This window comes from Hyposmocoma kahamanoa, unplaced genomic scaffold (assembly GCF_003589595.1).
Source record: "Hyposmocoma kahamanoa isolate Upper Pololo Valley unplaced genomic scaffold, ASM358959v1 102, whole genome shotgun sequence".
In the NCBI taxonomy this organism is placed as follows: Eukaryota; Metazoa; Arthropoda; class Insecta; order Lepidoptera; family Cosmopterigidae; genus Hyposmocoma; species Hyposmocoma kahamanoa.
In genome coordinates, this window is record NW_020653337.1 from 13695670 (window position 1) to 13824810 (window position 129141).

At 37.1% G+C, this 129141-nt stretch overlaps 4 protein-coding genes, 1 long non-coding RNA gene and 1 other non-coding gene across 17 annotated transcripts in view; 3 read left to right on the forward strand and 3 right to left on the reverse strand.

Annotated features, from left to right (window-relative positions):
* The window catches only part of LOC113232046 (serine-protein kinase ATM), a 53430-nt gene extending 49812 nt beyond the window's left edge, over nucleotides 1–3618 (reverse strand). The window contains exon 1 of one of the 2 annotated variants that reach the window (XR_003310595.1): nucleotides 3235–3618. Coding sequence is in view for 1 of the 2 variants with exons in the window: in XM_026466671.1 (XP_026322456.1) it covers nucleotides 3235–3438 (204 nt within the window). In the remaining variant the exon portion in view is untranslated. The remainder of the gene's footprint in view (nucleotides 1–3234) is intronic. The other variant, XM_026466671.1, reaches the window with a different exon arrangement.
* A 6721-nt stretch (nucleotides 3619–10339) lies between these two features.
* On the reverse strand, nucleotides 10340–12145 carry LOC113236215 (pyruvate kinase-like). The gene has a single exon (XM_026472226.1). It carries the CDS (start codon nucleotides 12143–12145, stop codon nucleotides 10451–10453), a length of 1695 nt encoding a protein of 564 aa, XP_026328011.1. The 3' UTR covers nucleotides 10340–10450.
* Nucleotides 12146–12757: 612 nt separating this feature from the next.
* Nucleotides 12758–66640, forward strand: LOC113231755 (nuclear receptor coactivator 2-like). 5 transcript variants are annotated; one of them, XM_026466276.1, is made up of 20 exons: nucleotides 12758–13023; nucleotides 33835–33958; nucleotides 51335–51454; nucleotides 52640–52937; nucleotides 53204–53487; nucleotides 55780–55976; nucleotides 56195–57075; nucleotides 57180–57428; nucleotides 57514–57881; nucleotides 57965–58201; nucleotides 58278–58461; nucleotides 58551–58679; nucleotides 58997–59140; nucleotides 60496–60607; nucleotides 60687–60763; nucleotides 60974–61085; nucleotides 62077–62250; nucleotides 63265–63429; nucleotides 63988–64061; nucleotides 65430–66639. In XM_026466276.1, the coding sequence occupies exons 2-20, from the start codon at nucleotides 33930–33932 to the stop codon at nucleotides 65616–65618; spliced, it is 4023 nt and encodes a 1340-aa protein (XP_026322061.1). In that variant the 5' UTR covers nucleotides 12758–13023; nucleotides 33835–33929; the 3' UTR covers nucleotides 65619–66639. The 5 variants fall into 5 exon arrangements, with proteins under 5 accessions (XP_026322061.1, XP_026322087.1, XP_026322069.1 ...); XM_026466302.1 differs by lacking the exon at nucleotides 51335–51454; XM_026466266.1 differs by lacking the exons at nucleotides 12758–13023; nucleotides 33835–33958 and adding an exon at nucleotides 45686–45903.
* A 305-nt stretch (nucleotides 66641–66945) lies between these two features.
* Nucleotides 66946–69650, forward strand: LOC113232339. Its single transcript, XR_003310615.1, has 2 exons — nucleotides 66946–68502; nucleotides 68882–69650. It is a non-coding gene; the product is annotated as an uncharacterized LOC113232339 (long non-coding RNA).
* Nucleotides 69651–72781: 3131 nt separating this feature from the next.
* Nucleotides 72782–129141, forward strand: part of LOC113237168 (tensin) — a 136230-nt gene continuing 79870 nt past the window's right edge. For 3 of the 7 annotated variants that reach the window (XM_026473484.1, XM_026473512.1, XM_026473502.1), the window contains exons 1-3: nucleotides 74143–74478; nucleotides 104611–104719; nucleotides 105995–106032. In XM_026473484.1, coding sequence (XP_026329269.1) covers nucleotides 74398–74478; nucleotides 104611–104719; nucleotides 105995–106032 — 228 coding nt within the window. In that variant the 5' untranslated portion in view covers nucleotides 74143–74397. Of the gene's footprint in view, nucleotides 72901–74142; nucleotides 74479–104610; nucleotides 104720–105994; nucleotides 106033–116189; nucleotides 116627–117416; nucleotides 117704–129141 lie in introns of those variants that run through there. The other 4 variants (XM_026473518.1, XM_026473535.1, XM_026473493.1 and 1 more) reach the window with 3 other exon arrangements.
* On the reverse strand, nucleotides 98266–98337 carry Trnam-cau. Its single transcript has one exon. It is a non-coding gene; the product is annotated as a tRNA-Met (tRNA).

Consider the following 129141-nt stretch of genomic DNA (forward strand, 5'->3'; position numbering starts at 1 on the left):
ATTCAAGAAATTTGGTTACAGCATGAAATCAAACTATATACACTTGTAACAAGCATAACATGCAATTAGTTCCATCACGCCACTGCTAGATGGCATTAGATGTACTCTGAAACGCGCTATCGTTTTGTTAACTTCAATAGTATAAAGTCATCTCATATATTTGGAATTGTTAGTGCTTTCTGCCGCTGTAGCATTTATACGGCACTGGATGGTCCTCAAGTATTTGAGAAAATTCCATATTTCCATCCTATTTCTGCTACTTTAAGGTTTGGGGCACTGTTGGGTCCATAACCCTGTGAATGTATCCTTTTTGATATTAGAAAACATAAATCTTCAGTCAAATAATTAAGTACCTCTCAATTTTTCATTCTTTTTTTTTTTTCAAATCAAAATCGGACATTTCTAGTAACAAATAAATATTTTGTTGAATCTAGAGTGGCTTTGTGACTTGAAGTAAATTAATTTGCTCTTGGATTAAATATTTTTGTCTTGTAACGAAAATACACTTTTGAGACGTTTTTTTACTATTATCAAGTAATTATTCTCTAGCGTCTATAGAGAGAGAATCGTTTTGTTGGATTTAATAAAATTGTCTTCATAAAAAGAATTTTGTCTTTTTCTAAGTAATCTGTTTTTACCGTGTAATGTCATCGCAGTACTGTCTAATTTTGCTTGCTTCGCTGTCAGTCGAACAAACGAAGACTAAAGCGTGAATGACGCTCTGTATACGATTTTAACGCCCTATAAGTTCGGACACTTTTTAGCGCGGACCCGACATCCATATAATTGTAAGTCAATGATTAAAAAAAGATAAGTTTATGATTTAGTAACTAGTTATCATTTAATAAGAATTGAGGTTTATGGCGTAGTTAAAAATGTGAAATCAAATTATTTACAATGATTGATTTTTTAGTTATTTACAGTTTATTTACACTTACCACCAACTTACAACAACAAATTTCCACCGTTTTCCACAATGCATAGTCTAGCACGGCATAGTAAATTTTGTTTTAAATTGTACAACACAAACACATTTTGTCTCACAGTATAAAATGCTGGGATAATTCTCTCATGCAACACTTCGATACTGTTCACCTCCTCCGCGTAAACTCCGATTTGGGAACATTTCAATAGCTTGCCTCACACTATCACCACTTATTATGTAAAGTCGCACCATCTCAGTCAATTCGACGTTATAATAAATATCCATTTTGCGGCGAGCGGAAGTACAAATAATTTACGTGTCTTCGTTAGATCAAGTTCGCGCGTGCACTAAGCAATTTCGCGTATACGCCCGCGCCCCCACCCCCGACCTCTGCTTTGTTTTTCGCCACCCGCCGCTGCGTCGGAGCAATAATAGTGATGTGCATAGATTTCGATAACTAATGTCGTTCTCAAGGTAGTCGATAAAAAAAAGTTTAAAAATATTTTTTGTAAAGTTTAAGTTCATTAGTTTATTATTTCTTTGGTTCAGAATCAGAAATATAACGCACTATATCAGTATGCCCCACTATCAAATATACAGCCTGTATATTACGAATCGCACCCCTACCAAACATCTAGAATTATACAGCGAGTCTGGGGATGTAGTGTATAAATTTCAAAGGCGTCAACTATGGTCAATTTATTTACAAAAACACCCTCATATGAGGGTCGGTACGTCGCCGCCCTCAAAATACAGGTGCTTTAATGTTTATTTATGCTACATTTTGGTGTCATTTGAAAGCTAAGAACATTAACTAGTTACCAAAATAACAACGAAATAACATGAGCCCAGTACATTTTGTATTAACAAGAAAAGAATGACTAAAAAAAAAGAAAAACAGAAGAAAAAAAAAGTTTCTCTTTGCAATTTTCCTAGTTTTTTAATGATACTGTGAAAACAAGGGCATTGACATACTTATCTTTTACAAACGAAATTAAAGCTATTTGAAAAATGTATATAGTATATGTGTTCTATTTAGTTCATTTATAAACTTCAGGTTTAATAAGACTAAAATAGGTATAAGTCTATTGCAAACAACTCGAGTTGCTTAAGTCGTATAAAATTCAAAAATTTAAAATTCAAAATAATCTTTATTTCATAGGTAAGCATTATTACACTTGAAATCGCCACAATGGTTAAACTTTACCGCTCATTCGTAAGGCAGATTCCCCTGAGAAGAATAAGCAAGAAACTCGAGACAAACAATGAATAATTGTTAATTGCGAGAACAGCAATTAATCAATTGTTAATTTATGTATCGCAAATGACAATTAATGAAGTGTCAATCTTTAATTGCCTGAACAATTAAATTTTGCCCAACACTGGTTCAGCTCCAAGTAAATAAATAGAACTTTTTAAACAATAAATAGCGATGGTAGCTTAAATAATAGTGGTAGCCCAATGGTAAAAAACGTGCTTCTCAATTGAGATGTCAATGGTTTGAATCCCTGTGCCTGTGTAGTATTACCTATGACTTCAATTGAAGTCATAGGTAAGTCATAACTTATGACTCATAAGTAATTACTTAACTACATACATTTGTAAATAGTAGCAATATCTATTGCAAATGATGAAGGAAAACAACATAAAGAAACCTTAATGTTGTAAACAGTTCACAACCCTTGGTGTAGCAGTTTAGTAGCAGTAGAGCTCCATGTGACTTCACATCACTTGATACTATATACATAAAAAAAAAAGAGTCTGTACAGGGAAGTACCGTTGCCTTACTTATTTCTACCACCAAGCAGTAATGTGAGCATTATTTAGTTTCAGTTTTGAAGGGTAAGGGTGCTAGTGAAATTACAGGTGCATGGGACTTGTCAACTTATGTCTAAGGGTGATGGGCGCTGTGGCAGTGCCAGAGTCAGAGTCAGTGTCAGATCTTTGCAACTTAAAGCTCTGAGAGGCATTGCAACTGATAGGGACAGGCATGTCGCTTAACTCCAGGTACTTGACATGTTCATTCTGTCACTTGGTATCATAATAAAATCATGTGAAGTCCCCAACCTACATTGACTATGAGTAGACTACAGTCTTAACCCTCACTTTAGAGGAGACCCGATCCCAGCAGCGGGGCTACAGTGGACTGATGATAAATACAATAAATATGTTGCCTTCTACATTTAAAGTGCACTCTGTAAAATAAGTCATCTTCGGAACTATCTACCCTACGATAGGTAATAGTAACTGAAAACATTACATTTTTAAATATTGTATCTACAAAATTAAATCAAATAAATAAAGTATACCTTCAGTACAAACTCGTGTATATCGTTGAAAACATTGTTCCAGGAGTACCCTTGCTTTTTGATAGTGTTTTCTGATAGAAGAGAAGGTACAGCATTTCTGATCAAGAAATCTTTAAGTATCTCCGCATTTTTCTTGCGTTCTGTAGCACGCACCGACAACAGAGCAACGCAACACTCTCTCACAGATGTTTCGAGGGCCGTCATTCCGTTTCTCTATAAGCTTCTTGGTTATTTAAACATTAGTTTTCAATTTTTCCTCCACAAACTTAGGGATGCTAACGCACTTTTCCACTTCAAGTGCAGATTGCGGAGTGCGGCTCCATCCAATCCAAAGAGTGCCTTGTGTACCCTGTTATCTTCTTCTTCTTCTTATTTGAAATGCTATGGCTCCATCGAAACAAACGATGATTTCGCAAATGTCAAGTAAAAATGACTATCTAATCTAATATGACATCGATACCATGAGTATCTCTTATTAGTTTGTGGATACCATATCGGTAAACCGGTAAACCCGCGATGTGCGACTTTGAATGATACTATATAGTCTAATGCAAATCATTCGAGTAAATCGAACCCAAGCACAATCATTCGACTCGAGTTGAATGATTTATCAATACCGAATTCGTTATAGTCGGTTGGGTGCACGAGTCGAATGATTATTATATCGGAACACCTAATTCATCATGTCAAGACCACACAATATCCCTGTTCCCGTCACATTTACAGTGTTTACCATATGTCAGAGAGGGTAGATGATCACGAGCAGAAATGCTCTATGGAATCTATGGATTAGTACTACTAATTAGTAATGAATGATCATTTAAATCATTCGAATACGAAAATTAGTAGGTTACTAATTTGACATTCGAATGACAGGATTAGCGATTACTAACGTGTCGAATATTGAAATCATCCACAATAGCGCATCGCTAAACCCGCCAATGCCAAGTTGAGGAACGCACGCGTTTTTAACTCAAAGAATGACTTACTATATCATTCTAATTTGTGGAATGGTAAATTCCGAAAAAGTTAACTGAGGAAAGAATCTACAAAAACAGCTTCATCCATAAGGATAGACTATGGAATTCTTTTTCCATCCTAGTTATAATCACGGAACACTATACTCACATTCCCTTAAATGGTACGGTTTTTTTGTGTTGTTTTGGCTTCTGGCTCCATCCAACAGAACATTATACCATCTGAGGGTCGTATTCCAGAACTTTACTCAATGCTCAAGACAGGACTTAAGCAGACTTGAGTATGATTTCAAGCAATGGAAATACGACTCTAATGGCAAGGACTTGAGTATGATTTCTAGTGCTTTAAATCATGTTCTGGAACTATCATATGGCACTTTAAGGGTCGTATTCTAGAACTCTACTCAATGCTCAAGTCAGGTTTGCAATTAAAACACAAGCACTGGAAATACGACTCTAATGGCAGGGACTTGAGTATGATTTTGAATGCTTTAAACCATACTCAAATCCTGACTTGAGCATTGAGTAAAGTTCTGGAATACGACCATCAGAATATTATATTTGACATTAGCGGACAGCATAATCGGTTATGGCAGCCTTTCCCAAAGTGGGCGATAACGTCCCCTTGTGAGCGCTGCAGGCCTAAAGGGGGCGGTAAGAGACCCAGAAAAAAAAATGGGGGCGTTGTTAGAGGCTTAGGGGGAGATTTGTAATTTCATCTAGGAAGACTCTAAGGGTCGTATTCTAGAACTCTATTCAATGCTCAAGTCAGGATTGCACTGGCAACACAAGCACTGGAAATACGACCCTAATGGCAGGGACTTGAGTATGATTTCTAGTACTTTGAATCATACTCAAGTTCTGACTTAAGCATTGAGTAGAGTTCTAGAATACGACCCTTAGGGTTGTATTCTAGAACTCTACCCAATGCTCAAGTCAGGATTGCACTGGAAATACGACTCTAATGGTAGGGACTTGAGTATGATTTCGAGTGCTTTAAACCATACTCAGATCCTGACTTGAGCCTTGAGTAGGGTTCTAGAATACGACTCTTAGGGTCGTATTCCAGAACTCTACTCAATACTCAAGTCAGGACTTGAGTATTGCAGTGAGCACTGAAAATCATACTCAAGTCCTTGCCATTAGGGTCGTATTTCCAGTGCTTGAAATCATACTCAAGTCTGCTCAAATCTTGACTTGAACATTGAGTAGAGTTCTGGAATACGACCCTGAGTCTTGTCTGTCTGACTTGAAAGTTCCGTTTCCTTTTCCTGCACTTCGCGGTTTGCGTTTACGCCACTGCAAAACGAGGAAACTTAAATAAGGAAAACATGGACGTTAAATACAAATACATAAATAGCTATTAGAACAGTTAATATGGATAACCTTAGAGGATGGAAAAAAAAGGATCTAACAGGATCCAAAACAATAAAAAAAAACACATGAATAAAAAAACAAACACAGGCTAGGTTGCATGGCCTAAAGATATTATTTGCTTTTCCGCAAGGAAAAGTAGGTACAATACATACATACAACAACATCAATAATTTCAATAGATGGAAAAAAAATAAAAGAAAGGAGCTGCCCTAGCTACGAAATGAACGTGCATACCTAAACAAAAATTGAACGAACAAATGGCGGATTACTTTAGTGTCGTACCATAATCTATCGAAAAGTCATTATCGACATGCAAACATTTAATTAAAGTAGACCAATATTCCATTTAGGAATATTTTAGGTTAAAAGGGAATATCCGGGAATGTCACATACAATTTTGAGTTTATTGTTTTGCGTTTACAAATACTCAAATATTACGAAAAGTGAATTTGCAAAGAAAAAATTAATATTTTGTAATTTGAGAGTAGGTATATAAAAAAGAGAAAACTTTGAAATATAAATTCTATATATTTCCAACCTCAAGATTCATATTTTCATAGAGAATTTTTTAAACAGATTCCAAATAGTATAAGCTTTTTTGTATTTATGCATTGATATAGAATTAAGTGAATATTTAATACTTCCATTTAATTTTGGAGATAAATGAAAGTAGTAACATTATCAATAATAATATTATTGTCGTACGTTTATTTGCTTAAAACATGGTATAACTGGAAATGTAACAAGAGACAGTGCTAGTATAAATTTATTTCGCATATATTAAATAGCATGCAAATGTCTGATTATACAATGTCAACTATTGGCCGAGCGCATTTGATTTGTGCAGAAAAATCGACACATCTCCGTAGTGAGACAAAAGTCATGAACGACTGCGAGTTGTGACAAGCCACGTCAAACACTCGGTCAGCTAGGCGAGTGACACCGAATGATGGCAAGGCAAGGGAAGGCAAATAGGCGGTCTATACGTTGGTATTGGCCTTCACCCGGCAACATTAGACCAACATGGTCTTTAGTTTGTATTGCTAGCTTTATAAAATAAGAATTTTTAGTAAAAAGTAAAAGTTGTCAGTGGGGAAAAAATCGGAAACGAGTGGATAATTTTGTTTTCAGGACCTGAGAATGCCTAGTAAATGAGTTTTGTTTAATCTAAATTAAATATAAAATTATTTACCAAAAAAACTAATGATGGAATTGTATTATCATGTAATCTAGTTACATTCAAAGTTATGTTAAAATTTAACTCTTCAAAATGAAGCGAATGAAATAAATGAAGATGGTCTTTGATTCAATGTTTATATACGACGCGCCATAACATCCTTTTTTTATTTGTAGGTAAACTTGAAATAGTAATAATAATAAAAACCTCGTAGTGAATTATTTTAATAACAGAATATCGATAATATGTACGCTTCCAAGAACAACACTATCCCAAAATAATCGTTAACAACAATCATCAAAATATACAAACAAGCAGGCAATCTGAAGAAACCAAAGCAATATTTGGCAAGATTTATGAATAAACTACTTAAATATGTCTCATTATACGAGATATTTGGGCTTTTATATGATTTATAGACAGAAAAATAACACGTGCCCGTACAATCGGTCGATCTTCGCTTTTTCAAATGCTACATCCCGTAATGCTGCAGCGACGAATTTTTATTAATACTCGATTGTTCTCACTATCAATATTTTTGTCCATTTTATTACAATACATGTGAATAATTCAATAAAACACTTGGAAAACATTTGTTTTCACATTTGATGTACTACCCTTTGACAACCGTATCATGTACCACATGTATTGCGAAATGGACACGGTTGGCATGACGTTACGTAATTTCGATTCGCGTGTTTGACACAGACCAATGTAATGCTATCTCTTTTGGCTTAAGACGGCACGCAAGAGTTAAACAAAGACAATAACATGTTTATGTTTTCAATGTCGAAATGCATCATATACATATTACGCCTGATTTATATATGTCAACATAACATGTCCTTTAGTTTCCATAGTCTAACACCGCGTTTACACTATTGTTTGGACGAAACATTCGTCGAAATTCCTCAAATCTGCTCGCATCGTTACGTGACTACTTGCTCCATTATCAATATGAGATGTGCTCAGGATAATTCTCAGCAGAAATAGCAAAAACCGAAGTTAGCGTCATGCTAGACATACCCACAGTTCGTACATTCTCAGGTTTTGTCATTCCAGACTTCTTCTTAGGACAATGCAACTTTAAATGACCTTCTTCCTTGAATATAAAGCAGCGTCTGCTCTCCTCTTTCAAAGTATCCGAATTCTGTTTTAGTACCTTCTGAATTTTTTTCTATTTATTAATCTTCACAGTAAAAGCTTCAACTCCAGACTCTTCGTCGTGACAGTTCAACAGTGCGTTCTTGTGAACACATAACTGACTTGTTGAACTTTCTACTGTTATGTCCTTCTTTTACATTAGCAATCAACTCGCTATGTATACGGCAAACTATCCAAAAAATCTTGCAGATTAGCAGAAACTCCGGTAAATCTGTACCTTCACCTGATTTAACTAACTCCTGCTGCAAAGTATGCCATTCAATTTTCAATTTCGAAATACAAGTCACTATGTCATCTGTTGGATCTTTTTTCGCTTTAGAAAATGCCAAACAAGCTTTATACAAACTGTCCTCATACATGCCGTCGTACAGCCGATACAACTCATGCCTTACATCCTTAGGGTGACCGAATCTCATCACTTTGTACAGGATTTCATCCGAGATGTTGTTTGTAATCACGAGCAACGCAGTGCTTAAGCCTCTCTTGTATTCTCTTAGCATCCGATTGTAGTCCTCAAGAAGAGAAGTGCCAACATTACCGGCAGCACTGGTCGCTTAGGTTCTTGTACTTGGCCCTCCACGGTATCCATTAATTCGTCGATGCCGTTGAGCATTGCGGTTATGCGATTACACCATTGGCCTCAGTTATGTCCAGCTTCGTAATTTGAATTTTACATAACTCCATTTCGATCGGATTTTTCCGCGTAGTTTTCAAATGTTCAACAAAGATGGCTCATAACCACTTAAAATTTATAGTTGATGAATTTACTACACTTTGCTAGTACTATTTACAAATAAAATTGTAAATACATTTTTAACCGACTTCAAAAAAGGAGGAGGTTCTCAAGTCGACTGTATGTTCTTTTTTTTTTGTATGTGTGTTACGCGATAACACCGGTATTTGTGAACCGATTTTCATGATTCTTTTTTTGTTGGAAAGGGGATACTTCCATAGTGGTCCCATTTCATTTTGAAGAAAATCATCCACCTCAAAGGGTGGCTGTTCACGCATGAAGATTCATTTTTATAAATAGCGCCTAACTTTAATTTAGGAGCAATTACTTTTAGCAATGATTTAGTTGATTTTGCTATTTCTCCAATTCAAGGCGTTTTTCTCGATATACTTTGAGTAGTGTCGTAGTGAGAACCTATTTTTATTATCTCCAGTATCAAGTCCTGTGTAGTGGCGAACTAGGGGATATTTCAATGAAACTTAGCAAATAGACGTAATTCCACGTACTTTTGAGGTCGGTTTTTTTAGTACTCTGTACTGAGATTATGCTATTTCTTTTTATTTTTTGACAAGCTGTATTTAAACATGACATTTAAGCATATTTCTTTTCTTCTTTATGACCATTAAGTTTCATTGAACATCATACTCAAACTCTAACAGTTTGCGCTGATATCACAAATTTGATTTTAGTGGTGTGGGAAAAACAGCAAAACATCTAATTAAATTACAAACGGAACCACGTTTCATCGGTAATTTAATATGTAATTTTTCAATTTTCGTCCATTATATCAAAGCTCTAGTTAAACTGGTCATTTTGAAGTGAAACAATTGACGACACCCGTCATTTGTTTCGAATTTGGGCTGGCCAATCGGAGCGCAGTTATCACCGTAATGATTTGGCAGAGCAGTTTTCAAACAAATTAAATAACATTTTCTCTCTATTTCTGGTTATATACTCGATGGTTACAAGTAAAGGACTGGCATCTGTGGAAAGCAAAAACATAGTTATATATAATTATGGCATAAATCACGTAATAAAGATGTTTTATTTAATACAAATTTTGAAACGATTTGTATGAGATCGATTCAAGAGCATACGATTCGATCTGTGGATCGATTCTGAGGCGTATGATCCATTACGATCTATAAAATCGATTCAAAGAAAAAATTGTGCATCCATAGCGCAAACCACAGCTACAGAGCACTTTAATGACACTACAATGTTGCCATTAAAAATATTAAGCGGACGTGGAATACTTACACGAGCTAAACGACGCGCTAGAAAAATATCCTAAACGTTTCAAACTATTAAAATAAATGCATGATATATTTGTTTCTGTGCAATTAATTTTTATTCATCTATTTTTATTAATAAATTTAAAATAGAAAAACGGCATCATATGAATATGCTTGCTACCTATGATATTAGCCTGCTGATTGTTACCGGGTACCCTGTGTAGGTAACACAGTACCAGGACAGGATAGCAGCACGACCTCGAATTTTGATAACAAACAAACCTTTATTTTTAATTGTAGTACCTGAGCCAAAGTAACATTTTAGCTCCGCTTTTAGCTTATTATAGTCAAGAGTCGATGATCAAATTAACGATTTTATTATTTTAGATATCCGCTTAGAAAAACAAAATCACTCACTCTTGTGAGAAAAAATATATGGCAGAAATTAAAAATAACATGTAACTATCTTCTAAAACAATAATAACAGCATTGTTGCTATAACGTAAGTACAATAAAATACAACATTAACATATCAATTGACAAGTATAGCAATCTATTCCATAAGTACAGTATCTCGAGCACTTGCATACAAAAGTCTTACAGAATCACAATAACCAACTCCACGACGAGAACCTGTTACAATAACGTAAGCATCTCCTGCTCGTAAAATTCTTTTTGCCTTACAATAGTCAAGAGCTGCGTGAATTCTAGCTTCAATTTCTGAATCCCAACTTCCTTTGTTTACTTCAAAGTAATGCATTGCTCGCACACCTCGCCAGAACCGCAGTTGTCGTGCTGTATGACAAGATCTAGTTACTGCCACAATCGGGCACAATGGTTGAGCATGTGAAAGAATTTTAGCAGTGCGTCCAGAATTCGTTAAACATATTATTACAACAGATCGAGACCTCATAGCCAGTTCCACAGCGCTGACACATACAGCTTTAGTAGGCTCTTCTAACGGACTTTGCATTAATTCCATGTTTCCGTATACCTGTGGTTGCCATGTAATTCGTTCAGCATGTCTGCAAATTACAGCAGCAGCGGCAAGACAATGCTCGGCCATTCGAATCGCGTCGTACGTAGGTGCAAATTTCTTTAAAGGAGAACCGTAATGTAATTCTAAGGCGAGTACATCTGCACCATCTAGTACCAGATTGGCTATATCGTTTACGCAAAGTGTTGGAATTTGTTCATTAATTACGGCTTTGCAAATACAAGGTTTCCCGGACAGATTACATTTTGATAAGATAATTTTTTGAGCAATGAAAATCTTTTCGACTGGTAAATCGGTACTTAATACAGATCTATCTATGCACAGACCATCTGCCTCAAAGAGAATATCGTCAATATTTTCCAGTCCTAACGCGGTGTCAAGACATGCAAACACCAAAATGTGTTTTCCTTTTTCTGCAAGTATCTCTTTTACTAAGCGAATATCTGTCACAGTTTGAGTATTTGGAACTAATACCGCATCTACATCAGCTCCAATAGCCCAGGAAATTTGTTGTTCCATATGTTCAAAAGGCTCCATCGAGTCATCACTACAGGGTTCAGAATCAGTATCTTTCCCTCCTTTATTGTCGTCTACATCACGAGGAACTTGGGATATGCGTACCGTCATTTTAGGCCCAATGGTTCCTCCGGCGACTACCTTACATTCAATAGAGTCGTCTCCAACTTCAGTTACAATTAATTTAATCTTTCCAGGAGTTAAACTGTCAATGAATACTATATCATTTGGTTGCAAGTCCGTTAAATGATCGTAACCAACAAACAAACAATCCGCCATACCACTTTCACGCCAACTGGCGTCGGTTGTTAGTCTTATCACTGAACCTTCCAATATTTCTACGGTTGAACGAGGACCTGCCTTTAGATCTCCAGTAACTATATCAGGTCCTCGAACATCAACTATAAGCGCTAAGGGGTAAACATACTCTAGTTCTGCACTGTAATTATAAACTGCTTGTCTTACGCTTTGTACCAACTGAGCACAAGCATCAGGCTCTAAATTTCGCATATTGAGACGGGCGACTGTCATTCCAGAAGCTATTAATCTTTGAATTGAAGCAGGTTCTCGATTACTAATACCAATGTCGCACATTAACCCTGTTTGAAGTTCTTCACAAGGGTTTCCATTAATATTTAGATTAGCGTAATGTTTCATGAGAGATGGCTGTGGAGGTTCCGAATGTTTTTTGAGCGATGGTAATGCTTCTAAGGGAATGTGCCAAGGTAATGCCATTACTGAATCAATAAGTCAATAGGACGCAACAAATAAATATAGAGAATAGATTAATAGTTGATTCTTACTTTGAATAGAAAAATTGCATTCAACTCAAAGCTCATTTAAATAGAAATGACACAACAGTGACAAATGAAGGTATCATGATTATTTTATTTTTCAATCAAGGAATTCAAAATGGCACGAGATAAAACGAACTAGTGTATCACCACCACAACTACCTGAAAAAAATAAAAATAAAGGCAACTCATAAGCCAAATCTGATTGGAAAATAGAAATAGTGAATGTTCGGCAGGTGAGTAAATTTTTTTATGTATCAAGCAAGACGTGCAACATATACGGCATGGAAACAAGAGTAAATGTTTTGGCAACACCGATTAATAAAAAAAAAAGAAAAGCGAGCGAGCTTGCTTGACTGCGTGTCACGTTTATCTTTTGGCAGAATAATAAAAATGCGTTTTAATTTTTAGTGGATTGTTATTAACATTAAAGTGTAATTTGTGAATAAAGCGTTTCAAAGAGTCTAAGTGTTACAATAATACCTACCGTCTCGAATTTTTCCGAAGAAAAACAATATTATTTTTCTCGTACCTACTTACCATTTGTACCTTGCGACCGTGAAGGTTGAGAATGTTACGTCATTTTACCTTTAGTGAGTGATACGAACTTATTTATTTTGATTCTGCACTGGAGGGTGTTCTTCCTAAAAGAAGTTTCTGTAGTCGTGGATGGTCTACGCCAGTGTAAAATGTTCTACAAATCAAACAGAGATGACCGGCTGCTACGAGATGCCGCCATGTTATTTAGTGTCGCTGTCAACCAGTGATCGCGGTTAGCCTGCATAAACTAGGAGGATTTGTCTCTTTTTGCGGGACTGTGTAAGTTTTTTAATTTATTTGTGAGTAAAATTGTTACAACAATCATTTCTCCTGCTTAACAACATAGGTTTTCAGCATAGTTTAACGTAAATGGACACAAAAATTGTATTGTTTACTGTGGTTCATTGACAGTCAATGTAATGACGTCATTGCATGTAAGTAGGCATAGTTCCTTTAAAGCCTAGATTTGGCTAGAAATTTGGCTGGATTTGTGTGACGTTCTCAAAAATACTTCAGAAAAACCTCCCTTACTTGCATATTTTGAGATTTTCTGTTCAACGTTTCTGTGAAATAAGTTTTCTCAAGGTTTTCAATTTGCCTTTGATCACCTTGTAACAAGAGGTTATTTTTTGTTCCTTCAGCTAATAATTGTGGTTTTAAATGATGGAGAGAGTAAAGCTGGACGTCTAGTTGATTACAAAACATGGTGGGAAGAATTTGTCCAATTGGACTTTTCTCACTTTATTAATTTTATGAATAATTCTTAAAAATGAATTAATTTCTTAAAAAACTGTGATAGACATTGACCTACCAATAAATAGACATCGGGTTCGCGCTTAAAAGTGTCCGCATCTATAGGGCGTTAAAATCACATACAGAGTGTCCATTGCAACCATCTTCGTTTGTTCGACTGTCAGCGCGGTTGTTAATCATGCTGTACCATATAAGAATAACTTGTAAAAATTACTGCAGTAAAGTGTAAAAACAGGGTTTTGTAATATTTTCACTAAACAAATATATTGTGTTATCATATTTCTCATTGAAAAATGTTATTTTGTACAGTTTTATAGTATTTAATTTATATATAAATGAATCGTAAATATAAATTACAAAAGCACACAAAATAATCAAATAGCTAACTGTCCTTTTTCTACACATTGCATGCGCAAAAGATGGAAAGAGACCCATTGTGTCAATTTCAAGATACTTATAATATAAACTTCTTGGTCATTTTCAATTGTTCGAACCACAAGCAATTAATAAAATATTTAGAACAAAGAAACTATAGAGTCGCTTTGATTTTAAGTGACTGCCTCCGTGGCCGAACGGTTACCATGCCGGACTGCCACGCAGAGGTTCCAGGTTCGATTCCCGGGCCGGGAGAAATGTTTGTAGGGCTTACATTTATTTCTCTCGTGAGTTTGGGTGTAATTTGTGGTTGTCTATGTGTGTGTCCATGGCACCCGCGGCACAAGGTCTCCCTAGTGCGAGCTATGTTGAATGTGTGCATTATAATTTAAAAAAAAAAAGTTATTTTTAAAATTATTTTTAATTAAACATTAGCAATAACTAACAAAATATTGCTGTACTCGTTTTACGGCTTCGGATTACCTATTAGAAGTCAGAAAATACATTTGCCTGAAATAACGTTAGCTCAAATTTTCATAATGTCAAATGTATTTTTTTAGGAAGATTGCAAAATAAAAACTATTTCTTTTGTCTTTGTGAAAAGCATTAAAATTACACGAAAGCATAACAGTTTTATTATAAATCGGTTTTCAGAATTACGGATATTTGAGTTTACATTTAGTTGGAATATCAGTACATTTCTTATAGTACACATTTATTTTCATATTTGTATGTATGTACTTGGTACTTGGTACTTGGTGTAATGGGCTGGTGTCCGCAACTCGATGTCAAGGCGCTTATTTTGCGTGTGGTGGGTGCAGGGTCCTACTTGTGCCACCCAAGCTCCTCCAGGAATCTCAGCAGCCTCCTAGGTTTGCTGAAGACTTCGGGGAGCGACCTTGGCACTCCAAGGTACTTTGCCCTGTAGTTGGCCACGCCCGAGCACTGTAGTAGGATGTGCGCAGCCGTTTCCTCCCCCTCCATGCACTATCTGCATAGAGGGCTGTCTGTGATACCTAAATTGAAAAGGTGTTTATTGTATGGACCATGACCTGTTAGGGCAGCAGTTAGAGTACGAAGCTCTTGCCTGTTGAGTTTAATTAACATTCGTGATAGACTGGCATTGAGTGTTGGGAGTGCTTCCCTCGCCTGTCTACAAACCGTAAGGGTGGTCCATGTATTATTATGTGAAGTTTTTGTCCTTTGTGTATAGTTGTTCTGGACCATTGATAGGGGAGGAACACTATGGGTTCTGGTCCTACTGCGTCCGTCTCTGACCCTTTTCTGGCTAGTTCATCTGCTGTGTCATTGAGACGTGAGCCGCTGTGTCCTTTAATCCCCTGTAGAGTTAAGTGGTTTTGTTAGGTTCTTACCTCTGTCATTAACAAGTTCCATGCCCCACAACGGATGGTGGGCATTGGAGTCAGTGGCCACGACGATGTGCTGGCCGCTCTGCTCGCAGTATTTGATTAGCCATTCCATTTCCTGCGGTGGTGGTACATCAGTCTCCGCCATATAGACAGAGGCAAGCACCACTTCGGGCAGGCCCGTGGCCGTGTCAGCTAAAAGCTTGACGGCACACAGGTCTCTGGAACAGAATTCTGTTAGTGGCTGTATATGTAAATTATTAGAGTAGTTGATATCAGCTTACCTCTCATTTGTGAGAGTCCATTTATTTGGCCGCGGGCGCTGATCCACGGTTACTGGATCAGTGCCACGGCTGTGTTGTTTGCCTCCAACCATTTCCGGAGTTGAACCGTTGCGGCCTGGCTGTGGTGGAGGTTGCATTGGATGATTAGTGATTTACTGAGCGAGGGGGTAACCACCATCAGTGGACAGCAGCTCCTCGTCTTCGTCCTCGCTCAGTCGGATGTCTCCCATCCCCGACACGCACTCGTCCGCAGAGACGGGGGTCTGGAAGGGCTCCTTCCCGTCTCCGGTGATGCCATAGGAGGTAGAGGGCTCTGGGGTTACGTCCATCGGTGGTTTATTGATGTCCGCCTTCTCAGGCGGCGTATCCGTGTACAGGCCCCTTTTGGATCTGAACCTGAGGTAGACCGTGCCTAACTGGAAAGTGAAGCGCCGGTCATGCCCAAGGACAGCCGGGACCAGTTCTTCGGGGAGGCTCACCACCACTAAGGTATGTCCACTTTGCTTCTGCAGCTTGTGGACAAACCAGCGGTGAACCTCCGCCCATAGGTTTTGCCACTTGAGGATGCGGCTGATTCGGCGTGCATCCTCCCAGTGGCCGGGAATTAACTGTCCGCAGACTGCCCTCCGGGGAGCCTCCACCCCATTTTTCAATAAGAGGGGCTCCCCGGACGGCAGCCTGATGGTGCTAATGGCATCTTCAAGCCACTGGAATGTGGCTGTGTCATGGCACCACAATTTCAGGGACCCGTCACTAAAGACAGGTTTACCCCTGAATTGTGGGCCGACGTCCTCCTCGCCGCACTCCTCCGCTCCCTGGGCGAGACGCTCACATAAGGCCTCCTGAACCTTGTCGGCATCGGGGCTCCGTATGTAGCCGGTTTTTGCCGAGGTAATCACCGCCATCAGTTCTGGCTTGGTAGCCTCGGCGTACGTTCGTTGTTGGGCGGGCCTCTCAACCCTTTGTCGTTTATGCTCGCCTCTCGGAGATATGGTCTCGTCGAGTCGAGCACGTTTGGCATTGGTCGAGGGCCTCGGCGCGTTTACTGGTTTGTTTCCAGGAGGGAGGGGAGCCCTTCCAGAGGGATGTGCGGCGGACCCAGCAGACCGCACTGGTGCAGTCCTCGGGCCACTTCCGTCATCCACTGGGGGCCTCGCCTCTCCCTCCTTCGGCCGTTGGTTGTTGGGGTTTTCACTCAGACGACCTTTCTTATTCTTGCGGGCAGGGCGTCCCCTGCTCCCACTGGGGGCTGGAGGTGGTCGCTCACCGTGGCCGCTTATCCCTTCCTTGCGGATGGGCTGTGGCCTTGAGTTTGGGTGTGCGACTCACCAGGGTCCACCTAAAAACCCCCCCGGGTTTCCCTCTCGCCGGTTGAGTCGGCGCCGTGGGATCAGTGAACATTCACCACGACGCCGCCCGGCCGCCCTAGCTTACGCCAACCAGGGTCCACCCTGCTTCAAGAGCTGTGTTCGTGGGGTTCTGCTATGCAGAACCCGGTGTGTTCGCGGGGGCCGCAGAACCCGAGGTTTGGGCCACTACCGCTACTGCTGAACTAGCACCAGCATCGGTGCTTGGCTGACCTTGGGGTTTCCCCTTTGGCCTACCACTCACCGTAGGGCGCTGTTGTGTGTGTGTGTGTGTATGTGTTGTTGGGGCACTTTTGGGTTTCCCCTCCAGTACCACCGGTTTTGGGTGATTTAAAGTTTTAGAATGATCATTATTGTCCATAGTAAAGTGTTCGTTGTTCGCTCTCCTGATTTCCCACCCACCACGGAGCCCGCACGTTTGGGGATGTCCCATTCGGGATACCAGGATTATCAGGAGAGTATAGGTGCAGAAGTTAGGAGCTCATTGCGCGACATCGGGGGCTCGAAATGTGCGGCTGGCTGACTTGATCAAAGTCCGCCAGGTATTCCGCACATACTCACCATCAGCATGGCCGAGTTCGTCCCCCCACACCTCGCCGGTGGCCCTCTGACGGGACACATTGCCGTTTCCCTGTGTTGGCTAGTCACAGGGCTACCGTTTAGCATGAAATCAGGGCCCTAAAGCAATACAGGATTCCTTCATCCCTGCGTACGGCGCTCAACTGCGTAGGCATGAACGCAGGAGGGTGTAAATTAAGACCGCCCACCACTTGCCATGGTCCACCCCCAGAGACGCATGGCCGGGCCGTGTTGATCGCTTCGCGCCCTCACTGACAAGACTCAGACTGAAGCCGAGAGTTGTCAGTGTTGGCCCCAGGGTGTACCGACTACATCCTTGGGCGTTCTGTAACAACTTGTTATCACAGAATGTTCAAGAACTTCGCACGCGTGGAGGTGGAACAACTAACACACCCCTTGTATGTATGTATCTGCCCAACTCTTTATTATTTCTTTAAGTGAATTTGTACAAAATTCGACAATAATGTATATATAAAAATTAATTAATATTTACGATAAAGGCTACTCCATTACTCTTGTGTTCAAGTAATTTTTAGTCGAAGCTAAATATGTTGTATTTTGTGAAATTTCCAGTAGAAGCTGAATATGGTGTTTTTGGGCCCTTAAATTGTTGCAAGCAAAATTAGGTAGTACTGCAATGACATTAAGATTTAAATTAAATGTTTTAGTTTTTTATATTTCGTTACATGTCTCTATGTTTGTATAGGTTAACTTTGGACGTTTTTTTCGTGGTTTTTGTAATAGACCCGACGTCCATTTGTTGATAGGTCAATGGTGATAGAGATAATAGATATTTTATGTGACTAGCTTAAAAAATATTATGTAGTTGGATTGTTGACAATTTCTTTCAAAATAAGCTACATTTTTTTAATCTGCCAAATAAATTAGGGATTCGTTAAACAAAATGTGAGTACTGCTAGAGGATCTTCCTTTTTTGTGATGCTGAGCCAAGGTATTAGCGGTTCTACGCAAATAAAGTTTCATATGAAATATTGCTGCAGGTTGTTATTAAAACAGTACTGTTATCTACATTATAACAAAAAAAGTTGAAAGTTCATACATTATTTAGTTTCCCATTTAAAGGCTTAAGACACAATCAAGACAATTAATGATAATCTAATGAGCCTCTGTTGGTATTTTGGCAAAATTTTGTTTTGCAATCAAGTGGTTACTTTTAAATAGTTGATATTATTGAAAGGTAATCTCTGCATAATTAACATTAACAATACTGGGGAAGTATGTTTATATAGTGGAAGGACTTTACTAATAAATTATAAATGCCACATGCAAAATAGATGCCTTGGTGTCGAGTTGCAGACACCAGCCCGTTACGCCAAGTACCAAGTACCAAATTTTAAATTATTGCTAGCTCATGTTATCATGATTATGTCGCTGTGATGAAGGGCCTATGAGGCCCTTCATCACAGCGACCATTAAATGATATATTGTGATCACAACTAATTACAGTTTGGAGCCAAGACCAACAGCATTAAGAAACTGAAGGACTTTCCTGGCTCTGACAGTTTTTATGTCCTCTGAGTGTGGCCTGTGCTTACCCAGTATGGAACTTCACTGGGTGAGGAGATGCACAGGAATTTCATCTACCTCATGGCAGAATCTATATTCTCTGTTTTCTCTCCGTCCAATATTAGACATGTGCTTGCAAGCCACAATGCCCTGTTAAGGCTCTAGTCAGCATTCTGATGCCATTCCTGTCCAGTGACAGAGCTTCTCTACAGTGTTTGGCGCTAAAGGCAGCTATCAGGGCTTTTGAATGCTCAGGACCCTTAGTCTGCAGCCACACGTCACGGGAGGCGTGTGTGCTCTCGTTCAACAAAGTGAGCTTTGCCAGGCTGTGTGCTATCCCTAAAGGGTTCAGGACCAATGAAGGTCTCCCTAGCATCAGCTTTTGCCAGTTCATCCACTGCTCATTACCCTCGATGTCAAGAGTGACCTGGAACCCAACGCAGGACTACGTTAATAATGTAGTCTGGGGAAAAGAATACAGTTTCCTGAGAGTATTGGGTATAGTTACTCAGTTCTCTACAATCCTCAAAGTTTGTGTGACTGAGGCTAGTACATGCAGAGCGGCTTGACTATCTGAGTTTATATAAATATAATTGTTTTTTTCTTTTTTTTTAAATGCACACACTCAACATAGCCCCGCACTAGGGAGACCCTGAGTCGCGGGTGCCATGGACACACATATGGACAACCATAAATTACACCCAAACTCACAAGAGAATAATAAAGAGAAATAATTGTAGGCCATACAAATATTTCTCCCGACCCGGGAATAGAACCTGCGGCCTCTGCGTGGCAGTCCAGCATGGTAACCGTTCAACCACGGAGGCAGTTCAACATTAACGTAACCTCTCTTCAGGTTCAGATCCTCACAAACAATTATGGCGTATATTTCGGCCTGAAAGGTACAGGAGTGACGTCCCATGCTCAGCTTGTAGCTGAGTCTGGGTCTCACGCCGTGATACCACAGCCTACGTTGGGTGCTATGTTGGACCCATTGGTATACCAAAGAAGGCTACCATCCTGTAAGGTGAGACTGTTCGTTTCCCAGTCTTCCCTGTTTGGAAATTCTACCTGGTAGAGTTGCTTGAAGTTTTACTTGGGAAACATGACATTAGAAGTCATTCCCAGAACAGGATGTTCCAGAATTGAGTCCTGGGCCGATTAGTTTATTTCACATAGTTAGTTTTTATTTATTTTTGTTGAAGAAAAAATTATAAACTTCTTGCTAAAATTTTATCCACTGTAAGAGTTACATGGTTGTGTACACATACATCCATGAGTGCTTGATGGCATTCATAAATGAGCCCTGAGTTTATGCCATAGTTGTTCAGTGCTTGAAATACTAACATACTGTCGGATATTATTCAAATGGAGTGATTCTTTATTATTCTCACTATGATTGCTTCTGCTGCCAACTTCTGGTATCAAACCCATGCATTCAGGCTGGAATACTGTGCTGTGGTCTCCAAGCAGTATTGATATCCTGGTATTGAGGTCTTCAGAGAATACCCCAGCACCTGTTCCTGAATTTGTTTTTGATCCATCAGTGAAGATGTGGACCTCTCTGGGTTTCAGTCCTTCGTTGGGATTTTCAAACATAATAGGGGTTAAAGTATGAAATTGCCGATTTGTACTGAAAATCTAAATTGTTTATTTTTTAAATTTTTAACAAATTTATTTAATCAAAATAGTTGCCATTATTATCTATACATTGCTGCCATCTAATGGGAAGGTTATTAATGCCTTTGCGATAGAACTCCGACGATCTAGACTGCACAAACTGTGTGAAAGCATTTTGTACTGCCTCCTGGGAAGAAAACTTCTTGTCACGTAGATAATTGTCCAAATCACGAAAAAAATGGTAGTCCGTTGGAGCAAGGTCTGGTGAATACGGATGACGAATGGTTTCTAACTGCAGTTCCTGAAGGGTCAAAATGGTTTCTCGTGCAGTGTGAGGTCTCGCGTTGTCGTGGAGCAATAATGGTGAAGATCGATTCATGAGTCGGGGCTGTTTTACTGCTAGTTTTGTCAACATGGTTCGGAGTTCGGCACAATAGACATCTGCCGTTATTGCTTGACCAGATCGGAGAAAACTATAGTGAATAACACCATGCTGAGACCACCAAACAGTTACCATTACCTTTTTATTGGTAAGTTTTGCTTCAGGACACTGTTGTGGCATTTGACCTGGGGTCAGCCATTGCATTTTTCTTTTCCGGTTATCATAAAGAATCCACTTTTCATCACATGTTACAATTCGATCCAATATTCCTTCATTTCTGTACCGGTTCAACAAGGCAACACAAGTTTCAACACGCGTTTCTTTCTGCAGATCAGTCAAATCATGAGGCACCCATTTTTCGTATTTTTTTATTTTATTGATTTGACGCAAGTGAGTCAATATTGTGGGTAAGGTAACGTTAAACCATGCCGCTAATTCCTGGGTAGTTTGACTAGGATCGGCTTCCATTATCTCTCTTAATTCATCGTTATTCACCTGTGTGGGCGGTCTTCCTTGTGACTCGTTCTTTAAGTCGAAATTTCCATCACGAAAGCGTTTAAACCAAAATCGCACGGTGCGTTCATTAGTAGACCCCTCTCCAAACGCAGCATTGATATTGCGGGCTGTTTCTGCCGCGTTAGTTCCGCGTCGGAACTCGTATTCAAAAATCACTCGAATTTTCGCAGTATCCATCTTTCTTGTCTAAATTGAATAACAAAAACAATTGAAAGTCGATATTCAAATGTTTCAAATTAAAAAAAAAAATCACAGAAACCATTTGAAAAAAGTTTCATTCGAAAACCTCAAACCATGAAGATTCTATGAAAATTCAAAGAACCTATTGCAATAAAACGGCAATTTCATACTTTAACCCCTAATATCTTATCTTGTATTTTTCTTCAAACATATTGTAACATAACTTGTATTTTTTGAAGTTGGTTTTATCGAAGGCTCCTTCAATATCTATAAAGGTGCCTAGGCAGATTGCCTTGTTTTTGAGGACCTCTTTTGTCTTGCCGACAACGGCATGCAGGACCGATTCAGTGGACTTGCCTTGGCAGTAGGCATCTTGGTTTCCGTGTAATGATATGTTATTTAGCGCACCATCCTTCAGTTCTCTGTCACATAACCTTTCTAATGTTTTCAAGAAGAACAATGTGAGGTTGATTGGCCTGAAAGACTGCGTCATTGTAATAGTTATTACCTGGTTTCGATATAAAAATGAATTTTATCTCTCACCAGCTGTGGGGCACATAGCTGAATGCTAGACTGGCCCGCGAAATGTCGACCAGTGCGGGGTAAACTCCATCTTGGCCTGGAGCTTTTGGTTAATAGATGTTTACAGCCCATTTTGTCTTTTCGTATATTTTTGTCCAGCGTATCGCCAGTTATGGATCGATGTGTCGCAATTAATTTCTTCGCACCTGCCGTCTTGGAGAACCTGCATCCTGGGAAATGTGCTTCCAGTAGGGTTCTCTCCATTTCCGCAGGGGAAGTTGTGAATGTGTTGTCTATTTGCGTATTTCTAGCTCAGTTGAATTTGAGTTGCCTAGGATTTTTCTTATTCTGTTCGCTTGTGCACAAGACGTGATGTTCCCGCAGAAGCATCGCTATGACGCCTTACTCCTGAATCGTATGCGCTTTTTTAATTTGGATTTGGCTGTCTTGTAGTTTTCCCAGTCCTCATCAGCGCATGTGTTCATTGCTCTATTGAAGCGTCTCCTTACCCTTCTTCGTAGCCTCGCAAGCCCAAACCCCCACCAGTGTTGTCCTTGTCACGGGGCTGCGTCACTCAGTGGGCATGCTGAGTTATAACTGCTCAATATGTTTAATGTCAATTAAAAAGACTTGTTTCTATCTGTGATGTGTCTAGTAGTGTCCCCGGTGGTACCGGTCCCCTCAGGCTCTGGTTTAGTTTGTCAGTTTACGGTTTTTCGAGGATTCCGTTTCAGTTGTACTTTGGTACTCTAAGCTGATTCTTATATCCATCTGCGGTCCGAAAAAGATGCTACTTCGGATATGTGCCAGTTGTGGACAAGATTCACTGCTCTTTCTGACGCTAGGGTTACGTCTGTATAATCGTACTGCATCTTTTATTTACGAAGGTTGATACTGTGCCTTTATTAAGGATTTGAAGGTTAGTTGTGAATAAGTATTCTGTTAGGTTACTTACCTCCGTCATTTGCGACTTCCAAGCCCCGCAACGGATGATGGGCATTAGAGTCAATAGCCACGACGTTATACTGGTTCTGTTCGCAGTATTTAGTTAGACGTTCCATTTCCTGCGGTGGTGGTACATAGTCTCCGCCATGTAGACAGAAGAGAGCGCCACTTCAGGTAGGCCCGATTGTCACGCGGGAATCGCGTAATTCAATACAGGGTTCGGTCCACATTAATTTTATTGTGCAAAAAAATAAAGAAAGAGAGGGTACAAGAAGGGAAAAGAACAGGTAAAGTAAAGGCTGTAACAAAACAAAATAATATAAACTGGACACGGAGGCAGTTCAAAATAGTGTAACCGGTCAGAGCTTTATGTGAAATCGAGCACGTGTGCTCGCATCAGAAATTTAGTACAGAGTGGTGACAGAAAGAAGAAAAGTAAGAGTGACGAAGAAAGGGAATTTAAAAACGATTTAAAATTTCAAAGTAATTGGAGAAAGTAGGTGGAGTAGGTGAGAAACAGGTGTACAAAAGGTCAGATGGCGATGAAAGAGGTCGCAGCGTGACAAGCTTAACGGCACATAGATCTCTAGAATAGAATTCTGTTAGTGGCTCTACATGTAAATTAGTAGCATAATATATGCAAGTTTGTCTGAGAAGGTAGTTGATTACTAGCTTACCTCTCAGATGTGAGAGTCCATTTATTTGGTCGCGAACTCTGATCCACGGTTCCTGGATCAGTGCCACGGCTGTATTGTTTGCCTCCAACCATTTCCGGAGCTGGGGGCTACTCTCGACTAAGTAATAAGTCAAATAAGTAATATTCGACAAAATTAAAAGACAAATATCCAGTATGAAGCTTCATTCGCATCACGCGTCTTTTCATTTGGTCAAGCATTGCTTATTTGGCAGTAATTGTTTCGGACCGTTGTCGGACGGAGATCGAGAGTAGACCCCCTGAACCGTTGCGGCCTGACTATGATGGAGGTTGCTCTGAACGATTTGTACTTTACTGAGGGACGGGAAAACAGCCATCAATAGATAGCAGCTCCTCGTCCTCGCTCAGTCGGATATCTAACATCGCCGACACGCACTCGTCATCACAATAAATGAAGAACAATACAGTGAAATTTTTTAATAACAGTGAAATATTGTGAATAGTCACGTTACATAAGTCATTGTACACTGCAGATCACCTACACACCCCATATTTCAGACAAGAGACGACTGCCGTTTCATTCAGCTGGTTACAAATGTAACTGAACTCAAAGTTGGTGTACCGGTAGCACTACAAACACAGTCTACTATCTAAACTATCCAGAAACTCCAACAGTACACTTTCTTCATATCTCGATATCTACCCATGTGTAGATTCACAAGTCGTTGAAACTTGGAGTTTAAACCTTCGGTTATTCCAAGCAGAGTCGATACTGACTTACAGCTTGTTTTGGGAGAGTATCCCTACAAGTCACTGCTACTCCTCAATAATATACACCACATAATTACATTTTATCTTACTTACATTTATTTTCGAATATTTCAATATTTTTTTTTATTGAAACTACGAGTTTCCGTAAGATTTTAAGATTAGACTACTAACTATGTAGTCTACTTGGTACTTGGTGTAACGGGCTGGTGTCCGCAACTCGACGTGAAGGCGCCTATTTAACTATGTAGTCTATTCACCATATTAATTTCAACTCTTAACTCGAGTGTCGGTATTGTACCGTTGCCTTTAATGTTTATTTTTTTATTAGATTATCTGAATAAAATATAATAAATAAAATGGTTTAAATGTATTTTTTAGCTGTAATGGTGAGTTAGAATATATTATGGCACTACTTTCTTCGTGTATGACCTCATTTAATGTTCTCTTTTTGTAGTGTGTATGACTTCCTAATGGTGGCATAATTACAATACAATCGCCTACCCACCTAATCTAGTTGTTATTGTAACATATCTCAGATAACGCGTCGCTAGACTGTCTTAGGAGTTAAGGTGTGTGTTTTATTATGTTTTGAGGGGATTGACACTGTTAATCAGTCAATATTTGTCTGCCTACTTTTCAAAAGGTTTAATCTCAGAAAGCCATTTCTCAGAATAATTTATTAATATTCCGCAACACCCCAAATTTTTATGATAGGGAAACAAATCCAATTTTAGTATATTGCATCTTTTGCTGGCAGATTTTTTTTTAATTAATAAACCGTTGGAGGGTGTCCAATAGGCTTTTCTCGTTCTTATGGGAATATCAAATTTTTTTATAAGTAATTTATTTTAATTTGAAAAAATGGTATAATTATTTCTTATGTAATGCTCAGGCCACACAGAGGCGGCCGCGGAAGCGTTCCGGGCGCGGGAATTTTTGTAATGTACGAGTTCATATGAACCGTGTCACATTGAAACGCGGCGGCCGCGTGTCTGCCATAAGTAAGTACATTAAAAATTGACGTAATTGGGGACAGGCAGGTATACTATTTATAGGTATTATATTTATCTTAACTTTGTGACACAGTGGGTTGGATCAGCGATATTGCGGACACAAAAAATACCAATCGAGAGATCCTATTGTCCTAATTAAATATTGTCATATCACATTTTGCCATAAATCTAATAGTTTAGTAGGAAAAAATAAAATGTGTATTTTTTGTATGGGACCATACCTTTAGTGCCCCATCGTTACAAAGTCTTAGTCGATCCAGTCTTGAAATCACTACAAACGTATTATTAGACCTATGTTCTATAGATTTGCACACTAAACGCGCGCCCAAACCTGCCTATTCACTACTTATATTGCACATTTTCTGACGCGTATAAGTAGTGAATAGGCAGGTTTGTGCAGAATATATTACCACTTGTGTGATCGTAAATTAACTCTGGGTTATTTACAATCCAGTCTTGTCTTAGTTCAGGTTTCACTCGAATCTCCATGGTGAAAAATACGTATAATGAAATGGCAACTGTTAAATACAATTCTTCAGATTAGAAAAATTACCTGCTCAATTATTTTATTTATTTTGCGTTTCACATGGATGGATGGTACATATTTATAACCTCAGGACTATTTTAGTAGGTGCATTCATGTGACACCCTGTAAGGGTGTAGCAAATTACACTTACAATTAAGATTAGAATATAAGTTAAGATGCTTTTCAGACTTTTACGTAATTTATTAACATGGATTTTATACTACTATTTATATATTTATTTACTGTTTACTGCATACATGTTCATACATAAGTCTTAAATTAGTCAGCACAGATCAAATATGACCCTGTAAGGGCACAGGTAATGTTAATTCTATATTGTAAGTAAATCTAATTTTGTATTACAATTAATTTATATACAATTAATGGCCAAATTTTTAACTGAAGTGGAAAAAGGAATTATGGTGTCATTTAGAGCTAAACTGGGCATCAGTAGAGGCTGTAACTTAGAGATAGAATGGCGACTGCCAATAATTATGGTTTGGGACTTTTGTGCGTTTAAAAGAAGTCCGTAGTTCTTTGCCCATATCGAAACTGTTTGTAGGTCGGATTTAAATGTACCAATAGCAGAAACTCAATCCTCAAGACGGTCTGTAGTATAGATTTGAAGGTCATCGGCATAGAGATGGAAAGAAGACGTGAGAGATGATGTAATTCCACCAATAAAGATGGAAAAAAGTATAGGAGATACAACCTCACCTTGCGGAACGCCAATAGTAAGGCTATACCAGTCCGTGTGCATGTCACCGGTTGTTCGTGTTTTTTTGTTTTAGGAAAGTGCCACCACACAGAAGTTGTGAAGGACAACTACGGAACATTATCATGAACACGCTTGACGTTCTTATCATTTTGTTTAGTGGAGATTTGTATTCCCAGTAGTGAAAAATATTCGAGTTGACAGTGAATTGAGCTAGCATAATATACACTCAAATACATCCATATAGTTCAACTTAAGAATGTTATAAAATTTGGCCATTTCATCATAATATTTATCCGTAAGATGTCGCTTAAAAACCTGCAAATTTGTTACGTACCTTTCAATTTGACGACCTTAGTGGCTCAGCGGTTGACATTGTGGGCTCTATATGAGGAGGTATCCATTTTTCTTAATTTGTTTAATTTATATTGTTTTTTATTTTTTATTAAAAAATAACATTTGACCTCCATGTCACCTGATGGAAAGTGATGATAAAGTCGGATATGGAGCATGCACACTTAAATAATGCCTTTTCACTCTCGCCTTAAAAAGGCCCAAGTTATACCGATCAGGGAACAAGTCTGCAGGCAGGGAATTCTACTCCATAACCGTTCGCTATATAAATGCGGAAGCGAAAAGCTTCGTGCGAATCCTTGGAATATCCACCACATAGCGGTGGAACCCTGGGGTTCCCATGTCTGGTCCCTTGATGATGGAAAGGCGGTTAATTCATGCAATTGCCCTCGCCCACTCCGTGATATATCGTGTAGAATACGGATAAGCAGGCAACTTTACGGCGATGTTCAAAGGCTCTGCAGCTTCACCTCTACTAATTCCGAATCACCTATAAGTCTCTTGACACGCTTTCAAGTGAATCCAAGGTGGCCAGTTGGTATTTTGTAGAACTATCCCGTAGGTGGCAGCAGTTGCACTGGTCATCTAGTCTGACGGAGGGAATTCGTTAGTTTGGGACCAGGTAATGGGTGTGGTGGCCTGGCACAATAAAATTATTATATCTAACTACTGGGTTTGTTGCTGACAGTATACTTCTAATATAGTTTTTAAATATTCTTTCTATGTAAATCATACTACAGGATAATTTTAAGTTACTCTGGAAGAGAAAGTATTTTTGAATGGTGCCAAAATTAACAATCTAAAGGTAAAACGCGGACCTAGTTTATACGGAGGTCGCACGCTTTAACGTACGTTTACGTTACCTTTAATTTACTCTTCACACAATTGTCTCCTTGGGTTTCAGGTTATTAGATTACTTCAGTGTTCACATGTCTTTTGTAGTTTGGTTATTCTTATTACGTATGTTATTAGCAGCCAACATCAGTCATCAGTAGCGTTTGTTTGGCGATAATGATTGTTACGAAGCAGATGTCGCCAGCGCCTTGTGGTGACGTTAAATAGAGGGAGCGTCAATGTACTATCGCCTCCAGAAGTGTTTAGTGGTGTTTCAAACTAGTACAATCAAACATAAACAAAATTTACGACTAATTGGACTGTAGGGCAGTCGTGGTGTGATGACATTGCAATGTAAAAAAGTATCTCAGATTGACAACATTCAATACATTAACTGTTGTATGATACTTAAAAATCCTCATTACAAGCACAATTAACACTTTAGACAGTCCGCATACCCTTGCATCTAGTTTTAACAATATGATTAATGTAGAAATAATTATATTCTTTTTTATCATACTAAAGGATTGAAGTTAAATAATACAACGCATTTTTCGAGCGCCCTTACTTCTAGGCGATAACATCTTATCGCCACAGTTCAGTATAATTTTCGTAGTTATTAGTCAAAAGGGGGATCGGGGCCTTAAATTACTTCGCAATTACTACTAAAGAACTTTTATAACAGTGAACTTTAGTAGAGACAGGGTTTTTTAAAAAGTACCTACTTCAGAATGATCTGGATTCCTTTGGAAAGTAGTTCAGTATCAAAACTCTTTGTTTAACATGCATTTAAAATTTGTAATTAAAATTTTCTTAGTTTCATTAGAGCGGTGGATAATAAAAAAAAACTGAATTTATAAACTGAGCTTATAATTCGTAGTATTACATAGGGTGCACTATAAGTTTACGGATATGGCCACTTACATAAACAATATTTAAAAAGTAATTACAACATTTGAAAATGGAACTCTTTGGTTGTAGAATGCAGTTTGTTTCATCTGACTATCACTTGTTTTTACATTGTGGCGTCATTTTAGAAATTGGTTGTCTACATCACCATGGATTTAACTCGTGAAAATTTTCGTAGTATGATTTTCTACGACTTGTAAGTGTAATTAAACAGCTCAGTGGAGCTTCGCTCGGCTCCAAACTGCTTTTGGCGATGAAGCACCATGCAAGGCGACTATTTATAGCTGGTTTGCAGAATTCAAACGCGGTCGTGTGAGTCTCAGTGACGAATTTCGTGATGGTCGCCCGTCCACTGCTGTGAACAACAAAAACATCGATGTTGTGCACTGTATGATCAAAACAGACAGGCATGTGACATACCATGAGATTCGGGCGTCTTTAGGCAAAGGCATGAGTCAAATACAATCAATACTAACTACACAAACATTTGGGTGTGAAAAAGCTGTGCTCTCGGTGGATCCCACACAATTTGATTGAGGCTCAAAAAACGGATCGCGTCACTTGGTGCAATGCCATGCTTACCTGATTCATCGAAGGGGCGTCAAATTATGTGTGGGACTTAGTAACAGGTGACGAAACATGGATTTATAGTTACGATCCCAAAACAAAGCAGCAATTGAGCGTATGGGTCTTTCGAGATGAGCCGAAACCAACCAAAGTGGCGCGTGTGCAAAGTACCTCTAAGCGGATGGTTGCTTCTTCTTCCCTGGACACGGGGCTACTGTTGCTTTGGAGAATCGTTGTGCCGTGAATAGTGAGTGATACACGACCATTTGTTTGCCGGAAGTTATTGACAAACTCCGTTAAAATAACCGTAAACGCCGTATCATCTTGCACCACGATAATGCCAGTTCTCACACGGCCAGACAGACAAAGAACAAGGTACGCGGTCAACGATTTTCATCACCTGAAGAGGCTGTCGAAGAGTAAGAAAAATATGTTTCAGAGATTGTCACGGAGGAGTGGCATAAATATTTTCAAAATTGGTTCATTCGTATGAAAAAGTGCAGTAACGCTAATGAAAAATATTTTGAGAAACAATAAATTCATTTCTGATGACTTATAGTTTTTTTTTTCTTATTCATTCCGGAAACTTATAGTATTTGTTGTTTAATCGTCTGTATTGGGCCAAAAAGTGAGAGTTCTGATTATTTGCCACAGAACTGGATTTGGTCCGTGTTGTCGTTGGTTATGGTAATTTATTATCTTTTATGTTTTTGATGTTAAAGGTACCCATTGAATTTGAAATGTTCATAACGTTAACGCATTATTAATCTTTTATCTTGTTCAAATCTTTATTAAAAGAGTGTGCTTGCTTTGTCGTCTGCTTTTACGCACGTTGACTCACTGTAATGTTGTTACTATGATAAGAAAAGCAAAGTAGTGTAGTCACTTTCTACATTCACAGAGATTTATTTCATTATGTGTCGATTATATAAATGTCACTTTTATGAATGTCTTCCCTTAATAACATACAATAACAACTAGGTTAAGATTTAAAGTTTGGACGCTCCTAAAACCAAGATTTGATTTCATATTATTATTTAATTAATAATTTATTTAGTGTTTGCCCCTTGACATTTTGCGCCTCCACACCAGGGCGTAATGGTAAATCCAACAATTCTTTCTAGAAACGTATGTGTCGGTACGCACAACTAACGATATTCAGACCTCAATTATAGTTATGATCATTGCGTTGGATAATATCATTACAACTGATCGATGATACTTGCATCTTTAATGTGTTTTCAGTTAAAGCTTCATTGAGCAAACAGACATAATTTGCAACAACCACTAGAACATTTATTATGCATACGGATTTGACCGTGAGCAATAAGAGTAGTCTGGAGGACGTCTTTGATATGGGGTTAATTTTTTATACAGGTTTTTAACCAATCACTCCACATATGTCACCTTATGTAGACTTTGTACGAAAATGCTCCAATTACTCTTTTGTAACGCTGACTTTTCGTCACGTTTGTTTTCGCTTTCTATCATTTCTTCTGGGTCAGAATAATTGTATGTACCATAAGATATGTTAAGAGTTTTTTATCTTTGAAATTAGACTATTCACTGTTTAGAATACCACAGTTTGAATATAGTTCTCCAGTCGAGAAATCTTGCCAATTTTCGAGACGCGGAAAATATCCTCGATAACTCAAGAAATTAAATTAACTGTTTTAATTACTGCTAAGGTTAAAAGTTACGCTATGTTTACATTCTGACTTTTGATCGTTTTCCTTTTGAGGCGCGGAGAGGCGAAGAAATAAAAATGTTTACTTGTAAAACTATTTTGAAATAATACCTTAAAAATGCCATTTTGCAAAAAAAATATGTAAAAGTTTCGTTACGTAATTGTACCATAATTATAATTTAAAGATTCATAAAACTTTTAAGATGCCGTAAAAAGGCGTTGATTGATTCCAATTGAGGGAAAATCAAAAACCAAACTTGGAAAATTTTACAAATTACAAGTCTTTCAACTGAAAACTTGGCATCATAAAATTAAAGAACGTTTTCAATATCTCCTTCTAATTAAATTCATTTAAAATACCGCTTTTTTATTTTCTTATTCCTTCCGCAAAAACAAAAAAATTTGATTCTCCAAAATCTCGTGGCAGCAGGATCACGGGGAGAATATGATGGATGGTCAAGGATATCAAAGCTAGCACTGTGGATTGCCTTGAGCGCAACTTCCGATCGATGAGCAGGAGCGTTATCTTGAATAAACAACACGCTCAATGACATTTTTCCTTAATTGCTTTACTCACTTTTGGCATAAAAATCTGCATAATAAAGATGGTGTTAAATCTCCAATAATCTGTCCTTTCGGCATGTAATCAATGATAACAACTCTTTCACTATCCCAGGACTCTGAGGCCATAACTTTACCAAGATGGTCGTTTCCAAGACATGCTTTGTCTTTTTTTCGTTTGTTCGGGATCGAAATTGTGGATGCAAGTTTCGTCCATCGTCATAATACGATGGCAAAATTGATCCGGATCTCGCTGGTAAATTTCGAGATTTCCAAATGACGCTTTTTCACGCGAAAATGATGCGTTCACATTCGTGATGCCCATCTTGCCGACACTTTTTTGAATTCCAGTGAAACTTAACTGATTGGATTGAAAGCTATCAAATGATATATTTAGTATTTTGACTAATGTTTTCTGTCTTCTAAAACTAATTTCTCAACCTTTTTGACATTTTTTTACGTAACAGAGGGGGAAGGCAGCCCGGGTTAATAATCTTCACAGATCAATCCAGCTCTTAGATTTAGCAACCCAATAAGCGACAGCATAAAACATCATTCTTTAATGTCTGCTGAATGTCCAAAAAATTCCTTGGTGGACATACTTTTCAGGCACAGATATCACTGCTTGTAAGTTTAGTAAATAAGTATTTTTTTCTGTATTTTGATCAATAAATAAAAAACAAAACGTAATTGGCTTTTCTCCATTTATTTATTTAGTGCATAGTTTCCCAAAGTGGATCCCACCGCCCCCCAGTGGGCGCTGAAGAGTCGTAGGAGGCGGTAGGGGCTTCGGAAGCAATTGGGGGGCGTCGATGTTGTCCAGGGTGTGCTACTGCGGTAAAAAAAGCCTGAATCACGTATATTGACAACAAATATATATTTTTTTGTGTTAAGTTAATATAAAAAATACTTACACGTTTTCAATTATTTTATGTGGTGGTGGGCGTTGAAATTTTTTTATTTTGCCAAGTAGGCGGTGAACCAAAAAGTTTGGGAACCTGTTTTAGTATTTATATCAACGATATCTATGTTGAAATCTTTGGTTTCACAAGACCGGCCTTTGTGGCGTTATTTGGGGGACACCTGTATCCAGCAGGGGATGTCTCTTTGGACAAAATAATATACGTAAGAACTTTTTGAGTCACTCCCGTATAACGCTGAACTATATTAATTTTAGTGGTTAAATGTTGATTATCTATAAAAACGTTCCAAAGAAGCATGGTAATATAAATAGTGGTTGCTTGAATTATGAATAAACTTGATCTCATCATAAATATATTAATTGTTATATAAATATGTTAATTGGAATTGGTTTTCATTTGAAGTTAATAAAGCTGATCTCTTAAGATTAATCTGGTCGAACCTATGCATTGCCAAAAACAGATGACCTGATTCTAAAATAAAAATATAGTCAAAATGTTAAATCGTATTTATTTCGAAGCGATTACATATTTTTGTTATTCTCTGCGTCTTCATATGAGACGAAAGGGATGCGATTCGATATAAATGCGCTTAAATTAACATGAACGGTTTGTGTTTCATACGGGATCCAGGTCATTCCATTTGAATTTTTTTACAACAGGTACCGGATAACGTTTTTACTTTCATTGTTTTAACATACCCGACTACCACAATACACCCAGGAAGTGGTCACATTTAAATAACTTCTTTTCAAGATAGATACTTCTAAAAATAAGACAAATATGTAAAAAAACATATTTGGAGAACTCTTTTTCAAAGAAAGTAAAGGTGGTACATTAATACTTACTTGACGAAGCGAAATGATCAAAAGTCTCCATTAAAATATTTTTATCCCGTAATATTTCAATTGCATTTACGTTAATAATTGAATTACCTAAATATACGAGAATTATATCATTAAAGTAGGCCTGTCGATAATTTTTGGCAATTCAATCGCTGATTTCATTTAACATAAGTACTCTTTATTGCACACGCGAAGTAATCAATCACAGAGATAACAAAAGAAAAAAAGATCAGGTGGTACATGGGGTTATTTTATAGTACCATAGTATTAAGGTATACTATAGCTTGTTTCAAAATTTGCGTTTTCATTGTTACAGGCGTTTTGTTCTTGGATTTCCGCATCTGATTCCACATCGCCACGGATCATCAGAATCGGGCGCTGGTAGGCGCCGCTCATATCAATGAACTATTTATGCCAGAATTGGCCTTTGAAGATGCAAGGTATGTAAATAATTTTTAGTAAGTCATAACTGTCACGTTCCTCGTTACGTCATTGTTCGTATAAATAAACGTATTGTTACTGTACATATTTTCTAAATACTATAAATTGAGTAATTTTAAATAACACTACAAGTTTAACAGTCCCGCATCGATTGAAAATCAAAAAGCCTTGGATCACTCCTGGGTTATTACGCTTCATGCGTAATAGAGATCGTATGTATATGAAGTTAAGTTGTACTGAAAATGGGATATTACGCGTAACCTATAAGGGTTATCGGAATTAATGTAATGATATACTAAAAAGTTAAAATGACAATACCAAAGGTAACATATTATAGAGGCGGGAACTAATAACAAAAACTTGTAGAATGCTATAACTGACATCACCGGTACATCTAAATCCAACTCACCAGCAACGGAACTGGTTGCTCGAGACTCGAACAAAAGAGATTCAATAAACAAAGTACTTTGCTGACATTGGCCGAATTCTTGCAAGTAAGGTCCAACGTAATCAAAACTACACCGACTACATCTCGAGGTGCTTATAACTCTATTGTTTTTTGATACCAATGAGTTTAAAGTGGAAAGATTTATTTCCAATCAAATAGTTTATTTCCAAACGATATTAAGAAAGCATTAGTGCGCCCAGTTTATAAGTTTGAGAACAGAGACTGTGTAAGTAACTATCGCCTAATATGCGTCTTGACGGCTCTGGAAAGAGTCAGAAGAGTAGAAGTCCTTGAAAAATTAATAAATAGTTGTCTTTTTCAAGTTTTTAGATTAAAACAATGTATACTGTCGGTGAACTAACATGGCTTCTGATCCGGCAGGTCTAAGATACTGTGCATAATCTTATAGACCATATCGTTAGAGCGTTGGACAAAGGAAGAAGTGTGTGGCGGTTTTCTTGGGTCGTGCTAAAGCGTTTGACATGGTCTCTATTCCTTTACTTATTGAAAAGTTGGAAACTATAGGTGTTATTGGTACCCAATTGAATTTTTTTTTTAAATCGTACCTATCTAACAGAACACAATGCGTCAAATAAGGTGACCAGGTCTGTGATGAGATTCCCACACAGTGTGGTGTTCCGCAGGGTAGTGTTCTTGGTCCCACTCTTTTCCTCATCTACATTAATGATTTGTATAATATGGGTTTGGAGGCGGCGGGTCGATTAATTGCATTTGAGGACGATAGGTACTTGTTTTTTCGACTCGTAGCTGGAGCGTGGTTTATGTGCACAGGAAAGTTTCAATAGAGTTCTATACTAGTTAAGGCAAAATGTCTTGACCCGTACGGGATGTTGTCCCGTTATTGAATGCGTGTAGAACATCATTTGGCAACAGGCTACTTCTTCCTAGGTGAATTCCTTATTAACAAAGTAAAGTAAGTTAAATATTGCCGACGAAACAAAAAAAAATCAGTGTAAGAAAACCAATACAAATTGGCTCCGTGGACTTAATTACGTAGGAACTGAAAATCTGTTATACCATGTCCAGTAAAGTAAACACATCGCCTCATTTTCAATTTAGCCATTCCCCTGTCAAGCTTATTTTAATACCCAACAATCTACACTCACACATACAGGCGCGCGCGCACACATATGCATGCACGCACGTATATATACATACACACACTTACACCCATAAGAGATTGAAATACATTTACATTATAACTTAGGTAAACTGAATATAGTGTTTAAAATTACGTGTTTCCTTATGTTAACTATTGTCTGTTTCACTGTTTACAATTATTGTTTATACTCAAAAATTAATCTTCAATACTATCGTCACTATCTTTAGAAAGAGCTTCGCCTAGTTTGAGACAGGGTTGTGCAAGTCAAGCTTGACACTTAAAACTTAAAATTTCAAACACTTCAAATGTGCTACTCTACATTTAAAATTAACTTTATACCGTTTATTGTACGGACAACGGCACATCAGACTACACATTTTTGTTGAAAATCGCCTCCGGTATCGTGTACACACGCCAGCATATCAAGCTACACGTTGACGTATCTTGTTCCGTTGCAATGGAGGCGATTTTCGAACAAAAATGTGTAGTGTGATGTGCCATTGTCCGTACATTGCTGGCTGTCCTGATCCATAATTAATCTTTGCTATCTTTACTGAAAATAGACTTTTTGTATGTGTAAGTTGTATTTCTTTAATTCGTATTTGTGGTAATAAATAAATTATTATTGTTAAATACTGTTACTTAAAATTTCATATAAATACATTCAGGGCCAAGTGCACTTCACACGCTCTTGAATCTATATTATAAACACAAATTGTAAAATTTTCATTACGACTCAAACTTTTGTTTCATATATGTGAGTTAAATGTTTTTAACGGTGAATTATTTTTAAGGAAATGCCATTAAAATAAAATGAACAACATCACTTGCATCATTATGAAAAAAACACATATACACAGCTGATTATATTGAATTACTAAATTGAAATCGAAATCATCCAATCTTCCTTCACGTGAAATTCTTGCATATTTACTAAACAAAAATGCGCCATTTTCTTGCCGTAATTTGGAGTAGAGGAAAAACAGCATTGAACTTGACACTTTGAACTTTGGACCTTTCTTATTGTAAGCGACATAGAGTAGTATATAAATCCTATGTGTTAAGCTTGACGTGCTCTTGACCGTTGTACTTAGGAAATGATACTGAAATCAATTCAGTCATAAGTGATGGGTATTAATTAGGTGTAACTACTTAGGGGTTACTAGCTATTTCCTGTTGTTTTTTAATATTGGTTTTGCAAAAGGTTCTAACAATATTTCAGATAATGATTTCAATAAACAACCTACAAAATATTAAATTTTTGGTTACCCATATAAATTTTTCGATTGACGGCTCACATTTTGTTTAAGAAACCACAATTTATTTCTCTTGTAATTGTAAAATTTTACAATTATCAATAGAAATAATTGGTCAAACCTTTTTGTTATACCCCTAGACGTCTGTGTAGAGCAATCCACGTGGAAAGAAAGGGAAAATAGCTTCCACGCAATTTCTATATTAAGGCGCATTCTAAGCTTGGAATATTTTCCTCGAATCTCTCCCCGTGTTATGTTAAACACGCCATTAATTCTTAAAAGGTGTCGAAACACATTAAGTAAAGGTTTAGATGAGTGAACACGATATCCATTATTCTATATTGGGTAGATATTGAATCGGCGCCGCAATCATGGCGACCCTGTGACGGCAACAGCGACAGGCGGTCTCCATGACGACACCGGAGGCATGCCTCCGACTAGGAGTACGGGAGCGATCAATTTCGAGCGGAGGAAGCCCGCGTCCGCCGCTGAAGCCTCTGTCGCGCACTTACCCGCGCATTGCGCACCACCTCGCTTTATCGGTCCCCAAAAAATTCCTTCCTTCCAAGAGTACTTGTAATTAGACAAGCCCAGAGTTACTCTTCCAGTTTTAAATTTAATCTAACGTTTTCTTCCGTGAATGTATCATTGCAATATTGCAATGCATTATTGCTCTCATCTAGCCAGTTTCTAAACAGGGTAGTCGATCCTCTATGTGCCACCCCCCTTGTTACACGTGCCGGAGTAAATTTATTGCATCTGGTACAGGAAATGTGAATATGAATGTCTATGAAACTGACTCTCTATTGTCTTGGGACTTCAAACCTGTAATTTAGTTTCAGATTTAAACAGATTGTTTGTTGAATTTTACACAAAACGCATGGAGTAATATGAGGACTACAGATGTTTAAGATTCTATTTTTGTGGTAGTAGAGTTTAAAACAATTTTTAGCGTGTTATTTTCTACTGAAGCATTAAGAAAATGGAGTCCGTTGTAAAGTAAATGTCAAATAATAATTCAATAAAGTGCAATCATTAAATTATCTATATTTATATGATTCGTTTGGGGTAGCATTCATAATATAGATGGCAAAAGAAGATGAAAAAAAGTTGAAACTTTAGTTAATAATACTTTACATTAGTGTATGTGTAGTAATATTTCAGCGGGAAGAACGTGACCTTGACCCCAGAGCATAGGCCTAACCTGCCCCAAAAGCGTCCAGTTAAAAGTTAGCGATCGATATGAGAGGATCGAGTTCGCGCACGCGCTCGCTTTGCCGCTCGCCCCATCGATCCGAACGCCCACGTGACGCAACGCATTTGCGGGGATTCTTTGCAGAAGACTCCTTGATAAACATTACCCCACTCATTTCATGTTCACGAATGCCACAGGTAACTTCCTTGGAGATTATGACGTTCGTTACAGAAACGAAATATTTATACGAAGAAATATTTATTCGATTAAGGCTTCTAGAAAGTTGTACAAGACTGGTTAATTTTGGAAATATCCTGTTTGCGTATTTGTTTTTCTAGAATACTAATATGTTTCTGAATGTAAACGTTTCGTATTTTGTTTACGATCCAAATGTAAGAAAGCCTTTGAGTGTAGAATCCTTGGCTCATATTTGTATCTATATTTTAATTCATATTGAGATTCTTTAAATAAAGATTGATATTTGTTAGAAACTTGTAGGTGTCTCAATACGACTGACTAAAATATTTTGTTTCAAACATTACTATTTAATAATTTGTAGAATGTCTGAATGAAGTAATGGAACCAGTAAGGAAACTTAACGTGGGAGTGTTAATTAATGATAGAGGAGAACTTATACACAAACTCAAAGATAAAATTTTTCAATGGGAGTTATTGTAAAAAGAGAACTCAAAATAAAATTATAACAGTTCCAGATAATTATTTAGAAATATTAGAAACAGAAGTGGAATATGCTATTAGAAATTCAAAAATCAATAAGCGCCGGGGTTGGATTATATTTATTCGGAAGTACTTCCAACCATGTCCAATGAATAGTCTTAGGTACTGAAGGAGCTATTCGATGTTTATAAGAGTGGTCGTTTCCCTGCAGACTGGCTAAAATCTGCTTTTATCACTATACCCAAAAAACCAAATGCAAAGCGCTGTGAGGATCACAGAACAATTAGTTTAATGAGCCATGTCCTGAAAGTATTCCTAAAGATCGTTCATTCTCGTATCTATCAAAAGTGCGAAAAATACATGTCAGAGACACAATTCGGTTTCGAGAACGGTTTAGGCACTAGAGACGCTCAGTTCTGTCTTAATATCTTAGTTCAAAGTTGTTTGAATATGAATATAAAAATCTATTTATGTTTTATAGACTATGACAAGGCATTTGATAGGGTTCGCCATGAACATCTGATGCAGATTCTGGAACATATTGGAATTGACAGAGACCTTAGAGTTATAATCAATCTGTACTGGGACCAGAAAGCAATGGTAAAAGTGGAAGACCAACTATCCAAAAAAACTGAAATGAAACGTGGCACAAGACAAGGGTGCATATTGTCACCTGTTTTGTTTAATGTGTATGCAGAGAGAATAATAACGTAGTCTCTACATGAAGCCGAAGAGGGTATAGTGATAAACGAAGAAGTTATTAATAATACACGCTACGCAAACGATACTATACTGATCGCGGAGAATATTGCGGACCTACAAAAACTGCTGAATCGTGTAAATGTAGCAAGTAAATAACTATGTATTAAAAATCAACACCAAAAAGACAAACTTCATGATCGTATCTAAGACCCCAGTAGCGAATGAATACTTAACTTTGGAAAATAATCCAATAGAACGCGCACACCAATTTAAATACCTCGGTAGCTACGTAAATGAACACTGGGATAGCTCACAAGAAGTTTGTACTCGCATCGAACAGGCACGAAGTGCTTTCATGAAAATTAAAAAGATTTTATGCTGTAGAAGGTACACGGTAAAAACAGATTACTTAGAAAAAGACAAAATTCTTTTTATGAATACAAATTTATTAAATCCAACAAAACGATTCTCTCCCTATAGACGCTAGAGAATAATAACTTGATAATAGTAAAAAAAGTCTCAAAGGTGTATTTTAGTTATAAGACAGAAATATTTAATCCAAGAGCAAATTAATTTACTTCAAGTCACAAAGCCACTCAACAAAATATTTATTAAGTTATTAGAAATGTCGGATTTTGACTTGAAAAAAAAGAAAGAAAAATTGACAGGTACTTAATTATTTGACTGAAGATTTATGTTTTGTAATATCAAAAAGGGTGAATTTACAGACCTCCCAACAGTGTATCTCACTGGCGTGAAAGCACGCAGTTCAGTGCCAAACCTTAAAGTAGCAGAAATAGGACGGAATCTTCTCAAATACTTGAGTACCATTCAGTGCCGTATAAATGCTACAGCGGCAGAAAGCATTAACAATTCAACTATATGAGATGATTGAAGTTAACAAAACGATAACGCGTTTCAGAGTACAACTAATGCCATCAAATGAAATCAATCACCAAATGAAATTACAGGCACATGGCACTTGTCAACTTACGGTGCGGGCGCAGTGGCAGTATCCCTCAGATCTTTGCGATTTTAAGCTCTGAGTGGCACTGCTACTGTTGACAAGTGTGATAAGCGTATAGCTTACCATCAGGCGCACGACTTGTTCGTACCATTACTTGATATTATATTATACACACAGTGGTGGTCGTTTAATTAGAAACACTTCTTATGATTGAAGGAAGTTTAACTTCAACGTACAAATGTTCGTGCAAAATATATAAATTCAATAATAAATAATCATGCAATAATATAGCCATTCAAATAAAAAATCATTAATTGCATAAAAAATAAAACATATCTTACTTTTAATTATAAAATGAGTCCTACACAATGTACGAGTATATTTTCTGTTCCTGGCCGCTTGGACGTCTAATTAGAGAAACATTTGAAAAAAGCATCTATTGCTCGTTCTTTTTTTGAAATTGAAGACTAACATTTCTTTCTTGATGTTTTCTATTAATTTGGCGGCAATTCAAAATTTGATCTGCATTTAATTTTGTTCAAAATGGGCAAAAATAAAAGTTGTGACGATTAAAAATAAAGTTTTTTCGCCTGATGACCCCAGAAGCGTCTCATCAAGACTGATACGCCGAAGATTAGTGGAAGCTAAATTGTTTGGAAGAACCTCTCGAAAGGTACCGCTTCTTACCAAGCAACATCGAGAGAAGCGATTATTATTCGCAAAAAAATATGTTAATTGGACGGTACGAAACTGGAAAAAAGTTTTATTTTCAGATGAAACGAAAATAAACATGGTAAATTCAGATGGAAAGCGCTATGTTAGACGTCCTGTAAACAGTGCTTTTAATAATAAATACACAAGGAGCATAGTCAAGCACGGTGGCGGAAACATTAAAGTTTGGGGGTGTTTTTCCGGATGTGGAGTTGGTCCCGTTCGGAAGATTGAAGGTACAATGGATCAATGGCAGTACAAAAATATCTTAGAGGACACAATGATGCCCTACTCGGACGATCATTTGCCTGTAACCTGGATCTTTCAGCATGACAATGATCCTAAACACACGGCCAATAGCGTCACATGTTTCCTTAGCGAACAGCGTATATCCGTGTTAGACTGTCCAGCAAATAGTCCGGTTTTAAACCCGATAGAAAATCTGTGGTATATTGTTGAAAAGAAAGTCTCAAACAAACGTAACACCAGTCAAAACGAATTATATGAAGCATTTGTGAAGCATGGAATTCAATCCCCTTAGAAAAATGTATGACATTGATTGAATCAATGTCACGTCGTTGCAGAGCTGTTATTGAAAATAAGGGATACGCCACTAAATATTAATTATAAATATTGGTAGGCTGTGGATGGTAGTTATTTCGTAAATAAAAATACAAATTGCTAATAATTAAAAAAAAATTGTTTTTTTACACTTTTTTGTTGTTGTTTCTAATTAATTGTCTATTATTGTTAATACCTTAAAACTGTTTAAGTGCTTGTCCGTAGTGTAATATGGAAACTGCACTTGTGTAGTGGGATTTATATTGTTTTTCTAATAAATAATAAATCGTTGAACCTATTGTTGTCCTATTTATTGTTTAATTTGAAAATAAAAACGATTGCGGTGAAGTTTCTTACATAATGTCAAGGACCGTTTGTAGTGTTTCTAATTATACGACCACCACTGTATATATATATATATAATGTATATATATATTATTCAAATCGTGTTTTAATATTTGGTTTCACGTCCGTTAATTTACCAATTGCTCATGGTGTGGTTTCATTTTCATAGTTTCTGCTTTCTTTAATTCTGTTTGAAATACAGATAGTAAAATCTGTATTTTAAATTGATATAAATATGTGTTACGTTTTTTGCTACCAGATAGGTATAATTAAAATCACTTATACACAAAAGCAAACGTGATGTAACACTGGTACGAGCCACTTGATCCCCAACCAATATGTTATGCCATTTATATTCTCATTAGTTGTTTCATTTGATCAGATTACTAACGCTCCCCCGAGCCACCAGCTCATCATTTCTCGTCAACATGGTATTAGTAGAGTTTCATTTAAAACTAACGGAGCGTAAATAAGTTCGCTCAAATACGTAAAGGAAAAGGTTATCCAACCGCATCGACCCAATCAAGGAATTTATTAAAATTTGAGAATGACGTCTTTGCATAAAATATATAATTAGTAGTAGTTGATTTGTGTTTATGCATTAAGAAGAAAACATTCTTTGGACATAAAAGTTTAAAGAGTATCTGGTATTGTACAGTGGCAAGTTTTTTTTTATTTGTTATAAAGCAAAACAAAACCTTTTAACTAATAACAATCTAGCCTTTTTACCAGACGAATAAGTAATTTTCTAAAATCAATGTAACATACATATATATAGAAATTGTCCATCGACAAATATCTTTTAATATTAGTTAAGGAGTTCATGTGTTCATAGTCTTATTAACACTGGCACTAATATTTATTTTATCCACTATTTAACTACACTTACTCGAAAGATTTAGTTTATTCTAGTCTACGCACTATATTTGTATTGTCTAGTAGCTGTTAACGTCTTATGTTCCTGTGATGATGAAGTCTATGTTCTTGAGCTTCGGCGTACTTTTTTATCATTTTATCTACGGGCTCTATATCTAAATTGCGATGTAGATCCTCATTTCTTATATACCAAGGAGCACCCACTATGGTCCTCAATATTTTATTTTGGAAGCGTTGTATTATCTGTATATTGCTTTTAGCGGCTCAGCCCCAGAGCTGGATACCATAGGTCCGCACTAGCTTAAGGACATAATAATAATAATAATAAGTCTAAAATAGATAAAAAATAATAATATTTTATTGCACACAGATAGCGAAGAACATTTGTCAAATAGTCAATACATTCTCTTGAAACGAGCGTCGAGTTCTTATTTTTTTCTCGATGTGAGCTTTCCAGCGTAACTACACGTCGAGGGTCATACCAAGATATTTGGGTACCTGTTTGCTTTCAACGTATAGCACACAGTAGCACTGGTTTGGTTTCATTTAGTTTATTCGCCACTTCTTGGTCCACTCATGGAATTGGTTAATGACTTTTTGAGCTTTACTGGCCGCTTCCTTGTGGTTGTTTCCTACAGTCATAATTGCTTTGTCATCCGCAAAAGTAGCAATGGAATTGTCATTTGGTTCTGGTATATTGCTAAAATATATTGCTATAAAAGGTAGAGAATTGAGCCCAAGACATTTCATTGTGGTACTCCAGCTTTTATTTCTTTTAGCTCTGAATATGCGCCTTGTCTGATTCTGAAGTATCTACTGCTTAAATAGGATTCAAGGTCTGGGTATTGGTATGGAACTACATTTCTTAACTTATGAATTAATTAATAAGTGGCAAATTGGAGCGTTTAATAAAATCTTCCACAGTGTTAGATATTAATTGAAGGTCAAAATTTTACATATTTCCTTTTGTTATTTTCTTTACGGCAACATCGCATAAAGTGAATCTTAAAACATCCACTGAAGTTAGAGTACACTATAATAATAACAACGCACACACTCAACATAGCTCTGCACTAGGCACATAGACAACCACAAATTACACCCAAACTCACGAGAGAAATAAATGTAGGCCATACAAATATTTCTCCCGGCCCGGGAATCGAACCTGGGACCTCTGCGTGGCAGTCCGGTATGGTAACCGTTCGGCCACGGATGCAGTTAGAATTATAAAGGAAACAAACAATTTCGATTAGCAATTTAGTGTTAGAGAGTCTTTTGTCATAGTGGAAAATCCCAAAAACATACTCAGCTTTGAATAATTAATTCGTTGAAAGAATATGATTTAATTTTCTCATGTGAGTTACGTTAGTAGGTCAATGTCGGCGCGCGTTAAACTAACGTGTCATACGGTACCTGTTTCCACCGATATTTGTCGAATAATTTTCATTGGAAGTGCGTTGAGACAAGTGCAGTGCGTCTATTTGGCAGGTAAATGCATTACGCGCATTAGGTCATAAATAGGTGATTAAAATAAAGACACCGGCAAAGCGGAATTAGAATGAAGTGCGCGCAGCGACTCGCCGCGGCCGTGTGCCACGTCATTGCCGTGACCCACTGACATAGTTCCGCGGGGCCGCCTGCACCGATATCTGCACGCTTTGCGCCGCGTTCTTCCTCTACTGCCCCTTTTCTGCTTTTGCCAATAAATGTTTATATATGGTAACACTTATTTACCTTCATATCCCCTCTGTCAATTGTTATGTTAAATTGTGCCGCAAGTATGACAAGCCTCACCCAGCCTTATTTACAGAGAATATTTCATAAAAATATTAAGTGTGAACTCAATTAAAATTTTGTATTTAACCTAGCATCAGTATTGATCCGTTTAATGCGCTATTTAACAATGAAAAAATTGTGTCTTCAACTTATGCAATAAGTGACCTTGTTATCTAAATGGTGCACTTGACACGATTGCTGTTGCATTTCACTTTCATATAGGTACGGGCCACTCAGCCAGAGTAGCACATAGTGATACTATTCGCATTTATGTACAAAAATGGTACATTTATAATATCGTGTGTCGCAATGTAAGCAACTCAACATTTATACTAAACAATAAAAAATTATGTAGAGCTCAATTTTAAGTGCTCTACCCCATTTACTTACCATATATTTTCAGTTTAAATGTTTAGTTATGTATAGTAACAATTACAACTATTTAGTATTGACTATTTTTATTAAATTTCTTAGGTGTTTCAGACATAAGTACAGGTGGTAAAATAAAACAATGTAAATTTTGGTCTATATTATTGAATCATATTAATTCGTGTATGATCGGAATCATTCGACTGCGAAGTTTATGAATGTCGTCTCCGTGAGCGAGATCGCTAGAGTTTGCCAAGATAAGAGAATCGTGGGTGTGACTGCAGTAGATATATTGCTCAGTCAATCCGTCTCTCTGGTTTCACCCGGTGTTTGCAGCCGTCAGTGCCTCGCGTCGTGTCGCGCCGCTGTGTTGATAATTTGTGAAGCGGGGAAAGAAAAGGATGTATGTATATGTATGTCTCGTCTTTCAGTTGACTTTCATCGTCGTTTTGTAGCGAACGTTTCGCACGGATATCGATAGGAAATTGCACTATCGCTACGTAATAAAGTTATTGCATGTTTTCGTCGACGAACAATTTAAGACGTAATAGAAACTATAGTAAGTGATTCGATCTCGGTGATTTAAACAAAAATTGCGGTGCTAGATTATTCTACAATAAAAAAAAAATAGCGCGTCGCGGCAAGCGTGGCGCAATGCAGTGTGTCTTTGGATGCGGCTTGAAGCCTTGTGGTTTTGATCTGATCCAAGGAGATTTACGTCTCCAAATAGGTGACAGTGAACATTCGTGCATTGTTCTTTAACTATGTTACCGATGGTGCAGTCGGAACCCCTGCTCTTTAACTGCGGGGGTCAGTCTGTCGACGAAGCAGCTTCTCCGTCGGATACATTGCTTCCCTCGCTCACACCAGAACCATCAGTGGGTGAAATAGTAGACATCTTCTTTGATGTTGATGTTGCTGTCAACACATATCCAAGGTAATATTGCCTTTGCCTTATAAACATGTTTTTTATAGTACATAGAACATTTTTAATTCATATTTTTGTGATTACAATGCATCAATGTACCAGTATTTGATTGCCAATATTGAAATAACGAAACTGCATTGAAAACAAACGCGCAACAATGACACATATCGTTATTATATAGTCGTGGAATGATATAGGTCACTTGAATGTGGATAATATTGATAATGAAGTACTATTGACTATAATAACGAAGTTAAAGAACACTGAACGAGGCTTATCAGAGAGTGTTTGTTTAAAATCGGCACACTGGTAAGCAGCTCTTAGGTTAACATTTCTGATTTCTAAAATTATTATGCCCATTAATAACACTAATCCATATAATAGGCCATCTTGTATGACGACTACATTTTTATGCAAAATTGTTATTTACGTCTACATATTGAATAAATTAATAAACATGTAATTATAACAATTCTGCTAAATATTGAATACGATAGTCGTATATACTTTTAATCATAAGATTTATATTACGACTAGCTACATATTTTGAAAGTTACTATTCAGAAATCATCACGAAAAGATTTTGGTCGATTAAATGAACGAAGTAAACAGTTCTTTGTCCCGGCTAACACCGTTCTGGTGTCTCGTTTTTGCCTGAAAACAAATAACCAAAGTGTTATATTACGGCTCATTTAGCTTAGTAAACACTACAAAATGAGATGTCCACGTTTGTGAATTCGTTAATATTTTTAAAAATTATATGCTTATGTGTCATCATCATCAATATAAGTTCGCAATCGCATTAATTACACCAATAAATTATATATTTTTTTAAATGTTGGATTTACTTGTTTTAATTTGATGTGAGACTCACAGTATTGTAGGTACTTGATTACATAATGTAACATCACTGGCTTCAATTTCTTGATTAGTTACGAATTCGCGATAAATCGTATTTGTAAATTACCATTAAAATTCTTTTACTGTATTTAAATATATCGCGAGGTTTCATGAAATTACGGCGTTGAAGTCGTTCGGTACCTCGTTCGCAAGCCCGGTCATTGCTACGACTACACGTGTATTGATCGTTTCTGTAAAGCTTTATTCAGCACTTGATAAATGTGTTTTTACTTCAGCAAGAACTTTTACGTTTTGTATTCTACTATATGATCATAGTTATCTATATTCTAATCGTGTCATTCTCATCATCATCGTCTAACGTGTCATATACAAAGCCTGTTTTAATAAATACGTAATGGTAATACATATCGAGAAATTTAAAATTTGATAGCCATTAAATTGTAGTATTAAGTTTTATGTGATCCATGATACCTGTATGCTAAAATGAGGTTAAGTTATGCAATGGGATTTGGTCTCTACCATGACTGGTCACCGGATACGTTCGTGCATTTCGGAGATTCCGATTACTAGATTGACTATAATTATTTTCTACTTCCATGTATCCTCACGAAACAAACACTATAGATTCGGTTAGCTCTCTTACCAGCTTTTGTTCAGTTTGGAAAAATAATAGAATTTAACTATACGTAGTTTTTTTATGTAATGTAACGTCGTAGACACAATAAAAAAAGATGTGAAATTGATGCCAAGTCGCGTGGTTCTTAGCCATGAAATCTCGAGTAAAAAAATATATTACGTTATCGTTTGGAAAGATAAATGAAGATTTTAATACTTTAGCCTTAAAAAGTGCGAACACGAACGAGCAATCTAAAATTACAAATGTCATTTTATACATAACACCGTGATCTCATATGGCCATCTAAGTAATGGTTTTGGGTATCGATTGTGAAGATCTTAATTCTTTCTTTTGCCACAATTTAATTCAATTCTTTCTTATGTAGAGGTATTCAAATATACAAATACTCGGGAGTAGGAAAATCGACAATACTAGCGGAAAATGAAGGTTTTGGTTTTAAGCCATAAAACTGAGACATCAATCATAATACAGCGTACAAACGACAGCTTTTTTCTCAGAGAGCTTTAAATAACAAAGATCTGAAGGACACTGCCACTGGGCCATTGGAATATTTCACCAACACCCTTACCCTTCAAAACCGGAACACTAGTAATGCTCACGTTACCACTTGGTGACATAAATAGGTAAGGTGGCTGTACTTCCCTGGACGAACTCTTTCACAAGGAGCTTTACTGCTACTAAAAAGAGCCTAATTATGTTATAGTATGTATTAGTCGTAATTCCTCTCCTGACAGACTCGTAATTATTATTAGGCGAATTTTCCAGGACAACTTATATTCAGTTTACCACTTCACATCTGGAGCCGTTAGCCGTTAGTCCTTTCAAACTCATTATATCAATAACATACGAGAAAACATTCTCGTATGTTATTGATACTTACTGCATTTGAAAGTTATTTAGCGTCGTACGTCTTACTATAAAAATATAAAATAAAAATGCCAGAGACGGCATTTAGCGAGGAAAGATACGATATGACGCTGAACCTACTTGAGTTTACGCTGTCGGTCGTCGCTTCAGGCCGCATGCTGTTTGGACCGCAAACGGAATACAAACAGTAGAAATAATCAACAAAATTGTTTCTAATTCTTGAAGCCTCCAAAGGAAGTATATATTATTTATTTTCACTATCATCTAATTGAAAATCGCAGAAAAATGACAGATAATGTTTTATTAAAAATGTTGTACGAGATAAATGCTGGTGATTTTTTAAATTATTATTTACCAGGAACATTATGTAATTTACATAAAGTACATTAATTTTTGTACTTTGTTTATTTGTGTACTGTACGTAACACACGCACAAATTGCAACATTTGCGTCTGCTTTTAACATGGACAGAACAATAAGCCTTTAAAAAAATTCTCTTTGCGAACACAACAAATTAACGGTCCGATCGCGACGTGATCCAAAACGACGAAAGACCCTAGGTCATGATATTGGACTGTTTCTTTTGTATTTAAGTAACTATTGTTAGTAGCAGTAGAGCTCCTTGTGAAAGAATTTGTCAAGGGATATACTGCTACCTTACCTATTTCTGCCACCAAGCAGTAATGTGAACATTATTGCGTTTCGGTTTTGAAAGGTAAGGGTGCTGGTGAAATTGTAGGCGCATGGGACTTTTCAACTTATGTTTCAGGGCGACGGGCGCAGTGGCAGAGCCCATCAGATCTTTTCGATTTAAAGTTTTGAGGGCACTGCAACTGTTACGGACAGGCATGTCGCTTACCACCAGTCACTTGTATTTGTAAAACCTTACAAATATCAAATTAGGGAGTCCATCTAGGGCACCCAGAACACCTAGACCAATTTGTCCATGGTTCTTAATAGCACCAATTCAGAAAAGTTCTTTTGAAAATTGGTGCTGTTGGGACTTTTAATCGACTTTTATGATACCAATGGATGGGACGAACAAGTCCTATGCCTGGTGGTAAGAGACACGCCTGATCATAGCAGTTGCAGTGCTACTCAGAGCTTTAAATCACAAAGATCTGAGCGGCACTGCCTCTGCACTCGTCGCCCTGAGACATAAGTTGATAAGTCCCACGTACCTGCAATATCACCAGCACCCTTACCCGTCAAAACCGGAGTAAAACTCACATTACTGCTTGGTGACAGAAATAGGTAAGGTGGCAGTACTTCCCTGGACGAACTCTTTCACAAGGAGCTCTATTAAAGTACTACTAACTGCTGGGTTACCGAGGTCGTGCGTACTTTGTGGGTTTTAAATATCTCCGACGTGGTTTCTGCTCAGTTGCTTTTATTTAACACTGGGTAGGACATTACCAACTTTACTGTAGTTTATTGAAGCTAATTAATGGATAGCTCGCTTACCATCGGCACTCGGCAGAAACCGACTAACTGAAATGATGATAAAATGTCTACAAATCTAGTTGACATTTGGTCTTGCAAATGCATGTAAGTTTTAAGGTTATACCTAATTAGTCAAACGTTTTGGGATATATAAATTCATAAAAATAAGAGCTTACATTTCTTTTTATTTACCATTATCTATTTTATAAATAACGCATTCTGACCTACGACAACTGATCATTAATATTGCTTTAAGTATGTTAGTATACATATCCTTACAACGTAGCTACTTTTAATTTAGCTATTATGTAAATTATCTTTTTACCAAACATGTAATGAAATAATGTTTACCATGAATTACATAATTGCCAGCTAATCCTTTTTAGGTACCACGTTATTTAGACTTATCATTGCTAGAATAACTTGCGATATAAAGTTATCTACGAATGTTTATATGTTACAACAAGCTCAATGTTACGTTAAATGAATCGACTTCCTTCCCCCAAGCATAAGTATAGGTACACGCGTTGAGAATTGTCGCGAATGACGAATACCTGTTGAGTAACGCTTGGAAAAACGAAACCTTCGTCCGCAAAACGTTTACAAATTACAATGCCAACTTTCACCCAATCGATTTCAAACGTTAAGCTACGCTTAAAACCTTTTGTGTTTACATTATCTAAAATTTGCAAACAACATTGAAATAGTGCTAATTGATCGTCTTTGAAATAAAATTTTCAACGTACTGATATTATTTAAACTAGAAATATTAAGTAATTGAAATAACATCCGGATAGAGTTTTCGACCCTAGTCTAAAAGGAGGCTTTAAATGTTGGAGAATTATATTTATTATACTATTTCTGGTCACGCTTATGGCGCGTTGTTGTTATTCCGAACATTATTATTTCAAGGTTGCGCGGTCGTCGCAGTGAGGTTGCGTAGTGGGGCTCCTCGGTAGGGTTCGTTCCACTGGTATCTCTGTCCCTCTTTCGCATTAAGCTTCAGTCTGCTTTGTACTTGGCGTTTGATATGAGTCGTGTCGATCTCGGCACTATTCCTTGATATCTCTATTCTGTTATAACGATCATCCACATGCTATTCTATGTTTTGGTTGTTTATATACTTACCTAACACCTATAACAAAAACCTGATCCAATATAGCTTACCAGTTTACTTCACACAGACAATGACTCATACATTTGCACAATAATTATAAATGATTGGGGAATCGTTAAGATAGTATTGGCAATGAACGTTTTTTTTATTATCAAGTACTTAGTGTAGGTAGAACTACTGTTAGTTTGGGTATAGTGAGTTTGAGAAAAACTACATTTAGACTTTATTGTACTTCTTAGGGTTTATTGAAACTATTTTAAAGTATTTATGTATATTATTTGATGACAATTATTGTGTATCTATTACTTATTATTACTTGTATACTTGTAGGGTGCTTTATTGTTAAAAGTTTTTTGAAAGTCATGTTTGATAACAGTTGCCATTTCTTTGCGTAACTTACCTATGCGGAAAATCGAAAAAGACTTATACATAATTTTTTTTTCATAAATTCACCAAATATCATATTATAATAAATATTCTTCTGTAATAAACGGTTATTTTTACTGCTCCTGTAGACTTGAATCCTGTGACCTCCAACTGGGAGACACATGGAGGGGGATGCAAGACAAGATGAGCGTGACAGCGTCGGCTAAGAAGATAAGAAAAAAGCCAGACAATAAGCCACAATCGCAAATGTATGTATTTCATATTTAAAGAGGCTTACACGTTTAGATAAATGAGCTCTACTATTTTTATCTGTTTCCAAGAAATTATCGTATATACCTCAGTATGGATAGACAACATACGGCTCTTAATTGAATGTATAATATTGAAAAATAGGTTTTTGTCGAAATAAAAAACTACACAAGTATATATACAATAGAAACTATTTTCATAAGTGTTTTAAGATTAAAATTATAGGCATTTTATATATCTCAATAAGCGATCCCACGTCACATTATCAGGAGCATATTTTATACAGCTCGTGTTATAATTAATAGGGACACGTGACATAAAACATACATTGGCGAGTACACCTACATCGTGAATGGTTATAATTTAAACAATCGATGATGTTCGCAACAAATCACACAACAACAACGCTTTGTTGTAACCACGTGTGCTTCTGTATAACCTTGTTTTGCAAATTGCATTGTTCATAAACTAATGCCCAGGAGGCTGTTTAAAGTTTGGGTTTTTAGTTAAATTACGAATGCGTATTCTAAAATATAATAGTTGTAGTGCTATTGCATTATGAATGTATAATGTAAATGTGACTGGCTTGTTCGATTAGCTATAATTTTTGTTACTTTTTTAATTTGTAATTTCTCGTATTGTACTCCCACTGTACTCGTTAAATAGCAGAACCTGCTCTAAAATTACTAACCGGAAAATTCGATACTGGCGGAATCTAAAAAGGGCACCGCTAATAAGCCAAGAGAAGAAGAAGAATAGTTAATCTGTGAAAAATGTTTGATTTTAGTGCGTTGTGACAAAGACTCCTAGCTAGAGTAATTAAATGACTCAAAGCATGACAAATCATTTGCCATGTCTGTCGTGTCCGCTTAATTTGTCTGTAACATAAATGGACATGGATATGGTGCCTTATGATTACAATGTGGAGGTAACAAAGAAGTGTAGGTAATTTCATTGTCCACCAAGCCTCTTTTCTAGAAAGTCGAAATATCAACAATTACTGCTTACGATAAGTTTTTATCGTCTGCTCCGAGTCTTGTCTTTTTATTCTTTTTTATCGCAAGCTTCGATTTGATTCCGTATATTTTTGAGATTTCGAACTTACATAAACATTTTATTTCTTTAAATATTTTTAGTAGATTGGCAATGTAACCATTTAGCTCATTAAAGAATTCTAATTTCAGAAATAAGTGTAATAACGAGAAGAAACGTCGGGAACTCGAGAACGATACCATAAACCAGCTCGAAGAGCTCCTTGTTACTTGTCTTGCTGAAGTAAAGCAGCCAGACAAGAACGGTATAGTTCGGGAGGCTACTCTACAGATTCAGGAAGTTCTGAGGCGGCGACAAGATTGCCCCGACGAGTGCCCCCAGCGCATCGCGCGGTGCCTGTCGCCTGTGCAGGCTGGTGAGGTCAGCTCCACGCAACCCCAGCCACCTCCAGTTGGCCTGCACTATTCTGAGCTCGCCACTCTAATAGAGGTAACTTTAATTTTTATTTTTGTATTTTATATTTGAGTACAAACGCTTTGAACATTCATGACTCAAGAACACTGTTTAGTATTAAGTACAAAATTTCAACATATATATTTTAACAACATATCTTTATCTAGTATTTTTGCATTCAACTAAACAATGAATCTAAATAATTATGATTTGCTTTAGTGATATTTTTAATTCCTAAATTAAATCGAATTACTTGCACATTGTGAAACTAACATTTTGAGGAAACGTTTTTTCGTTTTCAGGCACTTAAACACTATACTGGTAACTTTGGATGGATTTTATTGGAAATAAATTCAAGAGGCGAAATTGAATGTGTCACGGAGAACATAAAGGAACTGGTTCGAAAAGAAAGAACTGAGTTGTACAAAACATCGATTTTCGACCTTCTGCATATTGAAGATCATACGAAATTGAGGCCCTTGTTGCGGGATATTCAAACGTACGGTTGGGGTGCGGGAGACACAGATAAATATCAAGTCATTCAAGTCCGACTCCTGGAGAATCCGGATGGGACCGACGATTCTGGGTTAGTAGATCATTAAAAATTGTTTAAATTCAGACATAGAAAGTCTTTTTCATAAATGACTATTGAAAAATTAAAATCTATATCAACGCGTTTTTTCTTAAATGATTCTTCAATTTCACCAAATTTCGCAATGACAGCGACGAGTCAGAAAACTATCCATTGTTGGCTGCCTATTGACATGTTGGCATATTTTGCGATTTTATTATGATAGGCAATCGTGACGAACGAACGATAAGAGGGCGATTACACGTAAAACAGTGAACTCAAAAGTTTCTTTATAAATATAATAATTTTATTTTTGTTTTACATTTATAAATAAATAAATAAATAAATAACGCACACACTCAACATAGCCCCGCACTAGGGAAACCCTGTGTCGCGGGTGCCATGGACACACACATAGACAACCACAAATTACACCCAAACTCACGAGAGAAATAAATGTAGGCCATACAAACATTTCTCCCGGCCCGGGAATCGAACCTGGGACCTCTGCGTGGCAGTCCGGCATGGTAACCGTTCGGCCACGGAGGCAGTTTTGTCATCATCACGTCGCATTGACTGCATGCAGAATACAATAATTACGAGTACAGACTGTGTATTGTAGTACTTTAAAATACAACACCAACTCTATAGTTATCATTATTATTGTTTGATTGGTGTAGTATAGTGTCAACAGTGAATTAGGCAACCATACGGTTAGTGAAACATTCCAAGGAGAATAATCATCTCTTCAATTTATAAAGCATGCAATTTGAAATTAGAACTTGGGAATTATATTATGCCTTTAAATTATAAGTAAATGCCTAAACATTCGACATTCAAAGCCATATGATTGAACTTTAGGGGATGGAAAAAATAAAGGAAAGGAGCTGCCTTATCTACGGAATAAACGTCCCTACCTAAACCAAAAATATTCACCACAAATGGCGGATTTAGTGTTGCACCATAATCATATATAAGTCAATATCGACATGCAAATGTATGGCTTGAATGTTGAAACTGTTGTTACTGTGTTTTATGTTTGCAAATTTGTGTAGTTTACTGTAATCAAAGTATGATTAATACTAGGCTATTATTACTATGCAAGTAAGGAGCTATTTCAATCAAAATTAAATATATAGTTATTTACCAATAAATGTAACGATGGAATTGCATTAGCATGTAATCTAGTTACATTCAAAGTTCTATTTAAATTTGAATGGAGCGAACAAACGAAGATGGTATTTGATCCAATGTGTATGTTCGGCAGTCCTATAATTTCCAACCATTCTTCTTTCTTTTTCATTTGTAGGTAAACTTTAAAAATAATAATAATGAAATAATAAAAACCTCGTAGTGAATTGTTTCAAAAAAAGAATATCGATAATATGTCTGCTTACAAGAACAACACTATCTTAAAATAATCGTTATCAACAATCATCAAAGTATACTAACAAACAGGCAATCTAAAGTAACCAAAGCAAAATTCGGCAAGACTTATGAATAAACTACTTAAATGAGTAATTACATGAGATATTTCGGCTATTGTGTGATTTATAGGCAGAAAAATAACACATGCCGGTGTAATGTAATATTCGGTTGATTTCCGCTTTTTCTACTGCCGGACCCCTTAATGCTGCAGCGACGCATTTTTATCAATACTTAATTGTTCTCACTGTTAATATTTTTGTCCATTTCGTTACAATTCATGCGAATAATTCACTAAAACATTTGGCCAAACATTGTTTTGACATTTGATGTTCTACTTCCCTTTGACAACCGGATACGGATGTCAAAGGGTACTCCAAAAATGGTAAAATGAAGACAGTTGGTATTTAAGATGACGTTACGTAATTTCGATTCCCGTGTTTAACATAAATCAATGTAGTGCTATCTCTTTTGGCTTACGACGGCACGCAGTAGTTAAACAAAGACAATAAAATGTTTTCACCGTCTAAATGCATCATATATATATATATATATATATATATATATATATATATATACATATATGATGCATTTATATTTTATATATATATAACGTCTGATTTATATACGTCAATATAACATGTCCTTTGGTTTCCATAGTCTAAGTATTGAACATAAAACAGTTCGTTCCTACTGCTTTCTATTTATTGCATATTTATGGTATTCAAATAGCAAACCATCACACAGTCCACTTGACACAAAGCCGTAACCTTCGCATATAGACATTTGTGATACTAAGGAAATGTTCTCTACACGAACGAACTATACAGTTATGTAGTAGCTCATGTAAATTATAAAGTAAATGATTAATTTGGTGTTCAGGTACGTGGAAGCAGTGATCCACGCTGCGCCGGTGCGCGGTTCGTCGGCGGAGGAGGCCGGCTCCGTCATGTGCGTCATCCGGCGCTGCGAGGACGTGTCGGCCGCTCTCCTTCCCGTCGACAGTGGCCCGCCAGCCATCGCCCCCAAGCAGGCTGACCACTTTGTGTTTCGCCTAGACTGCAACTTCACTGTCCTCAGTACGTACATATGATGATGACGTTCACGGAGGCATGATTGAGGAATTTCAAACAATTCAATCCTTTTGACTAATATGCTGGTCTTTACCAGGTTTAAGAATTAATTTATTTGATTTAGTAGGCTATTTTTGCTTATATTTTATTCAAATTTCGTGATTGTTCTGTACAAGTCTGAGATAAATTAGGCTTCATGTAATAAGAAACTTGTTTTGTTCCAGCTTGTGATTTGAATAGTGTGGAAAGTTATAAAAACTGTCTTTTATCTCTTGTGGGTACTCGTTATTTGGACCTAGTCGAACCTGGTGATCGTACACACGTAGAAGCGCATCTTCGCGAGACAACGTGCCACCCTGCGCCGCCTGCGGTCAGTGATCCTTTTAGATTGCGCATCGCGCCGGACAAACCTTGGATACGAGTGAATACGCGCTCTCGGCTTTTTCGTGCTAAGCCCACCTCTGGTGAGCCGGATTTTATAATGTCGACGCATTCCGTGCTGGGTGACGACGAAGGTGATATGCTTGAAGCGAGTGCCCCGCGCCCGCCCGTCGGCGGCCCGCTGATGACGTCTGTCGCCAACGGAGAGTCCTCGTGTGAGCAGCGTTACATGAGTTCGACTGAAGGGCCGTTCTCCATCAATGATTTTGACTTGGATCAATGGTCACCACCGTTCCAACTGGGCGAAATGTCCAGCGAAGATTCGAAGGACCGTAAAGAATCGATTGAACTTCCGGTGCCGCGAGCGCCATCGACGCCTGTCGAGGCGCCACCGCCGCCCACCCCGCCCGTCGAGGAGCCTAACCGGCTCCGTATTCTGCTCAGCAAGAAATCGGACAACAACATTCTGAAGGATCTCCTCAAGCAGGAGGATGAGGAGGCGACGTCGAGTGAGACGTCTGCGCCGCATACGCCTCATACGCCCCACACGCCGCACACGCCGCATACGCCGCACACGCCGGCTGCTGCGCTGTCTCCGCTGCAATCCGCGCAGGGCCACGCGCGCCCGCCGCCGCATCCGCCGCACCCACCGCACCCACCTCATCCTCCGCACACGCAGCATGTGTCGCACATGCAGCAACCTCACCATAATAATATATTGAGGGTAATTTCGTTGTTTAGAACTATTACAAATCAAAGTATGTGCGTAAAACAAGTGTAATTTGATTTCATTTCGCCAATGTTTGATATTTCAACATTTTGTTTTAGACACTCATTGGTAAATCCGATGAGGAAAATGAAGAAAATAGAAGAACTGTGGAGGGGTGCAGTACATCACAACCTAGCGTCTTGTCTCAGTTGCTGTTAAACACTAACGGACCATCGAATCCAAACCGCGGTCAGGATCATACCGATAACTACCTCGAACGCATGACCAATGCGGGCATAAAACGCAAATTCGAAGACCCAAAGGGGGCGCCCGGCAGTGTTAAAAGGGCTACGCCTGAAAATCAGCAGGTACTGTAATGTACATTTCGGTTTTGAATATGTTTAATCTATATGGAAAACTAAAATATTATGGAATGTTTTTTCTATATATTAGGTGACATCGACCGCCGTGTCCTCCATGGCTGGACAGATGGTGGCGTCGTCAGCACTGACATCGACCGCTAGCAGCCCATCGATGAGTAACGCAGGCATGAGCTCTTTGTGCCAGAAGAACCAAATATTGGTGTCGCTATTGAAGCGACAGCAGGCATTGCCTGTGCCCCCGCCCCCGCCCCAACCCCAAGCAAACCCTGTGATGCGCGCGTTCGCGCCGGGGGCGCCACGTCCCGCCTTGTCACACGCGCCCCATACACCCCACCCACAGCATCCGCAACATCAACAACATCCGCAGCACCCGCAGCATCCACAGCACTCCGCGCAACGGCACCACCAGGCTGCAATTTCTAGTATTCTCACTGCGCAGTAAGTACAGTTGCATAATTTGAATGGTTCATATTGTATTGGAGAATTGTAAAATATCTATAATATGTATCGTTACATAACAGTAGTAGAGCCAGCAACGTGAACGGCGGGCCCGGTGTGGTATCGACAGTGGCCGGTGGCGCGGGCGGTGCGGAATGCGCCACGGCAAGCATGCACGGCACGCAGAGCCACTTGCAGATGGTGCTGCAGGGCGGTGCGCGGGGCGCCTACCCGCCGCCCTCATCGGCGACCGCCCCCGCGCCTGCGCCCCTGCACTACGCCAACACCGCGCCGCACCACGTCTACAACAATCAGCCGCCGTGAGTACTCTCTTCCGGCTCTGTTGTTGGCAGTCGTGATTTTATAGCGGATTCTATTTTTTGTGTTTGTTTGCAGTAGCAGTAGTACGCGTACACAAGCGGTCGGTGGTGGTGGCGAGAGCGACAACGACGCGCCGCGCGATCAAGTGTTGTCAGATATTTTAGATGAGGTGATCGAGAACATGCCCGACGCGGACCGGCCCGCGCCTGACGTCAATGTACTTGACGTGGAGACGAACCGTCCGCGGCCGGATTTTGCGGTGAGTTACTTCATGGCCAGCTTTTATTCCGTCTTCAATTTACATTTCAGTTTGAATTTTTGATTATCAAATATCATCGCTTTTTACAGGGAATTAAAGATGAAGACGCCATGATAAGTGCGATAAGACATAGTCTAATGCAGATTGAAACAGTTACTGTAAAAAATCCCGTGTCTTCGAGTCCCGGCGCTCCTCCGGGGTATCCTGTTCAGAGTTCAGTGAGTAAAATATAACTATAGTCCAGTAGATCTACTATTGAAAAATTAAACACACCGCATAATATTTACGATAAAAGAATAGTTTCATCACATTTCCACAAAAAACTAATCATGCAAGTGCTGGATGCGACATTCAGCACTTGCACTGTTGGTCGTGTCGGAGGGAGCGGAATATCTTCTTACCCTCGTTTTTGTGTTTACTACTGACAATATGATATGCAGTGGTGTAATAAAAAAAATCTGTAATAGGTTTATGCGACACCGTCTGTCATAAATAAATAAATAAAGAAAGATATAAGTAACTGTGATTTGTACAGGGGATGCAATTGGGCGGCAGCAGTGCACCGGTGTACGGGCTAGCGGGTGGTGGTGATGCGGCGCGCGCAAGATCGTTAGCTGAGCAACAGCGGCAACGCCTGTTACAGATGCAGCGTTCGCAGTCAATGCTCGTCTCGCCAGAGGTACAATAATACCCTTAGCACCCGATCATTATATCATATATACAACAATACACACATATTTGATCCATGGGAAGGCAATGATGCTATTGGTGTATTCTGTCACCTTTCCAAGGCCTTTGATTTTGTGCACCATGATACTCTGGTCAGAAAACTTCGCCATTTTGGTGTGGCGGGCCGTCACTTCGACCTCTTAAACAATTTTTGAGTGGGAGAGTACAAACGTTTGATTAGCCTGCTTCTTAATGAGAAAAAACAAATTGTGTGAAATTTACATTACCCAATGTCAGACGGATACAAATATTATAGTTAGAAACTAAAATTAAACCTTGTAGATACAGTTGTATTTCTAGGTATAACTTTAGATGCTAAATTGCAGTGGGGTCCACATATAAATAAATTATCCAAACGGCTCGGAACTGCAGTGTATGCGATTAAAAAAAGTTAAACGAAAAAAGTACTTGATAAAAAAATCACTGTCCATTTTGCATAAAATTCAATAATACATTACATTACACATTAGTGAAATAAAATAAAAAAAAAATCCTCATTTTTTTGCTGTTAATCTTTCTAAAAAATCCTTAACGCTCAAAGTAGTATATAAAAATCAGTTCCTCGCACCGGCGTGTCTGGGCGCCGAAGTCTGGCGCTTCTTTTTTGGAAAACTTAAACTCGAAAGTGGTTGGAATCTTCACGAAACTCGAAGACTGTAAAAGATTGGAGAGCATCCACCGTTTACGGGCTTGGTGGATCCAAGGGTTCCTCAACGAAATAGCAATTTTAGAGGTAAATCAACGCCTTATTGACCACGGCCAGTTTACCTTATCAATTCACGCGCAAGTATTTCCCGACGTGATTGAATGCCCGTAGAAGTAGAGGATGCACTGAGATGTTCGACAAATATTGACGAGTGAGTACGAAGATCGGTGGATAGGCTGCCACAGACCGGACCGGAACTGATGTAAAATTGAGTTTTAACTTGATTCTATAGTACATTTCGCGGAATGGAGACCTGTCGACATGTAATACAGGCATTTTTATGCTTATCTTAGGCAACTCATAGCCAGTTTTTCATTACATAATTTGCCTTGTATGTTGAGAGTAAATGAAATAAATTATTATTATCACTAACATTATCATTCCTACTGCTAGACACGGCTCTCCTTTAAGGAGAGGTTTAAGGTCATTGTCCACACTGGCTCAATGCAGGTTGGGGTTTGAGATAGCATGATTCATTAAGCCCCTCATGATACCTCTTTAAACCACGTAGCCCGGCTTAGACTCTTATTCGACTTCACGATGATTGTTCACTTAATGTTAAGTACACAAGTAATTTATAGATTGTTTGCATTTTGCAGGCTGCGGACCAATCACAACAAGATTTAGATTCAACGATAAATGCCCTTGTCTCGGCGACACCTCCTAACGTAGCGCTTACGCGCACCGATTATCACCATTTATATCACCAAAGTAAGAAAAATATAAATTTCGAATATTAAATAAACGCTTGTTACAAAACGTGAAGTAATTGTTTTCAACGTTGTTTCAGACCAAATGGGTACAAATTACGGTACAAACAAAATCGTGTCGCCGCAGCAAAATCCAATGCTTAGTCGCCAACTAAGTGTAAGTTTCTGTACATAAGTCATTTAACTTGTTCTATTATTACCTTAATAGGACACATTTAATATTTATTATATATGCGTGATCTACTAAACACTGCCATTACAGGATCCACTCACCTATGACACAGAACTTTATCTAATTTTGTAGAACCACATCCTCTTATTTGTCGTCCTTGAATTGTCGTTGTAATAGGTGGTATATGTTTTGTAGGGACCGGGCGCGGGTGGGTACCCACATGGTAGCACTACGACGCACTCTGCCGCCGCACTGCATACGCCATTGACACCGCAGCCCTACCACCGACCGCCGAGACCACAGCTAGGTAATTTAACACCCCTAACTCTGCCGGTCGGACCGCGTTTGCGTGTTATTTCAATACTCAACCAATGTCAAGAAAACGCTGACTACTACCAAATGCTGTAAACTGTATCGTGTTTTTTATGTATGGTCAACTTTAATCTACATCTGACTACCACTCACTTAGATAAATAAGATGATACTGTTTTTAAAAGGGAATGTAATTGAGCACGCAAGATAACCTATCCGCAAACCAATTTGGATCAAATTTTGTTGTTGTAATTATTGCGTAACATTGGTGATTAATTAAAATGTATTGTAAATAGTGAAATTTTGTTCAATATTAGCTATGCTGGTGTTTTAATGTAACAAATCTACTTTATAATTTAAAAGTTGAAGTGGCAGTTAAGGGTATGTATTAATTGATACGAATTTACCTTCCATTAGATAGTTAAAGGTAAAAAGAGCAACTAAAACACTTACGACTTTCAGTCTGATCCAACAATATTTATGATATTCGCTTTTAATTGGATAATACTAAAACTTTTCTTTTTAGGTAGACTTCTAGATCTCGATCGATTTTATTTTTCTTATACCGAAGCATGATTTTTTGAGGCATTTACATTCTTCAGCATGCCCCGTAGATTTTGTTAGATATAGCGTATTTACCGGATTCGGGATCTATTGACCCGAAGCCACTTAAAACTAATTGCATGCATATGGCTTGCCTATCTAAATCTTTGAACCGAGATCAATGGAGACTCACTGAGGTTGATTCCTAAACCGGACTTATCGAAACGTCACTCACTCCGAAAACGCAAATCGTCGAGAGATGTTTCAACGTTGTTTCTTTCCGAATTCGGAATTTCCCGAACGATTTCCGTTGATCGGCGTCGAATGGACGCTTTCGATCGCGGTACTGAAGAATGCGAGGTGGGAGAGCATCGAATTAGGTAGGTGAGGTCTGCACCCGTCCGGTCAGTCGCAAAGGTTCTATATCGCAGCGTGTGTGGCAGTGGGCGGCTACTACGAGGACGGAGGGAGCGCGGGCGCGGGCTACTGCAGCGAGTACGGGCGTCGGCCGCAGGCGCCGCACGCGCATCCGCACCCGCACACACACGCGCACGCGCACCCGCACGCGCCGCAGCCCCCGGCGCCGCACCCCGCGCAGCACGACCAACCCATGCCGTGTGAGTATCCGCACTCCGCGGACCGCCCCGCCCCGCCGGCCCCAGTCACACCCGCCGACTCCTACTTGTTCACGTGTGACGAAGCCCTCTTCTCTAATAAACATTCTGTATTCGAGAACCAATGTGGCTGTTGTTATCTGGTATTGATAATATTCGTGAAGAGCGAATCCACTTTCTGTAAATGTAACATTCTACAAACAGTAACCCGATGTCTGTGTTTTCAACGTTGCAATGTGTATAATCACTTCACATTATGTACGTAGCACTTTCTTAATGTTTGTTAACGTAATGTATCTAATCCCTTATTAAGCTTTTCATGCTGATGTTATCAGAATGATTTGAATTCGTAACGTGAAGGTAAGACAATATTAGATATCAGTTTATCGAAGTTTATTCGGTGGTAGTTTTTGCATAACTTATTTTCTTTCTCCTAACAGCAACTATTGCTCTGCATGAGTAAGTCTCTATGTATTCTGTGCTTGAGTGAACTTCGCTTCTTACCACTGTATTATTCCATGATAATAACTAACGTACTGACTGCACAGTATGATTGTTCAATAGATATTTTGCATAAGTTTGGATCAGTCTGTTATAATGTGAGATTAATACGAATGATTGTTGTGTCGAATTCAACAACTATGTGTATTTGGGTATTTTTAGCGACTATACATAAACTATCTTTTAAAGCTGGACGTGTATATCCTATTACCGTATCACATTAGACGATGTCGTTATCAGCAAATTGCTGATGGTCTTACACATTTGCAAATACCGTACACGCCGCACCGTATTTTTAATATAATTTAAGTTGCGGCGATGCCGATCGAATTTTGAATTCTGGAGCTTGGAACACGTGTATTAAATTGTACAGAATACAATTTTATTCAAAGATTACTAAAATCCAGCGCGTACGGTGTGGTTAAATGTGCATTTGCTTTTAAAGTTCATGTCAAAGAATTACAAGCTGTAACAAAGACGATAGAAATTTAAGTTAATAATGTATGGCGGGCGTAGGTGCAGGTAACGACGGTGGCTTGGGTGGTGTAGTGGGCGGCGGCCGGTCGGAGAACGTGCGCAATGAGTTGCGCGCGCACCTGGGCGCTCGCCTTAGGCCCGACATGCACGCGCAGATGCAGCCCGACCTCGAACCACTCATCTCCTTCGACATGCCCGCACCAGGTAAAACATACAGCTTCATTCTCTACCCCACCTGCCCGATGTTACCCTTGTATTCCTGTTGTATACTTCCCCGTGATTTTAATCTAAATTTATGTAACGACGTTTAGAGCATCGAACAATATTATTAGAACTAAGTCTTGGATTGTGATTTGTAGCCCATTTAACTGAAAAAATGTCGATGGTCTAAGCAAATTGCTTAGAATCTAACATTGATGTGCGTATATAAAACGAATAAGTAAAATAATATTCTGTGCATAATCCGACAAAAACGTATTTCTTATCCGATCTTTGCTATCGTCCTACTCAAATCGTAAGTGCATTGAATGTTAATTGATGTAAATTATTTTGATAAGCGCCCTGTATGTTGTGTAAGAACAAGTTCAATAGACACAGATTTGTGAATCGACAAGGTTGGATGGTATCAATACCGTGTCTGCAAGTGATGGCGATGGGATATAAATATGGGCAGTGACTTTATAAGTTCGTGAGGGGCGCGTACGTTGCGACAAGCGAACTCGGGGCTGGTCACTGCCAATGTATACGTGTGTACGTACGTAGGTGGCGGCAGTGTGGTGGGGGGCCGAGCGTCCTCGGCGGCCGCTAACTCGTGGGAGTCGCATCAGAGCACCCCGGTAAGCTTGGGACGCGACCAGCGAGACCATCTAGTCACTCCACTAATTTGTATCGGTTTTTATTATTTTTCGTAGTATATCTATGATTATTACGTAATCAGTCTGCTCTTCTGCGTGTGTTGTCGAGTCAATCATCTTGATACTTAGATGCTGTTCAATAGGAATGTGCCAAGATATATTTCGTTCGTAAATTATCTTGTGATGTGACAGACTACGGTAGCGTTTTGTGACTACCGCATACCGTGCTTTTTCAATACTTGGCACATTTCTGCACTACCAACAGAAGCTTTTGTGATGTGATGTCTAATATTTCTCACACTAGTGGACACTAGCGTGCAAAAAAATGGTGTTATAGTCACGTATATAGTTCAATGTTGTTATTATTAATATTGATAATTTTAATAATTCGTAAAATGATTCTTTAATAATTCATTTCAAAACTACGTGACGTGGCGCGGTTTTGTTGCTCTATATCGTAATTTAATTATCTACGTACATTCGTTTTCTGATATTCTTAGAAACAAAAGGTATTATATATAAGGATACCAATCGCTTCCTAGGATCTCTAAACAAAGTCTAAGCTTTTTATTTGACAAAATTGGGGAGATATCGCATGTCCAGACTGTACTGTGGTGAAGGTTTCGCAATGTCTCGATACAATCGGCTATTTGAATACATATGTTTTTGCAATAGTTTTGCTTATTGTTTGCCGCTGAACGTTATAGTATTAAAGGTTATTTCCTTATTGAGTTATGTAGATTTACAAAATTGAAACGATTGCATGACTAAAGACCTTTCGATCGATTTAAATTTATAATAGAAATAGAGCGATCAATAAAGTACCGCATTGTTTTGCAAAAGTAAATTTTAACCTTAACCCTCACCTATTGATAGTCGTTTATTGTAATGTATAATTGCATTAATTGAGACACGCGTTACTTTTTTATCGCTTGAAGGATTTTAGTTAAAAACCTGCTTTACTTTCAGCTCATACTTAATGCATTAAAAATATTATAATACATATTTATTGTTAAGAGCTAAATCATGACAAAGTCTTTTAAAATTCAGAATCTTGTGATATAATTAATTTTGAAATTTTAATTACATATCGTAAGGAATCCTGATTATTCTAAAACTTTTGTGTGATCCATCACTGACAGTACCTAAATAGAATTGCTTTCAATTCCACTGCGGTTGGCGTTTCATTACGGTACACACGAGTCTAAACGCGAGTATGTGCACGTTATGTCTATGGCGTTAATACTGTGTGCAATAATGTATTGGATGAAAGGCAAAACATAATCGCGTTTGGAACAAGGGTTGAATGACATAGGGTTGTAGGCTAATGTGCTAATGTTTGTGGATCAGAATACTACGGAGGCGGTCTCGGCGGAGGCGGCGTCAGCGGTGGACGGTGATGAGACGCGGGGGGCGCGGGGGCCGGGCGCACCTCGCACGGTCGCGGCTGGCCAGGCGCCCAGTCCGGCTGGCGAGACCCCTACCACACCGGCGGCGGCCGCTAAGGCCTCGCTCCTGCAAAAACTCCTCTCGCAGTGATTCAGCAATTCGTTCTCGCTACTCAATCTTGCATTTATTATGTTCGACCGGACGATCCCCTACGATACCTAGATTCCATCGTAACGAACCTCATCGTTCCGAATTACGGTCTAACTTTACGTGGTACCTCTGCGGCTGTAAAATTTCACGTCAGTGAGTATAATTTTTAGTACACGTATTTATAGATCGTCTTAATGATACGTCGATATGTAGTCTGTAGTGTGGCCATATTACACGACCCGTGTCCGTGCCGAAGTATATCGCAAAACGCGTCGACAGAGCGCACGTATCTGCCTCGGAAGTTCGCTGGCCATGCTATAGTAGTGCTAGTGATATTCTCGAGTTGTATAAATCGTTTCGTTGATGATAATTAGATACGGTTTTATGTTATTTGAGAACGATTTCTAAGAATGATCTTTTTCTGTTTTATAGTCTATAAGCGAAATAATTTGGTCCGAAACGAAATACGACGGTAGCTTCCTTCAAGGAAACAATAACGTGATGTACAATATAATTGACTCATGCGCCTAGTATACCTAACACAATGTACAATAGAATTATACCGCGTGCAATATTGTATAGAAATAATCACATATTTTGGCGTTGTGAACGTTATGTATTATAGTATGCAAGTCAGATGTTACCTGTTATGACAAAGTAAATTGTATTATAGAATATGGTGAGGTCAGACGTTGAATGAACCAGTTTCTCATTAGGGAACATTATGTTTACGTGTGTACATATGTGTTGTTAAATTATACCTGTTGCTTTATTGTAAATATTTTGTTGCAAAATTTCCTTTGTGTTTCGTATAAAATATAGTTTGGTAATTTTTAAATGCATTATGATATTGCTTAAACCATTGCAAAACTTAGCTTATGTTTTTACGATGTTATCCTTATTTTTTTATTTGCTAACGAGCTGTATTTTTATTCTTTGATTCTTTGATGAACGTCAGAATTTAAAGGAAAGTTAATCAAACCAAATATTTGTGAAAACAATAAATATTATACCTATACAAATTTAGACTTCTGTTTATTTTAAATATAATTTATTATATAATTTGCTGTATGTTGGTTTATTTCTTATAGAATCATTTACAAACCTGTGTATTGTGGTTAAAACACAGATTTATGAACGTATGACAAAGAGTACATGATAGCTGTCACGGAAATAAAAATTAATTATTTCTCTTAATCTGAATGGAATGCAGTATCTTATCGATCATTAGATTGTTTGTCGTTTTTGTGGATCTATCGATGTCTTCTATCGGTGTCTTTGTTGGATGTTCTCCAATATGCAGATATTCACTATTGTATGGGTATAGTGCTCCCATATGGTTAATGTTACTTGGTATACCGAAAATCTTTAATCCTATAAGAATTATTGGTGTTGTAGGTATCCGTTTTTTATAAATTATATGTAATTTGAGTAAGTGACAAAAAGAGTTGGGGAATTAATCCTGTGTGTGATTTGGTCTTACGAAATTTTATCCTAATGTGACCCGTAAACTGCGTTCTTGTTATCAAAGCTAGTTTTTTTATATTCAACAGTGCGCACGTGATCCTGTATAGTCGAGTAATTGCGTGATAAGCATGACAGCGAACTATTAAGATATATCGGCTAAAAATAAATACCAATGCCTAGAATAAGATGCTACACCGAAACTTCCCAACGGAGGTGTGTGTAATGTTAAATGTTTATGTCATCATAAGTATACTATTTAGGCACCAAATTAGTAATTTATAGGGACTGTTTTAGGCAGTGTTTTAGCAATACCAACGTGCTAAAAATACGTAAAAATTTATCGTCTAACCTTCTGCACGATGTACCATATATTCTATGTATAAAATCGTCGAGAAGTCATGTTTCGTATTTGCATATAATGTTACTGCCTGACATAGTCCTCTAGTTCGACGTTTACGATTTAGAATTGCACAATGTAATGTTAGTCGTCTAAATTTAAAATATTGATGACCGTAAGGATCTTGTACGTGTGATGTGGATTCAAATATTGGACTAACGCGTAAATTTTTGAGTCTATAGTCTGTCACAATAAGTCATACTTTAAAATTATAGATGAAATTAACTCATGCTCCCTAACTACGTTACATTCGGGACCACAAACGTTACAAATACTTAAACATCAAACGAGGTTTAAATCTCTACTTATTTGTTAATTATAGTGAATAACATGTCAACGTCGAGAATCAATAGTTTGGAAAAAATACTGGCTTGTGGCAATAAAATTAAAGGGATATGAAATAGTACTTAATTACGGGACGTTGCTCACTTTAGGTGCAGGAGATAAATTCGTAGAAAGTATAATTTTGGAAGTTTTCGTAAGAACTATTCTATCTTAACACCAATCGTAATACCTTAGCTGTTAGGTGTAAATTTGAAATGTGATGTTATTACCTACCTAACGACGAACGTACAAATAATATAAAGAGAATATCCACGAAACAACTAATCTGAGTAGGAAATATATAGAAATATTTTTATACCATTATGAAATAAATAGTTCTGAAATATAGGCCATTATCAATTTTCCCTTTGACATTAATATTTGAATAGTGTAGTACAAGAAATTTTTCTTTCAGTGTAAAGCTAGTAATGGTAATAGAACGCTTTTTATAATTTATATGATTAGCAGAAACCTTTAGCAATATATATATTTCTTTCATTCCATATAATTAGATCGGAAGAGAAAACGTGCTGCTCGATAGCTTAGGAGATACAAATATAATATAGTACAACTAATGGCCTTGAACCATGACGCAGATATACAAGTTGAACATAGCGTATAAATCTTACTTACTTATCGCAGTTCACAAGTTGCGATGCATTTGTGTTTCTGATTGTTATGGAATAAAAATATAGGGTGCGTTAACTAATTCACAATTCATTCACCTAGGTGCATTAAGTACACTTTTAGTAAACTTAAATCACCTGGGTGCTTTACTCAGAACACTCATCATACTGTAAGCTATTTATACGGCCCACTGCTGAGTAGAGTCTCCTCTCATGCGAGGATTTAGGCCATAGCTCGCCATGCTAGTCCAATGCGGGCTGGGGACTTCATTGTGAACCTTCTTCGACATGCAGGTTTCATCACGGAAGTTTTTAATCACCGTATCTGTACCATGTAACGAGTTGAATCCTGGCATCCTTAAATATCGTGGTGAATACAGTTTACTTTTATGTTTATCTAATGCACCCAGGTGATTTAAGTTTAGTAAAAGTGTACTTAATGCACCTAGGTGAATTAATTCAGGTGAATTAAGTTACGCACCCAAAAATATAATGTACGTAGATATTACAAATATTTTTTTGCAATTTTACATGATCACTGTAGATTTGAGTAATACGCAGTTTTGCCTCTGTTACTGCACATAAACCAATGTTGCAGATGTTTTAGACAACACGAGCCGTAATAACTCGTCGGTGCCTCAATATATTTTTTCAAGTTTCATATATGAGAGTAACGTTAGTAGTATATTGTAATGAAATAGAACTTAGAAATTGCCGTTAAATCCTTAAATCTTGTAACTGATCGCTAAAGCATGTTACTGTAAATAGATCGTGCTTAACATTGTTCTGATTTTTAAACATAAGACATAGCTTTTTCTTGATAGGGGCAATAAGTACGCACGATAAATAGGCGTAATACGCACCTTAACAAGTAACACGTAAAGAAAAAAGTTTAGTCTTCCATTTTAGAGAACAAAAATGCTGTAAAATTACCTGTTCTACGCCCGCGACTGATAGAAAACTTCAAGTAGCTACACTCTGTTTTAGAACAAATAATCTATAATCTTGAAGAAAAAGGCACACAGTAGCTATAATTCATAGTGTAATGACTGTCTGTGGCCACGAAATGCATCATCGAATTCCTAAAATCACACGTATTTTACATATTTTCATAAACAAACGTTTGACGTTAAATTGGCTTTGTACGTGCATAAAATTAATATTAATCTAAATGCAAAATGTCTATTTGTAAGAAAATACATAAGCCTACTAAGAGAATGAAGAGGTCTTTATCTGTAATAGATTCATATACTATGCAACATTAATTAGGTGTTGTATAATTAATTCATGATTATACGTACAAACTGCGCTAATACTGTGTGATACAGATACAAATTAAGTGTGATTGAACTTATATTAAATGATCGAGTATGATTAGACGATTGCCGTCAACATTTTAGCTTACAATAATATTTATAGACCTTTCAAAAGTTAATATGAAATAAAAAATAAGAGCAACTTAGATTTTACAATATTTTACATATTTGAGAAAATTGGTCTATATTGAAATGTTATAATGTATGGAATTTTATATATGTAAGAGGACGATAACAATATTTTTTGGATGTAGAAAAAGTTCTTTAACACAGAGTAAATTAACATAAACTGCAACTGCAAATAATAGGGTCCAAAGTTTCCATCCAATATTCAACAATAAAAACTGGACTGTACCAGCCAATGTGATATGTCGATATGTAATAAAAGTTATTTTTTCAAAGCCAAATGTTTACTCTGTGGTGAGGACTCGGTGATCACTTGGCAATTGTATTGAGAAACATTGATGTGTACGGGAATCTTTGTTTCCAAAGAAAACATAATTAGACTTTCGTTTTGTTCGATAACAAATTTGCGTTTTTATTTTAGAATCATTTACTATTAAATACTATGGCTTTTAAATGTCCTTTTAAGATTTAAGTGTGATAAATATTTATGTATTATAGTTAGATGACAGTCGCTAACACAACGAGGCAATACTCCCGTACAATTAGTGATTTTATTTTTTGTATAAAATCGTGTCTCTTGTCTTGGCCTGTCGTCTATGAACAAGGGTATTTTTATAATGTGTATATTTTAGGCATGACATTCTGTTATAGGTACATTAAAATGTGTTATACGAAACTGATTATGTTTTTACGACAATGCAAAGTGATTTTAGAAGTTGGTTACTCGCAGACGACATCATTGTTGATGTTCTTTGCCTCAGTGGAAGATTTGGTATTCAAATGATCCGCTCAACAACGTATCTTTCGGTTACCATTGTCAACTGGATCTATCCTACGTTATAGAATTTGAAATAAGACTAGTCCTTAGCGATGATATTTTCTGCGGGTGGCCGTTAAGTCTGTGTTATTTAGTTCATCTGATGTTAATTAAGGCCTCTTGTGTTGCTGTGCATTTCTAAGCATTGTATGTATGTCTGTTTATATATTGTAAATAGTTAAGATACAATTATATTTTTACGAGTAGAATACACAACCAAAGTTGTTATAAAGTGATGGTTGATAAAATAATAAATTTAATATAGGTCGTTACGTTTATTTTTTAAGGATAAATACAAATAAACTGTACAGCTGTATGGGTACATCCAATGTCTTGTCGAAGCCTTTTACACAACCGCCCTGATATTAGTGAAATCGAATTTATTAATTTTGGTACTATAAAAGATGAATAAATACAAAAATGAATATAAAAATAGAAGAATATTTTAACTACGTGTAGTACGGGTGTGGCTTAACGCTCCTTTTGTTCCTAGTAGCTTGTTCTGATCATTTACTACTCGGCATTGTCAATTAATGATTCCGACACTACTAATGTATCCGAACAATTGAAATGTTTTATTCATTCATACAAACAGGCGTTATGAGTACATTACATTTAAGTTGTATTTTTTTTGTACATTTTAGATTCGAAAATATATTAATATCTCAATAATGAGTATTTTCATTTATGCACGTTTACTCTACTAGTATTAAACTTTCAAAATAAATGCTTTGATACCGGAAATATGACCCCGAGAGTAATTTTAACAGTACAGTAGGATACTTGTTCCTGTGATTGGATGCTAGTTCATTTAACACTGTGTTAATTTTAATTAACATTAGTACGCGGTGTATGATGGAGGTTGGATTGGATGGATGCTAGCGTTCATTCTGTTTTCGACACCCGACACGATGCACCCGCATCTGCGTTGCAGCCCGCGTCGACCTCGCCCGACTTTACCACAGACGTAGAAGTCCATGTGATAGGTTTTATGTAAAAAGAATTATAAAGAATGCCTACATCATTCTGAATAAAAGAATACGCTAATGTCGTCAAATGATACTACAAATTTTGAACAGTACTTTGTTCTCTACGTATTTGCATTATTAGTGGGAAGTGTTGTTTTGTTTTATGAACTTTTCAATAAATCGACAAATATGAAGTGGTTTTCGTGGCGGTATCGTAAGCCTAAGCTGTATTTTGAACAGGTAAGCATTTTTTTATAATTCTAGTGTGAACTTTCCCTTACCAAATAGCTTATCGGTATCAGTGTTAAAGATTTTTTACTGATCTACAGCAACTAAGTAACGTTTTAGAATAGTCAAGGAATTGGCGTGTTTGACGCATATGGGAATAAATTACTTACACGTGCGTAAGCCGGCCTCCGTAAAAGTTAAAATTGAATGTTAATTTGGACCGATTAGCGCATTCACCAGTAGATAAGGTAAATTAATTGACGAGGTCGCTTGAATTGTATGTAAATTGGCTTAAACTCGCCCGAATTAACGTTGTCGTGCCTGTGCGTTCGTCTTATCCAACTGTATTACCATATTTTCTAAGGCATGCTCACAAATGTTTTACTCGTACTTTTGTGAGAATAAAGTACTGAAGGCTTTCCAAAATAAATATTACCAATTTCCATTCCAACCCACAGTAATAAACATTTGGATGTTTGAAATTGTTTGCGGTTTTTATGCGCTCAATTTTACCCCGCGCTAAACCCGCTGCCGTCGGGTGCCGGGGGATGCGTAGGATACCGGGAATGTTTGGGATTTGGGCGACTGTATCCAGCCTGCCCTGTCACCGAAGTCCCGACTCCCGTATCCCGACAGTCCCGACGCGGTTGCCCTGCCGTACGCACGCATGCGTATGTTTCTTACGCCCTGTTGCATATACAGACAGGGCTTACAATCGTGAGTTACCTCCGAAATCGGACAGTGTCAAATCTGTATATAGACGGCTTGGAAGAATTGTAATATAAACATTTTTATTTTGGTATAAATTTTATACAAATAAGTAGTGTATAAAACAGTAGTTAGGTAGGTAGTATCGATAAGGTTTTACAGTGGTGTGAACAATTAAGTTATGTGAAGAGGTCAACAGTGCAAAGACCGATCGTAATATCAGAAGCATGCCTTGGAGCTGCCCGTGGTCGCGCGAACGCCAGCGGCCACTAGCGGTCAGCCCGCCTCTGCATTTATTGTTGCAGGTTCGTTTCTCTACAACTTTTGCTTAAGTTAGGCAGAATTCAATTTAATGTTTGTTACTTAAGTACCTAACCTACTTACTTGACAATTAACGCATTAGAAAACGTAATAGCCATACCTTTCATAAATATATAGTAAATCATAAGAATAGCTACTTATTAAAATTTTGGTTTCAATATTGTACAAAACGAACAAAAACTATTTTTCTGATGGGATGAGTTCACACGGTGTTCTACATTTTATGACAAAAATTCAAAGATAGTAAAGGGAATGAACCCATTACAAAATTCATAAGTGTCGGTTTTCTCTGCTCTACCAATAGGAAAGTTGTAGTGGGACAATCATCTCAAGATAGAGTTGGTAGCCGATATAATCCCCTACATTTGTTTTAATGGATTTAAAGTGCCTTACGCGTGTTTATGTCATATCCATAAAAAGTTCTGACCTAAATTATGCATGACATTTTCAATAGTTAAGCAAGTTGTAGATTACATTTTTAAGTTTACCTACCGTAGAGTTATTTAGACTCCATTTGTAATAATAATTATTGTACATAACATAACTATGAGCGATAACGTAGACTAAAATAATAATAGCTACTTAACATATATTATTTCAAGAAGTATCATTGTTGGCTCTAAAGCTCTGTGAAATTGTGTAAAAAAAGTTCATTGAGTTATTGGCAAGGTGACAATGGAAGCGTTATTTATGAGGGGTCGGCTGGCGCGTGACGGAAGTGCCCAAATGGTCAACTTTTGCTTATAACGGCATGCCGCAATACCTGTGATGTTCTCTGTTAAATTGGGAATTGACAACGGAAATGTATCCTTGTATGGTAGGAAATAACTCGTGGTTTTGAATAGACATTGTGTAACAAAAAACGGAACAAAAGGCACGGACAAATACAGTATAGGCATTTTATAACAAACCTCTCCAATATAAAAAATGTCTTATAACGTAAACGTAGGTAGTTATCTTACCTAGGCATAAAGAAAACTATATATGCCTCACGAATTAGCAAAAGGATTTTTCAAATACGTTCTATACGTTATATAGTTACGTAAAATTCTGACAGCATCTGAACCTAAAGCTAGCCTTTACTGACCTCTCATCAAACCTTACCTTTCTGCTTAGTTGTAAATGGGTCCAAGCTGAATCTGGGTAGGTTCCAGTAGCTAACTACCTATACCAGATGAAAACGGATCAGCTGAGCTCGAGACTCAGTCGCAAAGCGCCCGTGGTCGCGTTCACCCGTATCACTTTACTCCCAGCACCTGCTCATAAATGCCGGCAGAACATTTCAATATACCTTAAAACAATTCAACCTAAATCGTGAAAATATATAAGGAACATTTCGAAAGAAAATTAAGTACCGAACAAATATGTGGAGGTACAGTAAAGCCTTATTTTTTTCGATTTTCCCAAAATGATGAATAGTGACATGTGCACAAGGAAAAGTAATAAATGATCGCTATGTGCTGGGACTAAAGGATGTAGAGATGCCTTGGAATTGCTTATGGGGATATGAACCTCCGCCCCCCACTTGCAGGGTGAGTGGTCCACTACATCTTATATTGCAGGTGGGTACTAATTTATATTATTATATCTCCTAATAGTACATAATAAAATACCTATTTATAATTTAGTTAAGTGTGTATTTTTTTCATTCATTATAAGAATTTAATGTGCGGAAAAGATTCGCTCTTGTACAGGGGATTAATGGGAAGCGCGAACATTTGCGGTTTCTGAGCTTTAAAAAGTAAATTCTAAATGTGACCAATTAATTATCTTTACTATTACGATTAGAAAATATGTTCTCCTTGAAAAAAAAAGGGGATTAATTTTCATTACATTATCTTTCTAAAACGTAAGCTTAATATGGCATTTTCAGCTAAACAATAAGTTGATAGATAAATATGCTCTTAGAATATTTACATAAAACACGTCTACCTACATGCTCTATTGTTGAGTTTATTGACCTAATATTCAAATAAGTACTGATTACATACAAAATATACGAAGTAGATATGATAGGTAAACGTATGTAACCTTTCATGAAGACCAGACCGACACGTAGCTTGTTTTGCCCATAAGTGTAATACCCTGCATTCATTGTACTTTAGTTTGGTATCTATGAAATTATACTTAAGCTTATATGGCTAGGTAAATACTATATATTGTAAATAGATGTGATACGTATTGTGAATTATAGAAATATTGGCAACATCCATCCAACAGATATTTATTTTAACCTCAACACGACCAGATGAACTAGTTTAAGCTGGTTACTGTAAAACTGATTGCTAATTCACCCTGCCTTACTTTTGGCTCTACGCCAAAGTAAAACTAAGTTAATTACCTACCTTATAACCCTTTAAAATCTTAAACTCGTGCTTTTAAATTGAAATTTGATATGTCTTCTTATTAAATATACCTCTCTTTAACTTCTTTTTACCAAAAGTTTGTGTTGTCTATATGCAATAATAGAAGGCTTTCTTTTTTATAGATACATATAGATAGATACACGGTGTATCACTCGTTTTGCTTCATCAAGTAATAGGTATACCTGCTGTCGGTATTTTTCTTGAATTTTCCAACTGTGGGTAATAATAACATGGATTTCCTTTTCCCACGCGGTGCGGCTTAATAAGCTCAATAAGAAGTAATTGGTTCAGCGCGCCGCGGCCACCAGCGATCAGCAATGTTTTGCTATATCGACCACATTTTTGTTCTCTTTTTTACACGCTCTGATGGGGACGAAAACAATCCTAGACACTGATGTGAGTGACCGCAGTAAAGATTGATGGTTGGGACATTCAAGGCGCTGCCATCATTTGTCCGGACGTCTTGGCCTCTTCAGCCTCATATTATACTTTGGTATATACGGAGAAGGGCGTATTCATTTTGTACACAACTACGTGTACCTACTGAAATTTTAGTAATCAACATTGAATTAGAACTTCTTGGTTTTTTATAAATCTTGTTTATTGTAAGAAGTTTACAGAATGTTGTGTTATTACTTATTTCGATCTTTACTTGACTGCCTTGTCTTCCTATAAGAGCGTCTATTTACATAACTGTATGTGTACTGAATTTATATTACTGTCCTTAGTGTTATGCCGTCATGCAGATATTTAGTGTAGACACCACACATTTTGTAGCTAAACTTTTATACAATGAATTACAGTCTAGGTTCTTTGCATGTATTTAAACATCTACAGTAAGGCTACCCATTTGTGTGGTGTATTTTGTGCTACTGCGGGAACATGGCGCAGGAGGCGTAGGTCAGAAGGGAGCGATGTTATCGCCCGCATACTGCGGCAAGCACCGAAGCATGTAGCGCTTGTGTGTTGCATACATGCCTATGTCAAACCACATTTATGTATACGACATGCTGCATACACACTTGTACACAAGCTTCTAGGTAGGCTCATACGTTTCAAATAAGTTATTCATTTTTACTATGAAATCAAAGGATTTTTTATAAATCCAGCCTTATTTAGCTCGAGGTTTGTACGCGAGTTTACAGTCGAATTAAAAATGTGCTTTACCGCGTATTATCTACTTGAATAACAACTCTAGTAGAAACAAACGTTGCTTTAACTCTGTTACACGTTGTAGTTACTCGTATACTGGTTTGTATAAATCCGATAATTACATTTTTAATGGTTCGGTAGCATCAATGTAATGTGATTTTCATATTAAAAGGCAATTACATATTAACGTTGAGAGCACACGTGTACAAGCAGTCAAGAGAATATTTTTTTGTAATTTAAAGTAATTCGCATGGCGACCTTGTTTTGGCAGATGATACGCATTTTATTTTGATTTCAGATTAAACGTTATGTAACATGCTTAATAATGATGATTGCATACTCAAATTGCAAACAAAATACCTGGTCTCAAAGTAGGGAATTCTCTGTATCTTGAGTGCCAGAGCAGCGAAAATGACCCAGAACGCTCAGACTAGAACTAATTTTGAAAATTTGATTTCCTAAATTACTGCTACTGGCAAGCGATTCCGTGACCTCCTCATCTATTGCTCACAGTGTTAACCGTTGGATTGAGATCGTCTTCAATATGTCATTTTAATTTTCAATATTCTATATTTAATGGTCATCAAAATAGTCGCAGCAACATTGTTACCTACTGTTTTGTTTAGTATGTATGTCATAGTTAAGCCGCCATCGTTAGGTTGGCTTGCCGACTGGAGCTAACGGTAGAATGCTAATGTGTAGAGGCAAGTTTGTGTTTGTCGCATGCGCGCACGCAGGGCCTAACTTCCCAAATCGTTGCGCAAGAACAAGTGCACCGCCTACGGACGCGTCCGGTAACGCCGCCGCCTCTGCTGGCAAACATCGCCTCAAGTTCATTGTCACTTAATTCAATAATTGAGTCCTATGTACATAAGTACTTACTAACTACAACATAGTGCCTACTGTGTACGGTCCCTTTGTAGGCCGCTCGTAAATCTGCATTTAATAGACGGTTTTAAACTCCCTTTGATGATAAATAGTTTCGCAACGCGGTCAGGCGCGTATCTGGAGTCTGGAACGCATTTGAATTATCATTCATTCAACGTATGCTCATGACTGCTTTATAAGAAACTGCGCGTTATATTTGTCTTGACGCGTATCTTCATCTAAACGTGGTCAATGGCCATTGTATTGGTGTATTCATTTGTCTTATCTATGCAGCGTTTATAAGTTCATTAGGAGCATGTGCGACTGCGCGTGCGGTGCTCCGCAGACAATAAGCCTTTCAGAGGCGGTGCTTTTGACGAGTCTACATAATTAAGCTGGCCATGTACGACCTATCAACAGTCACTGTTACGTTAGACACAATTGCCTTTGGCTTCATGGTGATATTGAGTATTCTTAATTCAGACATCAATTTTAGTACCGTCTTGATTCGTGAATCATATATTCAAGACCACAATGAATAGGCAAATTATGATTACATAAACACTAAACCGAATGAAATATATTTATAACTAAGTACCCACTAAATTGTAACAACTGGTTAATTATTGGGTTGATCAAACAGTCCGTGCGGATTGCGATATCAATTACAAGTGAAAAACATTTAAAAATTTTGATCTACAATCCTTAGCCATATTTCGGGTCAATTTGGAATACCTACCAATTTATAAAAATTTCTGTTTTTACTTGCTTATGAAATAAAGTTCTAAATGTCGTTTGACAGCATTGACTTACAAATAATTGTAAGTCAATGTTTGACAGTCTTATTGTTCTAAGTCATATAATAAAAGAATTTTGTAAAGAGCGAAACAATTGAGAATCTGAAGAGGCTACGTCGCGTGTCGGGTGAATACGGTGGATGAGGAAAAGATCCCAATCTGACTGCAATGTTTTTGAAGATTTCGGCTTTGTAAATATACACTCCCGGACACAACTTTCGAGCCTAGCAAAGACCTAGAATATAAAAATATTGTTTTATTAAAGAAAAAGTTTTTATGCAGTTTTAATGCTGGCAGGTTCCCCCGTTATTATGGTGTGTCGTTGTTCCAAATTTGAAAAATGGAGAACAGTTGTGATTCATCATTGTTTTTAAAGAAAAAAGGGAGCGTAAGGTGCAAGTCAAAACGAAATAATTTTCATTTTTTTTTATTTAATTGTTTTATTTAACAATAAAGGAGTATTACATTGTTTTTCCTCTAAATTTAACCAAATTTCTCGAAGGAATTATAAACACTGCGCCTGAAATCGCCGCACTCGCTGTGGCACTTTTGCAGTCTGGACTTAATCAGCGTAATGTAAGTACACAACTGCATTTCAGTCGTTCCGCTGTTGAATGGTTATAATCATCCGTACTTAAGAGACTGGCGGCTATGTTCGCCGTCAAGGAAGACCACGATTTCGAGTGATAACGGAAAGGCAAGATCGATTTATCTTCACGACGAGCTCACAAAATCGTCAACTGACTTCAGTACAGATCCAAGAACAGCTTCGAGACTTTCGTGGAGTGGCTTTAAGCGCTAGAACTTTGAGAAAGAGACTTAAGGAACGTGGTCTAACTCCACATAAGCCAGCGAACAGACCCAAATTGGCGCAACTCCAATTTGCACGAGAACATTTGCATTGGACTCCACGTCAGTAGAGCCAGGTACTCTTCACTGATGAAACTAAGAAGTCTATGGTAATGATGGTCTACCGAACAAGGTCTACCGAAGACAAGGAGAGCGTTTTGTGCAGTGTTGCATTGAAGAGAAAGTGAGCTGTGGCGGGGATTCATGGACAGTAGGGAGGAATGTCCACCGAAGGCAAAACTACGCTAGAGGTTGTGGCGGGGCCGCGGCTGCCACCATTAAATGCCGACAGATACATTCGCCAGTGCCTCGAAATTCATGTAATGCCATATGCTGGCTTTGTAGGCCGAGATTTTATTCTCATGCATGACAACGCAAGAGCGTATACTGCAAGAGTCGTCACGGAATACCTTCATGACGTCGGTATTTTATTACCATGCAATGGCCAGCACGAAGCTCAGATATGAACCCAATAGAACATTTATGGGACGAACTAAAGAGGCGTGTTCGAGCTCACCACCCAGACCCGCAAACCTTACCGAAATTGAAAGTTGCCATTGAGGAAGAATGAGAGAACATTCCACAGCATTCACAACATTCATATTGACGTGAATTAATTCTGTGCCAAATCGCATGGCGGCCGTTATCAACGCCCTTGGAGGAAATACAAGTTACTGAATAGACAATTTTTTCCGATAAGCCACTGTTTTCTTTAAAATTTCTTTACTAGAGTTTCATTCTTTACAAGGACATACGGAAAGGACGTTTAGTAAACCAGCTTCAAAATTGCATTAATAGTTTTTGATCAATCAAACATATTTTTTAAGCTTAGGGCATTTAATACTAAAAATGCAAGGTGGATCGAAATATGTATGTGTGTGTGTATGTATGTGTGGTTTGGCATTATCATTTAATGAAATACGACACCTTTACGTGAGTCACCCTTAGACCATGGAAACCAAAGGACATGTTATATTGACATACACACATCAAAAGTGTCTAGGGATCAAGTGAATATTTTTGAAATAAAAATTATTTAAGCAATATTTACCAAATCCAGTCTTCCAGGACGACTTCTTACTGTAATGCTTATGTTTTATTTAGCCGCTTACCCCTATATTTAATTAAAATAAACTAAAATTGATGTTTTTGCAAATTGTGGGAAAAACTCAAATTAACGGCGTCAATTAAATGACAAAAAAATGGCGAAAATGATGATTTTGCTCATTTTTATTGTAAAGATAAGAAAATTAATAATCTGTATTTCCACCATTAACACGAATCACACAATTACAGCGATTTGGCATGCTTAAGATGAGTTCATCAAAATCACTTTGAGGAATGGCCGCCCATGTGTTTTGTAACAAGTCAAAATATTGTTGTAGAGTATGTACGGTATGCATACTCGGCACAGCTCTTCTTTGAAGCATATCCCATGCGTGCTCAATTGGATTGAGGTCTGGCGATTGAGCAGGCCACGGCAGAACGTTGATACCAGCTTCGGCAAGAATGCGTGTTACGACTCTAGCCGTGTGTGGACGTGTGTTGTCATGCATTAGTTGAAATGAATCACCCAACTGGCCTCGCAAAGGGATGATAACATCTGAAACAATCCTCTCTGCGTAAACTTGAGCATTGAGGTTACCCCTGATCCAAATGAGATCGGTTCTTCCGCTGATCCAAATACCGGCCCATATCATTATTGTTCCCCCACCATATGGATGAACTTCCTGACAATATCTCAAACGTTCATGACGTCCAGATGTTCTCCAAACTCGAGTACGTCTTGTATCCGGTCTCATACCGAAGCGGGATTCATCCGAAAAGCACACATAGCGCCAGTCTTCTTCCTCCCAGTTTCTGTGTTCGCGAGCCCATCGTAAACGGGTCCTGCGATTGCAGGGTGCAATAGGCGGAACTCTGAGCGGCCTTCGGGATCGCAGACCCACTTCACGTAAACGATTTCGGATTGTTTGATCGTTTATTAGCAAGCCTGAGGAGCTGTGGAGCCTCGTAACCAACATAATGGCGGTCATGGTACGATTCCGTCGAGCAGTTTTTTGGATATACCGGTCCTGTCTGCGAGTCGTGATGCGAGATCGTTCTCCATGTCGCTCGGCTACGCTGCCCGTCATGCGATAGCGCGTCCAGAGGCGACTTATGACGCTCTGTGTAGTGTTAAGAGTGAAAGCCACAGCACGTTGCCTGGAACCAGCTTCCAACATTCCGACGGCTCGCATCATCACTTCTCGGGTTAAATGATGTCGTCTCTCCATAATAATGTAAATTGTTTCGGTCCCGATGCAGATATTGTAATGATTTTGTCAAAACGCTATAACTCATTTTTATACAAAACCACATTGACAATCGATTTTCTTCTTATTATCGAATTTTAAACAATATTCCTTATTTAAATGTTAAAACTCACTAAAAAGTATCAATAGCGATACAAAAAAGTTAATATAATTAACCCTAATTGCAGCAATACTCTTAAACGTACTTGATCCCTAGACACTTTTGATGTGTGTATATAAATCAGGCGTTATATGTATATGATGCATTAAGACGTTGAAAACATAAACATTTTATTGTCTTTAACTACTGCGTGCCGTCGTATCCAAAAGATATAGCACTACATTGATTTATGTCAAACACGGGAATCGAAAATACGTAACGTCATCTTAAATGCCAACTGTCCCCATTTTACCATTTTTGAAGTACCCTTTGACATCCATATCCGGTTGTCATAGGGAAGTACATTAAATCATCCTTTTTTTCATATCCGAAATGTCTATCCTAAGGTTGCCTGGAAGAAATCGCTATATAGCAATAAGGCCGCCTGTTGCACATTGACTTACTACTACTATTATACTTTTGCTATTGTAGTGTATTTAAATTGTAATTTTATGTGCAATAAAGAATATTTCATTCATTCATTCAAATGTCAAAACCAATGTTTGGCCAAATGTTTTAGTGAATTATTCGCATGAATTGTAATGAAATGGCCAAAAATAATGACAGTGAGAACAATTAAGTATTGATAAAAATGCGTCACTGCAGCATTAAGGGGTGCGGCAGTACAAAAAGCGAAAATCAACGGAATGTTACATTACACCGGCATGTGTTATTTTTCTGCCTATAAATCATACAATAGCCAACATACCTCATGTAATTAGATTTATTTAAGTGGTTTATTCATAAGTCTTGCCGAATTTTGCTTTGGTTACTTTAGATTGCCTGTTTGTTAGTATATTTTGATGATTGTTGATAACGATTATTTTGAGATAGTGTTGTTCTTGTAAGCAGACATATTATCGATATTCTGTTATTGAAACAATTCACTACGAGGTTTTTATTATTCCATTATTATTATTTTTAAAGTTTACCTGCAAATGAAAAAAGAAAGAAAGATTGGTTGGAAATTATAGGACAGCCGAACATAAACATTGGATCAAATACCATCTTCGTTTGTTCGCTCCATTCAAATTTAAATAGAACTTTGAATGCAACTAAATTACATGATAATGCAATTCCATCGTTAAATTTATTGGTAAAGAACTTTATATTTAATTTTGATTAACATGGCTCATTACTTGCATAGTAATAATAGCCTAGTATTAATCATACTTTGATAACAGCAAACTACACAAATTTGCAAACATAAAACACACTAACAACAGTTTCAACATTCAAGCCATACATTTGCATATCGATATTGACTTATCTATGATTATGGTACAACACTAAATCCGCCATTTGGTTTAGGTAGGGACGTTTATTTCGTAGATAGGGCAGTTCCTTTCCTTTATTTTTTTCCATCCTCTAAGGTGTCACCTAAAATAATAGTTTTAAAAATACTATAGACAATATTACATTTTAGAAGTAAAAAGTACTAGTTTTTGTTTAGTGGCAAAAACCGTACGAACTTTTTGGCAAACCCACAATCTTCTTAAAACTTTTTCGTTCGTTTTTAGAGTAGGTATACCAAAATACACAACAAGACTAAAAGTAAAATAGGCTAGCGCAACTAATTTGAAACAACAGGACTAGGGGAACAAACAACTTGGCCTAGTTTTTTCTAGAGTGAGACTAGCTCCTTGCTTGAAAACACGAAAGGCCCTTCTTTCTATGTTTCAGTTACAAGTTGACTTTTGCATCAAATTGGGAGCTTATTTACCTACAAAAAACGAATTTTGTTTACCGTGTTGTCAATTTAAAATATTTAATAATTATAATGTGGTTTTCACTTGTTACATAAACAATGACGATGTGTCTTTCCTAGACACCATTTCACCTCGTCGTTGTAACGAATTGATTGTTTAGTACGCGGACGTTCACTCGCGCCACTTGCCATTGTAGAAATTATGCTACGTTCGTGTCTTGCAAATTAACGTGGACAGCGAGATGAAAGCGTGTTTTTACAGTAGCTTTCCATTAAACAATAGGTTTTTCTATGAAGTGTTGTATAACTCTTCCATGTAAATCGAAAATTATAATATATATGGTTTTATGGCATTGTTGTTTTGTTGTACCGTTGTGACTTTATGTTTCCAATTCGCGATGCACCGCGAACGCACTGCACGCATATTGCACGCGTGTTGCATGCGTTCAATTAAAAATATGTCAATACATGTAATGCAAGTGTGCAGTTTGCGAGCCTTTCGTAAACAGGCGCATTTGTGGCCCAATCGCCTGATCTGTACGCACCCATAAAGGTATACAGTCAACAGCACTCTACTATCATAACCTTTAAAAAAATAATCTTATTTCAATGTAAGCTTATTATAATAATACTCATATTCGTACCATGACAAACCTATCTACCAAGTAATGTATTAGTGCTAAAGTGACTGAAGGAACTATTAGTAGAAAGTAACTATTTCAAGATTGCTACATTTGACATGAGGGCAATATTACTTTAATGTTAAAGTCGCGTTACTTTAATGTTATAGTACGAACTGACTGAATGAATAGTCACAAAGCTGCCAATAAAACATCATAGTTTTAACATTGTAATAAGCTTGCTTTAAGCGCCACACGGTACGAAAAGTCAACGTAAGGTTAAAGTAATATTGTTATAAGAGGTTGTGGTTCGCCCTCATCTTTATAGAGCCATTCTAATCGTAAGTATCGTAGCAGTTACGATTGGAATGACTCAATGTCAAAATGTGTAAAACCCAATGTGCTGTTGGCTGTACGTAACTGTACGTAAAATAATACAGATATTACGTTGTTTTTTTTTTATATCTAGCATGACGAAATAGCGTTCGGTATCAGATTTTAAGGTGTCGATGTCGCCATGATCGTAGATCGACTGACATCAAGCTCAATAACAAGGAAACGACGGTCTCGCACCAACGACTGCTATTTGAGTAGAAAGGCGACTAAATTGAACACTATCAAATAACACCGGAGAGAGGAAGTAAAGGCGTTTTATTTCTAATCAAAGTCAATTGGGAAGGTTCCATAAACCGATAGATAATACATATCGCCCCCTTGGTGTAATAAGGCTACATTATACAGGTTTGACCTAGTTTAGGCTCCAGTCTCCCACAAATGTGATTTTTCTTTAAGTGCCTTATAGTTAATAGACATAAACTTTGTAGCTTTGTGGAGAAATAAATGATTTTTGTATTGTATTATTATTATTATTATTATCTGCGAAATGATAACTTTTCAGGAGAGATCATTAAAAAATTCTACGAACCAAATTAGTCGATAACTTTTATGCTTTTTTTATAATATAAAGTGACGGAACGAACAAGTGGTTAGATGGTAAACTACACGCCTGTCCGTAGCAGTTGCAGTGCCACTCAGAACTTTAAATCGCAACGATCTGAGGGATACTACCATTGCGCCTGTGACACTCTGAGACATAAGTTGACAAGTCCCATGTGTCTGTAGATAGTTTCATCGCTCACATTACTGGTTGGCGGCAGAAATAGGTAAGGTGGCAGCAAGTACTTCCACAGACGGACTCTCTCACAAGGAGCTCTACTGCGACTAAAATTTCACATATATGTATACATGATTTGTTTCGTGTAGTTTATAGTGTATTTTTACGACTTTCATGTTATAAAAGCACTTTTGACGTTTGATCACATGTGGCTTTATATCACAGGTGCGATATTAGAAGTAAAAGATACTTAGTTCGGACATCGAAATAGATGTTTGGAGATGACATCAATTAAGTGTACCTGTTATTTAAGCTTTGTTTATCTCTTATGTAGGAATTACGACAAATACATAACTCACCTTATCTAAAAGAATATAGACACAGTACCAAATCGTTAATTTGACATTACGCTCAAACATTAAAGTGTATATTCATTGTCTTGTGTATTTTCCAAGATCTAGTCCATTAGTGGTGTGGCATGTGTCGGCTGATGCTATAGTCGGCGTATACGAACGGATCTCGGATGATTTACGGCATTCCAACAAGAGTGAGATGAACCCGCTTCTTAGTCACGTGATGGGAAGAAAATTACTTCACATACGGCTACTTTTATGCGACTGGTGACTGACAAAGCTCTCTGTTACAAATTCCATACACGTCTCCTCTAAAACCGTTTTAGGAGAGATTAGTCATCGTAGCTCAAGTGGATAAGCAGTGACGCAATATAGTAAACAATCAGTGGTCACGACTTGATACAAAAACAATTGTCCCAAAGTCTTGGCTGTACTTTCCCTTTTTGTTTGGAGCTATTGAGGCTACTAAGCGGATTTGATGTCACGCGTGCGTTTTTTGTTGAGTTGATAAGCCAGTAGATTTATTTTAAAGGTTTCTTTTTATTGTTGAAGAGTGTAGGTATCAAATGAAACGTAGTGTGTGATACAGTTACCTATCAGAAGTCCTAAATAACGTTTGTCCGAAATAATGTTTGTTTGAATTTTCATAATCTCTGAAGTAGTTTTCTATATATTATAATTAACTGTAATAATGATAATAATAGTGTGCTAGACAAACACACCAATTGCATAGTCTCAAACTAGGGAAATCCCTGTACTATGAGTACGAAAGCAACGGAATTCACTCTGGGGCACTTCCCAGAACACCCAGACCAGAACCAACTTAGAAAAGTTCATTTTCAAAATTAGTCCTACCGGGAATCGAATCGAGATTCCGCCCATCCAGTGCAAAACGTTGGGCAATCGCGGTCGTCAAAACAAATCAAACCTAACCTAATCTTTTCTTACTGTCTTTTCCTATGCTTCCAAAAAACCCTGAAAGAATTACGGTGTCCTTGTAAAAATTTTCGGAATTATGAAAATTTGAGCAAACATTATTTCGAACAAAAGTAGTTTCAGTCTTTTTACACAATACGTCTATTAATGTATAACATGATATTATATACTTTAATTATTTTTATATGTATACAAAGTCATAAGGTACACCAGCTTATTACAACATAATTTAGATAGGCAGGAAGCAACAATCAATGCAACGTATAAAATAAACGCCCTGATAACTTTACTCTTTACACAAATACACATCACGAACTTTTGATTCGATATGCGTAATTGTGATTGCGAGCGGAAGTTACGTAAGGCGGAATGGTCGAAGCCCAAAACGTTATAGGCCGGAAACGTAGTCCCGGGTGTCCAATGCTCGGTAGCCGCTGCAGGCTCACCCGTGGGCTTTAATGACCGCGAGGATTCAACATGGCGGCATGTGTGATGTATCACGCCTCATAAACACAATTACCGCCATCATTACGAACATTGTACAAATTTAAATTACAAACAATGCCATACTTTTTATTATAGTACTTACTGGAATTTTAAACAGCACATTCCACAGCTAACGAGGTGCCTTAAAATACTTTAGGCAGTGTAAGAGTTGTGTTGAAACAGGGCTTCTTTTAAATACCCGACACCTAATCGAAACTCATTGACAAGATTGGTATTTTTAACGTCCATAACAATAAAATGTTGTATTATAAAATACGCGTACTTTCCGGTAACCGATTTCAATAAAAGTTGGCAAATAGTTGTAATTCCACGAACTTTTGAATTCGGTTTTTTAGTAGGTACTCTGTACTGAGATTATATTTCACTGTACTTCTATCTGCGTGGAACTGTTTGCTTACCGTTGTTATTTTAATTTCTATTTTGTCATAAAATAGGCTGTTTATACGTAAATAAAAATTCGTTTTTAACTGTATAGTATTTAATATATTTTAATTTATCATTTTAATTATTTTATAACTTCATGCGCGAGCATGCCTTTTGATATGGTTTTTCTATTAATTTAAATTTGTATTATTTTTCCGTTTTGCTTTTGTTCTTTGTTGTCATTTAAAAAAGCTGGAAAATCACGTTCCTTGAGATCACAAAGGGTTTTTAATTCTTTCAGCTTTCTACCTCATTTAAAACCTACTAGGCAAGAGCCTCGCCAATATTTTGGTTTATAAAATAGTTTATTTCCCCGGGTGATTTAAGATTTTGTAGACGAGTAAATTCACTAAGTGGGCAACAAAACGCTTATAGTGGCATTCGATTAACATTACACATGTAGCACTACATAACGATGCCTTGCACTAGAGCCCGTTCCGCCTATTAATTTATTCATTTCACAGTGTGCCAGAGGAAACTATACCATTACTACATTAATTCATCACCTCACGTGTATAGTGTTACTCGGATGGATTTCATTACTGAAATTTAAACAGACGTAACAAAAAAGTTTTGAGCAAAAAATATCACGCTCCGCGAAACATGCTCGCCAGCTGTCCGCTTCAAATCCGCTGCGAAAAAAGTTCATTGCTTACATTTGGCAGAGAGTTAGATTAAATGCCATAAGTTAGTTCGTAATAGTACATTGTACATTACAGTACATTGTGTATTAAGGGCGGTAAATAAGGAATTACGAAAGAGACTCTATTAGGAGTTGATGTTCGTAATGTCCGTACCGCCCGTGAAACACAATGTTTTTCGTCACACTTGCCCGTAAATAGTTTGATTGCAGGCTAACTTGACTATAATACCTCAAATAAAATCGGGCCTTTTTTCTTCTCATTATAGTTATGGTCGGTAATGAGAAGAAAAATTCCTGACGGTATAATACTCTTTACGTGCTATTTATCTTACTATTTACGTGCATGCGTGATGAAAAATGTAATTTTTTTTTTTTAATTTCGTAAAAATAGTCCGACTCCTCTCAGCTCAAATTATCTTATACTATACTTATACATTCGTTTTAGGTGACTACATGTATTGTTACTCCCTTTCTTATAATAACTGCCGTAATCTACATTTTTAGCGAAATTGAGTTATAAAAAGTTCTGGAATCTCATCTACAACCCACTGTAAGCGGTTTTTTATATCCTATTTACTTTCAGTCTTACTGTTATGCAAAATCAGCGTAGATAATTGACAATTTTCATAGAAAAAAACTTGACGTGCAAATATCTCAAAAATTACCAAAATGCAAATGCGTTAGTTATGACTAGGAGGGAGAAGATTACGTGTAAAAAAATATGACCAAGTAATAACAGGACTGAAGGTACAGCTTTTTACATAAATTATATTTTACTTCAAATTCCACTCTGCACATTAACCTCTGGCATTGATTTTAGGTAGAGTTTTTTTTTATTTTTTTTATTGCGACTCGGCAAAATGACTGCACCGCGCCTGATGGAAAGTGCGAATACAGTCCAGAGATGAAAGTAACGGATGGAAAACACAAATATCTTCACTCCGTCACTATCATATTGCCGTTCTGGCCAAATGCTTCTTCACACTACGTTTGAAGGACCCTATGTTATAGAGGGGAGGGAATACATGCGCCGGGAGTTGGTTCCACAATTTGATGGTTCGGCATAAAAACGAATTGCCAAACTTTTTAGTGCGGGACGGTATTGAACTGACCGTCCAACTGTGGCAACGCAGTCCGGCACGGGTGGTCCGCTGATGGAAAGGAGAGGAAGGGATAAGGTTGAATAACTCTTCAGAGCACTCACCGTGGTACAGGCGATAGAATACGCTAAGAGACGCTATATCTCTGCGAAGCTGTAACGACTCCGCATGCTCAGTTACATGAGGATCGTTGACAACACGGAAGGCGTAGCGCTGCAGTCCATCTAGGGCATCGAGCAAGTACTTGGCAGAGCCGTCCCAAAGGTGCGAACAGTACTCCATGCTGCTTCGAACCTGAGCTTTATACAACAGGTATCGCAGCTCTGGAGTAAAAAATCGGTGCACCTTGTTCAGGATGCCAAGCTTACGCGACGCGGTACAGATGACGCTCTCGATATAATCTTTGTTGCTCATGTCCTTCCGGATGCTCATTCCCAGTAGGCTGAGCTTGTCTTGCAGCGTCAGCATTGTACCCTGAAGATAGGGAAGTGGAAGGAATGGGGATTTTTTGGAGCTGAACGCGCATACCTGGGTTTTCTTGGCGTTGAACTCAACCAAGTTTCGGGAGCCCCACGACGATATATGTTCCAAAACATGGTTGAGCTCAGCGACAAGTTTTTCCCGGTTTCTCTCAGGGTCCTCCCGGCTGCTTGACGATTGCTTATATTAGCAACCGTGCACTGTGCTATCATCTGCATAGCAATGAATGTTGCTTAGAGGCAACAAGTCATTGATATGCAGAAGGAACAGCGTGGGCGACAGCACGGAGCCCTGTGGCACCCCAGCATTAACTGTCACGAGCCGTGAAGTGCCTCCGTCAACAAGGACACGCAATCTTCGCTCGCGCAGAAAGCCGGAGATCCACTCACAAAGGCGGCCGGGAAGACCATATGCCGGAAGCTTGGAGAGGAGACCACGGTGCCAAGACCACACGGAGTCAAGACATTTTAAATAAAAATAATGTGTTTTTTATTCTTTATTTATTTAGGGGTTCTGATCGTTATTGAACATGTCAACTCTATTAGAAAAAAAAGCTTAATCCAGTAATTTACCTAAATCCATCATCATTAACTCGTACAAAACCCGCACATCTATGTTACCTGATTCATACGAACAGGATATAGAAGAAAAACTATACCATCAGGATTTTGTGGTTTCAACCGTTAAAAATGGTTGTTGGCCAGATAAAGTTCCGTGCTGTGGCTCTGATGTGTTTAACCAACAATACGTACTGCCAACACAAATCCAATAAAATTGAACATTAAAGAGCATAATGAATCAAACGGCGTATGAATGAAAGCCGTAAAATAAATTTCATTCCCTTATTGGTGCATAAACATCAGTTCAAAAATAGCTGCGGCCACCTGGCACACTCTCCTTACTTCGAACGCAACGCGTATAATTTATGGGTGTTGAGGCTGTACACAATGCAACCGCAAATATAACCCCTTCCCTATTTTTTCCACCAACAAATTGTGGTGTTGCTATTTCAAGTGGCAGCTCTCAGTGTAAGACTAAAGAAATATCATGCGAGTTGAGCATTCACACTACCCCTATGATACGTATGGGCAACATACGGTGGCAATAAATTAATTTAACCGCGTGTACCATGAGACGCGTGAACGCATCTAAACAAGGTATTGTTACTAATATCCGTAGGAATTTTATGGTCCCAAAGGATTAATATTTCATTTGAAACAGAGTTCATTCAATTTAAGATATACTATAGGCATTTATATAATAAAATAAAGTCGTTTAGAAGGTATTATGTTTTTATAACACGTCTGGGAATCACAATAAGTACAAGTAATGATTTAGTTACAGAATTTCCGCATAAGATATTTAATAGAGCCCTATTGTCGAAAATGCCTACAGTGAGTACGATAGTTAATGCCCTACGTAGCATAGAGACGGCCACGTGGGAGGTCCACACAGATACATATCGACTTCCATGTGAATCAAATTGATCGAGTTATTCGTAGATAACATCTTTCTATTTCATCAAGTTAACAATGCCGAGAATTAAAATCTACAAGCACAGGTAGAGAAACGTATTATTTAGTAAATTAAATTCATAACATACTTAAAAGTCACGGTATCTAACGCATTATTAACATGAACTTCTTTTTAGTTTTCTTTTTATAACACTCGAACTTCGCGCCATAATCTTCAGCTTTTAACGTAACAAATATTTGACTACTCATTTTTTTTAATAATCCTTCTGACTCGAATGCCTGCGCGTCACAAGTTGTCCTGAGCATAGGTGACTACTGCTGTCCAAAAATTTTGTCGCTAACCTTCAGCGAAGTGGTCGTATATTTTATAGTCCGTTGTTAACTAACCGCGGTGGTTTATGGCGTTCTAATTTACTTCACGGCTCATATACGTACTGAAACAGCGATTCCTACCGCTAGATTGAAGATAAAAGCTTTTTATGAAGCATTTACGAATCATAAATGGAAAAACCCGAGGTTTGAATCATATAAATAAAGTTTTATATGTATGAATGTTATGCTTGAGATATAATTTTTAATAGTCGATACCGGCGCTGCCTGCTTAGATTTCGCATTAAAGTGAACATTGACCCCTTTAACCGGCTGTACTGAACCAGAAAGGGCTCAGTGGCTAACCTTTGGATCGGATTTTAGCGACTGATCGCCCAACCGATTAATGTCGACATGATAACGAATACTGTACACAATCACTTAATTAGTCTCATTTCTTAAAATGGTTTTCAATGCTCATACGCATGTTTGTTTTAAAATTAAATTAGGCACACTTTTTGTTAAAATAATGTTGAAATTTAGTTACAGTGTGTTTTTTAGTTCTGGTGATACAAGTATATTATGTTAGTAATTAGTTTAGAATGTTCAAAGTTCCCCTCTGTCAAGTGGGACTACTATACATCCCTCTCACGTCAGCCGCTGACATTTCCAGCAATTAACTTGTCACCATGCTGCATAGCTTAGTCTACACGCTGTCTACTCAACGTGTTGACACTTTCGAGTGTGCACCAGGAAGGGACACACCTATTATCAAAATGAATGACTATTGTTTGATCAAAAATTTTCATTTCTCACGAAAGATTTTGGCCTATAAGATCTTTTGTACGCTTTAAACTAACTTTCATAATGTCTGCTTAAAGGTAAAACCACATACAGTCTTTAAATTACCCACATAGCTGTGGTAAGAAAATCACGATCTGTCTGCAGGTAAAACTCATATTAAGTTTTTAGCATTTTTTGTTGCTGATATACTTGCAGGAAGATCGTGATTTTCTTACCCCAACTATATTATTTAGAGGCTTTTTGTGAAAAATGTCACTTATGGGTTTTACTTTTAAGCAGACGATTAATAGGTACGAGTGCCAGCAACTGCAGTCGCCCATAGCAAAAAAAACTTAGTTGAAATGATCTGAAGCTTTATTATCAAACCTTAGCCTTATCCCATTTCATCTGCAGAGATTTTGTTACCATGCACTTACAAATTTATTTTTACGTAAAATTAATAGATTGAACCAAACCGAAGATCCGGAAGTTTTACGACTACAATATGATTGATATATTGCCAAAACTTGCAAATGTTTTTGTAGGCAGTTTTTAGAGAGGTTGTAGACCTATTGTTGAACATTTAAGGTGACTGTTTATTATATTCATGCATATTTAGAATTTCATTGCGTTATGAAAAGCGTGCTTTATTAGTGAAACATCATGGCGAAACTGTAAAGTCTGAAATTTAAGTCGGCTAACTTTATGAGTGTTGCGCAAAGCATCTGGGCGCAGTATACATACCTACACGAGTGTACACATGACGTCACGGTGGTTTCAACACTGAATAAACAAAGCCACAGCACCGCAGCCTCAGTCTCGCACACATTTCTGTACTCATTTCCAGCGCAAACAGACTCGAACATTTTACGAACGTGTTATTTTTTTATATAACGCTAATCAACGCTAATTTGTAGGCACTAGTGCTGTCCTCAAACAATATTGATCAAATGTTAAATATGTTATTCAATAAATAAAGCCTGACGTTGTTCGTTAGGCCTTTTTCTACTTAACCCGTATAGTCAAGATTTAATTCAATTGATGGTTGCAGTGATAAGTACATACACTCTAATGGAGATAAATAGAGTTTTGATTAGATAAATTTAACAGGGATCATTCGGAACTATTTAATTGATAATTCAATTTTTTTTTCTCCGATAACATTTATGTGCATTGACTTCACATTTGAGGAACATAACCGAAAAAAATGACAGTAACAACAATCGTTCTGAAATACCGTCGTCGTCTCAAGTAACACTTTGACTTGAGCCTAAACTCAATTTGAATTGATGTTAAACTCCTAAAGTAGGATTCTTTGACGATATTGTACATAGCATAATGAACTTTGTGTCAATTGTGTAACGTATTTATAAACTAGATAGGATATGGTAGCTGCGAGAATTCCCGAGACTCCGCAAGATTCTCCAGAAAAATTCTCGTATCTTGTTTTATTTATATACAAAGTGATGGGACGAAGCAAAACAAGTCGTGCGTCTGGTGGTAAGGCGCCGCGCAAACGTGGGTCTTGTGTTAGATACAAGCAACCTGCAACTAGAAGCGAATATTCTATTTTCCTCAACCGCGTGTTTTTATGAAAGTAGATTATTCGCTTCTAGTTGCCGGTTGCTTGTATCTAACACAAGACACATGTTTGCGCGCACGACACATGCCTGTCCATAACAGTTGCAGTGCCGCTCAAAGCTTTTAAATCGCGAAGGTCTGAGAGGGACATTGCACTGCGCCCGTCGTCCTGAGACGTAATTTCACCAACACCCTTACTTACCCTTTACAACTGGAACGCAGTAAAACTCACATTACTGTTTAGCGGCAGAAATAGGTGACGTGGCAGTACTTCCCTAGACGAACGCTTTCGCAAGGAGCTCTAGTTCTTGATTCATATGAAGTTCATTATATTATGGTAAAAACATCTCTTCTATTTCATTCCGCAGCAGTGTAAATTGAGCCTTGGATTTCCGTAGTTTCGCTTTATCACACAATTAACACTATACATGCCGATTAGCATAAGCACGGCCCTCTCAATAGAAGTAGTTTAGATCTCAAAGGCGGGATAGCGCCATGAAATATTTGAACACAGAAATCGTGCTTGAATTTTTATTCATATGCATGAGAATGTTATCGGGTCGGCGATGTTTATATGTAATTGCTGTATTCATTGAATAGTGAGCGTGGAAGGAAGGCGGGATCACAAGCAGGGGGTATAGGACGGGTCGCGGGTCATATGGTGCCACATATTTCACTTTATGCGCCCTCTTGCGCACGTAGTTCGAAGCCATACGAAGTTACCGGCACGAATATGAGTTACACGATTTCAACTACATTATCCACGGAGTGGGTGGTCTCCGGGAATCGGCAGGGTACTGAGAAAACGTCAATTAAGGAATTATCAACCGGTTGAGATCAATGCCGGGCGATGAGCTATTACTGTTTTCAAATTCGTGTCTTAATGGACCAAAATGTTGGTAAGGAGGCGTATTAGTAATAGCTATACGTATATGCACCGTCAATTGTTTTTATTATGTTTGGTGACTAGTGATATATTTAGATATCCATCGTCATTAAAAGAATTCCATAATGTCTCCTGAAATCTTTACCACTCCAAAAATTCACCCTCAAGCTACAATAAATATTTTTTTTTTATTGTGACTCGGCAAAATGACTGCACCGCGCCTGATGGAAAGTGCGAATACAGTCCAGAGATGAGAGTAACGGATGGAAAACACAAATATCTCCACTCCGTCACTATCATTTTGCCGGTCTGGCCAAATGAATGCATTGAAGGATCCGATGTTATAGAGGGGAGGGAATACATGCGCCGGGAGTTGGTTCCACAATTTGATGGTTCGGCATAAAAACGAATTGCCAAACTTTTTAGTGCGGGACGGTATTGAACTGACCGTCCAACTGTGGCAACGAACTCCGGCACGGGTGGTCCGCTGATGGAAAGGAGAGGAAGGGATAAGGTTGAATAACTCTTCAGAGCACTCACCGTGGTACAGGCGATAGAATACGCTAAGAGACGCTATATATTTTATATAATTTTGTTCACGGCCCAAAGTAAATATCAACTAAGTTGAAAGTGACTGAACGTACGCCGTATCTAGGGTTTAGTATTCGCTGTGCATACAATCACGTACCTACGAGCTATATAAGCTATATAAACATCTTCAATTAAACTCCACTTAAAAGCAAATGTTAGGAAAATGTAGGGTAACAAATTAAAGATAATTCTGGCTTAATATCTCAGCGTAAGAATGTACATAGCTTGTGTATAATTATGGCGGCAGTGTTACACGAATGTGATCCTTGCTTTCACTGTTCCCTAACATGGATGTAAAGTCGTTCCGACATGAGTGCCAGTCAATCATGAACATGCGTTTTCCAACTCATGACTTAAAAATACGGGAAAGCATTCTTTTTTTATCTTAAATCAAAATTTTATAAATTATATTTAATAGAGTATATATATAGTAGTAATAATGAATATTAGCGTATTTAGTAGCAGTATAGATCTTTGCGAAAGAGTTCGTCAAATGAAGTGAACGTTACCTATTTCTGCAACCAAGCAGTAATGTAAGCATTACTGCGTTTCGGTTTTGAAGGTTAAGGGTACTGATGAAATTACAAGCACATGGGAGTTGTCAACTTATGTCTCAGGGTCACGGGCGCAATTCAGTGCCTCACATCTTTGCGATTTAAAGCTCTGAGCTGTACTGACAGGCGTGTCGCTTACCACTAGGCGCACGACTTGTTCGATCCGCCATTTGGTACCATAAAAAATTAAAAGTAGGAAACAAAATTTTTATTCAGTTCATTGAATATCAGGATGTTTCACCACAATGACATTCAATTATTTTTTGGGAATTTACTCCATTAGTTTGTTATAATTTATTAATACAAAGATCAAACCCTTAGAAAAAAATTTCTTCGATCCGACAAGATTCGAACCAACGTCTTCTAGCAAACCGTGCCAGACGCTATGCCAACTAAGTCACGGAACGAACCGTTACGTAAATTCCGTAAATTACTAATCTTTTTAGAAATTGTAATCTTAGTGTGCAATAAAAAATATTTAAATACTCAATAGCTAAAACAGATGTTAGAATCGTTTTACTTAATTCATTCCAAGAATTTTACGTTCAAGTAATTCAATATTAATTTCAATTTTCCCGGCCCTTCATTTTGATATTGAGCAATATTCAAAAGCTAATTTAGCGTACTTTTGAATATTTATCTACCAACGAGCCTCTGTAGCCTTATTACCGCCTGTCAAAACTAGTTATCTACCGATTTACAAATGACTACATATCTCCACCGTAATCATTACCGTAACAAATTTATGAAGCAATAAACATGATATGCAGTTAAATTTCATATTATAATATAGTAATAATAGTAAACGTGTAATTTGATCATTTGTGTTTTGTCCAGGGGGAGTAGTGTGCCAGGCACTAACAAAATTTGGGGCCACCCAGTTCGAACGAATAGGTTCAATAATTGCATCATTGACAATTTAATGACTGTATTATTCTGTTAAACGAAATCAGACTTTGATAATTAGTTCAAAAGTGTATCGAGGACTTTTAGGTCATCGTATTTCACATACCTACCATATGTAATTACACGGGATACTTAATGATACAATGTAGGCAGAATTTAACAAAATCATTAAAAACACGGTCTTCCCTATCCAATTTGACTGCGCGTGAAACAGCTTTGAAACCGATATTTCCTACCACTATAAAAAACCATGGCAAAATCGATTGTTTTTTTTATTTACTCTACTGTCTGGAAGAATGTTTGACAAGAAATAATACTACAGTTAAAGCGTAAAAAGCATGCATATTATTTTTTATATTTAAGAATCGTTTTATTATGTTCACTGTATGTACCTAATCCGAAATTTAAATCAAACACAGATTTTTTGTAATATTTTTATTATTTAAAAAAGTCACTAATTAGTAAATTCAAATTCGAAAACCACAGAAAACCCAAATATTGTTTAATAGATCAAATTACACAAAACAGTAAACATAATATGTATCTTAAGTAATACATATATAATGAAAATTAACAAAATAATAAAATCTGTCTTAATACTTGAAATATCTACAAATAAGTAATATGATTTATTTTCGCTATTAGAACCTTTACTACTTTACTAATTGAAAGTCGAGAAATGGCACAAATAAAAATATAAAAAAATATAAGTTGAAAATAAATATACACAACAACACGCAAATATTTCTTAATCTAAGTTTTTTGAGATGTATGACCTAGTGAAGTAAATGCTTGTGTTTATTTTTACTATTATTAGTAATATTACATACTTTTTTTAAATATTAAATGTTATTTCAACACATTGGGAAATATAATAGTAATAAATAATATAATAAATATAATTATACATACTAATCTCTGTTTCTACCTTTGACCTTCACTATTATCACGGTATATTATATTATAGTACCTAGTATATAATAAGTGTTTTTTAATAATAATTTTTCTCTAGTCCGAAACAGCCAATATCAAAAAATGGTGTCTATTCACATCGTTCGCCACACGCGTATCGATCACCACAGACAACATAAGTGATGGACACAATAAACATTTACATTACGCTGTGGTCAAGTAAAATACTAGAAATAAAACAATGCGGTTCTAAGTACAGACATATGTTGGTAGTAGGTTAAACCTAGTGACAATACTACGCTTGTCGATGTTAGTCGACTACGTGTTTGTGTTCTATAGGAGAATGACTTTTGAAGTTTCTCTATCAAGAAACTAATGTTACTACATAGAAGAAAGGACGTAAAGTCCAATGAACAAACTTTATAAAACGAGTGAAATATAATAATTTATAAACGTTTCGGTTCATATCTTATTGATTTTTATATCTATGTATGTTTACGTAAAAAAGATAGTTTAATCGATTAACAAAACTTGAGTAGACAGATCGATACAGTATGAAATTTTAACATAATATATTTTTTCTTATAAACAACCTTGTGAACATGTTACTGAAAAGTTTATCTAATCAGAAGTTATGTTGGCATCGCCTTTGCGTGTCCATTACTTAGTAGCCCCTAGGAGGGAGGAACCCCATATCACAAGCTAGGGAGTGGCTGCCCATCACCATCATTCAACTGCAAGGGGACAGAGCTATATTAGTTTAAAACGCAGTTACATGCAATCATAAATCTTAAATAGCATTTTCTTTAGTCACGAAACCATATCGTTCATTGCCGCAATCGGTATGTTTTTATAAACAAATATCCGGTAGGAAAATAAACGTAGATCTGAATCTGCCGGAAACGTCACCTTTGTTAGTTTTACATTACAGCAAAGTCAAAATAAATTTGTGACATTAAAAACGGAAGCAAAAAATAATAGACTAGCAGAGCGTGGTTTCGATCCACGGACCTCTGGGTTATGGGCCCAGCACGCTTCCACTGCGCCACTCTGCTTCTGCCGGCAAGTGTGAAATTAGTCATTTATTACTAGCGATCCATATCAGTACTTACAGTACAGTACATATTGTTATTCGTCATAGTTATTACCTTATTTCTCTAAAAAGGTAAGTAATTGCACGTCTTTCTTAATATTAATTAAACGTGACTATTTTCTTAAAGATATTATCAGCGAGAGCTCGACTTGCATATAGTGGTGTGCCGTTCGCATTAAAACCACAAATAAAAAATCACAAATACAACACAAATTATCCTTTAAACACACAAATACCATTATCTCTACATATGCAATTCCGAGTTGTCGCTAACTTCACGATACTTAATTAGGTACTAAATCACACATACTTATGTACGTCTTTTACAACTCCTAGAACGATATGGAAGGCAAAATTCAGTAATTATAAAAATGACATGTATACATGCCAGGCTAGTTTAAAAAAGCCTGTGAAAAGTTGTTAATGTTTTTTAAATATTTAAAATATAACTTTTCACAGGCTTTTGTAATATACAATTTTTAGTACAAGGAATAATCAATTTTATTGTAGTTTGTCACCAAAATTTTATTTGTAGCGAGTGTTTGCTTGTGAGTGTTTCTTCTGGTTCGATTAAAGCTTTCGATTAAAATGGTTTAGGAGGTTTTAGAACTCAGTGCAGTGGCACATGGGGTAGCCAACTGCCCTAATTGAAACTTGTAAGTAATTGGGCTGACTGAGAGGGATAGAGAGAAAGGTCGTTGTTCACAACACATCGGTGATTCTAATCTGTTCTTTCTCTGAGGTGTTATCATCACGTAAGTGCAATGAGAGTCATATATATATATTTACTATTACAATAACGAAACGCTACCGACACGGGCTCGTCTTGCACCAGGAAAATAACAATGTGAAAGCCATGTGCCAAGTGTTTACCACAGTCAAACGTTTTTTATCTCTTTAGATGTATTATTTATCTCAACTATAAATTTTAGATAAAGTTACTACAAGCGTCTGGTTTAACAGGTAAAATAAATTGGGAACAATCTAAGTGAGTAATTGCTACAATTTCAAGTTTTAATTTTGTGGCACACGAGATGGCTTTGAGAGAGTTTCATAGGATTTCTAATCAGCAGTATAAAATATGTTGTTCACGAACTGGTAGTAAGGTATATGGGTACGGGGAATCTATTGTAATGTCAGTGGCAATATGGCAACATTGCGATGTTGTCGTTGCGTCATGTCAGGCGTGAAACAATTTTACGTGTATTCGCCTGACGCCTCGATATTAAACGGATGTCACGTATCTACACGCTTAAGAAAACACCGGCAGATGGCTTAGACCGAAAGTTTTGATTGTGAAAGGAAACAAAAGATGACAAGCATCGTTTCCGCGCTTGCTGTTATGAATAACTGTGGGATATTCATAAAGCATGCTTGTCTAAATGTTGCCACGTGCAACACAATTTACGAAAGGTGCTAAGCTTCAGGTAAGCATATAGATAACACGGAAATTAGGCCATCGACATGGTACTTTTTGTCATGTTTTGAAATTTTATCTGATGAATTGCGTAGGTGTAAACTATGAGGATTATTGTAGAAAAACGAAATGAAGAGTCCAGGGAAAGAATGACTCAAAGTTACTTGAGAATTTTAGGAAAAAAGAATTTTTATTTTGGAGAACTTTTAAATATTAGTGAAAAATACACCAACAATGTATGTAACGCTATGTAAACCATTTTAATTACAAAACATTTATAATTCATTTTAAACTTTTCTACCATTTAGTCGCAATCATTTTTAAGACTTAAAAGTTAATTTTTCACGACTTTGAACCTTATTAGCCTTTTTTTTTATTTAGGCAAAATACGCTCATCGTTTACCGAATGGAAGGCGGTAAACGTATATTAACTCAAAATGTATTTTTAAGGGATTTTGATCATCCTTTCCCTGGCCTTTTCTAATAGAAAAGTTAGAAAGGAACTATTCAAAATATGAAAATGTTATTCAGTTTATTTATATCGACAGTTATATCAAAGTTCAAAGAATATAGTTGTAATATAAATAATCGGTACACAATGATTACAGAGCAAAACAATGAAGGTTAATATCAAAGGAGCCGCATCCGTTGATTTATCGTCGATCCTACAGAGCTTGTTCTTTGTTCCTTGACAGTCACATGTTCCTTGATCAATCCGCCCTCCCCGACGACGAATATTAATTTAACTTTCACAGGATTAAAGTTAAATAGCAGTACTAACACAGGTTTAATGCTAAGCCACAAGATGGAAATGGATTTGCTTTAATGTTTTTGTAATCTAAGACAGTTTATATTACTTTTCTTGTGACTCTATAAACACTTCTTTATATCTGAACAAAATTGAACGATATATTGCTTTCTTATTTTTTTAAATTCCGTGCATACTTAACACGAAAACGGAAAACTTAAAAATCATCTGTCCACATTTTGTCCGGCCGTCTGTCACAGGCCTTTTTGTCAAACCCTAATAAGTGGACAGAAGTTTATATAATATTTTAATAATCTTTTTGACCACTTGTTTCGAAATAGTTAACAATGAAACAGTATTTTTAAGATTCTAATGTGTGATCGTAAAATGAAGCAGATTTTTCATTTTTATTACATAATATTAAAAAAGTTTACTCTAAATCTTCTTTGCGACCTTCTGAAGAGGGTGTGTTGAGTGGTGACCACACCGAAAATACTGACTTCAGACGATCGACACTTTTTTTAGTTTGTTTAAGTTAAAAGGCGTGTAAGGCCCGTGAAGGGCCTTCGGAAGAAATAACTCACTCCTTAACTGAGACATTGTTCTTAAAAAAGTCTGTTGTTACAAGGTGAAAGAAATAGACGGGAACTAAGTCTCAGTTGCAGATATATCCTTTTTTTAATAGCAGAGTAGTATTTTTAGTGTAGGGTTTATTGTTATTAAAAGTAACTTCGTTTATGGTTATAAATGTGTCACTTACCGTACCCGCACTTCACCACCCCCTGCGCAGCGAAGCCACGACAGTTGTGCCACGATACAGGGACGTGAGCTATCCCGGCCTCCTACAATTTACCGCCAGGATTTTGCTAATGACTCCACTGTGGATACATTTCCAAGAATCACAATAGATAAGTCTGCTCCACTTCACGACATTCTATTGTGTTACGTATTTCGGTTCACCAACCTACGATTGCGACATGGCACCCCATTGTGATTGATTGCCCCGTGTCGTTTATTTATAACGTATACACGAAAATTTGAAAAGCGACATTATTGCTCTGCCTCTGTATCATTAAGAGAATAAAGTCGTCTATTTTGTCGGACAGTTGGAATCCTCATTGTTTGAATTCAATCTGCTTAAACCAGCTGTTCAATGTAATTTGATTCAGTTAGTTAATGGAGCGTATGTGATGGCTTTATGTCAATCTCTACGTTAGAGCTACTGTGTAACGTTTTGTAGAGTTTTTGTTGATTCGCCTGGCACGAGTGGGCGCGGTGATCGACTGCGCGGGCGCACGCAGGTGCATAAAACTGCGCCACGTGTGTGCGTACAACGGGCGCGATGTGATTTGTTGTTATGTTAGCGTAGAACATTCTAAACATTTTTTTCCAAATCCAGTTAAAGAAACTCGTTTGAAAGATGTTTGAAATTTTGTACTTTAATATTTCCTTTGTGGGATTGCTGGGATTGTAAACGACATGTATTTGATCAAAGCGGTGGATATTTTGCTAAACCACTGTAAAAGAAAATAGAATACCATTATTATCACTACTCTTCTTTAACAGTTTTATTTATGGTCCAAGCAGTGTTCTGGATAATTGCGCTAAAAGCACTTGAGCCTCTGGTGGTTCAACAGTGGTAGATAAGTACGACAGTGAAGTGATTTATTTCGGGCGATTTTAGAGCACCACGGGTATCCATCATGTGCGTCGCAAATGGCGCCACTACGCGCAAGCTATGGCGCCGGCGCTTGCAAACAAATCTGTGACGTCATAAGCGAAACCTGCAAACCCTATACTCTACGTCGCAAATTGCATACTTAGCTATTTCATATCAGAGATCGGTACGAGCTTGCCAATTAGAGTAAGTCCAGTGGAAATAGCCCATTTCCTTTCTGCGTCTGCCGCGAACCTGAATCGACGCAACGAGATCTGATTTATAGCTGTCAGTTACAATTTGCTAACGAGTGTAAAACATGTCAGGGCTTAGGGAGATAAAGATCATGGCCTGCGTGCGGTATTATTGAATGCAAATTGTAGTCAAGCTCGATCAAGTTAGTGCTGAACATTTTGAGTAAATAGATATTAATTTATTTAGTATTGTCCTGTCAACGGCTGTCGGCTTGCAATTCGTGACATAGAAGTCCTCATTTACACAGCATATCTCTTTCGTATAATGAAGAGTGATGTTAAATATTCATAAGTTAGCATACATACTGATATAGGTTAAATTAGACAGTTTGTAGTCTGTAACATTAACTTCTATAGAAACCTAGGCAGAAGTAGGTAAGCCCGTGAGTACGTGTTAATATATCTACCTACTTATAAAATGCTTCACTATTTTTTAATATCTATTTATGTACCAGAGCCAGCATCCTCAGGGGACGTCCTTAGACGTTTATCCGGATTCAATAGGCTCACAAAGTCGACATTCTCGACTTTTTTATTGTCGCCTCTAAACTAAATATGTTTATTACCTTTTGTTGTGAAGATAAGAAGCGGGGTTAGACCACAGAGGTGGTCAGATTATTTAAAGAGAATAGTGAACTAGTTATCGAGCCCTTAGGTTTTCACGATTGTTACACATAGGAAATGAAACTACTTTTTATCGGATTTAAATCGCGTATTTTTTTTAAACAAACCAACACTTCGGGTTCTTTACAGATTCCACAGTTACTGCTGACTCAGTACGAAACGTTGTAGATTTGCTTAAAAAAACAAATATATAAGCGATTTACGTACGGAAAAAATTGTATCATTTCCTATTATGCTTAAATGTGAAATAATTGCTATTTTTTCAATGACATATTATTATTTTGTGAATTAACCATAACTTCTAGAAAAAAATAGCATCGTGAAATAGAGGTTAAGAATATGCGTACTTTCTACACCGTAGTAAATAAGGACTAATTCATGGTAGATTGGGCCAAGTCCGTGACAGGTCGTAATACGAATGTAGACTACGAATGTTGAAGATATACTATACTGAAAAATTGTATTGCTATCATAGTCTATTAATTCTTTGTAGAGCGTGGCGAATTCTCCTTTCGATTCTTGTTTTCTCCAGTCTGGATGTACACCCTATCTTATTTTTGTAGTTTCAATTCGAGTTTCCAATATTTGTCATCAATAGCAATTGTAACAGTGTCAGCTTAAATTAGAAACTATATGGTTCAGCTCCGACACCCATCCCATACATATCATCACCCTTAAATTTACAATTATGCTTTATTTTTAAGTCATGTCACTTCTCATTGATCGTTCCCACACACGTTTAAAATATTTATTTATTAATTTAAATAATGTAAAGTCTAGATTTAGAACACTACGTATTTGCACCACACTAATACTATACCCGTTTACAAACAATATATGTGAAAAAAAGATAAAACGAGCGGTAAGCTCGTGCTCCTTCTTGAATGGGGTAACCTCCCATCGCATTGTTGTACTTAAAATGCCAAAGAACTCGGGGCACTATATAGACTGGCCGGTGGTCACCGGCTGCAATGTAAAGTACGAATAGACCTATAATTGTGACATGGAAAGGTGTTTATGGGATAATGTATAACATTATTTAACGTTGCACCCTTATATGTCTCTACAACTTTGACAGATTACATTATATTATTCGTCTGTTTCAAAAATAAGAAGTGTACGGATTTACATCTCGTTGAAATAGTTTTTTTTGTGACCCTACGCATAGAAAGTCTCCATGGACAATATATTTCTACTCTTAAATATACGTATGGCAAAGAAAATTTTGGCAATAGAGTAAAGTAGAAAAAACATACAGTGTCGCATGTCGATTGCTAACAACTTTTGGTGTTTTCAGAGTTTCATGATAGATGACTATTTAAAATACAATAGGTAGTTAGGGATACTTTCTGTAGATGTTATTTCGGAGTTAAGAAAATGTAGCGCACAAGAATCGGCACCCACTTAAAATTTAAGTGTCCAATAGGGTTAATACTACCAATTATGTGCTATTAAACTTGACACTCCAATAAATAGCAATAAAGGTGGCCATAAAGTGTAATGGTAATAATGTAGTGTTGATTTGTTTGTCGTAGAAAGAGGGAGTGGCGCAGGCGCACGCGTTCCGCAGCAAGACCTTTCGGAAGCCGAGGCCTTGCCACTGGTGTCACCAGCCCGTACACAACCAAGGATCTTGCTGTAGAGGTAATATTTTTGAAAGTTGACAAAATGGATTTATTTATCAGTCGCCGAAAGTTCCCCTTTAATTAAATAATTTTAAAAACTCATATAGGAAGTTGTCCATAATTAAACGGTAGTGGAGTTTGCGTGTTAGAATCCCTTTTTATGTGTACAATATAGAAGTTAAATAAACAGGAATTTTGTTTCGGTGTATACAGTTCATATGCCTCTTGCTGGGAAACGGTAGAAAACTTAGGTAAAATATGTTCACGATAATATTCGTAAAATAAAAGTATTAAACTTATGAAATATATGGGTAACCTTCATCTATAGCAGACATTTACTTTATTGCGACCACAGAAACAGTTACACCATTTATCTCACCATAAACAAGGGAAGAAGAAGTAACATATAAGCGCCTCATATGTACAATGTGTTTTATAACCATTCTGTGTTTATTATATTTATTTAACTCAACGATATCTGTAGCGTTTACCTTTGATTATTTGTAGTTTGTGCATTAGAAAATAAAATCACGAAAAACATTTGATTGCAATATATATATTTTTTTATATTGATAAATTAATTTCATTTTACATAAGTACTGTTTAATAGATGACTACCTTACAATTTGGAATGAGAAAACTTAAGTTGGATTACGAATTATATGTAACAGCTGCAAAAGCGTCAGATAAAATCAAGTGGGAACAGAATAATACAATTTAGCATCGTCGTATTGTTCAAATGTGTTTTGAGCAATAAGTTAAAATCGCAATAAAATCTAATATTTTTGTTATGTTTATGATTGCTACCCGCTCTAGCAAATTCACTGAGAAATAAATTGATTTCTTGAGAATATTAAAAGGTCATTGACAACAAAGTTGCCAGAACAAGTTGTTTAAATTAAATGTCACGTCCTTCAAAAAATCGATTGCTTGACGATGTTTTGACATCAAACAAAACAGCATGGGAAAATGTTCGCGTCGCAAACTCACGAGCGGGGTATTGAACCCGCTGGCGCATTCTTAGATTAACGAGATTCGCATAACAAAAATGCCTAAAGACACAAGGACATGTTTACTAAACAAAAACATAATAATGCTATTCCCATGAATTTAGTACGATTTCGTTTTATAACTACAGGTCAAGCAACTCGAGGACAACATACTTATTTAGTACTTATTTTGTTTCTTATTTCTATACTGTTTACAAAAGGTATTTGTACAATACATGGCAATAGCACAGTAGAGTATATTGTTTTACATTGACAACTGTTTAACATTAACTTATTTGTTTCAGTGTGCAAATATGTTTGTCATAAGGCGTGTGAGGACAAGGTAAGTATTTAAGTACTATGTAATAGTTATAATAATTATCAAAGACCTAAGATACCACAGACGTATGCCAGGCACTTGTTATCTGCTAAATTAAATTTATAATGTGTGTTAATGAGTATAAAGTGTAGTGCCATCTACCGGTAATGATGCTTTAAAAGTTGCTTGATCCGCTATATTGAGCTAGCACGCGCCACTGTGCGCACGCATGCGAGTGACTTACACGTCACAGCCACTTCTACTCACAATTATTTAAAAATGCCTCTAGATGGCGCTGGCATATACACTACAAACAAGAGCATGCCCGACTAGATGCGCGATATACATAATAATAAATTATAGTATGATTTAAAAGTTTATTTGCATAATATTCCTTATGTATGCATACCATATAGTTCGAAGTTAGTGTCCATATAAATACGGAGGTGTATATAATTATTCCATTTGTTATAGGTACGTTCTAACTTATCCCGGTTTACTTTATGCATTTTTAAAAATAAGTGAATACAACAGCTGGTTTGGTTTATTTGTGCGTCAAATATGGCTAAACTAATCGACATTTAGGTTATATAAGGTAGCTCTCTAATACCAGTAATCCGACTAGAGACACGTATAATATTAGGTGATGATAGTTTGTCTCTGGACATGCCTTGTATAAATATTTTAAGATTTTTCATTACCGTCGTGTTTGGTAGGCAAGTTGTCCAAGTTGTTGGTGTGCAAGATATTAAAAAACATTTTTTTTTAAAAACCTCAAAGGTACGCTAATCGGCTTTCACTGTGTTTTATTTACATTGGAATTACATTTATGTACCAAGTTTTATTGTAAATCGCTTAACGGAAAGTGGGTGAAATTCATTAAACAATTCATCTCCCATTTTTCCACCCTTAGAGGTAAAATATTTTCTTTAAATATGTATGGGATCACTACGGAGGTACCTCCTTTATATAAAAAAAACGAATCATCGAAATCGGTTCACAAATATCGGAGCAATCGCGTAATACACAGAAAAGACACAGTCGAATTGATAACCTCCTCCTTTTATGAAATCTGTTAAAAACCTATTTTGTGGATTGTTCTCTTGGCCGCTATATGAACGATAATTTTTATAGCAATACGTTGGCTAAAATTTAAAACCTCGTCACACCATTTCTGGACGAAATTCCTTATTCACTTTTCAAGCGCAATATCGGGCAATTAAAGTTTAAAACATATATATAATTTTTTTATAAAATCAAGTGACGGGGCGAACAAGTCGTGCATTTGATGGCAAGCAATACGCCTGTTCATAACAGCTACTGTGGGATTCAGACCTGTGAATTGCAAAGATCTGAGGGGCACTACCACTGCGCCCGTCACATGAGACATAAGTTGACAAGTCCCGTGTGCCTGTAATTTCACCAGCACCCTTACTCTTCAAAACCGGAACACAGTAATGCTGACATTACTGCTTGGTGGCAGAAATATGTAAGGTGGCAGTACTTCCCTGGACGAACTCTTTCAGAAGGAGCTCTATTGCTGCTAAATATAATTTGTTCTAGTTATAAAATGAAGGTATAATTATGTCTAGTATTAATTCTGTTTTTTGTGCCACTGAAAGTTACGAGGTTTGCGAACTTAGCCAATTTGTTTAGATAGTCCTCAAAAGATTGTTTTATAAAACACAAAATGGTCTGACTATGGCTGGCGTGGCAGAGCAAGAGCAAACATGACAATATTCGGCCACCTTGCTGATGCCAATCAGTTTAGTCAGTCACGCTTCTATTGTTCCCTTCAACTAGCCCAAATTGGATACTTTAAACAAACAATAACCAAACACATTCTGAGCTAAATTGGCCATATAACAACTTCTAATGAACAGAATATTTATTTTATGATTTAAAATGTACAAAAGTTTAAAGGTCAAACGATTGCAAACTAGTAGGTTGCGTAACGAAAAATCATGTTTGTTTCGTTTGTCGTCAAATAAACGGCGTAGATGTTTTCTAACCTACACAAAGTGTATTTTTAATTTTTAAAACAGGTCCTTCTTCTTTTAATTCAGATCTAAAATATATTAAAATGTAAACGAAGCTTCCTATCACAGGCATTGACGAATGTAGCGTATTTAGAGGCAGACAGATTTCACAGTTATTCTACAACTTTTTGACATTCAATACAAATACTTATTGTTGTAATTATTATTAGATATCATAAAAACTTTAACTAATTTTGACTTTTCATTTTTGTTTTTTGTAGAGAATTTTGTTCTCTATTTTTTGCTATTTAAAACGGTTATTTGACCATTAGTCACTTAATTGCGTTTTAGTTTGTGGACGGCAGTGATATAGACACAAGCCCCATGTGCATGTAATTTTACCAGCACCCTTGCCTTTCAAAACCGGAACGCAGTAATGCTCACATTGCTGCTTAGCGGCAGAAATAGGTAAGATGGTAGTACTTCCTTGGACGAACTCTTTCCGAGCACTATTGCTAGTAAAAGGAGCTCAACTGGTAGTATTTATCTTTAGAATTACTAAACATTATTTAAATGTTGATACTTGGAGATGACGAATGACAGCTTCGACACCAAATTTTAATAAAATTTTAAGACTGCACTTACGGCTAATATAAGCAATTCTTATTTTAATAAAACCAAGTATTGTACAATAGCTTATAATTATTAATTTTATTTAGTGCCTTGGATAATGTTACGAAGATATCGTGGCAGGATGGCCCGAGGTCCTTGGTGGTTTCTCTTCCGTTTCACAAGACAGAGACAGGTGCTGCGTCAGCCTAGAGCAAATCTTATATCGATATATGTTAATAACCAGAGAAAGTATGTATCAAAAGCTATTCAATATGGCGCCATGTAATAAAGAAACAACCGTGAAACACCGCAGGTGTCAGAATCTTAGGGTGCTAAATTACCTTTTTTTTTTAAGTATGATAAAGATATAGGAATGAAACTATTTTTCCGGATTCAAATCGCGTATATTTGTTTTTTCAAACAAACCGACGTTTCGGGCCCTTTACAGGTCCCATGGTCACGGTTGACTGAGGTGGTACAGTCTTCAACCAGTTATGTCTAATATTAATGCAAACCACCCTATTTTTTCACTATAGTTACAATAGTTATTAATTAAATACCTTATTTTTAATTTTACAAAGAAAACATTCCAATTTACGCTACATTAAGTTTTACAAATTATTTTATTGAATGAATTTTTTTATTAAGTTTAATTTATTATTAATTATTAATAGAAATTAGAATAAATTAAAACATATTAATTAGTACTGCAGTCTTATGTCTGTTTGGGATTTTTCATTAGAGGAAATACTGGATCCCAAACTGGTGGTACGGAGAAACCATCTTCCCTGTTGAAATTAGGATGTTTTTTAATTTCAATGGCCTCTCGCAGCATCCTGGGCAGATAACGGACTTCTTTTGCAAGGACCTGGGGTTTGTCAAACTTCATTGAATGTGTAGGTTTATCCATGACATGCTCGCAGACTGCAGACTTGTTTACGCGACGGTGTTTGACATCAGCTATATGTTCTTTGACGCGGGTACAAATACTTCGCTTTGTTTGTCCAATATATGAGAGACCGCACTCACAGTCAAGCTTGTAAACTCCTGCATCCTGTAAGGGGATGTTACATTTCAAGGGTCTCAGGAACTGAGAAATCTTCCTCAGGGGCTTGAAATAGGTCTTGATAGATGCGCGCCTGAGGACTCTTCCGATCTTGTCTGTAACACCTCTATAAAAAGTAATAAAAAAAATTCATTCAATAAAATAATTTGTAAAACTTAATGTAGCGTAAATTGGAATGTTTTCTTTGTAAAATTAAAAATAAGGTATTTAATTAATAACTATTGTAACTATAGTGAAAAAATAGGGTGGTTTGCATTAATATTAGACATAACTGGTTGAAGACTGTACCACCTCAGTCAACCGTGACCATGGGACCTGTAAAGGGCCCGAAACGTCGGTTTGTTTGAAAAAACAAATATACGCGATTTAAATCCGGAAAAATAGTTTCATTCCTATGTGTAACAATCGCGAAAACCTAAGAACTCGATATGATAAAGATATATCGGTTTCATAGTGAGATTAAAACCTCGCACCAAGTTCCATTTTTTTGTATGTGCTAGATAACCACACCAATTGCCTGGTCTCAATCCCCTGTACCAGAGCAACGGAAGTTTAAGGTACTTCCCAGAACACCGAAACCTGAACCAATTTAGAAAACGTTATTTTCCAAATTGGTCCTACCGGGAATTGAGCCCAGAACCTTCGCATCCAGCGCCCACAATGTAAACCGTTAGGCCACTGAGGTCGTTGAATTTGGATGCGACTCGAATCGGAAACCGTTTAAGTTACAATCAGGCCTTCTTTCTGGACACTGGCCAACTCTTTATGTACCTATAGGACAAATAATAACACAGTCTTCTTTTTATACCTAAGATTTAAAAAGAATTTGTCCAAACGCTACCGTCCTGAGTAAAGACCTTCCGTATCATCATCATCAGGCATGATCATCCATATATGTATAACATTTTCGTAAATGTAAAAATGTGATAATATGCTTGAGCTTCTAACATTTCAACATAAAAAAACGTAAAAAAATATTTATTAGGTACGTAAATAAATATTTATTTAATATATATAATTTTATATAAATATTTATTTATATAAAAATATAAATTGTATTATTATACGCGCACAAATGAAACAGTAAGATTGATCAACCGCGATTAATAAAGTAGCTTATGTCGCTGCATAATATAGTTCCGTTATTATAACACAGTAAGACCAATGTAAAAGACCTCAACGATATCACATCACTTGCTAGACTTTTTTAAAGTACGGTTATAATTGAAAAGTGATAGCCACAGCCAAGTGATAGATAGCACTAGTTTCAAAACTTTGTATTTTGAATTTTTTCTTATGTAAGATCAATTAACATTATATTGCTTGTCGCTATACATTACAGAAACTTTGAAGATCGAAGTATTCCCCGCGGACTAATGAATCTGCATTGCTAATGAATGCTTTGCTACGGTCCCTGGAGCCTTAGATCTTATATCGTGTTTTACTCGAATATCGCTCGGCAGGAGTGAAAATTGTAAAGAAATGAGTAGTTTAAAATAATCGCAGTTTCTATTAGCTGCTCTTAGGCGTAAATGATTTAACTGCTATAAGAGCAATATGCAATTAGGTACATTTAACTAAAATATATAAAATTTATAGAAAATATAAAAAATAAAAATATACATAATTTCAATAAGAAAGAAGATATCCATAATATTAACCTTAGAGCTAAGTCCAAACTCATGGTACCACGATTTCGTTTAACCAAGGTAAACAACTCTTTTATGGGGAACTGTATACGTTTTTACAATAAGATTCCGGAGCAGATATTAAGTTTATCATTTCTTAAGTTTAAAAACTACATTAAAAATATTTTGATCGAAAAACCAAATTACAAAATTGAAGACTACGTGTTAGATAAAGATGTATGGAAAGACGACATGGCTCCAGAATCCACACAAATTTGATTAAAAGTGTATTCCATAGCATTTAAGTTTATTTGAAAAGAGCAATCCCTAGAGTTTCTTGCTCGTTCTTCTCAGGGAGGTCAGCGTAGTAAACGAGCAGTAGCTTAAATGTGACATTTTCAAGTGTAAATTTATTTTACCTATGGAATAAATAATCTTTGACTTTGACTTTGACTAACTCTAGAGCGTATTACTGGTTTCATATAATTATTTCCCAGTTCATCAAGAATGAATATCAAAATTGGTTTATTGAATATCGTACTCTACCTTGAGTCGAGCGAGATAAAGAATTGTTTGTTGTCACAATTATTTGGGGCGAACAAATTCATACGACCGCTGCGAGATCCGGATTAATTGGCCGTAAATTCGTTGTAGTGACAAACACAGTATCGTTGGTATCGGCGGCGGCGTGGAGCGTGACACCTTTATCAGTCACAGCAGGCCGTGGTCGCGACCGGTCCGTGCCCATCACTTCGGTAAAAGCATTTTTTGTGAGAGTGAAATTGATTAATTTCGTGTCGAAATGATCCCTTCCTTTGTATCGGTGCTAATCAGAAGTCGGTGCGCAGATGAATTTTTAACTCATGAAAAGAATAATTAATTACCAAATCTAGTATTGCTTAACTTACGTAAGAAGGGCGACGGTAAAACAACATGGAATCACTATTTATGTGTAGGCCAACAGGACGTGAATCTAAAGTGCAAATAATTTTATATGTCAGCATTGTCTTTACGAGGTGTTAAAGATTTTCTCATAACTCTGACATCACTTAAAAGCCGTTACTTATTTTAAAATGTAAATTGAATCGTAAAACGTTCATAAATTATACTGTAGGTTATACAGTTAATGTGTGTGGGAGTATACGGCACGCAAGGGATACCTTTAGCGAAAGTAACGAACAATGCGGGATTTCGGATCCGGAGTTGGCGGAGATGGCGAACTGACTGGAACAAATGATAAAACTTAAGATATTGCAGCTGTCGAGTGTGAAAGAAGCCGATATTGTATCGCTGGCAAACTGTGAAATGCCAAGTCTTTTTATTATAATATTCGCATGTGCAGCTCAGTCCCCTCATACATTAAACACTTATTTTGTATTGAGTGTATAATATTATATTTATAATATTTATTTTATTGAATACCATGTTATTTTTACTACCAAGATATTCATATATTTTTTGTAAAAATTGTGTAGTAGTTTGTTATTATTTGTGATACAGAGGTCAGATAAACATAAAGAAATGTACCTACGATCAGACCGGCCACCAACTAGCGTCTGCTGCCTAACCATGGCTACCGCTCTTACCAACTGAGTTACAGATCGAGTCAGCAGATCTTACGAATTTTTCTGTGCTTGTTGCAACAGACGCTTGTCCAGTCGGATCGAAGGAGTTCTTTGCGTTTGTTCGATCTTTGTATCAATAATAATAAACATATTTATATTTCATAAAATTCAAAGGTCGTCTCAATTACCCATCTCTATAATTACCATGGAAGGTCTAAATTTAACTTTGACTAAAAGTTACGTTACCCTACTGGGAAACTAGGGTAGTTTGTTTAATTGAATTTGTCGGGGAAAAGGTCATCGATTTAATTAAATTCAAATTTGAAGTGTACCGTATCGTTTAGAACCCACACATTTACTCTTTTCCTAAACAAGATATAATAGAAGACGCAACCATATCTCATTCCTCCCATAAACCTTTGACATACCAAAATATTAGTCAGTAAATATATTGTCTTCTTTGACAATGATAGTGAGTTCAAGTTCTCTAGGTAGATCTTGGATGGTATCCGCGGCCAGTGCAAATTAAATGTAAGTTAAATGGTGAATCGATGTGAACCCCAAAAAGCGGGACCGTCTTCTTCATTGTCGTACAGGACATAATCTCTGGGACCTTGGAAAAATACGGTGACATTCAACGGGACGCTCTTGTATAAAGCACAAGAGAAAACCATCCACGGCCACTTTCAATCGTCTCATGAGCCGCTTCCATCCCCTCCTCGACAGGATAGAAACATAGTGAGATTTTATAAACCTTGCATTCGACTTACGACAGTAACGTCTTTACACAGGCAAACCCTTGTTATATTCACCTCGTGCAGGCTATATACAATACATTCAAGCGCAAAGCGATAGATGCTCTGTAGCCAAGTATCGAGAATGTATGTTCTTTTGCGGTGGCTTCTGCAAGTAAGCCCTGATTTAGGATTCAGTGTGCCGATGGTTTAGTCCCTGATAAGGGACTGATCCATTCAGCACTCTAAAAACCGTCGAATCAGGAAAATTCAGAACGATCTTCTTTTTTCCATAACTCTCGCCACTTTTCAAGCCAACAACGTCTCAACGTCACACTCCAAATTGAGAAACAGTCTTCGCTGGCGGGAACGAAGAGTCTCCTATTCAGCGTACACTCACGCCTACATTCTCATATTGCACATTACATATACTACATCCATCTTGTGGAACTGTTCAGTAGTATCCGCTGAAGTCTGTGGAATAGTAGTGATGTAGAGCCCGTCAGCAGTGTCATTGTCAGCACGCTATCTCCATGATTACTATATTGATAATCATGATCGTCAATATAGTAATGATCACAAACAGCTACAACAGCAAAATCATTACTTTAGTATGGTAATTATGAATCAGATTTACCGTGGACCTTTTGGTAGAATAATAGTCTTTTTCTAATTGAAACAAATAACAAAGATCTCTAGCAAAATAATTACATCTCTCTATACGAGTAGTTTATTCGATCACCAGTTTAAGTACGATAGGATCATCCCGTGTAATATAGAGTTCAGAGGTCCATGATGTTTTGGGTAAAAACCCATAATTAGCAAGAAATATTGTTTTATCCTTTGACATGGCCCTGTAATTGGAAACTTCATAAAAATTATTGAAATATCTCTTTTACGTTCACTTAAAAATGTATAAAACGAACCTCTACAATTTTCTCAAATTTTAAATTGTGTTTAAATATTATATGTTCTCGGTGCTGATAATTGATATTTTATAGATGGGTTTTTAAATCGAAGCGGAATATAAAGGCCCTCTTATGTTTAGGTAACATTGTGAAACTCCGTATGGCACGGTCACAAATCGTGTTTGACAAATGAAGAATCGATAACAAGAGATAAGATTAAAAGCTATTTAATAACATACTCGTATATAGCGTTCCGAAAAACAACTTAATATGGTCGAGGTAAGACGCATTTGATACAGACCTTTTACGCTTGAAATGGAAATTTACCCTTTTATGTCAGAGGCAATTTATTCCTAAACGACCCTCGTATTGTTGAAACTCAAGTGAAAAGATGACTCGGAATACGATTCGCATAAAGAGGATATGAATTTTCTTAATTCAGTTTAATAATTTAGTTCGCATTACACATTGACAACTTTTCAAATCGTTATCTGCAACTGTGACGTAACCTATTTGATAATTTACAACACATGGCTTATTAACAACGCAAAAGTTGAAGTTAAAGCGAGGTCCAAAAATTAGTATTGCAAAGAATTAGAGTGTCATTGTGTAGTTAAGATGCCGATGCATGACGACGCCGGTCCGATTAGGAGGCGTCATCACTCATTGAGCCACTTGTGCAAACAACTTGTTTAACAGGAGCCTAATATTTCAAGCTGTCGCCACTAGCTTCCCGCGCCGCCGCCGGTACGAAATGTGCAACTTTTCATACGTGTAACGATATATATAAAGAATCTTATTTTTGATTAAGATCGATAGATTTTGTTACCGTTTCCAATCAATAAAGCAACGGTTATTAATGTCACAATAACAACCATGCTGTAGGTTTACCGTTAACGTAGTTGCATCACCTACTCAGAGACACTCCCACATAGTAATCGACAAACAAGCTGAAAGCTTGAATCTTGGACGATCTGTTATGTCTACGTAAATACGTAGATTCCTAAGTCATAATATAAATGAATATAATGTAATGCAGATGCGCTTCTATCTTTAATTAATAGTAAAGGAGGTTGCAAGTTGGGCTTTTATATCTATAGAACCGGCCGCAGTAGCACTCCTTTGCGGGGCAGGTAGAGAGGAACGCAGTGTGCGGGAGTACATTCAAATGAAGCGCTGACGCTGTATCGCTGATTACCGGGAAACCTCGCTCCACGAAACTGAGCACAGATCGAATACACTTCAATTTGAATAAAAATTCGCGAGTTTGGCTTTCTTGTCTTTATGCCTCTTGCTTCCTTTGTCTTAGAAAGATGCCAGAGAACTTAAACTAAGTTAGCATAGACTTACATTGGTTCAGGAAGTAATAGCCTACAATATGAACTAATAAAATATTACAAAACAATAGCCTCTGAAGAAAATTTTCTTTAACAGTTCTACAAAATATAATTCCTGAAACGTTTCATGTGCATTTCTTTGTTAGAAAACGTTTGACGTAAGTAATTACATTCAATGTAAGGTGCACGGGGAGTTCATTGATAGTACTGAAAAGTAACGTGAGTACGAGCGTGCTGGCATGCGACTGTGTCGGGATTTCATCTCACGCTGTACTTGGAAGCTGCCGGCGGGCCTCGGCCGGCGGGAGCGGGCCGCGGGCCGGTCAGGTGCAACGCACGCGGCGCGGGCACACTCTGCGAGCGCGACCAGTGCCGCCGCGCGCGCTGCCCGGCCCACGCGCACGCGAAAATTCGGATTCGCAAATACGCATTCGCAAAAGTAAACAATCATTTGGTACAAGTTCCTTATAAAGTAACGATTCCACTCGTTGTTTAAATAGAACCAAGTGGGCAATATCTGTGTTCTAACGCCCTCGCGAAATTTCTGCAAATGTTCCTGTATAAGTACATTAAATCTGAGTTATAGAACTATTAGTAACTTTGAACCAAACATGGATAGCAAAGCCGGCAACACCTTGAAAGGACATGGGTGCTACTAAGAGATACTAATAAAATTTTATTACCCTATATATAGCGTGGGCTAACTCATCTCAATCGTACATACCTTACCTAGGTATTACATTTCGTAATAACTGTGCTTTGTTTTTGGTACTCGAATTTATTATAATGGTGAGTTTTGGTATTATTTTATTGGTATTATGATATTGAAAGATTTTTATTTCAAAGACTATTTGAAATTTTCTATCTTAGATATGTATTTTCAGGTTAATCGTGCTTACTTATCAAATAAAGATAATGACAAAAAACGATTTAAGGTCAAGGTAAGTACTTTGACTAAAACCAATTTCGGAGTTACACAACCTAATTTCAATAATACTTTTGTTTCTTTGCACACCTGGCTAATCCTGTGATCGCCAGGCTTCCACTATGCAATTCATCAAAAGAGAATGCTCAAGGTTTATCGAATAAAAACAGAGCGATTTCGCGGCGATGACGATACGAACGATAATTCTGCTACGTTTTGGCTTATCGTTAAAACTACCTTGCAAAGTCACGTATGCTATTGCTCAACATACAGGTGGTAACTTTACACTCGTAATATGTTGGCTCAACACATAAGGAGATTACCAAAAAATATTTCACTATATCATGTCACACATGAGGTACCACAGAAGTATTTTTATGTTAAGATCTTGTTTCCTGTTTTATGCCTATATAAGTATCTATTCAGGATGGTTAAATGGGACTACACAGAACTCTACCATCAGTAAAATGAAGGCGATGTATGTTGCAAAGTGTCTTTAAGTAAATTTTTATTTTAGACTATGGAATCCTCTAAGATTTTTGTAGAGCTTAGAAATGAAAGAAAGAGAAAATTAAATGTCAAATAAACGTAACATGAATCACACCGTCAACGGCTATGTTGCCTTTGTTTCTTTCAATTGATTTTCGTCCATAGCCCACAAAGTTAGTGTTTCCTTTTCGTAGAAATTGCGCATACAAAAGATGACACAAAGTGTTACGAGTCAGTAAATGATAGATGAAGATTTCGGACATTGGGTACAATGTGTGCAAGAACCTCGCTAATGGTTCTAAGTGAAGAAAGCTGAACTAAAGACAATGTGTAGTGTCACTTCGCTTTAAAAGTGAATTTATAAAGTTGTTTGTGAAATGTATCATAACGGGAGGCTGGGGAGCAGCAGCAGCAACAGCCATTCGACTTCGCCTGGAGGCTCTAAATTGAGGGTAAATATGAAAAAAAAGATTTTGTTTTGAAGTTTACACATCGGTTTCCTATATTTTTTATCTATTTTTAACCCTGAACTGTTGACGTTACGACTTGTTCTTATTTTAACCCCGAACTGTTGACTTTAGGACTTGTTCAATTTCGCAAATACCTATATAAGACCGAAAGGTATTATATAAATTTACAATGTATAACACAAGTTAAGCAGCAGTAGAGCTCCTTGTGAAAGAGTTCACCCAGGGAAGTACTGCCACCTTACCTATTCTGCCGCCAAGCAGTAATGTGAGCGTTTCAATTATGAAGGATAAGGATGCTGGTGAAATTACAGGCACATGGGACTTGTCAACTTATGTCTCAGGGTGACGGGCCCAGTGGCAGTGCCCCTCAGATCTTTGCGAATTAAAGCTCTGAGTGGAGGTGCAACTGTTATGGACAGGCGTGTATCTTACCACCAGGCGCACGACTTGTTCGTCCCGTCACTTGATATTATAAAAAAAAAAGGTAAAATTGCCTCGTATTACTCATGATTATAAGCTGTATGAAATAGAAATAACCGAAGGAAAGCTAGAAATAAATATAGCCCAACAAGTCGTTTCTGTAGATAGTTGTAAGTGAATTCGTCAGTCAGCATTATGTGTCTCATTTTACGACTTTGTGATACAATGAAGACCTGTAAAATTTAACTGGGCATTGAATATGTATGAGAACTGTAGGTAATAAATTATAAATATTTTGTTCACGTACCTACTATGAGGCTTAGACCAATGATAGGCCGTTAAAGCATTCTTCGAGGAAAATAAGTAGGTTTTTGCACAAAGTCAAGCCTATTTATACTACAACTGTAGATTATTAAGATAAAAAGAACATATATTAATATTATATATATATTAATATTATGAAAACACTTTAAACCACGGAACATAAAGAAATTCACGCATTCATAATTTGAAACACTATGAAATTTTGATAATGATTGGCCGTAGTATCTAATTCTGGGCTATTAATATAATTTTAACTTTACCATGTTGGCATATCGTTGAAAGTTCAATCAATGTGCTGCTATCTAGAGGTCAATAGCTGAACAACGACGAATTCGAGGTGTTTACTTAGTTCTCCAAAAAAGAAACGGTCATATTGCAGGTATATGGTTTATTTTCGGTTCTTGTAACAAAAAAAATTCGATAAACAGAAAATTGAAAATTTATTATAATTAAATAGGATGACTTAACTACAATTGGTCGTCGTTCAGTAATTACCTGCGAGATGGCACCACACATTGGCTGAAATTGCAATATAATATCAAAACGTCGTAACTTGCAATAATAGTAAAGTTATTAATGGTATTGAACTTGCAACGACATGCCAACAGACTAAGGTTTAAATTATATTAACAACCCAGAATTTGTTATTTCTTTTTAAATTTGAAATTACGACCAATCAATACCAAGATTTTGTAGTGTTTGTAGTGTTTGTAGTGTGCGAGTCACGCTCTCTTAGCACTTCTGCATTTATTGTTCTGTGCTTTAAACAAAGAAAAGTCGAGCATAATCTCGTTTTCTAACTATATAAATAAATAATGATACTGACCTTAGTTATATATTATACACATAAGCAAACAAATACTTAAGAAATAAACCTGAAATTGATAGAGCCTATAGTGTCTATTTTACGTACAGAGAGGAAAAGATTCTTCGTTCCTCTTTATTACTATACTTAAAACAGAGGATTATCGAGTTCTCAGCTTTTCGCGATTGCTACACATTGGAAATGAAACTATATATTATACATTTATTTGTTTTCGGATCTAAATCGTGTATATTTGTTTCTTCAAACAAACCATCGTTTCGAGTCTTTTAAAGGTTCCATTGTCACGGCTGACTGAGGATTTATCTCCTCGTACGTAGCTATTCAAACAAAAAAATTGTATAGGTAAGAGTTGAAAAAACTTCTCGTAAATTACACGTGGCGTCGAAAAACTTGCAACTTTTTGTTTTTATTGAATATCATGATGTTTTTACTGCCATGTTAGTAATTTGGTTTTTGTGAAAATACTCCATTTTTGTTGTTATCTACAAACACAAAGAAAAATTCCCTCGATCCGACTGATCACGAACCCGCGTCTGTTGCCTAATCGTGGCTACCGCTCTTGCCGACTAAGATTGAGTCAGTGGATCCGGATCTTACAAATTTCTCTATGTGCTCGTTGCGGAGTGGACAGACGCTGGGTCGAGTCCAGTTGGATCGAACGAACTTCCTTTGTGTTTGGTTGACCTTTGCACCAATAATTATTCGAAAGAGTGATTCAGTTTCATGAGTAAAATCGCTCCATGAATACTTACTTTTATAATACCTATCATACGAATGGGAAAATTCTGGAACATACAAAAAGAGTGCAATTCTCATGACAGGGTTTCAATGATTTCATGTTTCACAGCCGGTGCACAAGTTGTATCAACATCCTGATACGAATTTTAGTTAGAAATTTATCTTTTATGTAAATCTAAATTAGTTTTGTAAATTATTTGTATTGAAATTTAAGTTTAAAAACTATAAATAGTAATCGCCAGGAGCGCTACAACACAAAATACGACAAAAATTGTCAAATATTTGACGTGATGTCTTGAGAGAGACATGTCTTTATTCATGTACCATACCTCGAGTGCAAATGCTTATTTGGTTCAATACACTGACACGACAGCTGAGGTATTCACCCAGACAGCAAATAAACATGTAAAATCGCGCATCCACGACTTGCCTCTCAAACTCGAGGGTCAAATGACATTGACACTGGTGTCAAGTCGCGTTTCTCCTGTTGTTCATTTTCCCATCGTAAAACATAGGATATTATGATGGTTTCAGATTGTAATAAGGTTAGGGCTGCAGTACGACATATTTAGGTACATTATGAGCACAATGGGACAACAAATTCTGTAAATTCCATAACTCAAGAAATCTTCTGAACGCGTTATTTTAAAAATCCCGCTGGGGTAAAGCAGAAGAACATTAAGCAATACTTTACTGTCAATATTTCTGTCTTACTGTAAGTTAAAGTATCCATAATGCAACTAGAGTGAAGATAATCAGAAATGGAAACTGTGATTCAGACAAATATACTAAAGCTGGTCGTGGAATGTGCTTGCACTGTCTGGATCGTCGCCCGCGGCGAGCGCGCTGTACCGCCGCTAAAGCGCGTATTATAACATTATTCGCCGCGTTAATCAAAGGTTTGACCGACTATTTAAATAAATAATTATCGGTTTCACGCAAGCTTGAACACCTCGCTAAATTAGCGTTTTCTGTGGTTGTAGGTTAGCATATTTGACCACAGTTTAGAAAAAAAAACATTACTCCACATATGCCCCACATTAAAGAAATAGAGTAGTTACATAGTGACGTAGCAGTAGAGTTCTTTGTGAAAGAGTTGGTCCATGGAACTACTGCCAACTTACCTATAATAAAAAAACGTACGGTTTTTGTGTGAGAAACGTGTGAATCATCTATCTATCCTGATAGACTATGGCACTTTGATATGTTCTACCGAACTGAACACTATACCCTCATAATGCGTTTACAGTGTTGGCAGTCGTTGGCGAGATCGTCAAATATTTTACAATTCAGAGTGGTGAATTATAAAGCGCTCCTAGCGACTACAATAAGAACTAGTGTTTTTATACAAATGTATCTCTGTCGCTAGCGACAAGCGATGCGGTGAACTCATAGTAGAGATACAATACTTTTTGCGGGGAGCTATGCCTTGATGGTAATAGGGGAAGGAGTATCCTTAGATAAAAGCAAAAAATCCAAGGAGGTAAATAATAAATTTCATTAGAAGAGCTTTCCATCGTAACACTATGGGAACATTTTTTGTAGTAATGAAAAAAAGTTACGCAGTGCCTTACGCAAACTGATAAAAGAAAAAAATAAAATATTGAAAAATACTCGAGCTGTAAAATAATTTTCGCTTAATTATCTGATTCCTTTAATATTCTTATCATGGCGGTCGCCGGAAACCGTAAGTTTATTATTAATTAAATTGATAAAATCTTTCCACCGTCTCCCAAACTGGTATGCAATCAAAATTCACGGCAATTAAATTATTTTGGCTAAATTAATTGTGAAATTGTCTGCGCAATTTTGTAATTCAAACAACGAAATTAATTTTTATTAATTTTCTTACTTGATTACCATCGTCCGTGTGTGGCATTAGTGAATTACGTATTTTTTTTATTTATTATATGTGAGTTTTGTGATTTATATTACATGTTTTATTATTATTGATTCGACGACCGAACAAACACAAAGAAAAATTCCTTGCGTTCGACTGAACTCGAACCAGTGACTATTTGCCAAACCGGGGCTACCGCTCTTCCAACTGAGCTACAGATTGAGTCAGAGATCTTTGTATTGGGTTTAAACGGCCACCTTGTGAGGAACCCATGAAAGATTTCTTCAAAAAATATATGAAAGTTATGGTAGTAAAAACATCATGCTAGTCAATAGAAAGAAATGATATAAGTCGTATTTTAAACTATAGAGGCAGTATGGTTTTGTTAGTATATTGATTAGGTAAGCTATGTTGAAACGAGCGTTTATACCTTTTAAAGTGTTATTTACGCAAGATTCTAGGTAAATCTGCTCACGCGTCAATAGTTATTAAACGTATTATTAACATGTAACAGCATTCCAGCGGTCTCAGTTCGCGGTGTTGCCGATAGCAAACCCGTTACGGGGCACGCGTTGCAGTCCTCCTGATCGACGACGCATTCAATATGACATGTCGAATTATATAACAAGTTAACCCAGGGGAGTGGCCGTGTTGACGAGTGCAATTTACAATATTCATTACACTTTGGCCTACTTTAGAGTGAGAATCTAAGAACAATTTATCAAAATTTGTTGAGAAAAATCTTTGTTCAACCGTCTAAGGGAGAAGTTACATTTTCAGGAAGGTTTTCGGACTAAATTTTCAGGAGTAAGTTCAGTATCTCTTCCGGTAGATGGTTCGATATTTTAAGTGTCACCCAGTTTCCGGGAGCGTTGGCTCCCGCGTTTCGATTAACCGCGACCGGTCTAGGCGGCAGTATGCTGATCGAGCCCCACTTACAGCCTTCACACTGAATCTAGATATGGGTGTTAACTTTCCGGTGATGGTGGTATAGTATAGATACCATTTGTACAAGCTCTATAATGATTTTAACAATGTTTACCTCGAAGAGTAATAATATTTATGAACTCCCAACAGAAATTCTTTATTTTAGCGATTGAAGTAAAAGCCTTTGCTGACTTAAGCACTTCGCAAGGCTTTTAGAGTGATGAGCTTCGTCGCGGTAACCCTGCAATTTATTCTGAACTTTGTTTAGCCCCGTTAATTTAGCTGTGGCTACGAACCATACTCGTAAAGATTGGCTCACGTTGTAAACTACACTCATAAGCAAATCCCCGCCTGACTTCGTTATCTTTAATTTGCAGTTACTTTACATTAATGGACCAGAGTTACAGCCTTAAAGCATTTTAGCATGCCGACGATATTTCTTGCAAATCCACGAAAACTTTCCGACTGTTGCGTAAATCTTCGAAAACTTTCTAAAGATACTTATCGAAGTAAAAGCGGTATTCCTTCAAAATTAAATTCTAGCCTTCAGTTAGAGGCAATAAAACTCCATGGTTTATGCAGAAGTATAAAGCCTGGCTTACTTACAGCCTTTTACCAAATCGATAGTATTTATTCTAACCAAAAGAGAGCCTGGAACGTAACAATGCAAGGTCGTTGCGGTTGTTTGAGAAATTTAGCGAACTTCAGGGTCAACGAGCCGAAACGTCATCTAAGTACGAAGTTAAGAAGCAAAACCTGCTCCCTCTTACACAAAACACGCGATTATAGCGGTGAATTCTATAAGATTTAGGCGCGGCAGATAATATAAAAAGCGTAAACATACAATCATACAATATAATACATACAATTGTTGTTGTTTCAAGTCTCAATAATATTTTAAATACAACGGTTGCTTGAAGCGAATCAGATACGATGCGAGACATAAGAGATAAATCCTCTGAATCGGGGAGACATTCGTATTTATTTATAACGCAGGGTAGCGCCGCGGTCGCGTGCTTTAAGCCGGCCGGCCGGTAATCGCCGATTGTCTTAGTTTGTTTGCATACTTACACAATATTTGTGCACAGTCAAGTCAAGCCGCACCTACGGTGAAAGATTTACTTCTCTGCAAAAAATGTCAAAATGATTTAACAATGAAATTTATACACGAAAACAGATTAATTTTCCCATACAAAACTCCTTCATATTAAGTATGTACAAAGTAGCTTTAAAAACAAAAACGTTAACTTTCAACTCATTTTCTGTAATTTTTGTAAATGTTAAGTTACTGTTTCTCTGGAGGTGCGATGTGCACTCATGCGTACTAAGTTGTGATTTGATTTTCGTTTAAATTAAATTACATTTTTTCAATTTCGGAAATTACTTTTAGCTTTTTTTATAATAAAATTTTGTGCGTGACGCTTACGTTGAAAACAAAACGCAAACAACATTTACTGTGTAATACAATTTGGACTTAACCCGTAAATTTTGAAAGTCTTACAAAGTTTTTACTGCTTTTACATAGAATTTAATTAGGCTGCTCATTTCAGAAGCCCCTTTTGGTGCCCGCGTCCATTTTGTAATGGCTCTCTCTATCTTCTCCGCCCTGTTCTTTACTCTAATATATTTACTTTCCGTTATTGTAACTGATTACTTGAATGTTTGTCTATAATTTGACGACCTCGGTGGCCCTATGGTTTATAATGTTGGCGTTGGATGAGGAAGTCTCGGGTTCAATTCATGTAGGACCAAATTGGGAAATTCACTTTTCTAAATTGGTTCTGGTCTGGGTGTTCTCCGAAGTGCCTGAAACTGAATTCTTTTGCTCTAGTAGGTACTCACAGTACAGAGAATTCTCAAGTTCGAGTCCAGGCAATCGGTATGGTTGTCTGACACGTAATTCTTTAGTATTTATATGCATTCCAGTCAGAGATGGACAAGCGCCCGTGTTTTAACCCGGCGCTTTGTTAACGGTTTAAATATTATTATTCTATAGTGAAATAGAAACTTTTTTCTAAAGGTTATTAAGCTTATTATACAACTTCTGCGCACTTGGATGACAAAAATCCATGGTAGTGATCCGTTTAGCTCTTGCAGGTATTTTCGATCAAGATGTTTAAAATAACTATTGTAAATGATAAATGTATTCAAATGTATATTTGGGCAACACCGAGTTTCTTGGTCATTCTTCTCAGGGGTATTTCTGCCTTATGAATGAGCAGTAGAGTTTAATCAATATGACGATTTCCCGTGTAATTTGCTTACCTATGAAATAAAGATGATTTGACTTTTGACTTTTTAAATTGGGTTAAAACCCATTAACGTCCGAAATGGAGAGCAAAAACTATGAAATAAACATTAAACTACTTGCAACTAAATATTTGTTGTAATTATAAATCGAGTTTTGTTCAAATTTAATGATATTATTATAAAATGTTTATTGTTTTCTGATCTAGACGATTCGATTTGGCTTTCTATTGAATGGATTTGCTTGAAAAACATTGAAATAAATCGATACAAAAAAAAAACGTTAAATCATATGTACTTAAATCAAATTGTAATCCTTATGAGAATTCACAACTCGTCTAAAATACAATCGAAATTCGTAATAAGTACGGAATTTCACCAAATTCCGTATTCGTCGTTTCCACCCGCAACTTTGGGCAGAAATGTTAAAATCTAATTAAAACCCGGGCGGGATGATTGGGTTTTAACTCACTGCCCATCTCTGACTCCAGCTGTTAACTTGCCTGTTTGAAGAAAAACAATATTTATATTTAATTACGTGACCTAATGCGATGTTGTAAATATTTATGGTTAAAATTGGAATTTGGATTTCAGTAAAAATGAGACAGTCTAGTTTATACAATACATTATCTATCAATTAAGCACACCTAGCGAAAATCCTACGTCCCAAGTTCCAATATATAAATAATAAATGCAGCAAATAGTGTTCAAACTTTTTACACATATAAACAAAACAAACGTGTGTGTATCGCTGTGTGCTAAATAAAAAAAACACATCAATGGAAACCGATTGACGGAACTCGGTCGACCACAATGGTTGTAGATGCTTTGACAATGTCAAGTAGTGTTATGAGATAATTCGTTTCGATCAAAGCTTTAATATCGCTCGAGTTACAAACATCGCTTCGATTGGACAAGTCCTAGTGCTAATCCCAGTCAGCCAATAGGTAACCATGACTGGTAAATTTTTTTGCCCCTTTAACTATGATTTCGACGCGATAGATACTGGTTAAAGAAACACGATAATCGATTTCTTCTTAACTATAATTTGAGCGTACAGTATAAAATAAAAGGGTTAGTGCTTTGAACTTGATTGACTTTTTTAATAATAATAATAATTCTTTATTGACAGGTATATACTTTAACTTTCAAGAAATATTGGCAATACTTGAATTTTATTCCTTTTCATTATCTAATTATTATATATTTTCCGATATTTTTGACGACCTCGTCCTCGTCGAGTGGCTTGCACACTGGTTTTCATGGAGTCGCCATTTCTGAGGTCCCGGGTTCGATCCCCAGCCGGGTCAATGTTGAAACTTACTTTTCTGTATTGAGTCGGGTCTGGGTGTTTGTGGTACCGTCGTTATTTCCGATTTCCATAACACCACCGATGTATGTCATTATCACACATTACGTTGGTGGTGTTATTAGGAGAGATTATCTTTTCAAACTTAAACAATTACTGTTCGTTTTTTGTTTACATTTATTCAATGGTAACAAATTAATGACTTCATAAAATTTAACAACCTTGTAGAACTGATGATAAAATAATTGGCGTCGTTATAGATACAGGTAGTTTAGCAAAGTGTACACAGAAATTCAGCTAGCTTGATGAGGTTTGTAATACTCACATTAGGTGGGGCAACAGAGCAAAACAAATGAGTAAATATAAGATGAAATGACAATAGAATTACACATTAGGGTCCCGTATTTTCCCGTGACTAAAACGTACGACTTTCAACATGCTATATCGTAATGTTTAATGCACCAAGGAAAATTACGTACAGGCAGTGTGAATAATATAACGTATGAAACAAAGAAATGACTCTCACAAATCATACTTTTATTTTATTCGAGATCGTTTCATGTTCGTCTCAAGTCGGTGGTTCCACGGGCTCTCGTGATATTAGATATATTTTGGTCAAATCCGTCACATTTCATCCCATATTTGATGAATATTCTCGTCACAAAATATTCCATTGCGATAAATTTGTTGGGACAGTTAAAAGCCGTCTTTGTGAATTGAGACATCGCCGTTGTCGGTAGCAGCGAGAGGTCGCTATGTCGGACCAAACTCATTACCAACGTGGACATTTATTTAAAATTACGAATGCATTCGTTTAAATTAAGTTGTAATATTAAATGACCGCGGGCGAGATATTCGGCAGTTCGTAATGTAATCGTGACGTCGTAACGTAAATGAATTTATGCGAAACACTGCGGTTATAACATTACAATATATTATAAAAATAAAGATTACAGGTACTTATCAAAAAATCGTTGTTTCACTTTTAAGTAAACGTAAGGCTGTGTAATGTTATTTTTAATTAAAATTTCCTCCAATAAAGACGTAATTTATTGTACGATTTCAGACGACTAATAATTTGTAATAATGGACCTTGAGTAAACAGTTCATGCTAACGGCGAAATTATGTATCAACTTAAACCTATAAAGAAAATTATATCGTTATTAAAGTAGCTCTCAGTGTACACACAATTTGAGTTACAAAATTGGATAGCCGACGTCGACGGCGGCGGTGACTGCCGCAATAACGCCAAAAAGCGGACGTTTGAGCGGTTTGAGCGGACGTGGGACCACCACGCAACAATTATAATTAATAACACCGCGCTCAAAATTGCAGTCTACCAGTAAATACTCAAATTATACGTCTGTCAGCCCCTGGTTCTGATTGACTTTAAACGAATTTGGTAAATTTAAAATACATACTTTAATTTTGTTGCCACACACCGGCGTTCCAGTTACAGCAGCGGTGGAATCAGTTAGTTATTCCTTTAAGGTGCTCGCGAGCACGATTATCGACAGGGCGGCTTTGATTCGTCATTCATCAATGGAGATCTAAATTAGAATGGCTCGTGCGTAAACCCCACGCACTAAAGCTTCGGGAAACTATGAAAATAAACTGTTGGTGTATTAACATCGCGATTTCCTGGTCGACCCATAAACACGACGTGTACTCCCAAGTGGGGCCTGCAGTCGATCAAGCGGTGCGAATGGGGCCGATTGCCTTCTGCCAGTCCATACGCTCCCTTGGTGTTTAGTTTATTTTTATTGCATAGCGGTGACGGATGGCGAAGTTTCCTAGGCGCTCGAGAATCTCGTTATGCTACCAACACGCCAACAAGTTTTGCACAGGCGTTTATCCAGATGCTAATAGTAAGATTCAGGCGTTACTTTGCGGAAATCCATGATAATAAAAATGGAATTAAATTTATCTATTCTTCGGCCGAGAGTCGAGCGAAATATGTGACGGGTATATTTTTGGTGGTGGTATCTGTGATTGTAGTTTCGCTTGTGTTATTTATGTTATTAATTTTGCGCTGAGGAAGGGTGGGAAAATTAATTGCATGAAAAAATATTCGACACAAGTCCAGCTATTTTGCTCGATTAACCTCCACTGGGTTCTTAATGTATTTCCATTTTTATTGTATATTTTACGGTTATTTTAGGAATACATCACAATAGTCTCGAGAATAAAATTAAACATTATTTCAAAAGGTTTTTCCGAATATAATTTGTCATGTCGCTCTATGAAGACAAAGGGGTAATAATTTCGAAAGCTATTCGGTAGCGTGTAGGTAGCACGTAACAGGCATCCTCTTCAATAAAGCTTAGTTAACAATAGTGGGGAGGTAACATGGCGCCGTATTAGTTTCACACCTTATCTCGGCACAATCCGCGTAATGAATACGGATGCGGCAACAAATCTCGTTAGAGGCACGGTGAGAAATGCGTGGGCGCAGAAGACCGATGCCTAGCAATATGTAAAAGTCGCATCGGTACGATGGACACTCTGTTCACATCATTTAATTCTAATCACACGAGTTACCTTCAACTCAAACGGTCTATTCCCGTTCTCCGTTCGATACTCGTCCGAAACAACGTTACTGTCAAATAAGTAATAAATACTCTACCAAATTAAAGACGCATACCTCATTCATGATTTAGAACAAAAAAGGAGACCTTCTAATTTGCGTAGTTTGTCGTACTTACCGACTTACAATTTGCCGAAATACAAAAATGTATATGGACAAAGAACAAGGGGTTACATGCTCCCTGATACGCTTAACACATTA

Excerpts from the sequence above, each read along its gene's own strand:
- LOC113231755 (XM_026466266.1), top strand. The coding sequence starts at position 45,731 with ATGTTACCGATGGTGCAGTCGGAACCCCTGCTCTTTAACTGCGGGGGT. Across the intron at positions 55,977-56,194 it reads CTGCAACTTCACTGTCCTCA|CTTGTGATTTGAATAGTGTG; the intron begins GTACGTACATAT and ends GTTTTGTTCCAG. Across the intron at positions 61,086-62,076 it reads ACCGCCGAGACCACAGCTAG|TGGGCGGCTACTACGAGGAC; the intron begins GTAATTTAACAC and ends CGTGTGTGGCAG.
- LOC113236215 (XM_026472226.1), bottom strand. The coding sequence starts at position 12,145 with ATGGCATTACCTTGGCACATTCCCTTAGAAGCATTACCATCGCTCAAA.